The following is a 140988-nucleotide window of genomic DNA, read 5'->3' on the forward strand; positions in this document are numbered from 1 at the left end:
CACAAAATACTCATACACAGAAAAAAAAAAACACACATCTTAATAAAGCCAGACATGATGGCACATACCTTTAATCCCAGTACTCTGAAAGTAGGCAGATATCTATGAAATAGAGGCTGGCCTGGTCTACATAGCAAGTTCCAGGCCAGCCAAGCTACATAGTGAGACCCTGTTTCCAAAGACAAGCAAGGACAAATGGGGGAAGGTACCTGCAAAGGAGTAGTAGTGAGATGGACTGTTGACTGCTTCTTCATCACTGAGACAAAAGCCAAAAAGCAGGAAAATGGGGCGTAGAGACTCGGGCTCCCCAGCACTTGGGAGGTGGACTGTCCGAAGTTCAAGGACAGCGTTGGCTACATAAGGAGTCAGAGGCTCCCTGGGCTGCATGGGACTGAGTCTCAAGAAAAAGGAGGCAGGAGCCACAGACAAGCGTGTTTCAGAAGATGAAGGGAGAGCTGGAAATGTAGTCCAGTGGTGGAACTTATGCCTGGCACTCAGAAGCCCCTGGGTTCAGTCGGTCCCCAACACTGCAAAGACAGAGTAGCTCAGAAGACAAATACAGCCCAACCTCACTAAGCACCAAAGTGCACACCACTGGCACAGCTCTGAGGTTGCACAGCAATACCAGGCCCTGGCGAGTGTGAGTGATGGGGACCCCCTGCTGCGGGGGACATGGTCTGACAGATTTGGAAACCAGTTGCTGAGTAAATGGAACGTACACTTGCCCCAGGGCTGTGAAAATTCAATTCCGGGTGTGTGCCCTGGAGATGAGCGCTGATGGAAATGTGTGGTGATGTATTGTGTACCCTAATAAACTTGCCTGGGGAGGGAAGGACAGAGCCAGCCACTAGATTAGACATAGAGGCCAGACAGTGATGGCACACACCCTTAATCCTGTCACTGGGAGGCAGAGATCCTCTGGATCTCTGTGAGTTCAAGGCTACACTGGAAACAGAGCCAGGCAGTGGTGGCACACACCTTTAATGAGGTTGGCTGTGGCTTGCTCTGCTTCTCTGATCTTTCAGCTTTCACCCCAATATCTGGCTCTGGGTTTTTTATTAAAAGACCATCGAAAATTCAAACAACAATAATGGGCAGCCATTGAACCTGGTGTGAGCTGGGGTTTCTTCTCAGGCTTTTACATTAACTCCTTTAATTTCTGTGGTGGTTTGAAGAGAATGACCCCATAAGCTCAGTATTTTGAATACTCAATTCCCAACTGGTGAAAATGTTTGGGAAGGATTAGGAGGTGTGGCCTTGTTGGAGGAGGTGTAACCCTGGGGGTGGGCTTGGAGCTTTCAAAAGCCCACACCGTCCCAGTTAGCGCTCGCTCCCCCTCTCGCCCTCCCTCCCCCTCTCCCCCTCCTCCCTTCCCCTCCCTGTCCCCCTCCTTCCCCTCTCCCCCTCTTCCCCTCCCTCCTCTATAGTGGTATTCTATTTGTACTGAAATGTGATTTTAATTGTATGTTAATAAATAAAGTTGCCCGGGGGTCAGAGCTATTAGAGCCATAGAAAGAGCATGGCGGTGGTGGCGCACACCTTTAATCCCATAGATCTCTGTGTGTTCAAGGATACAGCCAGCATTGGAGACATACGCCTTTAAGACCTAGAGGGCTGTACTTACAGGCAGTGACGAGGCAGTCATGTGTTTGTGTTTACAACCAATGAGAAGGCAGAACAGAAAGACTATTTAAAGACATACACACAGAAAAAAGTTCTTTTTCGGGGAGCTAGGAGCACTGCAGGGGGAAGGGTAAGATTTTAGCTCTGAGCTCTGACCTCTTGACTTTCTCTTTTACATTGGTTCTGTGTTTCTTATTTAATAAGACGGTTGGTTACATCTACACTCCCCATCTCCTCTCCTCTCCCCCTCCCCTTCTCTCTCCCTTTCTCTCCCTCTCTCTCTTTTCTTCGAGACAGGGTTTCTCTGTGTAGCTTTGTGCCTTTCCTGGAACTCACTCTGTAGCCCAGGCTGGCCTCAAACTCAGAGATCCACCTGCCTCTGCCTCCCAAGTGCTGGGATTAAAGGCGTGCGCCACCAACGCCCGGCAGCTCTCTTTTTTCCAACTCCTTATACATCGGATATAAGCCTTCAGCTACTTACTGCTCTAGCACCATGCTTGCCTGCTGACTGCCACATCCCCCACTATGATGAGCATGGACTCCAGCCCTCTGGAACCATAAGCCCCAATAAAATAAGTTGTCTTGGCCATGGTGTCTCTTCCTAGCAATAGAAAGGTAACTAATACCATCCTCTACCTATTTGAGGTAAGATTAAGCATTTTTACCCATTTTACAGATGAAGAAATAGTGTGTGTGTGGGGGGGGGGTTGAACACGTAGGCCACACAGTGAGCAGGGCCTGGATCGTCCAGAACCCCCATCCCCGGCCCTCTGTGCACGTTGCTCATGGCCTGCAGTCTGCGAGGCACTTGCTGCTCATGGTACACGTGAAATCCTGAGTAGAAATGTGCTCGAGGAGCCAAAGAGGTGGGATTGGACTCCAAAGTGGTTGCCCTTTTGAGAAGAGAAAGGGCCCTGAGTGGAGGGAGGCAGAGGATTCAGGGGGTTTGTAACAGGTGTCTCTATACCCTGCTGTGCCCATCCAGGTGTAGCAGGAATCTTAAAATGTTCTTATTAATAAGATCAAACCTGAGCCAGGTATTGGGGTGAACACTGGAAGATCAGAGAACAGAACAAGCCACAGCTACCTCACCTCGCCAGTTCCTCAGCTGATCCTGTTTCCTCAGACTGGAAGCCTCTGAGTCCTCATCCAGAATGAATCTCAGCTAAACTGCTTCTCGAAAACCTGAAAGCTTAACCAGCCTCTAGTTCCTGGTCTTCACACCTTATATACCTTTCTGCTTTCTGCCCTCACTTCCTGGGATTAAAGGCGTGTGTCACCATGTGTGGCTGTTTCCAATGTGGCCTTAAACTCACAGAGATCCAGAGGGATTTCTGCCTCTGGAATGCTAGGATTAAAGGTGTGAGTGCCACCATTTTCTAGCCTCTGTATCTAGTGGCTGTTCTGTTCTCTGACCCCAGATAAGTTTATTAGGGTGCACAATATTTTGGGGAACACAATACCACCACATCCAGGGACCACCTTGCAGCCCTAGCATCCTGAAGCCTTTCTTGCTGTCTCTGGCTGGCCACTTCTCTTCTGTTGGACTTCCCCAGAGCCAGTGGAAGCCAAGCGTGGATGGGTTGCCTGACTACCATGCACAAAGACCCCAAATAGACTGTATCCCACCTCTGGAAGAGACCCATTGCACTCTGTGAAGAAGAGGCCACCCTTGGAAGGAAAGGGGAAGTGGAGGCTGAGGGGCTTGGCAGGGGTTAGACTCAGAGCTGGAGAGAAGGAACTGGTACAGAATGGTCAGAATAGAAAGGGTAGAGTGTGGTTGTTGAGCTTGGGGACATTGAAGTACAAACCCAGACGGTGGCTAAGCTAGATGAAGGACCAGGGGAGCCGGGCACAGTGGCATATGTCTGCAGTGTCAGCACTTGAAGGGCTGGTGCAGGAGGATCATTTAAGCCCAGGAATTTGAGACCAGCCCGGGCTACAAAGTAAGTCCCCATCTTCAAAGACCAGAAGGCCAAGATGGGGAGGGGTGGGCAGTTTCAACCAGCGAGTGGCCTTCCCCACACTGGAGTCACAGACAAACGGGCTGAGGTTGTGAGAAAGCAAGAGACTCAGGGGTAGAGGGTGAGTTGACTCGGAGGGAGGGAATTAGTTGCATGCAGCATGGACAAGAGCAGCAAAAGGAGAGGGTTGATTCTGGGCCCCTCGGGTATACGGAGAAGCCCAGACACAGCCGGCCCCACATTGGCCTCTGGAAGGGCCCAGAACCTGGGATGTTTTGTCTATGAATGGTACCCCTCTCCTGCTAACGATCACCCCCAAAGGAATAACTTGATGTCTTCTCCATGTGCGAGATGCCCTTGGCCAAACTGAAATCTCCCCATTGGATCCACTTGCTGAGAAGCAATCTGCTCTCACCAAATTCCAGCTCTCTCCGTGGAGTGAAGCAGTTCAGTTGACAGATTCCCAATGTCTGTCCTCACTGCGCATCCAGCCATTCAGGAAGGGGTCCACGGATCCAGGTAGACTCTGTGTAGAGGAGCTCCTGGAGCAATTCTAAAAGCTGGGCCAGAGGCTCAGGAGACTCAGCAGGATGCAGACAGTACCATGGCCAACTCTTCCAGGAATGCCGGTTAATAGATGAGAGTGGGTTATCCGGAGGAGAGCACATTGGCAGGGTGGGGAGGGGTGTCCAGGAAAAGAATGGCCAGTGTCTCAGGGTGTAATGAAACACCATGACCAAAAGCGAATTGGGGAGGCAGAGGGTTTATTTGTGTTACACTTGCATATTACAGTTCCTCATCAAAGCAAGTCAGGGCAGGAACCTGGAGCCAGGAGCTGACGCAGAGGCCAACGCTGCTCACTGGCTTGTTCCTCTTGGCGTTCCAGCCTGCCTGCTTTCTTATAAGACCCAGAACCACCAGCCTTGGGATGGCACCGTCCACAGTGGGCTGGGCCCTCCCCATCAATCACTAATTAAGAAAATGCTACAGGCCTGCCTACAGCCCGATCTTCTGGAGACACAGTTGAGGCCCCTCCCCTCTGGTGACTGTACCTGGGTCAAGGTGACATAAAACCAGCCAGCATAACGGGCCCTTTGTCGGCCTGGCCACAAACTCATCACTGCTAAGGCACAGTTTTTCCTTTCTGGTTCAACCCCAAGAGCACACATTAATAGGAACATTAGGATATAAAATATTCACAGTCTTACAAGTCCCACAGTCTTTACAAATTCAAACACTTTAAAATTCAGTCTATTTAAAAACCCAAAGTGTCTTTTAAAAAGCTAAAATCTGGAAGGGCGGTGGTGATACATGCCTTTAATCCCAGCACTCGAGAGTCAGAGGCAGGTGAATCTCTGTGAGCTTGAGGACAGGCTAGTCTACTGAGTTCCAAGACAGCCAGGGCTACATAGAGAAACCCTGTCACCCCCTTGCCCCCCCCCCAAAAAATCTAAACTCTCTTTAAAAATTCAATCTTTCAGTGCAAAGCTACACAAAGAAACCCCGTGTCAAAAAAAAAAAAAAATTCAATCTTTCTTGGGGCTGGAGAGAGGGGTCAGCGGTTAAAAGCATTGGATATTCTTCCAAAGGACCCAGGTTCAATTCTCAGCACCCACATAGCAGCTCACAGATGTCTGTAACTCCAGTTCAATGGGATCCAACACCCTCACACAAACATATATGCAGGTAAAATACCAATGCACATAAAATAAAAACAAATATATCACTAAAATCCAATCTCTCAATTGTGGGCTCTAATAAATCAAAAATAAATATTTTTACTTCAAGAGGGAAGAACCAGGGCACAGTAGCAATTAGATCAAAGCAAAACCAAGCCCCAACTGTGTAAATGACTCTGTGTCTAATGTCTGGGATCTACTCATATCTTCTGGACTCCTCCAAGAGGCCTGGGTCACTTGTCTGGCTCTGCCCTCTGCAGCACACACAGCTCGTCTTCTAGGTCTCAGTCGGCTCCACTCTACCACTGCTGCTGTTCTTGGTGGCTGTCCCACAGTTCTGACATCTCCACAATGCTGGGGTCTCTGCTGCAGCTGGGTGGCACTTTTGACAATAGCCCCTCCTGGGCTCTCTTCATGGTGCCAAGCCTCAACTCTGCATGACCACTTCAGTTCTAGGCTTTCAACTGGCATTGAGGCTGCACCTTCACCAGTGGCCTCTCCTGGCCTCTGGCAAGCTTCAGCTGCTCTCCATGACCCCTTCATGCCTTCAAAACCAGTACCACCTGGGTGACTCCTACACTAGCCAGTACCAGCATGAGGTGCAAACTTGGCCACCTGTGGAACACAGCTTCTGTGTGTGGACTCTCAGGAGACACTTCCCAGAACTGATGCTGGTCTCTTGTTATGTTTTTTTGCTTGTTTGGTTTTTTTTTTTTTTTCTTTTTTTTTGTAGGGTTGTTTGTTTGTTTTTTGAGACAGAGTTTCCCTGTGTAGTCCTGGCTGTCCTGGAACTCACTCTGTAGACCAGGCTAGCATCGAACTCAGAGATCCACCTGCCTCTGCCTCCTGAGTGCTGGGATTAAAGGTGTGGGCCACCACCTCTGGCTGCTGGTCTCTTTTTAACCGCTAATTTCCCAGCTCCAGCTAACCCCCATCAACTGTCTCAGCAAACAAAAGATTTCACCATGGCGCTGGTCTCTTGTTAGTCCGTCTTCATCCCCAGCTGAGCAGGCGCCCCAGATTCTTCACACAAACGGTCCCGTAGTGTCTTTGCTTCCCTCTGAAACTTCACTGCTCCCAACCCTATTGTCCATGCTCCTACTGAACATCCCACCGAGCTCTCAGCACTCAGTGGCTTTTCTAGCCCACACATTCCAAAGTCCTTCCACAGTCCTCCCAAAACATAGCCAGGTCTGTTACAGCCTTCCCCCACTACCCTGGTACCAGTTTCTGCCCTAGTCAAGGTTACTATTGCTGTGATGAGACACTATAACCAAGAGCAACTTGGGAAGGGAAGGGTTTATTTGGCTTCCACTTCCACGGCACTGTTCACCGTTGGTTGGAAGAAGTCAGGACAGGAACTCAAAAAGGGCAAGAACCTGAAGGCAGGAGCTGATGCAGAAGCCATGGAAGAGTGTTTGCCGTTGACTTGTTCCAGGCGGATCTCTGTGAGTTCGAGGCCAGCCTGGTGTACAAGGGTGAGTTCCAGGATGGGCTCCAAAGCTACACAGAGAAACCCCATCTCAAAAAATAAATAAATAAAAATTAAAAAAGACAGACAGACAGAAAATGTTCTACACACCTGCCTGCACCCCGGTCTTATGAAGACATTCCTCCATTGAGGTCCCCTACTTTCTGATGACAAGACTCTGTGTCGTGTTGACATAAAACTAGCCAGCACATCCAGATAAACTGAGGGAGATGCAAATCCCAAACTGGTCTTGCCTGTGGCTGAGCCAGAGGAGAACAAACGCCTTTCTGAGACAGGCTAGGAGACCAAGGGCTTTGCTGTTGGGCTGTGTGGCCTGGGGCAAGTTCTAGCAGTCTTGCTGCCTGAAAGGGGGATTGTGCCGCTGGCTGAGGCATCAGTAAATAGTGACTTACTGAGTGATCTAGAGCCAGTACTCAAGGGCTTCCCTAGCAGGGCACAGGGTCCTGGGGGCTCTCTAAGGGAAGCAGACACCTGAAGCCCCATGACGATCTTGGCACGCCAACCCCCTCCACTGGTCAGTCTGTTCCCAGCTCTTCTAGCCACAGGCTTCACCAGGAAAGGGGCACACACATGGCCCCGTCCACCAAGGATCAGGAATCTTTTTTTTTCTTATAGTATGATTTTTATTTTTATTTTATTTTTTGGTTTTTCGAGACAGGGTTTCTCTGTGTAGCTTTGCGCAATTTTTATTTTTTTATTATTATTATATTTATTTTTTCTATTATCAGCTTGATACAGTGCAAATTCTTATCCTAATAGTGAAATGTTTCACTGAGGCTTGCCCAGTGATTGAGTAAAACCAAAACTTACTATAAGCCACAGTCATCCTAGGGTCCCCCCTGCTATATAGCCTCCCTGGTTCTGTGGGTTGCAGTCTGATTGTTCTTTGCTTTATATCTAGAATCCACTTAGGTGTGAGTACATACCACGTTTGTCCTTCTGGGTTTGGGTTATCTCACTCAGGATGATATTTTCTAGTTCCATCCATTTGCCTGCAAATTTCATGCTGTCATTGTTTTTCTCTGCTGAGTAGTACTCCATTGTGTATATGTACCACATATTCTTAATCCATTCTTCAGTTGACGGGCATCTAGGTTGTTTCCAGGTTCTGGCTATTACGAATAGTGCTGCTATGAACATAGCTGAGCATGTATCTTTGTGGTATGATTGAGCATTCCTTGGGTATATGCCCAAGCATCAGGAATCTTAGCAGTTATATCAATGAAGGTGTTTTAAGTCCCGTGTCAGACAGGGGACAAGGACGAGGCTTTACCAGAGACCATGACTATAGCTACCTATCACACCATAGCCATAGAGCTTGTTCCCCCCAGGAGTCCTTGCTGCTCCCCATGCCGGGTCCACCTACCCCCTCGAAGTGCGCTGGGCTGACCTGGGTCTCTGGAGCTGCCAGAGCACAGCTGTGCCAGTCCCCAGTGCTCAGGGACAGTTTCACAGTGCCTGGGCTTGTCCCCTGGCTCTCCGTTGTCTTCAGGTGCTCTCCTGGCCCCCAGGGCTGGGACTGGAACAGATGAGCAGAGGCTGACACCAAGAGAGACCGAGAGACACACAAATACGTAGGTATGGGGCAGAAAGGGGAGGCAGCTGATGGATCCGAGAACCAGCAAAGGCCAGCTGGAAATTCTCTTAGAACCTTTTCTTTCCCTCCAGTTTGTGTCGAGAGACCAGGGCACAGGGCAGATCTGCATTTGGGCTATTCAGGGAGGCAGGCACTGCTCTCACCCTTTAGTGGGTCCCTAGAGACTCCCCTCAGGAGAGACCCTGAATGAGACCCTGAAGCCCTTAGTGTTGAGATCAGCATCAGCCCTACTCCCTCAGGACAGTTCTCCTAAGTTCCAGAACACCTGATGTGGTGGTTTGAAAGAAAATGGCCCGCAAAGGGAGTGGCACTATTAGGAGGTGTGGCCTAGTTGGAAAAAGCATGTCACTATAGAGGTGGGCTTTGAGGTCCATATATGCTCGAGCCATGCCCAGTGAGAGAATTTACTTCCCGTTGCCTTTGGATCAAGATGTAAAGATTCTCAGCTCCAGTACCCTGTCTGCCTACATGCTGCCATGATGATAATGGACTAAACCTCTGAACTGTAAGCCAGCTCTAATTGAATATTTTCCTTCATAAGAGTTGTCTTGGGGGCTGGAGAGATGGCTCAGTGGTTAAGAGCACTGGCTGCTCTTCCAGAGGTTCTGAGTTCAATTCCCAGCAATCACATGGTAGCTCACAACCATCTGTAATGAGATCTGCTGCCCTCTTCTGGTATGAAGGCATACATGCAGGCGGAATACTATATACATAATAAATAAATAAATCTTTTAAAAAAAAAGTTGTCTTGGTCAGCTGGGTGGTGGTGGTGATGGTGCATGCTTTTGATCCCAGCACTCAGCAGGCAGAAGCAGGTGGATCTCTGTGAGTTCGAGGCCAACCTGGTCTCCAGAGTGAGTTCTAGGACATGCTCCAAAGCTACCCAGAGAAACCCTGTCTTGAAAAACAACAAAAAACAAAAACAGAAACAAAAAAAGAGTTGTCTTGTCATGGTCTCTTCATAGCTATAGGAACCCTACCTAAGACACCTGGAGTCACTTAAATCCCTTTGGGGGCACAGACCACTTTTCTAAAGTCCCCGAGGGAAGCTAAGACAAAGGACAGGAGCCCCGTTCCATGGAGCTCCTCCACTCAGTGTCTCAAAGATGAGGACCTCAGCGAGAGTAAAACTGTCTGAGCACAAGTAGGGCACTGTCACCACTGAGTGGGTGTCACATCAGCAGCCGCTGCTGGCCTTCCACGCCGTATTTCTGAGTTTGGTAAGAGGTGCCGAGGAAGCCTTCCACACTGCACAGGATAAACAGACTGTGACTAAAGCGCACGCAGTGGGTCACTCGGACTTCCTGACCTCAGTCTAACAAGATCCCAGCTCCAGGAAGAAACTGGGGGAACCAGGAAGATCGCACTGACCTGTGGCATCCTCAGCCCCGTACTATGGGGCTGACATGGTCCTCGTTTCACAGACAAGGAAATGGGTTTGGAGAAGGCAAGTCTGGTTCCTACTCACTGAGTGCTCAGTGCTGCAGTGAGCCGAGGCTTCTGGGCTTGGAGGACACTCTTCTCCCAACCACCACCCAGGCCCAGACCCCCCAACAGCCAGAGTCCTGGCCATAGCCCCTCTTCATCTTCCCTGAATCCCCTGGCTAGGGGGATCAGGAGGGACATCTGATCCAGGTCATGCATCTCCCCAGCTTCACCTCCCTCTTGAAGGCTCATGTCTCCAGAAGGTCCCTGCCTACCTGCTACAGATTCTAGGGTGTGGGAGTCCCCCACAGCAGTCCTCACTTGTCCAGCAGACCCTGTTCTAGAAGAGGAACCAGCCGGCTATGGTGGCTGTGTGGGAGGAGAGACAGCTGATGAATACCGCCCTGGCCCAAGCCCTGAGGGTGGGGGCCTTGACTGATCCAGTGTGGGGAAGGGAAGGGAGATGGGCAGCTACACACCAGGGATTAGGCCTAGGGAAGCCTGGGGGGGGGGGTCTGGCAGAGACAGAGTTGGAGGTGGCTGCTGAGTATCTGGTCCTGCACGGCCTCCAGAGCTCACACGAAACCTACAACCTGGAGCCTCTTACTTCTATCATGTCCTAGACCCTTTCCATCCCAGCCCATTGCTACATCTGCTCTCAGTCCATCTCCTGCAGGGAGGTCTGGAACAGAGAGAGACAGAATCAACTCTTGTCTTGATCTGGTCCTTCCTCAAAGCCCAAGTCACTGGCAAGACTCAGGGATCCACCCTCACAGGGGTCCACCCTCACAGGGGTCCACCCTCACAGGGGTCCACCCTCACAGGGGTCCACCCTCACAGGGATCCACCCTCACAGGGGTCCACCCTCACAGGGATCCACCCTCACAGGGATCCACCCTCACAGGGGTCCACCCTCACAGGGCCCCATCCTCACAGGGGTCCACCCTCACAGGGGTCCACCCTCACAGGGATCCACCCTCACAGGAATCCACCCTCACAGGGCTCTACCCTCACAGGAATCCACCCTCACAGGGCCCTACCCTCACAGGAATCCACCCTCACAGGGATCCACCCTCACAGGGCCCCATCCTCACAGGGATCCATCCTCACAGGGCCCCATCCTCACAGGGATCCATCCTCACAGGGATCCATCCTCACAGGGATCCATCCTCACAGGGGTCCACCCTCACAGGGTCCACCCTCACAGGGATCCATCCTCACAGGGGTCCACCCTCACAGGGGTCCACCCTCACAGGGGTCCACCCTCACAGGATCCACCCTCACAGGGATCCACCCTCACTGGGATCCACCCTCACAGGGATCCTCCTAGAGCTGTGGATGCACCTAGAGAAGAGGCCTCACTGGCACTGGACACAGGGTTGATGGTGAGCACTGGCAGAGAGAGTTAAATGGCTTATTCTCCCTCCACACTGCACACACAACTGAAGATCTGGAACATTCCTCCCAAACTCTGTGCTTCACTCACGGCTTCCCTTTTATAACCACCGATGCATTCATGGGCCAAATATCGCTAGCAATCCACGGAGTCTGCTTAAAGGGCAAAGGAATTTATTAGAGAAGGGAAACTCAGAACAGAGGAATTACTGCAGGGTCCTGGAAGGCAGAGGCACAGTCCCACGCTGTTCTTTCACCTGGTCTGTCTTCAGCGTCCAAAACCACAGGGAGAGAAGAGAGAGAGTACCGCAGATGTGCATCCCAGGTCTTAAGGGTCCCCAGGCAGCCACGCCCCAGCAGCAGGTACTTCAAGGTCACAGGCAGGTGTAACAGTTACCTGCTACCTCACTAGGGGCGGTGCTTCAAGGTCACAGCTAGAACAGCTACCCACTATAATGCATATTTCATGCTGCCCAGGGGTCGCTGAAGTCAGTCCAGGGTAGTACTGTTCTGCATGCCCAGGTCCTCGCATCTCCCCCTACAGGCTCCCTCCGGCACCCACACAGCCTTAGCCTCTGGTACCCCCTGCTTCATGTGGGATCCTCCTTGCCAAGCTGTGAATTGCCTGGCCCTTCCAGGGCTCCCGAGGAGCTGTGAGCGCAGAGCAGCCTGGCTCTGGGTCTGGAAAGGATATGTGGTCCCCTGAGGAGATCCCATTCACTTTGTAGCCCTTTCCAACCTGCTCTGTGCCCTGCCTCCAGCCTGGATCCTACCTCTGCTTCTGCTGTTGTTAGGCGCAGCTCCTCCAGTTCCTAGAAAACAAGGGCCCAGTGTGGCCTTGAGGACTCCATCCCCAGGACAGAGGGAGACCAGAGCTGTGTCCTGTACATGGGAGGTCCGACTCCTAGGCCCTACCCCAGCCTGGTGTTTGGGAGAGCGTGTTCAGACTACCTGGGGCCAGCTCCCATCTGTGAAGATGACTGTGGCAGCCTACTGCAGCCCACCCCACTGACCTCTGCCCATGGCCTCTGCTGGAGCCTGCTCCCCACCCCCAGGAGCTCTGCCCTAGGGCCGAGCTTGCAGACTCTAGCTCCTCTAGAGGCCTCAACTCCTGCAGCCTCTGGGTGCTGGGACACAGAGCAGCTAATGGGGTGTGGCCTGTCCCGTCTCCACTCCATTCTGACCATCACTAGGTCCAACCACAGCCAGTGGCCCACTCTACTGAGACATAGACCCTGCTCTTTGGAGTCACGGAGACCACTGGGTCTCTGAGTGCCCCAGCTCTTCAGAGTCCCTTGAACACTGTTCCTAGTGGACCCACAGTGGGTATCTGAGCCTTGGAGACAGCATGGGGACCGGCCAGCAATAGAGCTGGGACCAGGAGTTTATAGAATTCCTGCTGTCTGGTGGACCCAAGGAAGAGTCCACCGTGGTTACCACAGGCTGAGGGAGTGGGGTACACCTAGTGCCTGCATGAGAAAAACACCTGTGTGACCCCCGAAGTGAAACCAAACTGGGGTCCACCTTCCGCTGGACTCTCTGGGACTTTCACAGGTCTGCCTCTGGGAAGGGGCAGGTACTAAGGACACTGGAGCTCCTGGGCCGTTGCAGGAGACGCTGTCTTTCCTTCTAGTTGGCTGAATTGTCCAGGTTTTCACGTCCTTGTCCTTGGGTGTGGGCTCAGGATATGGTGACCAGAGGACCAGTTCTCGGTCTTAGCAGCTGACACTAGGTTCTGGTCCCAGCAGTGGCCCTGCCCTCACATTCATAGTTGCCGTACTTCTGCCCATGTTTGGAGTCCACTTTTGGAACAGAATAGCTACTGCGGCCCCTGAAGCTCTATACTCTTGGGTCTGAAAGTCTAGGAACTACAGGTGCCTGGACAGGGAGTTTAAGACCCATTATACAGAAGGAAGAGCTGAGGCCTCATGAGGAAGAGTGCTAGTGACTGGCAGTGCCTGTACCTCCCGCTGTTTTTCAAGAGCTTTGGGGGTCCTCGGGAAGGATTCAGGGAGGGTACTGATCTCATGTGGGGTCATCCACCTGATGCCCTAGGTCCTAGAGTCATCTGATTGTTGTCTTTCCCCAGGCCCTGTGTCTTGCTTCTATTGCTGGCCAGGGAAAGCCTGTGAGGGGCAAACTGCACCTCATCTCAGGCCCACACGTCCCCCTTGAGGCTGGGCAGGGGCCCACTGCCAACACCACCACTCTGCAGCCTGGCAGTGCCTACCCTCATGGCTCAGGCTGTGGAGGAGGTAGGCCTCCTGAGCGGTGCCCACCACCCTCTGAGCACGGGGCCTCTTCCTGTGTGATCTTCCCGGGGTCATGTGAGGAGACAGAAGAGCTGGTTCCCGAGCTCCTTAAGTCACACCCACCCACCCAACGAGCAAGTAGCAGGAAGCAAGGTGGGGGTGTTGTGGGCTGAGCTGTGTCCCCTAAAAAAGAATTCTTGCAGTCTCCTGCACCTCAAAATATGACCATTTTTGGAGATAACCAGGTTGAAAGGAGGCCCCTGAACTAGGTCCTAATCCCATGTGACTGTGATCTTTACAGGAGGAGGCAGGGAAATTCAGAGGCAGGTATGGCCTGGGAGCACATGGGTGTGAGGCAGGGAGCCGGAGAGCAGGAATGGCAGAGGCTGCAAGATCCAGCAGAGCCCACAGCTAGGAACCCAAGGCATCGAGCCTGCGGCAGGGTCTCCCACTGAAATTCCAGCCTGCAGAACTGATTAGCCTGAGGCTGAGGTGCTCAGCTGTGGCTAGGTAGCAAACTAAAATAGGGGGAGTGTAGAGGACCAGCCCCTATACACACACACACACACACACACACACACACACACACACACACACACACACTCTTACCCCAGGAATCTTGAGGATTGAGGGATAAGAGACTTAGTTAGAAATAGGGGGTGGAGAGAAACAGAGAGAAAACACAGCATAAACTCGGGTGAGCCTGGATCCTTATTCACCAGCCCAGAGCTTTATTCCAAAGGGCTTTTTATAACAATGCCAAGGGGTGGAGCAAAAGACCTCCCCCTTGCTAGTTACAGTCACCTGGTACCCAGGCCCATGGTCCAATCAACCTCTTATGCAGTCCTGCTGGGTACAGCCCCTAGGAAACCTAGTGGGCTCCAACAGGGGAGCAAGGATCGGACCCCCACGTCGCAGCTTCTGGACCCCAGATGATCCTGACTTCAAAGGGAACTTTCTCTTCTTGTGTGGCCCCTCTTGCAGTCCCAGGAAGCATGTGATAATTAGATTCACGTGTAACCCCGTGATGACGATAAGGAGAGTCCTCCATTTGTACAGCCGAGGCCCAGAGAAATACAAGTGACTTGCCCAAGGTCACACAGGGAATATGAAGCCAGGATTTCAGACCCCCCATTCACACTCTCCTCTGCCGTAAACACTCCTGGGATTAAGGACAGCTAGGAATGAAAGAGGAAGACAAAACTTGTTGGAAGATTTGGGCCCTGAGTGCTGGGCCTTTGCCGATCAGATGGCATAGCCTGGCCAACTGCTAGCCCACCCAGCCAAGCCTTTGCCTGGTAGAAGAATAAATACTGTGGTAAGTTTGGTCCATAGTCTGTGAACCACATGCCACAGGGCTCTATGAACTGCTGTGCACATTCTATGCCACACCCTTTGGACACGTTCAGAACCGGGACAGTTCGTAGGTGGTCCTTAGCCAGCCACCTCTCCCATCCCTTCCAGCCACATCAGCAGGTCAGCCTAAGCGGAGGCTGTGGCCTCTGTGTGGACCCCATCCCTGCCTTACAGCACTGAATCACCAGGCCTCCCTTGTGATATCCCTTGCTGGTATCTAGGTCCTGCTCTGGAAGCAAGCTCCTATGTGATGTGTCCATGGGAGTGTGCACGCACACCTCAGTGTGGGTCTGTGCACGCCTGCATTTGCCCCAAGAGACCAAAAGGAAAAGGCTGCCGGGAGGAGGCAGCAGCTGGGTTGGGACTGGAGTTGGGGGTGGGGGCGGGGATGTCAGGGCCTAAGGCGCCTGAGCCCTTGATCTGGCTCCTGTCCCACATCCCACAGAAACCCCCTCACCAACTCTGCTTGTCATCTGGGACAGGCATTACTTTTTATTTTTGTGCGCATGTGCACGCCAGAGGACAACCGTATGAAGTCGGTTCTCTCTTCCCACCTTTATGTGGGTTCCAGCGATGGAACTCACGTTGCCAGGCTTGTCCAAGTGCTGTCCCTCCTGAGCCATCTCACCAGCTGCTGAGCAGCGGGTTCCCAGGAGACGAAACGTTCCATCTTGGAGAGACCCTCATGAAGACTCAGGAAGTAGGGCTGGAGAGATGGCTCATCAGTTAAGGGTACTGGCTGCTCTTCCAGAGGTCCTGAGTTCAATTCCCAGCAACCACATGGTGGCTCACAACCGTCCATAATGAGACCTGGTGCCCTCTTCTGGCATATAAGCAGAACACTGTATACATTATTTAAAAAAAAAAAAAAAAAAAAAGAATCCGGAAGTAAACAACTCAAAAAGCTTCAGGAAGTCCCTGAAACAAACGTGCTAGGACCCCTCTCCCCAAGCTTATATATGCAGTAAGGACTGCTGAAGGACACCCTCAGACTGGCCCTTGGAAGAGACATTCCCCAAACTCTTGGTTGAGTAACCTGTGAGCTGTGCAATGAGATGCAGGTTTCCAGCTTTCAAGAGCCATGACCAGGGCTGGGGTGGGTTTCCGGTGACACAGATGCCTTTGAGTCGCCTCTGCTCTTGAGAACCTCCCCTCACTCATATACCTGAAAGGAACCCCAGTGAACTCGCTGCTTTCTCTAAACTGGACTTGGGTGGTGTCTTAGTTAAGGCTTCCATAGCTGCAATGAAACAAGAGGGGAGGGAAGGGTTTATTCGGCTTACACTTCAGCATTGCTGTGCATCCCTTAGGGAGTCAGGGAAGAGACTCAAACAGGGCAGGATCCTGGAGGCAGGAGCTGAGGCAAAGGCCATGGAGGGGAGCTGCTTACTGGCTTGCTTCCCAAGGCTTGCTCAGCCTGCTTTCTATAGAACCCAGGACCAGCAGCCTGGCAGGATGGCACCCCCTACCATGAGCTGGGCCCTCCCCCATTGATCACTAATTGAGAAAATGCCTTACAGCTGGCTCTCATGGCGGCATTTCCTCACTGAGGCTCCTTCCTCTCTGATGACTGACTCTAACCTGTGTCAAGTTGATACACAAAACCAGCCAATACAGGTGGAATCCTTACTGGGTCCTCAGTTCCCTATCTTGAGTGAGCAGATGTTTGTTGTGCATCTGCTGGAACTGCTTCATAACCCAGTCTGGGTCGGAGATCATTTACAAACTCCCACCCCATCTCCTCTCCTCTGGCCTTTATACACACTGCTTGCTCTTCCCGAAGTGCCCTCTGTTACAGCTTTCCTCCTGGAAAATGCCCACTCAGCTCTCAGGGAGGGGTCAGAGGTTCAGAATCCCCTTCTGGTTTTTTTTTTTTTTTTTTTTTTTTGGTTTTTCGAGACAGGGTTTCTCTGTGTAGCTTTGCGCCTCTCCTGGAACTCACTTGGTAGCCCAGGCTGGCCTCGAACTCACAGAGATCCGCCTGCCTCTGCCTCCCGAGTGCTGGGATTAAAGGCGTGCGCCACCACCGCCCGTCAGAATCCCCTTCTGTAGTCCAAAGTTTCTCTGGTCCCACCCAGCCCCGCAGCCGCTCAGACCCAAGTAAACACACAGAGGTTTATATTACTTACAAACTTATGGCCATGGCCTATAACTCCAGCTTCTTGCTAGCTAGTTCTTATAACTAAACTCAGCCCATTTCTATTAATCTATATGTCGCCACGTGTTCTGTGGCTTGTCCTGTGTGCCATTACATGCTGTTCCCTGGACAGCGGGATGACATTGCCTCTGCCTCTATCTTTCTTCTCTCTGTATATGTGCTTGGATTTCTCACCTGCCTCTAAGCTGCCTTGCCATAAGCCAATACAGCTTTATTTATCAACCAATCAGAGCAATACATACTCACAGCATACAGAAAGACATCCCACAGCACCCTTCTTTGGAGAAGCCCTTGCTCTCTATTGCCCTGCTCCTGGTTTGTCTCTCTCCTCGCTGACACACTAAATTGTAGTCACTTATTTCTTGACCTGTATGCCCTCAAGCCATACACTTTGTGTGTGTACACACACACACACACACACACACACACACACACACACACACACACCCCTAGTAGTAGTCAGCTCCTTCCTCATGATGCAACCTGGGAGGTGATTCCTGCTCCTCTAGCTCTCTCCTGAGGGACACTGATACCTCCCAGAAACTAGGGTATGTTGATAGAAATGAGGCATTCTGGACTCAGTGTGGGCCTTAGGTCACTCCACCCATCCCTTTATTCTTTCAGAAATCAATGTACTCACTGTCTTGTTAGCTGGGCAGTAAGGTCTCCTTCATGTCTTCCTGTACACCCAGAAGCCCTCTGTCCTGATCCTCTAGTTCTCACACATCCTGAATGGAACAGCTGTCTGTCATCTTTCTCAGCCCTTCTCCCCTGCCTCTGGGTGCAGCCATGAGTAATGGAGATAGGACTTCCCATCTCCTCAGTTCTTTGAGACAAGGTCTCCTGTAGCCCAGGCTGGCCTCAAACTCATTGTGTAGTTGAGGATAACCTTGAACTCCTGACCCTCTGCCTCCACCTTCTAAGTACGAGGATTACAGGAGTCTGACATCATGCCCAACTGAGATAAAGCTTCTTAAAACTAAAATTTTCCCCAAGTGCCCCATAAAAGAGCCAAGATGTGACCAACAGGAACACAGATACACAAGAAAGGCGTTGGACTCTGGCCATATGACTCAGGCTTCTGACCATTCTTACCAACCAGTGACTGGCCAAGCTCTTGCCAATGGAGCCATCTCACTCTGTGAGATCAGGGAACCCCTCCCAGCCCAACCTGCACAGGCCTCCAGGTCACAGTGAGCAGCAGAGCAGCCAGCAGCACTGACTTCTCCTCCCCAAGCAGCTGGGTACACTCTGTCTTCACGGCCTGAGCGTGGTCCTCCTCTAACACCCCAGCTCTCCCTGCAGCTGCTGCAGCTGCTCCAAGAGGCCCTTCTGTGGCTCTGGCCCAGCTCGTTTGAGTCTCTTGTTTACCTAAGAACCCAGAACACCCAGAGTGGAGGCTCAGCCTCTGCAGGGGTTGTGGGGCCCAGGCTAGCCCTGAAGGGTTTGCCCATGTAGTCCCCTCCTCCCTGAACCCTCAAGCTGCTCTTTCTTGGGAACCTTTTTGTTTTGTTTTGTTTTGTTTTTAATTTATTATGTACACAGTACTTTGCCTGCATGTATGCCTGAGCACCAGAAGAGGGCACCAGATATCACTATGGATGGCTGTGAGCCACCACATGGTTGCTAGAAATTGAGCTCAGGACCACTGAGCCATCTCTCCAGTCCAAAGTAATGTGTTCTTAGCCACAGAGCCATCTTGTGTGTGTGTGTGTGTGTGTGTGTGTGTGTGTGTGTGTGTGTGTGTGTGTGTGTGTGTGGTTTTTCGAGACAGGGTTTCTCTGTGTAGCCCTGGCTGTCCTGGAACTTGATCTGTAGACCAGGCTGGCCTTGAATTCACAGAGATCTGCCTGCCTTGGAAACACTTTCTTTTTCTTTCTTTTTTTTTTTTTTTTTTTTTTTTTTTTTTTTTTTTTTTTTTTTTTGGTTTTTCGAGACAGGGTTTCTCTGTGTAGCTTTGCACGGAAACATTTTCTTAGTCACTGTTCTATTGCTGAAAGAGATACCATGACCAAGGCAACTCTTAGGAAAGAAAGCATTAATTGGAGGTTGGCTTACAGTTTTAGGGCAGAGGGCATGGTGGCAGGCAGGCATGGTGCTGGAGAAGTAGCTGAGAGCTGCATCCTGATCTGCAGGCACAGAGAGAGGACAGGAGAGGAGAGGAGGGGAGGGGAGGGGAGGGAGGGAGAGGAGGAGGGAAGGAGAGAGAGAGGAGGAGGGAGGAAGGGAGGAAGAGAGAGGAGAGGAGGGAGGGAGGAAAGAGAAAGAGGGAAGGAAGGAGGGAGGGAGGAGAGGAAAGCATAGCTTAGGCCTGGTGAGCTTTTAAACCCTCAAAGCCCCCCGCCCCCCCAGTGACACACTTCCTCTAACAAGGCCACACCTTCCCCAACAAGGTTTACACCTCCCAATCCTTCTAATTCTTTCAAACCACACCCCTCACTCCCTGGTGATGAAGCATTCAAATATATGAGCTTTTGGGGGTCATTCTTATTCAAACCACCACACCAAACCTTCCAGGTGGTGAGTTCACCATTCCAGCTGTAGAGACATTTCCATAGACCAACTTCCACTCTAGACCTGCACTGGGTTACCAAGCAGCAAAGTGGGCCGGCTATGGGAACTGCTGGGTAGATGAACTCCTCAAGTCACACTGTGTGGAGACCTGTTCTAGTTGGTCTCTCCTGGTCACTCTCTTTCCCACCTGTTCTCAGTAGCCCTTGACCAGATTCAGAAGCCCCCAGGAATAGTGCCAGGCCCTCCTCTTTCTGCCCCCCAGGGGCTGGGGCCCACTCTCTACCCTGATTTCTCCTACCAGGGGTCTTAACCCACCTGGGCAAGCATCAGATGGTGCTTTTGCACAGAGGCACAGAGGCCATTCTAAAGTCAAGGCAGAGGTCTCCACCACCCCCAGGGAGACTCTGCCTGGGCTCTGAGGCATCTGGGCCTTGTCATCATTACAGCTCTGCTCCTGGATCTGCTATGGATACACAGTGCGGAATCCTGGGGCCTCCTCCCATACAAGGGGTACTTTGTGGCTGGGGCCTCCCCACAACTTGAATTGTGCACCTAGGTAAGCTCTTCCCTACAGTCTGGTCTCAGTTTCTCTATCTGCCCAGGGGAAATTGGACTGAATGGTGAAAGGCTGAGAAGGGAGTCCCTCTGCTTGGGTAAAAGCCTGCTGATGGCACCCCTTCCTTGAGTCCTGCTTCAAGATGGAAGACCAGAGGATAAAGCACACAGGGCAGAGTTGAAACTGTAACCGAGCTGAGGGCAGAGCTTTGCCATACGTCCACTTGGGAGGGGCTCTGGTGTCATCCCTACCCTTGGGGTCTCTAGGCTAGATTCCGGGCCAGGGGGCTGTCCACACATCTGGTCCAAAGGCTGCTGTGTCTTTCACACCACTGTCTGCAGCAGAAAGATAAAGGGGCTGTCTGCCTGTCCTCTACCTCCACCTCCACTCTCTTCCCCACCCTCCCTTGTTTTTCTGCTCCTGTTGTCCCTGGGGTCCCTGCAGCAGCAGGTGCCTCTCCTGCTCCTGGTGGGCCGGAAAGCATTCCATCGGGGAAGAATGCTGAGGGCAGCAGACCTGTAGAGTCTGGCAGTGCTGGCTCATCCTCCCGACCCCACCAGGCAGGACAGAGGCTGCAGCCTCTGATAAAGCCGATTCCCACCCAGGGGCCCAGCTGATGGCTGCACACAAGGGAGCGTGGCTCATCACTCAGGGTGGGGAGAAAGCTGGGCTGCTCAGTTGTTATCTATTCCTGCAGGGCTTCAGACGGGCGCTCTCCACCCCCAGCCGATCCGACACGCACAGCACCTCTCCCTTGTAGCTGAAGATGGCTCCAGAGCTCCAGACAGCAGTAAGAGGACTGGGACTCTGTTGTGGAATGCTAGAGAGCAGGGCGGCTAAGGAAATGGGTCGTCACCTGGGTCCTGAGGGTCACCCAGCCCAGGTAGAGAGCAGTAGACCCAGGAGGGCCATCACTAGGCTGAGACACTTAGTCATTAAAAACTCGGGCATCTTGGGAATCTAAGTGGCTCTACTTGTACCCTTGCATAGAGCAGAGATGGTGTGACCTTATCAGGAAGTTTCAGCCTACAAAATCACCTCCCCATCTCAGGTCATGGTGATGGCCACTTTATCTGGTTATATAAGGAAGCTCTTGTGTGTGCTGAGCACAGAAATCTGAGCCTTTCTGTCTCCAGTCAGTGAGGGCCTCTAGTCTCACCCAGCATATGCCTCCCAAGTACAAGCACAGCTCCAGGAACAGCCATGAGAGAGGGCTGTTCAACAGGGCCTCCCTGCTGGCTCTTCCATTCCCTCGTCTTCAGACTCCCTGACTCTTAGAACATGAATCCAGGTGGAGGCAGAAGCACACTCAGCACACTGGAGCTTTCATCCTGGTACAGATGAATCTAGACTTCCTTGGGGCTGCAGGTGGGCAGAGGACCTGGGGGAGAAGATGGGAGACTCATTTTCTGTTTGAGCATTGGCTCACAGTAGGCCTGGCTTAAGCCCAGCTTGTGCTCACACTTCTGCAGGAGTTGGGCTTGCTCCAACAGGGCCCCTGGCACCGCTCACAGGCGGCTGGCCAGCCTTGTCTACTGCTGCCTGTTCTCTGCCAGTCCTACCCAAAGCTCCTTTGATAGCCTCCTGTCCCACTCTGGGACTCGGTCTGAGCACCTGCCAGGATGAGAGGAGCCATGCTGTGCCCTGGATCCCAGGAGGCTGGTGCTTACCTGAGCCCTTCAGTGGGGCTCAGTGGGTGGGCACAGGACAGTGGCCACAGGTGGCAGGGCTCCCAGAGGCAGCTGGCAGGGCTGGGTATGTGGTCCACAGACACTATGTAATAAGCCCTGCAGTTTTGGGATATGGAGCAGTCCTGGCTCCTAAGGACTGGGCTGAGATGCAGAACGAGGGTCCATCCCATGCCTCACCCCTGGTCCAGGCTCCCTCGATGATTTGATTGACACTTCACATAAACATCAGCCTCAACTCGTCTAGTTCTTCGTTCTAGGCTTCCCTGAGCTATGGGTGCTGACTTTGGGTAGCCTTCCTTAACCAACAAGACCTTGTTTGATCCTTACAAGAGCCAGGTTGGGAGGGGAACTGAAGGTGAAAATAAGATGCTGGATATCTCAGGTCATGCTGGCACTCCCAGAAAGCCTGGAATTTGCACTCAGTGCTGTCTGGATCAAGAGTCTGCTTTCCCCAACTCTGCCACTGCCCAGTGATCGTCCTCCAAGTACCGAATCTGGAAACTGTAGGGCTCAGGTGGACATTTGCAAGTTACTACTTTATGACGTGGGGAGCCAGAAGCCTTCATCTCCGCTCTGGTGCCTCTCTGGCTTCAGCTCTGGCCCTCCATGCCCTCCACTTTGGCGAGGGGACTCACGGGCTAGTTCAGCTGGCACCACCTTTTCTCACCACTGGCTTCTTCACCTTCAAGGGCTGAACCAAGTCCTCCTGGCATTTCCTCCACTCACGGGATGTCGGAGGACTGTGTGGCCCTCCCATTCCCAGGCTCCAGGTCTGCCGCCCCAGCTTTAGAAAAGGCCGAGAGGATATTTCCATTTGAGCAGATGGTGCCCAGGCCCCTCCCCTCCCCCACCTTTCACAGCTCTGCTACACCTCACATTCCTAGAACTGTCCCTCTTAGGTTGGCACCGCCTTCTAGCAGGCCTCTCCCCCTCAAAGCAGATTGCCTCCCTCCACTCCAGGCCCATTCCCAAAGCCCTTCTCGTTTGTCCTACATCAGCACCACCCAAGGCCACTCTAAGACAGACCATGAGGACGGGCCCCCGTGCCCTGGCACAGCACCCACAGGCTCCACTCTAACTGGGCCTGGTAGAAGAGAGGCTTCCAGTTAGGCTGCCCATTGTCCTCTTGAGAAGCAGGGCTGTGCTGAACAAGCCAGACTGCTGGGTGTGAGGAACCAAGGGAGGGTGGGATCACAGCACAGAGAAGGGAAATCTGACCTCTCTCAGGATGCCTTCCAGGGAGGTGACCTGTGGGAGCCCACCAAGATTCCAACTTGTGGTCTGACTCAAGGTCAGAGAGTCAGAGTTTATGTAGCTCTCCAAGGCTGCATAATAGAGTAAAAAGGCATGGTTACCAGGTGTCTTCTACTTCAAGGCCTAATCACAAGATGCTTTGCCGTGGGGCGTGGTTACCAGGTGTTTTGAAGGGTCTACACTTGGTTGTACATTGTGCTTTGATCTTGAGAGAGGGAAGTCTTTTGCCTCTCCCCTTGCTGGTGTATAAAAAGCCCATTAGAAATAAACTCGAGGCTGCTGGGCCCTCCCAAAGCTATCCTCTGTCTGTTTTTAATTAGTCTACGTCTATATTTCCTATTTTGCATTTCCCAGCTCCTCAATCCCCCTTTCAAGGGACCCTTTGACAGGTCGGAGCTGAAGCCCAACACTAGACCTCCACAGTGACCTTGTGGCTGAGGCTCAAATGTGCATCAATTCATTCCAGGCAAGACAAAGCTGGATGTGGCAGAGGAGAATGCAAGGGCACCTAGATGAGAGAGCACTAGGCCCAAGAACCTAGGAGGTTAAAAAAAGGTGCCTTCGGGGTTGAGTAAAAGTACAAGGGCATCTCCTTGGTGCCCTGGAGTCATGCCGCAGACCAGTCACACAGAAAAGGCTTATGGACAAAGGGCAAAGGCTGGGAAGTGTGGTGCCTAGGGGCAGCGGGGAGCAGCAGGCCTCTTCTGGGGGTGGTCTGGTCTGAGTTCCCTCTGCAGAGTGGTGTGTATTTATCGGGGAGGAGTGAGTCCACCCAACTTTACTTCAGGACCAATTCTTTCCTTCTGATAGGTGTGAGTTCTTTGAAGAGAGACAAGAATACAAAGCTCTAACAGGAGACCCTCAAGGAGGAAGGCCAAACTGCAGCCCCTGGAGAGGACCCGGCTAGGAGACAGTTCCAGTCTAAATCAGCGGCGAGAGGTACTTTCTGGAGCCGGGGTCGGGGTGGGGAGCTTTGAGCAGACGTCTGGATTTTCCCTGTTAGGAGGGCAGACAGGAAGACTGCCTAAGTTACCCCATTCCTGATGCCCCGGGGTAGGGCAGGAGACAGAAGCTTTTTAAGGATGTTCGCCATTAAACTGGGGGATACTGGTTTCCCATAGCCGTGGAAACGTGGGCGGGCAGGTATGGGGAGGTGATGACACCACAGAAACCTGTTAAGGTATGAAATTCTGTCAGCGTGGCCCCGAGCCTCAGATGGGAGCTGCATCTTCGGACAGCAGGATTTTTCAGTATCCTTGGCTCCTGGGGCGGGATCAGGGCAGCTGTTGGATGTCTGCGTGGTTGGAAGATGACTATGGGGCCAGTTTGAGGCTTCGTTAGCAAACATAATCACCCAGCTTTTTTACTCAGCCACTGTTTACTTGGGTGGTGATGAAGATGTCGGGCCCCTACGTCAGAGCCAGAGGCTAAGGTCTCTAGAGACAGTTTCAGCACGGGAGGGAGGCTGGGGTGTGTGGGGGGGCGACAGGAGCTGGTGGGCGCGCATTTCATCCTGCACGGGGGAGCAGGGCACACGGGAAACCCTGGCCGTCCTGGCTGAGTCAGCGAGATCCTGAAGGGGAGGGACGCCCCACCCTGGCCGGCTGCTCCAGCCTCACGGGCCTCGCGTGGCGTGGGGCAATTAGGTGCCGCACCCGCCCGCTTGGCTGCGCGACGCGCGGGGGCGGGGACGCCGTCAAAGCGAGGCCTTCCTAAAGGACCGCGCGACCTGTTTTCTGGGGAAATAGGACCTCATGATCCTGCCACGACCAAGCGTGGGGCACTAGGGTGGGAGGGGTCTGATCCGGGTGGCCTCACGCCCGAGGCCGCTGCAGCAAAAAAGGCTGGCCGAGTGACTCGAGCGGCAGAGCTGGAGCGCGGCCCGGCGCGGGGCTTTTGTGTGGCGCGGGTTTCCTAGCCCAGCCACCGTGCTGATTGGCAGCGAGACGCTCTGAGGTGTTCAAGGGAAGAGGACGTCCTCTCCGTCAGACCCCGCCGCCGAGGATCGCGGGGATCTTCCCGGAGACTGCACGGCAAGCTCGAGCGGGCTGGGGCGTGGCGCCAAGACTTTCAAAAAACCCGCACAAGCCGAGAGCAGAATGTGTCGTTTGCTTCTCGCGCGCAAGCGGAGTCGCGCCCGCCTTCCTCTGACCGGGCGCACCGACCGCTTTCGTCTCTAGCGCCCTCCCGGGCCCCGGGCGAACAATGCCGGTCCTCTCCGCGCGCAGGAAGAGGCTAGCGAGCACGGCCGGGCCGCCGCGGCGGAGTGGACCCAGCCTGGCAGTGCGGTGGGTTCCTCCTTTCGGTCCAGAGCCGGCCTCCGGCCGCACTCGCGGCCGCGCACCGATGCGGCCACGGGGGCCTACGTGCACTACAGCACGGCGAGGGCTGGGCCGCGGCCCGAGGCTGCTCCCGGGACCTCCCGGAAGAGACCTCCACCGCTGCGGTCCCGACCCCAGAGGGGCAGGCAGGTCCCCCAGAGCCTGCGAGTTGGGGGCTAGAGCGGCCAGGCCTCTGGGCCGGGTCGAGTCCCGGCCGCCGACGGCTGCGTCACGCGAAGGGGCGGTGCTGCCACGGGCGGAGGCCGGAGCCGGAAGCGGAAGAGGCGCTCGGAGTGGGGAGTGGGGCCTAGCCGCAGCCGGAGCCTGGGAGACGGTGAGTGTGGGCCCGAGCCCGCGGCCGGGCAGCTTGGGTGAGTCGGTAGGGGCGGGCAAGCTGGTCCGCGTACCTCAGCTCGCGGTCGGGTCTCGGCGTGTGCCTTTTTCTCTCCTTGGCCCACGTCAGGCCGCGGTCCCGACCTCTCACCCCTGACCCGCCGCTTCTCTCCCGGAGGGCGGTCACTGTAGACCCCTTTTCTGGATCCCGCGGTGTTGGAGGCGGAGCCCTAGCGGCCTCCGGGGCGGCTGGGAGGTTCCACCTTGGGTCCCGCGCCGGCCGGCCGGCTGGGGTCGCGTCCGACCTAGGCTAACCTGGAAAAGCTTTGCCTGCCCCGGGCTCGAGGCTTAGCCCGCAGACCTCCGCCGCGCGCCGCCTGGAGTTTGATTCTGGCTCAGGCTGGCCTTCCCTCTGGTCGCCGGGTCTTCCCTTGGCGGTTACGGGGAGCGGGGCTCGGAGGTCCCCGGGGTCCGGGCGGAAGGAAGGGACACGAGTGCGGGCCTCCGGCCCCCTCGGTGTTTTGTTATGATGGAACCGCTCCATCCCGGAGAGTGGGCCCGACTAAGCCGGGAGTACCAATGTCCAGGCTGCTCCTCGGTCCGGCCGGGAGCCTCTATGCTTTAGTTCCGGGTGCGGGTGCCCTGATGCTTGGGTGGGAATTGCTTGAGTCTGGCCCCCGTCAAGGCGGAGTTGGCGGCCTTCCAGCTTCCCTCCTCCGTGCCCTTGAAAAGGAGGAGCGTTTTGCCCGGTGGCAGCCGCAGCTTGCGAAGTGGCAGGTTTGAGGTTGCAGTGGTGGGACACTGTCAGCCAAAAATAACCATGGGTCGCTGGGGTGGCAGGAATCCGGGAGGGCAGCCGCTGACCTGGCTGGCTGCTCTTCTTGTCAGCCCGGTTCTCCAGCCAGGAACAGAAAATGAGAAGCCAGCTAGGCCTGTGCTCAGAAGAAAGCTGGCATCCTTAGCTTGGTTTCGTTGGTCACATTGCCTTTTTCTTCATTGTGCAGAGCCTTCCAAAGCATAATTGTGGCCCTTAAGTTTTAAAAAGCTTCTCTGCTGAGGTCTCAGGCAATCAGAGGGAATTTAGGAGAAATGGGCCCCAAAGCCCTGGCTGGGATGATGACGTGGGACTCCTGGTATTTCCCATATTTCACCTGGCCAGGATGAGTTACAAGGGAGGTGATCTCCATTACTACCCTATACGTGGTACTTGGTGACCATCACGCTTGGCCTTCTTTGCCAGTCTGGGAGGTGGTCTATTCATTTTCTAGGCATGGCAGCCAAAGTCTGAAGTGACTGGTGTAAATAAGGCCACAGGGCCAATAAGTGGCAGCACTGGGATTGAGTTCAGGTTTCTGCCAAAACTTCCTTTTGGGTCTCTTGGAAAGGATTATAAATTAAGGCATTCATCATAACCCTGAGTGTTACCCGGAACCTTCTCAGGGTTGATGAAAGGCTGTCTTGTGGCCCAAACCTGTGCTAGGCTTTTGACTTTATAGGGCAGACATACTTAATTCTTACAGAACCTGGAAGAGATTGTTCCCTTGTTTCAAGAGGTGCTGAAGTTCAGAGTGGTTTAATAACTTGCCCAAAGGCAAACAGTGAAGTGGTAGGGCCATGGATTAGGTTGGCATTGGACTCTGAAGCTGTGACTTTCCACTCAAATAGACATGTGGTCATAAAAATTTTCTAGGTCCCAGAAAGAAAGCTTTGACCTGGTGTATATAAAACCACATCATCACATCCTTCAGATAGGTCTTTGTCTGCCTGGTGAGGATGGGCAGGACCACACTTGCCTGGTGGGAAGATATGTGCCCTGGCTAGTAGGATGTCTTTTGGGTCAATTAGTGAGACTTGAGATACTGCTTTCGGGCCATAGATTGAGCACCTGCCATAAGATAATTGAGAAAAAACAAAAACAGAAACATATTCAGATGATTGTGAAAACAACAAATCTACTGATTTTATGTAGTGTTTATCTCCAAGGGTTTCTGGGTGGCCCAGACTTTTCAGATGGAGGGTTGCTAGTGGGGAGATAGAAGGCAGTGCCTTACTTAGGGTCCCCAGAGACTCCCAGAGGTTTAGATGAATTGGCCTCCTTATCCTGCTCCGATACAAATAGCTGTTTGATTTTTGGATTATGCTGGTGAGATGGAGCAGCCTTGTTAGAGTTGTTTAAAAGGTGCTTGGCCAGGCAAGCCTGGGACTGCAAGACTAGAGAGGTTGGGGTGAGCAATCGCCACTTTGGAAAGCAAACAAGCAGTTGGTCTCTTGCCTGGCCATCTGGTGGAGAAAATGTGAAGGGGCAGGATATGAGGAGAACCGGTACCAGCCTCCTGGAGCCGGCTTCCTCAACTGGTTGCTGATGCATTTTAGGAGTCTCCGGTATTGGATATGAGTCCTCAGTGACTAGGGATAGTGAGTGGGAAAGCCCTACTTCTTTCTGCTCCTAAGTGTGGACCTGCAGCCACCTCTTCTTGGCACCTCCAGAGATAGGCACAGGAAACAGTGCTGGTCAGGGAGCTTACATAGGGTGGCTGTGATGCTGTTGGTGAAAGGTGAAACATCTGCTATGGGACTGTAGTTGGTCCGAGGGCCACTAAGATGTGCCTCAGACAAGCAGCTTAGGTTCTCTGAGGATTGTGGCACCTTCCTGGGCTGAGACTGGATGGACCAGTAAGGACTCATGCCCACTTGGCTAGACCCTGGTAGGTAGGGAATATTGATGAGACATTGTCTTTGCTCAAGGGTCAGTGTTCTCATTTCTACTGTGGCTCCTCAATGACTTAGAGCTTTCAACTTCTTTGCGTTGAGTCCAGTTCAGTGCTTTAGCCAGACAGCTTTCAGTTTCTGAAACCAGTACGCTGGCTCCATGCCACCCGTTCATTAGCTTCAGGCTCCTAGAACATTTAGGTTATAGGATCCCATAGGCAGGAAGACATTGAGCAAAGAAGCTCTTCTTCCCTCCGTCACATCTCTGCGGCAGTCTCAGCATCCCCCAAAGAGATCTTCTGTCTGGGCCCTGACTTGCTCAGTTCAAGGCCATACTAGGGGCACCTGTTTGTTTATTCTCTGTCCACTGTTCTGTCATTGTGACCTCAGAGTTCTTCTTTACTTCATAAACCCCTAGTGGGGGGAGGAAGGGCTGCCCCTAAATAGAACAATGGGCCTCTTCTTCAGGAGCACCCTGTGGCTGGAAGCAGTGAGCTGTGTGGTGAGCAGGGCTTTCTCTTTCTTGTGGCCTAGATGCATCACTGTAAGCGATACCGTTCCCCAGAGCCAGACCCATACCTGAGTTACCGCTGGAAGAGGAGGCGGTCTTACAGTCGGGAGCATGAAGGCCGACTGCGATACCCATCCCGAAGGGAGCCTCCTCCAAGGAGGTCACGGTCCAGAAGGTGAGTGGGGGCTGGGCTGGAAGGAAATGGTCTTTCATCCGCTAGATGAACAAAATGGCCCAGAGGTTCTGGTGGCTTTAGGGTCCTTTAGATGACTGCCTCTGCCCAGCTGCCCCGTGGGTCGTTGCCGTGGCCGAGGTCCTTGCCTGTCCTTCCATTTTCTGTCCTCAGCAGAAGCTGCTTTCCTTGTCCCCCTTTCTTTCTCTGTCACAAAGTGACCCTTCTTCTCCCTCTGTATTTTCTAGGCCAGTACCCCACCTGTGAGCCTTCCTCAGTGGGAAGTAAGAACATTGTCCTAGCCTTAGAAAGACTGGTCCTAAGTCCTGTCTGAGTCGCCAGACCAAAGTAACAGTTGTACCAGGCTAGTCAGCTCTCTCTGTTGGCGGCTTCTCCCTGTGCTCACCTTCTGTTTCCTCCCTCTCCTTGGTACTGGAGGGACACTCATGACCTAAGGCTCTACAGAGTAAGCTTGGTACCTGTGTCCCTTCTCCTCTCTTCACTTCCCTCAGTTTGGATGCTTCAGCTCTAACAGGCTTTCCTTGAGAGCCTTTGCAGGGGCCCTGCCAAAGGCCTCTTGCCTGCTGGCAGGAACCTGGCTGTAGGGCCCTTCTTGACTCATGTCCCCACCTCCTGTTGGCAGCCATGACCGCCTACCCTACCAGCGGAGATACCGGGAACACCGTGACAGCGATACATATCGGTGTGAAGAGCGGAGCCCATCCTTTGGAGAGGACTGCTATGGGTCTTCACGGTCTCGACACCGGAGACGGTCACGAGAGAGGGGGCCATACCGTACCCGCAAGCATGCCCACCACTGTCACAAACGCCGTACCAGGTCTTGTAGCAGCGCCTCCTCGGTGAGTGGTGGCCAGAGTGTGCTAACAGGGGCCTAGAGGCCCCATCTCTTTCTAGCCTTCTCTCAGGCTGGCCGGTCTGGGTGAGTACTGGTAGCCCTGTGCACACACACCATTGTGTGTGCACACACATATGCGTGTGTATGTGTGCGTGTGTGTTTGGTACAGGGCTGAGCAAGGATGTTATGCCCTCCATCTTCTGGCCCCTTACCAGTGGCAACTGTAGGGGCTCTGGCTCCGGCGCTGGCTGGTTTCCAGCCTGTCTGTGTCCCACTGTTCCAGACATGGGCTACATGGGACACATGTCTGGGACACACTTCTCAGGGATCATACTAAGATTGCTGGTCTGGGCTTTATACAGCCTGGTCTTTTTCATAGCAGGTCTTATCCCTTTCAACCCCACCTCCCCCACCCCCACATAGCTAAATGTTCTAGTGAGTGTGGACTTGCCCACCTCTGCCACCTCACCTTCATAGTCCTCCTCTCCCAGAGGACCAGAGTCTGTATTACCCAATGAAAAAGGGATGCTTTACCAGTCAGATTTTTTCTTTTTTAAATGCTGGAAGTCCAACCCAGAGCCCATACATGCTAGGCAAGTACTCGACCACTGAGCTGTGTCACACCTGGTCCCCACACTTCCTCTTTGTTTTTGAAAATCTTATGTATTCCAGTTGGCCTAAAACTCCTGATCCTTTTGCCTCTACTTCCTGAGTGCTAGGCACCAATGCCTGGCTTTCTAGCCCTTTCTCTTTTTTTGACATGGATATTGAATTTCTGTGTTGAGCCTTCTAAGGTGCTGGTCTGTAAGAGCACATCACTTTGCCCTGTCAGTCAGCTCAGATTGGGAGCTTCCAATCTGACCTCCAGCCAGGCTCTCTTCTGCCTTGTTCCTTGATAGGTGGGGTACTTGTGGCGAGGAGAGGCAGCTCTCTGTGTGATGGGGCCCCAGGCCTCACCTTGTTGCAGACCACTTACAAACAGGTTGGCCAGCATTCTAGGGTGGTGAGTTGAACAGACCAAGAGGCCACGCTGTACTTAGTCCCACGGAAAAGGAAAGTCACTTGTGTGTTTCTGAGGTTATGTGCTGTCTTCTCTTCTCCCCATCTGTTCTCCCCTTGTCCTCTTGCTGGCCAAGAGGCCTCTGAATAGCAATGGTGGGTTCAGTGGAGGTATCTTCTCTGCCCAGTGCTCTGTGACTTGAGTGGCGTGGGTTGAGGTTGACTTGCAGGGGAAGCATGGCCTGTGGCCTCACACAGTGCCACATGCTGCCACTGGATGGCAGTGTAAGTCGGTTGCTCTGCTTATTTTGGTGCCCTCTGTTGTTGTGGGATGGGTCCTAAGGCCAGGTCAGGAGCTGGCTTGGGGCCTGAAGGTCGGCTGTCCCGGAGGATCTCAGCCAGGCTCATTTCCTGCTGGAGACTGGTGCAGGAGGACTGCTGGCAGAAGGCTGTGTCTGGTAGTTGTTAGTCTGGCCAAGGACGTCATGTGGGGCAGGTAGTAGCTGGATGCTATGTGGCAGCTGTTGAGCATGTTGTGAGGCTGTGGGTGAACAGAGGCAGGCGAGGACAGTCTGAGCATACTGCTGTTGGCTGAAACCAGGATAGCCCCTCTGACCAGTCCAGAAGGTCGGACCCAGGTGGAGCCAGCCGCCTTTTTGCGCCGTTCACTCTCACTGCGTCTTTAGCTCTGGCCAAAGTCATGGGAGGGTCAGGGCGGGGGAGACTCAGAAGAGGAGGGAGTCAGGGCTGTGGCTGTCCTTGGGGCCTGGCCCCTCTGTGTCAAGAGGCTGGACATCTTTCTGAGCATTTGTGGCACTCTTCTTAGAGATAATGTCCGAGTTTTCTTACATACCTGTAGCTGTTTTTGCTTTTCTGTTTTGAAGTCAGTTTGTGTCTTGACGTGTCCCTTGCAATATCCCTATCGTTATATATGCTGTGTGCCTTATGAAATGCTGGGATCTGGAAAATCCAACCAACCAACCCACCGGCTCCTCACCGTCTCCACCTCTGCCTTTGACTGACACCTCAATCTGTCAATCGGAACCGCCTACCATGCGATTGGTCGGATGGCGTTTCGGGGGGCGGTGCATGCAGAGAAGCCAACAGAGCAGTAAGCGCAGCAGCCGGAGTGTGGAAGATGACAAGGAGGGCCACCTGGTGTGCCGGATCGGCGATTGGCTCCAAGAGCGATGTACAGCCACCTTTCGTAAAACTTTACCTCTCTACTTTCTACCCCCCTTGTTAGATGAGACCTCTCCTGCGTGGAGGGGCCTCTAGTGCGCGTGGCGCCTTAGTGGGGCCACCAGTAATTGCCTGAATGACACAGACACTAGCAACTTCTGTTTTTAAGAGTGTAGCAGTGAGCAAGAACCTTTGTTGTTTTTGAGGATTTGAATGCTGTGAACTTGCAGGAGCTGCCAGACTCCCACCCTCCAGACTCTCACGCCCAGCTTCTTCTCTCTCACAGATGAGATCGTGGGGAACTTGGGCGAAGGCACCTTTGGCAAGGTGGTGGAGTGCTTGGACCATGCCAGGTGAGCATGCTGGGGCAGCACAGCCAGCTCGGGTGTGAGCATCCTTGGGAGAGCTAGTTTGAGGCGCATGAGGGTACAACTCTCTTGGGAGGGTGGCACCACCACTGGTGATATGTTGGGTTTTGCTGATCTCATGATAGAAGGATGTGGACAGGATATCCCTGTTCAATAACTTCTGGTTAGTGTGTACCTCTGCCCTTTCTGAGCTGTGACACTGATAATAGGACAGGGCCAAAGCCTGACTTCCGTGGCCTGGAGCTGCATCCCATGAGCTTTTTGAGATTTTTGGCCAGGCATCATCCTTTTTTCTGGTTTCTTGGGTAGAGAAAAGGACAAGATAAAGGTTCTGGGAACCTTTAAGGAATCCAGTGCAAGCCTCTGAGGGCAGTGGAGGTGGAGTTCAGCTCTGCCAGCAGCCCTGGAATAAGTTACACCTGTGTTCAAGATAAGACCACTATGGGGGGACCTTGTTTCAGAAGTCAAAAGTAATGGCCTCTCTTCCCTCTTGGCCAGGTTGAGAATGCTGCTGGCCTGGCCTGATACTACCTTTGCCCCTCTGTGTCTACCTGAGAGGTCCAAGCTGAGGAAAATGAGACTCTGACCTTCTTATGTAGCAGCTGCTGCCCATCCCAGGGTGGCTAGGGTCTTGAATAGTCCATGTTGAGTGTGTCCAGACTGGGGAGGCAGTGCCTGTCTGTCATCTGCTGAGGCCAAATCACTCCCTCCAGTCCTGACAGTGGAACACTTACCCTTACCATATGTCAGACTAGAGTCCTTGCTTGCTTCCCTGTAGCTGCAGGTGAGAGGCAACCATCTGGGAGCCAGATGTGTTCCTGCCTGAATAACCTCTAATTGCTTTAGTGCATTCTAAAGAGTGCTGGTGTCCTCATGTGAGCCATGCCAGTCACTGTTTCAGAGACGAAACATGAACATCCTCTGTGGTTGCCCAAGTTACACCTCAGCCATTGATGACTGAGCTGGGCCTGCTCTTGGTTCTCTCACATTAAGTGGGCTCCTTAGAAAGGACCATTGAACCCAAAGTCAGCCATTCCTTCAGCCCTGAGATGAAGTGCTACTGTGACTGAGAAGCTTCCTTCTGCTCCCAGTTTCCATTCAAATACCGTTTCATCCACCATGACCCAAAAATGAGTGTAGGGGTACATATCCACTGTCCTGTGACCAGATGTAGACAAGAAAGAGCCAAGAACTGTAACACAGGAAGACAGCTACAATGTGTGGCTGTCCCTCTTTGAAGCTGGGGGTGGGAAATGAGCCTCTGAAGTCACTAAAAGACAGACATAACCTCTTAGGAACCTTCAAGGAGTTCAAAGGGAGTCATTGCAGGGCCAGTGGAGGTGGAATTCAGCTCTGCCAGCAGCCTGGCAGGGGTTTCTTTTGGAATAAGTTACATCCGTGTTAAAGATAAGACCACTGTGGGGTGAGCCACCTTGTTTCAGAAGTAATGGCCTCTCCTCAGCCTGCACTGTGCAAGAAACAAGAAAAACGGATGAGGGCTAGCAAAGCCGGGCATTCTGAAATTCTGAAGTTCTCTTTGCCCGTGGGCCTATGAACTTGTTCCCAGCATCAAGGCCAGCCCCTTGAGGCACCAGAGGGTACATCCTGGTGGGACAGGGCCACCTCATTTCAGGTCTCCACTGGCACCTGAATACTAGTTCTCATTGACAAGTCTTGGCAACCTAGCCTGGCCTGTTTCCTTGTCTGCTCCCATCTGCAAATGGCCTGCTAGAGTGGGAGTGGAGTATGAAGGGCAGAGCAGCAACAGTGGAGCGCTGACAGCACACTGGGAAAGAGCTCCTGGCCTTCTGTAGCTGGTGGCCAGTGCTGAGGCAGGCAGTTAGATAGTGGGGGAAGGACTTAGATTAGAGCGCAGTGTATATAGGAAGTGGCCCAGGCTTCCAGTGAAGAAGTTAAGCCTCACTATTGCCCATAGGTCAAAAGTATATGGTTGAGCTCTGGGTAGGGCAGCTTGGCCTGTGAGGTGCGTTATCAAATAAGCTCCCAGGGACTGGGGTTGGTCCAAGATTGGCCTCAACTCCTCTGCCTGGATTCTCCCTGGGGAGTTGGAAGTTTCTGAGGTCCTAAAGGTATATGACAGCATGGAAGCCAAGAACATTCATACAGATGCCAGGGGATCTTCTGTGGTGTTGCTTTCAGCCAGCTGGACCTCAAGTACAAACATTGTCTCAGGACCTGTAGTTTATGTAGTAGTGTTATGAGTTGCTGGGTTTCAGGAAAGGGGAGAGAGCGGGGCTGATGAAAGCCTTTACTTCTTTCCCCATCTCCAGAGGGAAGTCACAGGTTGCCCTGAAGATCATCCGTAATGTGGGCAAGTACCGGGAGGCTGCCCGTCTAGAAATTAATGTTCTCAAGAAAATCAAGGAGAAGGACAAAGAGAATAAGTTGTGAGTGTCTGCAAGGAGTGGGAGGGGATCACTCAGTGGGGTAGCATCCTCTAGTTCCAGCTGCCTGGACCCCCAGGGACTTCTCAGTGTCCTATAGGAGTTTGGTACTGCTTTCTCACAACACTCAGTCAGGGGAGTGTGATGGGTTCTTTCTGGAAAGAACTCTTGGACTTCAGGCTCTACCCTGTCTGGCTTTGTGTTCTGAAGTAGTCCCAGTCCTCAAATTTTTTTTTATTTTTTTTTTTATTTTTTAAATTTATTTATTATGTATACAGTGTTCTGCCTGTAGATATGCCTGCTGGCCAGAAGAGGGCATCATATCTCATTACAGATGGTTGTGAGCCATCATATGGTGGCTGGGAAATTAACTCAGGACCTCTGGAAGAGCTGCCAGTGCTCTTAACTTCTGGGCCATTTCTCTAGCTCACTAGCCCTGCATTTATGAGTTGGGGACCGCTCAGATTTGTGACTTGTTTGGACACTTAAAGAGAGCTTTTCTTTGGTAGTTAGACACCAGTTAATCTCTCAAGCACTTCACTGTGCTACACTCAACAGAGGGGATGTACCTAGCCAGGCCCTCAAGAAGCTCAGCAGTACCTGGAGGCCTGTGCTATACTGGCGTAATTCTATCTCAGTAACTGTGGCAGGGCTGCTTACCGTCCCAGCCATGGGTGAGCTCCCTCCACACAACAGGAAGTACAGTTCTCGCTCAGACCCCATCTGTGTGATAGTGGATTGAGACGTGGGCTCTGGCTCTGAGGCCTGCATTGTATCTTGGTATGCAAAACAATGGTCTTATCCTGGGAGTCAGGTGAGGCAGTGCTTGAACTCCACTTATCCTTTTCTTCTAGCCTGTGTGTCCTGATGTCTGACTGGTTCAACTTCCATGGCCATATGTGCATCGCCTTTGAGCTCCTGGGCAAGAACACCTTTGAGTTCCTGAAGGAGAACAACTTCCAGCCTTACCCCCTACCACATGTCCGGCACATGGCCTACCAACTCTGCCATGCCCTTAGATGTAAGTGCCCATTGTTGGTTGGAGCATGGAGTATCTTGCCCTCAAAACACAATCACCTAGTGGTCTTGCCACCCTCCATTTTCCTCTACCACAGTGTTGATTGTTCTGCAAGGTCTCTTGGGCCTAGGGGCCTTGGCTGAAAGGTCCTTCTGTCTTCAGATAGGAGTCTCAGTGTGAGGATGATGCAGGGACTGCATGTGCCAGCCTCTTCCCCAAGTGCTTAGGAAGAAAACAGGAAAGTACTCTAGAAGTTGCCTAGCTACTGACTCTACCTTCACCTTCACAGAAAAGAGGAAAAGGTAGAAGGTGGTCCTGATAGGCTCTCAGGTCCTGCTACCCAAACTCTGTCACTCACCTATCCACCAACCTTGAATAGCAGCTTTGATGGAAGCATTGCTCAGTGCACTGTAGGACTTACGTAGAAAGACAACTTGGAAAATGACAAGTGAAAGGCCTAGAGCTAAGATTTGCGGAGCCTGAGGATGGGGAAAAAGAACCAAGGGGCACAGTTCTGCAAAGGTTTAGGCTGTGTTGACTCAGTCCAGTGGAGAGGGAATGGAAGTATGGCTCAGAGAGGGTCATGGAGTTGTGAGGATCTTACAAGCCAAATGGGAACATTGAGGTTGAAAAGAAATTAGTAGAAAGCGCCAGTGAAAGAGATTGGGTGCAGGCTTTCCTGCTCAGGGATGGCTTCATAGGCATATGATCCAACAGTCACACCTTTGGTACAGTGAGCCTTGTTAGATAGCCAGTGTCACTAATGCTGCAGCTTCAGTGAGATGGGAAGGCTCTGCCTCTGTAGAGAGTGGTAGAGGGATTTTTTGATAGAAAGCATTTCTTCCCTTCCTGTTAAGACTTATGAGGAAGCCTTTCAAAGCTCTTAAGCTGGGAGGGCTAGGGCCAGCTTCCTGCTGAGGTTGTGTGTGAGCAGTTCTGGCTAAGAGCTGGTGGGCAAGCCTAGGGTCTCAATATGTGCTCATTCCTCCCCTAGTTCTACATGAGAACCAGCTGACCCACACAGACTTGAAGCCAGAGAACATCTTGTTTGTGAATTCTGAGTTTGAAACCCTCTACAATGAGCACAAGGTAGAGCACTGACTGGGTGGGCAAGAGTGTGGCCCTGCTCCAAGGTAGGTCACCTACCTGGGCAGACTGACCTAGCTGGCCTGCCTTGCCTTCAGAGCTGCGAGGAGAAGTCAGTGAAGAACACCAGCATCCGAGTGGCAGATTTTGGCAGTGCCACATTTGACCACGAACATCATACCACCATTGTGGCCACCCGTCACTATCGCCCACCTGAGGTGATCCTTGGTGAGTGGCTTCATAGCCTCCAATATATTGTTTACACTGGGCAGTTGTCAAAATAAATAGCTGTATCTGGTGGCACACACCTGTAATACAAGTCCTTAGAAGGCAGAAAAGATTAGTTTAAGGCCAGCCTTGGGCTACACAAGACCGTCTCAAAGTGAGGCAGGTTGTAAACAGTACCCATCAGACTGCCACCCAGAACTGGACAATACCGGAGACTTGGTCTTAGTCAAAAACAGCCTTGTTAGTGGGGCTTGGGCAAGAGCTGTGCCAGCCAGAGTGGCAGCTTCCTGGGAATGCGGGGTGCTAGATCTCATTATCTTACCATCTTGGCTTACAGAGCTGGGCTGGGCACAGCCCTGTGATGTCTGGAGTATTGGCTGCATTCTCTTCGAGTACTACCGTGGCTTTACACTCTTCCAGGTATAGTACCATGTGAAAATAGACTTTTTTTAAACAATTTATTTATCTTTATTTTATGTGCATTGGTGTATGCATGTATGTCTGTGTGAGGGTGTCAGATCTTAAGAGTTACAGTTGTTAGCTGCCATGTGGGTGCTGGGAATTGAACCCAGGTCCTCTGGTAGAGCAGTTGGTGCTCTTAACCACTGAGCCATCACTCCAGCCCCGAAAATAGACTCGTAAGGGTTATAGTTGCCCAGGGAAGGAATCAGTTGAAGAGTCTAAAGCAGGTAGGGAGGATTTCATCAAGGATAAGACTGGGTACAAGTAGATTCTGTCTGGGCAAGAGCATATCATGGGCATCCTGTGGCATGAAGAACCAACCTGGTGTGCTATCAGTGAGCCAGGTCTACCTATGGGGCCAGAGAGCAGGAGCCTGGCCCTGGTTCCAGGGCTGTGGGCTGCCACCAGGTTAGGTTGAGACAGTTTTCCTTTCTTGGAGCAGGGAGAGCTCTTGGCCTATCTTTCCTCACCCTTTATTCTTCCAAAGTGGGCCAAGGTTGGGCCTAATTCCTACTTGCTCTGTCCCTGGTCTTCTGCAGACCCATGAAAACAGAGAACACTTGGTTATGATGGAGAAGATCCTAGGGCCCATCCCATCACACATGATCCACCGTACCAGGTAAGAAGTCTCCATGGCTCTGGGTCAGCTGGGTACCAGAGATACAGCCTTTGCCAAGTATTCTGTGGTTCTCCGAGCTCCTAATAGCCTTTCCTGTATGTCCCTTGAACCAGTCTGGTAAAAGCTGTTGCCCCTACTACCCTTTGTAGGGTCAGGCCCAGACCTCCTTTTTTGCCCTGTTGCACCAGAAGACTGCCAGGAACCACTTTTTCCTACCTCCCACATGAGCCCAGACCCTGAGGGCTCCCACTCCTTGACTCCCCTTTCTCCTCGACTTTCCAGGAAGCAGAAATATTTCTACAAAGGGGGCCTGGTTTGGGATGAGAACAGCTCTGATGGGCGGTATGTGAAGGAGAACTGCAAACCTCTGAAGGTCAGTTTCTGGCTCCCCCAGCTCAGCTCATGCCAAGGAGACCCCAGGCATTGGGCAAACAAGCAGCAGAGGCAGGACGGGCAGCCAGCAGCTGCCTGATCATCCCAGTTCTCTGTGAGGCAGCCCCCGAGACCACTGGGGACTGGCAGTGAGGCTTTCTGCAAGCTGCCCGAGGGGCCCTTAGCCATGCCACTTCCCACACGGGGCTGAGAATGTAATGGGGAAACACACCACAAGAGCCAGCTGTCAGACTGCTGCTTCCTGTCCCTCTCTCCCCTCTGAATTTTGGGAAGAACTAGGCAGGACTGAGGCAAGGGGGAGGGAAAACCTAGAGTGGCCAGGAAGGAGGCCTGTCAACTGTTATTTGGCACCTGGACAAGTGCATTTCGCAGAGGTGATTTCTACCCACCCATCAGAACTTTGCATGTGGGGTAGAAGCACCAACCCAGCAAGATCCCACCCAGTAGCCTAAGTTCTGAGCATGAAAGGAAAGGAGCTGTTCTGTCCTGGAGGGCAGAAGTAGTTCTCCAAGGAGGTATCATTGCCTCCTCGACCCATCCCAGCAAGGCATCCCAGAGGCAAGGGGACTGCGGTGGCTTCCCACAACCCTGCCGTCACACTGAGGCACCTTGTGTCCTTGAGCAGAGTTACATGCTCCAGGACTCCCTGGAGCATGTGCAGCTGTTTGACCTGATGAGGAGGATGTTAGAGTTCGACCCTGCTCAGCGCATCACACTGGCAGAAGCCTTGCTGCATCCCTTCTTTGCTGGCCTGACCCCTGAGGAGCGGTCCTTCCACAGCAGCCGTAACCCCAGCAGATGACAGGTGCAGGCCAGCACACGAGGAGTTGGAGAGCTGGACTGGGCTGCTGGCCCCTTTTCTCCAGCCTCTCCCACTGGCCTCAGAGCCAGAGCCACCAATGAACAGTGCAATGTGAAGGAAGGCAGGAGCCTGCAAGGGACGGGGGGGATGTGGTGCCCAGCTGCCAGAAAGCACAGATTGGACCCAAGCTATTTATATGTTGTAAAGTTATAATAAAGTGTTTCTTACTGTTTGTAACCCCCTGGTACCAGTGTGTCCATCTCCAGGCTCCTTGCCTTCTCCCTTCTCTGACTGACCTTATTAATAAAGTCTTTCTTAGCAGCTCAGCTTGTGGAAAGCTAAGTGTGGATTGGACCAGACACAGAAAGGCAAGCCAAGAGTAAGCCAGAAGCTGCGACATCCTCTAGGGCAGCAATTCTCAACTCAGGGGTCCAATGACCCTTTCACAGAGGTCACCTAAACACAGATATTTATGATTCATCAGTAGCAAACTATTATGAAGTAGCAATGAAAATAATTTTATGGTTGGGGCTTGCCACAATATAAGGAACCGTATTAAAGGGTCAGCATTTGGAAAGTTGATAACCACTGCTCAGGTTATGTAGAACAGTTTTGGCACCAAGATAGGGATAAGGTGGCAGACTTGCCAGACCTAGAAGGCTCTTGCATCTTTCAGTCCTAAGGGTACACATAGCGTACTATAGCCAGTCAAGAAGAATCTGGTTTGCCTTAGCCATTGTGTCACTATGCACATATCCAACAGTCATGGTGATTGGGGAAATCACCTCTTCATACTCTACAAAGCAGTTCAGATAGCACAGAACTCTCACTTTATTGTAGTGCTGGCTTTGGGTTTCCCAAGAGCTGCACAAGTTACTGTTAGATCTGACCACCTGACTGAAACCAGCCATTAGGCAGAACTTCCAAAAAGAGCTGCAGGTAGGAATAACACAGTTTCAATAACTCAAGCGGGGGTTTAGGTCAAGGCAGGGAGAAGAGGGGGAGGCGTCTTAAAGTATCACCTCTAGGGTCACCAGAACTTCCTGATGCTAGCTAGCCATCTTCAGGACTAGGGTTCTACCTCATTTTACAGTAGCCTGTGTCTAGTAACCTGTAGTGGCTGCCTACTGTGACAACTGTAACCCTGTGTTCAGAGAAGAGGCCCAGCTGGAAAGTTAGTCTTGAAGCGTGCAGCTGAGGCTCCCAGTCCTCTGGCCTCTTTCCTGCAGCTGGAGAGAGAAGATGGAAGAAAAGGAAAGGCTATCCTCATCTGTTGGGGCCATGTTCCTATAAGAAAAGAGATAGCCTGAAATCTACGGTACCAGGGTTTCTACCCTGTACCCAAACTTAACGAGCCCATCTGCCTGTCCACCTATATGGCTCAACCAGTGATGGGCAGAGCAGAAAGAAGCCTGCAGGGGGAGAGCTTCCAAGTACAAATCCTTTGTAAAAGTCTCCAGTCTAAGGCTCCAGGCATGGTCCTATCCTACTAGTCTGTAGGACCCAAGTCCAGGAAGATCCTTAGGATAATACCCTAATACCCTAGCCCACCGACAGGGTCATCTGGAACTGGGCTCATTTTTGGCATGTTTGAGACAGGCCACTAGTCCCACGTCTGCACACTCCTATGAAGGGCAACTATAAAGGGTTAAAAAGCCCAGACATAAGAATTGGAGTGACACCATGGCATAAGGAGGGGCATGTAACCTGTCCTAGGGTAACTGCAGAGGACCATTTCCAGAGACAGGCAGAAAGGGAAACAAGGAATATTATTTATGGGCAAGGAGGTAGGAAGTGATGGCCTAGGACAGAAGCACCAAGAAGCCACCTCTGGCTCAGCACCAAACTCCCCCAGGGTCTCCCCAATACTGAAAAGCTGCACGGCGAAGTCTGGCCCATAACTAGGAGGTGGGACCTGTAGCTTGACAGGCACAAAACCTATGTTTAAGATGACAGCAAAGCAGCCAGCCCAGAATCTCACCACAGTCGTCACCCCAATCACTCCCCAGGAAAAGTTCCAACATAAAAACCAGAATATCTCAGGAGGACCCAAAGCTTCCAAACAAACACGGGTGGCACTGGGGGAGAGTAGAGACGCACTCTCAGGATCTAAAGAGAGCACAGATCTGCCTTCTGGAAAGCTGCTGTGCAGCCTGATCTACATGATTAGAGTAAGGGTGAACTGGCGGGCTGCAGGGCCAGAGGAAGCATGGAAAAGACAAAGCCTTCTGAAATAGGGTGGGTGGAGGCCCCAATAGGCCCTGGCCCATGCCCAGTGGCTATAAACCTGAACCAGTCTCAGAGCTGCCTATGTCTGTAAACAAAGCCCCACTTGAATGGAGGCATGGTAGGATAGAAAGATGCCTGGAGCCACTGGGCTACTCCTGACATGCACACCAGTGGGAAAGCCTTCCCTGATTAAGGGAAGGTGGCAGGCAAATTTTAATTTTAAGTATGTTCTCTCACAGAAGAAACAAACCCAAAAGATAATCTACAAGGTCCACAAAGCTTCACATCCTTAAGGCGTCCGTTGTTGGGTTTGGCGGCAGGAGTGCAGGGGAACCCAGGGCCCAGCTGCCCAGAGCCCCTCTAGGCAGAGTGCAGGGGAATGACAAACTTGCAGCCAAAGGGTGAGTGGTAGTTGATGCCGACCTCCTGGAAGACCTGCTGGGGAATGCCAATGTCACACAAATAGACTCGGCCCGCGTGCTCCCCCAGTGGCAGAGGCAGGCCCAGTGCCAGGGACCATTTGGCATCGATGCCTTGTTCAACTTCATGCACAGGAGGGTCTATACTGAGCACTGGTGCCCGGTTCTGGTTGGCCCAGGCCACAGCTGCCTTGTACCAGGGCTGATCCCGCAGGAAGGCATTCTCAGGGCAATCCAGGCAGTTGATAACCAGGTCCACAGGGCTAGTAGGGAGATCTGTAGATGGAAAGAATACATGAGAAAGTTTCTGAAGCAGGCCAGACCAGGGCTTCGGTGGCTCTATGAACATCTGGTTTTCTAGTTAGTACCACTCTAATGCCTCTCCAAAGGCCAGCCTTCTAAAGGGCATAAGCCCCTACCTCCTCTGTCTTGCAGACAGGGCTTTATATCTGACTACCCTCATGATGTTTGTTACAAGTTCTGGGAAAGCAGAATCAGCCTTTTCAGGGGTGCTCTCTGGGTCCATTGTCTGGCTGGCAATAGGTGTTTCTACTCAAAAGGCTGGCCTGCCCCTCTCTGCGAATTCCTCATGTAAATGGGTCCTCTACTCAGCCCAAACTTAGGAACCGGGGAAAAAACGATCTCTGTTATCCCTTTTAAAGGGCTTCTCTAACAGCCAGTGAGATAGTTCAGTGCTTGGTAAAAGCACTTGCTGCCAAGCCCAATAACCTGAGTTTGATCCCCAGGACCCACATGGTGGAAGGAGAGAACTGACTCCTTACTTAAGTTATCCTCTAGACCTCCACTCACATGCCATAGCATGTGCACACCTACAAACTTAAGTAAAATGTACTTAAAAAAAAAAAAAAAAGACTCCTCTGCTCTTGATTAGGCTATAGACCTGTAACAGTATAAGAACAGGAAGTCTCAGCATGTATGCCAATCTTGGATTAACCTAAGAAATCAACCTGACAGGAGCAGAGACAAGCCTAAACTGCAGGGTCATTATCTGCAGGCCAGCCTCCTGAAGCATCTGCCATAGGAAGCTTTTCAGCTAGCTAGAAGGAGCACTGCCTGGTACTTGATACTACGTTAGAGATTGCAATCCATTCCCAGCATTCATCCTAGCACTCAACCTACAGTTAACATTGCTCAATTAGAGATCCACAGCTTCCCGACTTATAATGCATCCGTATAAAGTTCCTGTGGGCCATGAATGGCTCAAGAGATTAAGAATGGACCCCTTTGTGTGTACACAGGAGCTTGTGGTTCTGGTCTAGGTTCCTCCTGACTTGTCATGTGTCCTCTGGCAAGGTCTTTCCTTCTTGGACCATCTTTGGTCCAACTCTTACCCCATCCTCACTTAAGTCTCACTACAGTCTGACATTGTTCCTACACCAAAACTGTGCTCACTAAGTGTGCCAGGTCTCCGCACTGTTGAATCTAATTCTCAGTCTTCCTGTGTTAACTTAGAGCTCTTTCTTCCACCTGGCTTTCAGATACACAGGCCACTGCACCTCCTCCTCCCCCCTGACTGCTCCTGCCCTTCTCCTTGACTTCAGAATTAAATAACTCAGTCCTCTGCCCTTCTTTCCTTTTCCTGGCTAATCTCAGCTTCCATACCCCCTCATTACCTAAACTCCAGGCTAGATCCTTCCTTTTACTCCAGAACCACAAAATTTCCTGCATAAGCAGCATCAGTTCCAACCCCTGAATGCTCAATGAACATCTAACCTGAGGTGTTCTTTCTCTGTCAAGTCCCACTTCAGAGGCAGTTACTCAGGCCAAAAAATTTAGAGTGTGCTCTCTCTCTCTCTCTCTCTCTCTCTCTCTCTCTCTCTCTCTCTCTCTCTCTCTCTCTCTCTCTCATCTATTATTTTAAGTGTCTGTATGAATGTGAATGACATATGTGGAGGCCAGAAAAGGGTGTCAGATACCCTGGAGCTGGAGCTCCAGGGTTTGGAGCTGCCATGTGGTGCTGGGAATTGAGTCCAGGCCCTCAGCAAGCAGAGCAATTGCTTTTAACCACAGAGCCATTTCTCCAACCCATCATTTTTTTGTGTTTTTGTTCGTTTGTTTGTTTTTTCCTTTTTCTAATGTTACTGACAAGCCCAGGTTGGTCTCTAAACTGAGATCTCTGCCTCGGCCTTCTGAGCTGCTCACTGGAGTCATTCTATATCTTCTCTTGCTTCTTTCTAGTGAGCAGATTCTAACCTCACAAACAATTCAGAAGCTAACCACTTTCCACCACCTCTACCATAGGTTGGGTCTCAACTATCAGCTACCCCTAATTCTCACAAGACCAACTTAGCCAGGCGGTGGTGGTGCACGCCTTTAATCCCTGCACTCAGGAGGCAGAGCCAGGCGAATCTCTGTGAGTTCGAGGCCAGCCTGGGCTACCAAGTGAGTACCAGGAAAGGCGCAAAACTACACAGAGAAACCCTGTCTTGAAAAACCAAAAAAAAAAAAAAAAAGCAAGACCAGCTTAGAACTTTTCTGTACCCCAATCACCTGCTCAAAGCCCAGATGCTTGTCTAGGAGCTGAGCTAGATAAGAAGCAGGTTTGAGTCTATGGGTTGAGGGTAGCCTGATCTACAGAGTAAGTTCCAGGTCAGCCATGGATATATGGTGAGATTCTGTCTACTAAGAAACATGACTCCCCATCCCACCTGGAGTCAAAGCTCAAACCCTTGTGGTGACCTCTAAGATCCTTCATGACCCAACTCAGAAACACTCTGCTCCAAGTCTTCTAGAACACTGTCCCTCCAGCTGCATTTTACTCTGTAACATTTAATACTAGCTGACCTAATGCTACTTACTTGTCTGTTCATCTCTCCTAACCACGTTGTGCATCACATCATGGGTAACTTATTTTATTTCTTTGAGACAGGGTCTTACTATGTACCCCTGAAACTTGATATGTAGACCAGGATGGCCTTGAGATCAAAGAGATCCGCCTGTCTCTGCCCTCCAAGTACTGGGAATAAAGCCATGCACCACCACACTCAGCTGGGAAAATGGATTAAAAAAATCATTACCACATTTATTCCCATAAATGGGAAAAAGTACCTGTCCCATAAATATTTATGGAATGAGTTAGTGGGTATCCAGATCTCTCTGAGTGGCAGGAAAAAGGTGGGGCATGGGCTATTTCCTCTAGGTAATTTAAAGACCCCTTAGAAGCAGAACATTCTGTGTGCATGTGTACATACATACACATGTATTTCCCCCAGATAGATTCTCACTATGTAGTCCTGACTGGCCTTAAACTCAAGAACCTTCTGTCCCCATGCCCTGAGTGCTGAGATTTTAGGTGTGGGTCACCACCATATAGAACTAATGCAGAAAATTCTATCCATGTGATGCCTTTCTACTTAGCACCACCAGATGGCACCACCAGACTGTCATACTACCAAGGAAGCAGGAAACCTTGGTCAATACTTAGAGGGCACTTTTTTTTTTTTTTTTTTTTTTTTTTTTTTTTTTAATGAACCTAGGTCTTTACACAGAAAGCAAATATTCTACCCTACTCCAATGTTGATGCTCACCTTTTAGGCTAGACACTTGTTGACCTTGGGTCTTGCTGAAGAGAGACAGTTCATTGGTGATAGATTCCAGCATCTTGACAAAGTTGGGCAGGAAGAGGATGACTTGCACATCATGGTTGGCTAGGTGCCTCCCACAACTGATACCCTGAGCTCCCTTCACATGGGGCCCACACAGCAGGGCTACTGTAGGCCTCTGGTGGACATTCTTAGGATTCAACCTAGAACACAAAGTAAAGAAGCGGTCACTGGACACAGACTGGTCAATCCCTTAAGTCCCCATCACAGAAACAGGTCACTGGTGCTCTCAGGGGCATCCCACTCTCTTAGTGCTGACCAAGTCCTAGGCCCCAGAGAAACCCAAGCCCACTACGACTCTGCCAGGCCTGCAGCATGGCCCTCACTGCTTGTTCTTCCCACTAGGAGTTCACCTAGAAGCAGCAGCATACAACCCTGTTTGCCAGAACTATGTTCTGACCCAAGAACATCTTCATGTGAACTTCTTCATGTAAACCGCTAGGTTCAAACCTCCATGGGGAAGAACTGCTCCATCTCTGACCCCCAGACCCCCAGGTCACTTGGTTCCAACAAGGCCAGGCTCTCTACTCTTCCCTGCAGTTGTAACCATGTCCTCTGGTCAAACAGCCCTTCACTTTTCAAACTCGGCAACCTTTTCTGAGTTCCAGATGAAGGATCTCACTTCTGACTCACACCAGCTGCTCTCCTTTTCTCCACCCTTATTGTCCTTATTTGCCAATCCAAGTTTGCTCTGAGGTGTCAATAATCTGGTGAGGGCAATGCTGGGGATAACTCCTAGTATTTCCTAGGGAGCTGTGTGAGCAAATGACTGAAAAGCAATAAGCAACGCATAGGCATTCTCAGCTGAGATTAGGCACCGGGGAAGGCCCTGCCTTGGAGGAAGCAGTCACTTGTGCTCCTGACAGTCAAAGCTGTCAAAGTGCCTCTGGCTTCTGAAAGCCAATGCTAAGGAGGTTTAGATCAGCCCTGGAGGGGCCACATCACAGGTGGAGAGGCAGAAGGGAGGCAAACTGCAAGACTTAGGGGTGGGGCAGCGCCAATCACCACCCCCCAGGGAGGAAGATAACAGGTATTGTCAGGACAAAAGGAACTTCAGGACTTCCCTTCCCAAACACACTGGGAAAACTTAGTACCAGTCTCTACAGACACGAAGCTAGTCCCTACCCCATTATTTCTGCCTCTAGAGCAGAGGTTCTCAGTATGTGGGTGGCGGCTCCTTCACAGTTAACAACCCTTTCACAGGGGTCGCTGTATATCAGCTATTTACATTATGATTCATAACAGCAGCAAAATCACAGTTATGAAATGACAATGAAGTAACTTTATGTTGGGGTCACCACACCATGAGGAACTGTACTGAAAGGCCGCAGCATTAGGAAGGTTGAGAACCCCTGCTCTAGAGGAAACACACTACTTCTCCCTGACTCAGACACTGCAGAGTGCTGGCGTCTGACTCCCAAGGCTGCTTCCCCAATGGGCCCTTCCTCACCCACATCAAAGGAGATCGGTGTCTAGCACCCACAGCCCCTCTGCAGAGTGAAGATCTGGCTCCCAGTACACCGGCAGTGTTACTTGGGTGATCCTTCCAACTCTGAGCCATAGTTTGCTCCTCTTAAATCACGGGGCTGTAATATTTCCCTTCAATGTGAAGCTCTGAGGAGCACATAAAAAATTCTGTTGTGGAAAATGGCACTTGGCACACACACACAGAACATGGACAGAAAACAGTGCCTGACTCCCAAAGGCCTATTAACACGGCTACAAAGGACAGAGACTAAGGATCTTCTGAGGACCCAGACTAAGAAAAACAGTCCCCACTCTAGTGGCTATTCCGAGAGCCGATGTGCAGCAAGCTTTCCCTCCTGCGGGAGGCTCCTTCCCTCTTCATGCACAGGAGCATCAGGGACGCTGCACAGCAAAGAACAGGCCCAAGCAAAGCACAGAGAGGAACAAATACTCCAATCTCTACAAAGCAAGAGGTAGGGGCCAGAGTGAAATCTATCCATCCTGGATCAAACTTGCTTTCATTAAGACTGCTTTCGATCCAGGAGACATTGTCCAAGCAAACACAGCTGGAGAAGTCCTGGACACTTTTTCTCCGCTTCCTCACCCCAGCAGCTCATTGTACTTCCTGAAGACTTTCCGCTCCTAGAGGGCATGAGCAGTGCGGGGTTGTCACTGGGCTGCTCAGCACACTGCTCTGTTCCTAACCTAACCTGGGGCAGGCAGGAACGAGCTCCTCTGCCAGGCTCTTAGGGTCTTTCTAGACGGGTCAGATATGGCGCTCAAAACTGAAGTGCTTCCTAGTGAAAGGCTAAGTGTCGAAGGCCAGATCTCTCTAAGGCTTTTCAAAGTCAGGCCTGACAATTAGCAGGGAGCTCAAGCCCAGCCAGCTATCGTCAGGAAAGGAGAAGGAGGAGAAGGAGGAGGAGGAGGAGGGACTTCCAGGAGATGGAAAGAGAAAGGCAAACGAAGACATCTGGTGCATAAGGGAGGCTCACATGAGATGAGCAGTGACTGCCTGGCAACAGTCCCTGGCAACAGTCCCTGTGTGCATGTGAGGTGTTGTGGGCTGGCCAGGCAGGACATCATCCCCCACATTCAGCACTGCCGTCTAGAGCCCCTTACCTGTTGGGTCCTCCGAGGAGAGTCAGGGCCATCTGACTGGCACACACCCCCGTCATCTCAAGCCTCCGCTCCAAGGTCAGCCCATGCTTCTCAGCCACAGATAACAGCTTTTTATGTAGCTCATATGAAACACTTGGAACCACCAGGCCAGAGTCTGTAGTTAAAAGAGGCAAGGAGCAAGGGAAAATTACTATAAGAAACCAGGTTTAAAAAAAAATAATGTGGGCATTCTATGCAGATTCTGTAAATGCCAACTTTTTTCTTTCTTTTTTCTTTTTTTGGAGGTAGGGTCTCTCATGTAGCCCAGGCTTAAACTTTCTATGTAGCCAAAGATGACTTTGAACTCCAAATCCTGTTTCCACCTCCTAAATGCTGGAATTACAAGTGAGCATCGCCACACCCAATTTATTCAGTATTGAAAATTGAATGCTGGAGGCCACTTAGAATATACAGCAGATGACAGCTAACAGTAACAAGTCACCCACCAGACAAGTAACTCTCCGATGGGAGCCGCGCTAGGCCAAGTCCGTGGGGTCACTGGCTGTGGAGACTGTTGTTTCTGTCTCGTGTGCCGCCACAACTCCTCCCTGAAAAGAAGGCCGTGGGATCTTTCCACAGGCCACTGGTGGTACGCTTTACATTTCTGGGTCATAATTATGTCTGTGATTTGTCAGAAGGGTGACTTCTTCTTACACTGTGTAATTTTGGTGAATAAAATATACTTTCTCAGCCAGGCCTTTATTCTTTGGCCTCAAGACAATTACAGACCTCAGAGCAAATCCAAAGTAGACTAGTTGCCCCTGGAGATGAATTGCTCAATGAATGACATGTTCCCAGGTGTCTATGACAAAACCAAGGTCAGGCATGAAAAAACCAACTGAACCCAGAACTTTGTGCATGCTCAGCAAAAACTCTACCAAATGAGCAATATCCTAGGTCAAAAGGTATCTTTTTAAGACCAAGCCTTGCAAGGCACGGTGAAGCACGCACCTTTAATCTCAGCATTCCCGAGGCAGAGGCAGTCGGATCTCTGTGAGAAAGCCTAAGGTGTTTGCTGGGAGTGAATAGGATCAATGTATGGATGTATGAAATTATTAAAGAATAAATGAAATCATTAAATCAGAAGACAAATACCACTATAATGAAAAGGTCAGGAGGACAATATCTTACCAAATGACCTAACACAGCCTGGTGACAGGATATATTCATATAAGAACCTCATAATGTGATGCCTTAAGAAAGACAAGGCCCGGGCTGGAGAGATGGCTCAGAGGTTAAGAGCACTGACTGCTCTTCCAGAGGTCTTGAGTTCAATTCCCAGCAACATGGTGGCTCACAACCATCTGTAATGAGATCTGGTGCCCTCTTCTGGCCTGCAGGCATACATGCAGGCAGAACACTGTATACATAATAAATAAATAAATGAATGAATGAATAATAAATAAATAATTAAAAAAAAAGAAGTGGCTTAAAAAAAAAAAAAGACAAGGCCCTACTCAAATACTGAAGAACATGTTTAGCATGAATCAAATAAAAATTAAGTAACAGTCTACAAAGCACTGATCTTGACTATTCACAAGTCACAAAAGGTAACAAATATTAGCCAAGAATGTGGGACATGCCTTTAATCCTAGCATTCAGGAGGTAGAGACAAGCAGATCTCAGGGCCAGCCTGGTCTACATAATAAGTTCCAGGCCAGCTGGAGCTACAGTGAGACCCTATCTCAAAAAAACAAAACGAGATAACGAACATTACGGAAATTGGTCTATACTGAAGGAAGCAAGAGGGACATGACAAGTGGCTGTAATAGGCAGAGGTGAACTAAAAATACAGCTATATAAACACTAAGCTGGGCCCTGGTGGTGGATGACTCTAGTGTCCGCACTCAGGAAGCAGAGGTAGGTGGACCTCTAAGTTTCAGGCCAGCCTGGTCTATCTAAGAAACCGTCCCCAAATCAAAACAAAAAGCATTACTGGAGGGGTGGGATGGCTCAGAGGGTAAAAAGCCTGGGAACCAGAGTTCAACCCCTGGAATCCACAGGAAGGTTGTCAGAGAGTCCGTAAGGTTGGCCTCTGACCACTACATGCTCACTGTGGCAAGCACCACCCACCCACACAGTAAAGGTGTGCACCACCATACCCTCTTATTATTTTTAAATAATAATTTAAAAATAAGTCCTGAAGGCCATGCATGGTGGTATATGCCAATAATCACAGCTTCAGGAGGCTGAGGCAAGATAATGGAGAGTTCTAGGCAAACCAAGGATACATAGTGAAATCCTGTCTCAAAAAGACAAAACAACAATGAAAAATAAAAGATTTATAATCTGCAAAAAAAGAACATTTGCAAAACATTACAAACAACTGCAAAGCCTTGTATATGTAATATATTTTAAATAATGTTTTTGTACCAACTTAGAATTTCCTGAGAGCAATCTCATAGTCTGATTGTATAGAGCAATAAATATCCCACAGAATATATGTACTTGAGGGTGTAAGTACAATGGTTAAGTGCAGCTAAATTCTAAATGATCTAGGACTGTGCTGTGTACACATACATAAACAGTAACCGGGATGTTTTGAATGAAGGATGCATGGTTTGTCACTATACTATTCTAGTAGTTTTTCAGAATCTTTAAATATTTTCAATATGGACTTTGTACTGGTACACACCTGCACAACACACACACATACATAGTTTGAAAGAAAAAGAAAAATACAGTTAAGTGCTTCAAAATATGATCATTAAGTGTTTGCAAAGTCACAAAGCACTAAGCCAGGGGCAGGATAAATAGTAGAGTGAGAAAAACAACCATCAGACCCTATTTCCATCATCAGAAAGCAACACATACGCAAGAATCAAAGAGAAGAATACACAGCTGCTGTGGGATGTTCTGTATGTCCTGTGGGAGCCCTTCTTGGGTTCTTTGTGGCGTTACCCAGCAGCTCCACATAGAGGATGATTAGGACCATGGGCCTGAGTGCAGGTGTTTGAGATGGTCTGCACTTGGCTGTGCTGGGGGATGGTCTGTATGTCAAGTTGTTCTGATTGGTCAATAAATAAAACCTGATCGGCTGTGGCTAGGCAGGAAGGAGAGGCGGGACTAACAGAGAGGAGAAATAAAAGGATAGGAAGGCAGAAGGACACTGCAGCCGCCGCCATGACCAGAGACACCGCAGCCGCCGCCGCCATGACCAGCAGCATGTGAAGACGCCAATAAGCCACCAGCCACGTGGCGAGGTATAGATTTGTAGAAATGCGTTACTTTAAGATATAAGAATAGTTAACAAGAAGCCTGCCACGGCCATACAGTTTGAAAGCAATATAAGTCTCTGTGTTTACTTGGTTGGGTCTGAGCGGCTATGGGACTGGCGGGTGGCAGAGATTTGTCCTGACTGTGGGCAAGGCAGAAAAACTCAAGCTACACACAGCATCCTAAACTGTGTGTCACCTGAGCAGAGTGCCAACTAGGAAGTTCAACTCTGCCTGAAAAGGCGGCAGGACTATAGTCCCAAGAGAGGAGAGGCATCAAAGACAAAACTCCAGAGACCAGAATGGGCAACGCACATGCAGTTAAGACACCATCTTTCCCTCAAAGACTGGCCTGAAGGTTCAGCTGAGGAGAAGGGGCAGAGCCACATATCAGAAGGCTTTTCAAACCCAAACTGTTGTGTAAAACAGATGAAGGCAGACAAAAAGTGAGAACAGAGAGGCCAAACACAACTATCTCAAGGGCTATCTGGGGATTTATGAGGCAGCATAAGAAACTAAAAGGTCATGAAAACTTCAAGGGACCCTTGAAAGAAGAAACCAGTTTGGAGGCAGAATGAATACTCTGAGTAAAGGGAATGCTCTACTAGGGCTGCCCCAGAAGACACCAGCACTGCCTGCTGTTCCATTACGAAAGGTAGGCTGAGTTCTCTGCACCAGGGAAGATGGAAAGATGACTCCAAAGTTTCAGGCTGAACACCTAAAGAATGGCTATTCCAATCAAATACCTGGGAATGACAAGGAGTCAGGGTGCATCTGGGCAAGAACAACTTGGCTTTGATGTGCTACCTTTAAAGAAGATGGTAGATACTCTAAAATCAAACTTTTTCACTCTGGATGAACAACCATGGCACTGAATGAACAAGAAGGTATAGATTAGCCATGCAGTCACATTGAAAGGGATCATCCCATAATCAAACTGGGGATATCAGTTCCTCCAGCCTTTAGTTTGAGTTCAGACTCTTTAAAATTGTGGCAACAAGCTGCATGAGCCCCTTCTCAGTGGAACGATAACCACAAGCTGTCTTACTGTACAGGCCCAGAAATGCTGACGGTTCCCAATCCTAGTAACTCTTTGTACTCTGGAAATGGAGGATCGGCTAGGACTTGAGGTTCCCAATCAATCAAATGGCCATCAAGGCAGTCTGCCTGCAGAGACTTGATTTCAGAAACTAGGTTCATTACTTCTACTCACAAGGAAATGAACACCTTGGCACAAGAGCACAAGGTTACCAGTTCACATGTTCTAGTCATAACACATTGAATTCAACTCCTGGGGCTGGAGAGATGGCTCAGAGGTTAAGAGCACCGACTGCCCTTCCAGAGGTCCTGAGTTCAATTCCCAGCACCCACATGGTGGCTCACAACCATCTGTAATGAGATCTGGCACCTTCTTCTGTGTACACAATAAATAAATAAATCTTTAAAAAAGAAGCAGCACATGAATTCAACTCCTGTTGTCTCTTCTGAGGCTGTCCCTTGGACTGTGCTCTCTATAGACCCTGTTTTAGCCTATGATGGGAAGATGATGACTCACACTAGTCATCAATTCCTTCCTAGTTTATCAATAAGCATCCTCTTCTTTTCAGCCTAGAAAATCCTGCCCATGAGCTTCTGTTCTGCTCATTACTAAATGAAAATCATCTGTAGGAGAAGCTGCTCAGTGAAATAACGTTTGCTCTATTTCTAGCACAACAAAGGGGCTTTATTTCTAACCACGGTTAGGGAAACCAAGAAAAACCAGGTCGTGAAAGGCTGCTGGGCTTCTTGTCCCCTTACTGCCAACCTCTAGTAGAATGCCACTTATCACTACACAGCACAAGCTGCAATCCCTGAGGTCTTGATCAAAAAGAACCAGCACGTGTGGCTGATAGTGTATTTGTTGGTGGCAAGTTTAGGAAAATAATTTCAAGAGGACAGAACTTTCCATTCCTGTCATTAAAAATAAAAGATATATGAAAACAAAGTTGGAGAGGTGCAGTGTTTAATAGAAAAAATGATGTGGTAGTTTGAATGAAAATGACCTGGTAGTCTCACAGGGACTCGAACCTGGAGATCGACCTGCCTCCCAAGTACTGGGATTAAAGGTGCTTCAGGCAGTAGGAGGTATGAACTTGTTAGAGTAGGTTTATCACTAGAGGGTGAGTTTTGAGGTCTCGGAATGCTCAAGCCAGACCTTGTGGGACATTCTCTGCCTGCGGATCTAGATGTGGAACTCTCAGCTCCTTCTCCGGCACCATGTCTGCCTGCACACTGCTATGCTTCCTACCAAGATGATAATGGACTAACTTTCTCTGAAACTGTAAGCCAGCTCCAATTAAATGCTTTACTTTGTAAGAGTTGTCTTGATCATAGTGTCTCTGCACAGCAATATTAACCCTAAGACAAATTAGCACCTCTATTTTGGTTTCTTTAGGAAATGTTTTCTCAGGTTCTTTGGGATCTGAAATGTTTTCCTCATTCTCACTATGGACTCTTACCTTTTTAGTCACTTAACTACAAGACAGACCATAATCTTCCCAAACTCAGGAATTCCTGTGGTCTAAATAATTCCAGGAAACCACACAATTCATAATCCAACCACTTGTGCAGAGTCACAGGGACCACAGCACAGAGAACTGCAGCAGGAATAGGCAGTTGGTAGACCAGGCCAGCCAGGGCTCCATAGTGAGACTCTGTCTAACACAAAACAAACCCTTGACACTAACTGAGGGAGGGGCTGGAGTACTGACTGCTCTTCTAGAAGACTGGGGTTGCATTCCCAGCACCTACATGGCTGCTCAAAACTGACTGTAACTCCAGTTTCAAGGAAATCCAATGCCCTCTTATGGGCTCCAAGGGCACTGCATACATGTATAGACATCTATGCAAGCAAAACACCCACACATCAAATTAAAAAGTAAATCAACCTAAAAGAAAATGACTAAGGCAAGAGAATTACACTATAATACAGTGGCTTTCATAACTACAAAGGGACTACTTTGTTAGGTGAGCATTTTAACCAGCCAAACTCTCAATGACCAAGGCTACTGGGAGATAAAAGCAGGAGGACAAACAAATGTTGAATTCCTTGAAACTCCAATTTTAGCCCATGGATTTTATCCAACTTCAATTCTTCCTGCATCAGCCACTAACTAGGAAGCAGAGCTACATTTCTGATGAAATATACAGACAGTTATCAGGGAAACCAGAATGAAAATTAACACGGAATCTGCCAGATACAGGACATAAAGGGACAAGTATTGAAACTGCTAAGTTAGTCACTGTCCCCAAGACAGTAACACTGCACCAACCCCCAACTCACTAACTTCTGATGCAAGAATGCAAGATGCTGACCTCCTCCTCCTCCTTCTTTTTTTTTTTTTTTTTTTTTTTTCTTCCCCAGACAGGGTTTCTCTTTGTAGCTTTGGAGTCTGTCCTGGAACTCACCCTGTAGACCAGGCTGGCCTTGAACTCACAGAGATCCACCTGCCTCTGCCCCGAGTGCTGGGATTAAAGGTGTGCGCCACCACCGTCCAGCAATGCTGGCTTTCAAACAGTTGAGTTTTACTATTTTAAGCAAAATCAAAAGGAAAAGTAGCCCATGGTGGACTCAACGTAACTCACCAGTGCAGAATTCCTTGTTCACACTGTGCGGCACCGTGATCCTACGGTAGACAATAGGCTCTGATTCCAGGATGTTTTCGTCGTGGCGGTACCTAGCAGGCCGTTCACTTGGGACACCCCGGGAACGGGTGCCGCTTCTCCTTTCATAGGTGTCAATCTCCTCAAACACAGCTGCCTTGTCAAAAAGGGCCAGGTTCCCCTCAAAGTCAAAATCTGTGTCTGGGATCTCCTCAATATCATCTCCAAAGCACTCATCATCTTTATTCTTCATTTGGCCATTCTTTAAACCACTTTTCTTTGGGGTTGCCTGGTTTGGGTGCCTGCTACTAGATGACCCTGGGGGATACATAAAGAACAAAGTCAGTGTGCAGGGATCAAAGGGTATTTCTAAATCACATTAAGTAGCAAGGAGAGCAAGAGCACAAACTTCATATGGAATAATAAATTTGAAAAATCACCCAAATAACTAAACATGAAATGAACAATACTCCTGCAAATCTTTTTTTTTTTTCCCAGAGCTGAGGACTGAACTCCGGGCTTTGCACTTGATAGGCAAGCGCTCTACCACTGAGCTAAATCCCCAACCCCAATACTGCAAATCTTAATCAGTGTTGCCTTTCATAAGGGAAGAGGTGATAACAGAAGCTTTTTGTCCATGAGGTTATCAATACACCCCCCAAGGCTGGCCTTGAACTCCCAAACAGCTTGGATTACAGATGTGCACAACCAACAAGGCAACGGAGTTTATCAAATGAGAAGAGGAACAGCAAGAGCAGCAGCATGTCCTCAGGCCAGGATGGCTACTGCCACCAAGGAAGAAAAAAGGTCCCCAGGGAGACATCGTTCAGTTCTTCTCAGTACACTTACTAGGGTCCTTTCTAACTTAATTTACGCTCAGGCTAGATCACAGCAGGTAAGAATCCAGACAACAGATCCAATCTTTGGTTACCATGAGCTCTTTTCTCAGAACTTTATCTCTTCTATACATAACCATTTTCTGGATGATCAAAGACAAGTGACCACAGCAAAATAAATACCAACACCGCAGCAACCAGCCACTCTCCCTTAGGCCCTACTTGGCTGCTACATAGCCATCAACACTACTCTTAGCAGTCAAAGAGGAAGCCCTGACGAGTTCTCCAAACCTACCACTCACAGAATAAATGACATCTACACATACAGGCAGGCAACTCATTGCGCTCAACTGTACGGTTCCCTTTTCATAACCCTTCCATGTGCCAAGAGTTAGGAGATCTTCAATCTAGTTTTGTCACCAAAATGCTACATAATCTAGGAGCTGAGGAGATGACAGCCATTAAAGTGCGTGCAAGCAAACATGAGGACCTGAGTTTGGACCCCTAGCACTGATGTAAAAGCTGGATGCAAAAGTGGACGCATCTGTAACTGAAGGATCCCTGAAAGCCAAATCAGTGAGTTCCAGATTCAGTGAGAGAGACTCTGTCTCAAAAAATAAGGCGGAAAGGGATGAAAAAGGATATCCAGTGTTGACCTCTGGCACGACATGCACATGTGGATGTGTACTGGCATGCACACATTCGTATTACCACATACATACATACATACATACATACATACATACATACATACACCATGTACATGCACAGTTATATAATTTGGGGATGTAGTTGAAGCCCAGATGGCAGAGTACTTGCCATGCATGCACTAACCCCTGGGTTCAACTCCTAGCACCACTAAGACTGGGAATGGTGGGGCACACTTGTAATCCAAGCATTTGAGAAGAGGAGGCAGGACAGAAACTCAAGGTCATCCATTGGCCTAGGCTACATGAGATCGTTTTAAAAACAAAAACAAAAAGCAAGAATTATATATAATCATATAGTCGCTGTTCAACTTCCTAGGGCTTCAATTTCCATTAAGCAAAATATTTACAGCACAGTTTCTAGGCAGTCAATAAACAACTAACAAATTAATCAACACTAGTGAGGCCATTTTAACATTATTCTGAAGGGTTTATACTATACAAATATAACTTGTGTTGTTCTTCTAACGCCTCAGTATAGAAAAGTTGTGCCAGTAGGGAACATGTGACTTTGGTCTCTGAGAAAAAAAACAAAACATGATGATGGGAAGAGTAGAGGGACCCATTAACAACAGATTATAAACCACTACAAATAAGAAGTGGCTAGACTAAATTCCATTTTCAATTGTTTGCTAAACATTTAGTGAGAGAATGCTGAGTGCTATAACTAGGTGCTGGGAACACATTATATATAACCAATACTAACTAAGGAGAAATAAAGTATACAAACAGTGAAAATTCAGTGTGGGTTCAAATCTTAAAAGGCATTTTAGGGGTGTGTGTCCCCACAAGAGGATGTCAGGTGTCCTGCTCTGTCACTCTCCACCTTATTTCCTTGAGACAGGATCTCACTGAACCCGGAAGTAGGCCTGCAAGCCCCAGAAATTTCCCTCCTGTCTCTGACCCCCACAGCACTGCAGTTATAGATACAGGATGTGCTCAGATTTTACTTTGGTGCTGGAGATCTGAACTCAGGTCTGCACGCTTTCACAGCAAGTGCTCTTCTTACCCACTGAGCCTCTCCTCAGCCCAGAAATGTATAAGTGCCATGAGAACATAGAGCTGAACTAAGAATGGAGAACAGGTATGGAAATACAAGGATAATATACCATTAGTAGTGTTTATAGTTAAAGGGAAGAAAGAAGAGGCAAACAGTCCAAGGAAACAGGCGTGTACGCCAATTGCCTCTCTGGTGGACCTCATCCCCAGGTCCAAACAGGATAATCCACATGGATGCAGAAGATGAATAAATAAATAAAATAAAATATTTTACCCACTTTTAAGTAAAAATTGTGGGAATTACACTTCATGAATTTACCATGTTGACGGAAACTGGCATCCTAGGAGGTTTCATGAAGTAAATCACTATCATTTCTAAGGCATCTGGAGAAAACGCAAGTCTGTTCCTGTAAGTAGACTTAAATAATTTTTTGAAGGCAAAGTCTTGCCCTAGAACATGCTGTGCTGTGTAGCCCAGCAACAATCCCCCTGGAAAGCTAGGATGTCATGTACATGCTACACAGTTGGCTGTATCAGTATTTGAATTATAACGCATGAGTCGTTTACAGATGAGGACACATTCTAAGAACAGTACTGTTATATGGTTTGGTTGTTATGCAACATTATGGAAAGTTTTCCCGCACAAAGACTGCTGTATCACCAGGCAATAAATCTTGCACATACAGCCAGCTGATGACTGAACCATCATTCCGGGACATGGCTTTTTACATGAAGTTCACCATTTTCACATCCCCCATCACCATCACTTTGTCTGTTGTTGCTATCACCGTGTGTGTGTTGGTACTCAGGAGGGAACCTAAGACCCTGCATATTTTAAGCACATGTTCCATCACTGAGCTACACCCCTAGAGTTTTCATCATTTTAGATTTAGCTGAGACAGGGTTTTGTTATGTATCACAGGCTACCTTCAAACTAGTTATCCTCCTGTCTCAACCTCGAAAATGGTGAGATTATAGATTTGTGCCACATTGTCTGAACCATTTGGGAGAGTTTTCTGGTGGTACTGGGGAGCAAGCTCAGGCACTATGTTCATTAGGCATGTGCTTTATTTATCTCCTCTAAATATTTTTTTGTTTTGTTTTGTTTTGTTTCAGACAGGGTCTCTTGATGTATCCCTTACTGTTCTGGAACTTGATATAGACGAGGTTGGCCTTGAATTCACAGACATCTGTCTGCCCCTGCCTCACAAGTGCTGGGATTAAAGGCATGTACACTGTGACTGGCTTCTAGACTAATTCTTTTTAATTTGTTTTATTGCTAATGTTGAAACAGGCTCTCCATAGCCAAGGCTAGATTAGATCTCAGGATCTTCCTGTCTTCAACCCTCCCAGCAAACAGGCATCTGCCACTACACTCAGCTAATTTGTATTTTACATCTCATATCTAATGTATATAATACAAACACGGGGTAAAAGTTTTGAGCTAATCAAGAGCTCTCTTTTTTTTTTTTAAGATTTATTTATTTATTATGTATACAGTGTTCTGTCTGCATGTATGCCTGCAGGCCAGAAGAAGGCACAGATCTCATTACAGATCGTTGTGAGCTACCATGTGGTTGCTGGGAATTGAACTTAGGACCTCTGAAGGAGCAGCCAGTGCTTTTAACCTCTGAGCTATCTCTCCAGCCCCTAATCAAGAGCTCTTATGACTGTCACAGAAATGTATAATCTGAATACAAGAAACTTAATGAAGTAGTATCGGTCAACAACAAGTTAATAAATAGTGTGTTCTCAATATTGTCCTAGATAACAAAGAGTTACTGAAATGCCAAGTACAAAATCAAAGAAAGCAACCCCAGACAGCTGCACAGCTTTCTCAGCGTGCTGACAAAACATCCCACTAGAGAGGCAGAGCGGCTCATGGTAGGAAATGCTGTTCGCTCTCAAGACTCTGGGCACTGGACACTATTTTTGGCTTGGCTGTAGAACTCTACAAATTCAACTTGTACCCAGAGCTGTTTGTTTAGCTTTCAAGAATCTATTGCTTGTGTCCTTCTCTCCACAAGACTATTCATTCAAGAGCCATACTCTAAGTATGATCTATTTTTTTCAATACTGTCAATATTCTTTTTCCAAGAAAATACTGATATCCCAAGTCAGGAAAAAAATGACCAGAAAAACAAAACGTGTTTTTAAAAACTGAAAAGCAGGTAAGATAGTCACTTTTCTTAGCCTCCCATTTTTTCATACTTCAGTACAAAATTCTTGGAAGTTCTTTGTGAATAAGCTTGCTCAGTACTTGGCTCACTTAGTCCATGGGTCTGGCTGTGCATTAAGCAAGCTGGCCTCTGGCCACTGAGAGAACAAGGAACTTCCCTTGGAAAAGATAAACAGTACTTCCCAGGTTTGTATACCTTTCAAACAAGGGCCAAGCATGTACGACTGGAAGCTGGCTTTCCTGTGCCATTTTCCTGCCAGCCTTTGATACCCAGGCCCTTTGGCCAGGACATTTTGTAACAAACCCACTGTTGTGTAACCCTCAGGGTCACTAACTGGCTTTTGTCATACATCTATTGTAAAAGGAAACTTTGTCCTACGCTTAAGGTTCTAAGGGATACCTGATAGTCAAACTGAAAATATTTTAGTTCTAGACTCAGAATTTATGACAGAAAGCCTGACAATATTAGAGACATTCTGGTTATTTCCCAAATCACAGCCCTGCACTTTCTAGAATGGGAAATAGATGAAGCACATCTATTGGTGGAATTATTAAGGCCACTCCACGTAGTAAAAAGGAGATTTATTTAATGGCGTAACTTACAAATGAAGGAATAGGTAGGTTGAGGGTTCTGGAAAAGACGCAGGAACTGATGCAGAGGCCACAGAAGAGTGCTGCTTACTGGCTTGCTCCTCATGGCTTGCTCAGCTTGCCCTCCCATAGAATTCAGGACCACCAGCCCAGGGATGATACCGCCCAGAATGTCCACCATCAGTCACTAACTTAAGAAAATGCCCTACAAGTTTGCCCACATCCCGATTCCATGGAGGCATTTTCCCAATTGATGTTCCCTCCAGCCTGTGTCAGGATGACACAAAACTATCCAGCACACTATTCTTCTAAAAAAAAAAAAAAAAAAAAAGATTTATTTATTATGTGTGCAGTGTTCTGTCTGCATATATTCTTGCACACCAGAAGAGGGCACCAGATCTCATTATAGGTGGTTGTGAGCCACCTTGTGGTTGTTGGGAATTGAACTCAGGTCCTCTGGAAGAGCAGACTCCCTTAATGATAAACTATGATGTAGAAGTGTAAGCTAAATAAACCATTTCCTACCCAAGTTGCTTTTGTTTCATCACAGTAATAGTAACCCTAACTAAGACAAACAATTTATCATTTAGAAGTAATTTTTTAAATATCTATTTGTAATTTATATGTATGTGTATCTATGCATATATGTATGCAGGTACCCAAAGAAACCAGAAGAGGGCCTTTGGAGCTGAAGTTATGGGCAGTGTGAGCTACCTGACTCAGGTGTGGAGAATTGAACTCAGGTCCTCTGTAAGAACAGCAAAAGTGCTCTTAGCTACTGAGCTGTCTTTCCAGGCCAGAAGTAATCTTTAAAATTGTACTTATTTTATTACTTTATGAGTGTTTTGCCTACATGTACGTAACATGTACCACATGTGTTCCTGGTGCCTTTGGAAATCAGAAAAGGGTATTGGATCCCCTAGGACTAGAGTTACAAACAGTTGTAAACCATTTGGGTGCTAGGAATCAAAACAGGGTCTTCTATAAGAATGAGTGCTCTTTACCATCAAGCTGACTATCCAGCCTCCCTAGAAGGAATTTATAGTGATATTTTATTTGTGCTGAAATGTGATTTTATTTGTATGTTAATAAATAAAGTTGCCTGGGGGTCAGAGCTAATAGCAAGCCATTTAGCAGAAGTCTGGCAGTGGTAGCACATGCCCTTAATTCAGATCACATGGCAGGCAAATTCTGTGTGTTCAAGGACATAGCCAGCTTGGTGACACACGCCTGTGATCCAAGTACCAACCATAGAGACCTGGAGGTCTGTGTAGATAGGCAGTGATGAAGAAGTCATGCGGTTGGGTTTAGAACCAATGAGAAGGCAGAACAGAAAGTCAATAAAAATACAGACACATAGGAAGTAGGTCTCTTTTCTCAGGGGAAGGAGGGCAGCGACTGGTAAGCTAAAGGCTATTCGTTAGTGCTCTGACCTCTTGGGCTTTTAACTCTTTATTTGGCTCTGTGTTTCTTATTTAGTAAGACTGTTTAGAATTATATCGACAGGAATTTTTAAAAGAACATTCATGTGTATTTAAGGAACAATAACAGATATGAACAAATCTGTTATGTGTCAAAATTACATTATTTTAGCAGACATGTTAAAAAAATTACAGGTTCTGGCCGGGCAGTGGTAGCTCACACCTTTAATCCCAGCACTCGAGAGGCAGAGCCAGGCAGATCTCTGTGAGTTTGAGTCCAGCCTGATCTACAGAGTGAGATCCAGGACAGGCACAAAAACTATATAGAGAAACCCTGTCTCAAAAAACCAAAAATCAACTCCCCTCCAAGAAAACCATTACAGGTTCTAGTGACCCATCTATGGTTCTATAATCAGCCTGTGGAATTCAATAATCTGTTACTAGCAAACAAGATTAGAGATCAATGTATAACAGCATATGCTCTCGGTTATGTTCTAGTGGGAATGTAAACACAACAAAATTTAAATGATCAGTCTGAGGGTTAGTGGGTAGTTCAGAATATAGAGGTGCCTGACAGCAATCCTGTCAACCTGAGTGTGATCCCAGGACTCACATGATGGAAGGAGGAGAGAACCAACTCCTACCATTTGTGCTCTGACCTCCGCCTGCATTTATATGCGCGCGCGTGTGCGCGCACACACACACACACACACACACACACACACACAAATGTGCTTTAAAAAGAAATAAAAGTAAAATAGTTAGTTTGGGCTAGGGATGGAGCTTGGTGGCAGAATGCTTGCCAGGTAAGCACAAAGCTCTGAGTTCAATCCATAGCACCTCAACAAACAAATAAAATCATCAATGTGTCAGAAATGATGGTAACAGTGATGCCTACACTAGTCCTCTCCTCTCTGAGAACGGAAGTCTTACAAGAATTAACTGCAACAGCCCAAGCACAGTCAATTCAGACATTACAACCACCATCAGTTATTAGATTTAAAACACCAACACAGATCCCAACTTTTCCTGAAGGAAGGAAAGTGAAAGAGTTGGCGAGAAGCTTAGGTATACCTCCAATAACTCATTTTCTCTTCCTTGGCATCTTAAGGGACTAGCCCTAGAAACAGATGCATACTGTATTTTTGTGAAACTCTGGCAGTGCTCCCTTTTATAAAATAACAGAGTCACTTAGAGAGCAACAGCAGGTAAGGGCTCCCAGCACTGAAATACTAGGTTCTGAAAGGGGCAATGTGACGGTACTTACAAGAGTTGTGCCGACGACGGAAGCTTTTGGACTGACTCAAGGACTCCATGTGCCTGTCCACGTAACTCTTCGAGCACTGCTGCTGCTGAGGAGAAACGGCAACATCCTGGCTCTTCACATCTGTCCTCTTAGGGATGTTCTGAGGGGTACTGCTGGAAGAGGTTGGCTTCTTGACCACCTTGCCTGTACCATTCTGATTGATACCCACTTGGTACCCAACACCAGAAGGGCCCAATTCTGCATGATGGTCTCCAAACTGCTGCTTGTCTCCAGGACCTGGTATCTCCAGAATTTTCAATTCTATAATATCACCTGCCCTGAAATACACAAAAGTACAAGTCTCAAAATTATAATAGAAAGAGGAAAGTGGTAAGGATAAATGGAAATCAGTTACCCCTCTGCAGAGCTGCACTTCGGGGACTTATCAGAAGTAAAAACTAGGAAAGGTAGCAGAGCATTTAAAGACAGTGCTCAGCCACCAACTTTCAACTCACACCCTACCGGCCTTTAGAGAGAAGCTGGTAATAACAAAACTCTACAGCCATCTTAGATTTGAAGACTGTTAGTGGCTTTTTTAAACTTCTTTCACCCACTCGCTCATTCAACAAGCATATATAGCGTCCTTACTATGTGGTAAGCACTGGGCTAGGAGCAGGACACACACAAGTGCAGTGCATACTTATAAACAACTCAGTCTAAGCACTGCACAAGACAAACGTAAACCATCAAGTGTCAAATGCCAAGACAGAGATAAGCACAGGGCACGAGAGAGCCCAGAAACAAAATAATGAACTCATACTGCATATGAACGATTTAAGCTATATATCTAGGGTGTACACAGTGGGAGAGGGTAAAAGCGAGTCAAGTAGAGAACAGTAGGGAGAAAGGCATCTCAGCTACGAAAATGTGATGTCATCCACAGGAAGACCCTCCAATGTTGCCTACAGTATTATATAAGAAAAGAACGCTTATAGAGGACCATGAGGAAGATAAAGTGATAACCAGGATCCAGATCATGAGTACAATGGGCTTTTCCCATGGTAACTGGGAGGAGGGAGAAACCAGCAAGGCATTGTGGCTCCTGCCTAGAGCCCTACATCTGGGAGGCAGAGGCAGGATCACCACAATTCTGAGGCTAGCGTGGCTTACATAAAGAGTTAAAAGACAGCCAGGACTACATAGACCCTGTCTCAAAAGAGTCAGAAAGGACCCATATTCTTTGTCTAAAGCTCTCTCCTGCCATATGGCTATCTGCTACCACGTGGAAGAGATCCATGCTGGCAACTCCAATGCATGGCTTTTCCCCTTCTTTCTTCCATCTTTCTCCACTGGGTAGCTGCTGAGATAGGGATTTTTTTTTCAAACTCTAATAAAAGCATCCTCTCAAGCTCATATTTGGGGAAAATTTTTATTATGTTTCTTAAATTTTCTTAAGATTTTTTTTTTCTTCAAGCCTGGACATGGTGACACATGCTAAAAGATCTCTGAGTCCGAGGCCAGCCTGGTCTACATAGTGAGTTCCAGGCCAGCCTGGTCTACATTTTTGAGACCCTTGTCTCAAGTTGTAGAAACAGAGTAGTTTTATTATGAAAACAAAGACTTTCAATATTTTCCTGTCATTTCTCAGTATGTAAATATCAAATTAGCTAATCTCCAAATTGTATAGTGTTATAAGTTTGACTAAAGGTTGCTGCTTGAGTTACTAACAAGTTTCATTGGAAAAAAAAAAAGTCAGGTGGTAGTGGCTCATACCTTTAATCCCAGCACTGGGGAGGCAGAGGTGGGCAAATTTCTAAGTTCCAGGCCAGCCTGGTCTACTAAGCAAGTTCTTGCACAGCCAGGGCTGTACAGAGAAACCCTGCCTCAAAACACACACAAAAAAGGCTGGGCTGAAGAGATGGGTCAGTGGTTAAGAGAACCTATGGCTCTTGCAGAGGTCCTGAGTTCAGTTCCCAGCACCCACATATCAGCTCACAGCTGTCTGTCATTCCAGTTCCAGGGGATCCAATGTCTCTTCTGACCTCCTATATGTGCACGCGAGTGTGCACGCACACACGCACGCACGAGTACTCTCATATACACATTAAAATAATTAAATATTTTGTTTGTTTTTCAAGACAAGGTTTCTCTGTGTAGACCTAGCTGACCTGGAACTCAAGAGATTTGACTGTCTCTATCTTCCCAGTGCTAGAATTAAAGGCGTGTGTCACCGCCACCCCGCTACCCCGCTACCCCGCTACCACCACCAGCTAAATACATGAATTTCTTTTTTTCTTTTTCTTTGGTTTTTTCAAGACAGGGTTTCTCTGTGTAAAATCCTGGATGTCCTGGAATTCACTCTGTAGACCAGGCTGGCCTTGAACTCATAGAGATCTGCCTGCTTCTGCCTCCCAAGTTCTGGGATTAAAGGTGTGTGTCAACACCACCTGGCACATAAGTATTTTAAAGAAAGTTAAAATGAATTTTGGCTTAGAACAGATCCAATAATTTCTGAAATATCCCTAAATACACTTCTTCCATTTTATGTTACACATGTGAGTTGGCATTCCCAGCACTGACAATTATAAAATCAGTGTTATCAGTTAACATGAAAAAAATGAAAATATTTTGTGTAGTACAGCACCAAATATTCATCGAAGCTTGACTGTAAAATGTTTGTTTACGTAAAAATAAACAAACCCACCTAACTCATTAGTATCCAATACACTTCACATTTAATAAGTGGTAAAATTATAAGTATACCAAAGAATTATTTTAAAATTAATATCTTTATGATTGAATAGCAGTAGATATTTTGTTTGTATACCTACTTTCTAGGCCTGTGTGCTATAGTTACTTTAAAATGTCGAAGAACCAGACATGGTGGCTGGCATTCTTTTAATCCCAGTGCTGGGGAGGCAGAGGCCAGCAGAACTATGTGAGTTCCAGTCCAGCCTGGGCTGCATAGGGAGACCCTGTCTTAAGAGTCTGAGAAAAAAGAGTGTTTAAGTAGAAAAAGTTTAGAAGCTCTGGCCCAATATTAAGAAAAAGACAGAACCCAGAATAAACCAATCTTTGAACTTGGGGAAAAAAATCTTAGAGGCAATTTGAAGAACCAAGAGAAGGGGGCATGTCTGAACCTGACAATCAAGCTGTCTGTGAGCCTGGCAAAAGATCATCTAGGCTGATGACAGAAAACACAAACAAGGGACCAGAAAAATAAAGCTGCAAAACTGAGTAAAGGCAAATTACTTTCATCTAAACAAGAGTATGGATATAAAGGGAAGAGAAAGGATGGGACATTGCCTTCACCTAGTGGGAAATGGGGGAGGGGGCTTCCCACGAGGGAAGGGAGGTCAACTGTTAGAATACAAAGAGACAATACAACAAAGGTTGATGCTCAAGACACAGAAGAGATGAGGTAAGGTCTCAAAGGAGGCAGAGTGCATCTCCAGCACAAATGAAAGGACCAGCCCAGACAGAAGGGCTACTACTTCCAGGGGCCACAAAGGAAAGCAGTTAAGCTCAGTGACACCTGGGATAGAGTCATGCCTCAACAGTTAAGAGTAATTGCTGTGCCTGGCAGTGGTGGCGCATGCCTTTAATCCCAGCTCTCGGGAGGCAGAGGCAGGCAGATCTCTGTGAGTTTGAGGCCAGCCTGGTCTACAGAGTTCAGAACAGCCAGGGCTACACAGAGTAATCCTGTCTTGAAAAACCAAAAAAGAAAAAAAAAAGCACTTGCTGTTCTTACAGAGGACTCAAGTTCAGTTCTCAGCGCCACATTGGCCTATAACTCTACCTTCAAGGCATCCAACCCTCTTCTGGCCTCTTCAAGTAACTCAATATACCCCCAGACACATGTACATACACATAATTAAAAATAATCTAATAATCTTAAATAAAAAAAAAAAAAAAGAAAAATATAGGTATTCACCCAAAAGGTTGTACAGGCATAAATATGAAGGAATTGCTCAGAAAATAAGGAAGCTCACACCTGACAGACTCATTTTGGGAACATAAATATAAGAGGCTGACTCTCAAAGTGATGAAGATGGGAATGTGAAGATAAAAGTGGATGAGCTCAGCCGGGAGGTGGTGACGCACCGCCTTTAATCCCAGCACTCGGAGGCAGAGGGAAGCAGATCTTTGTGAGTTCGAGGCCAGCCTGCTCTACAGAGTGAATGCCAGGACATCCTGGACAGAGAAACCCTGTCTCGACAAAGCCCCCCCAAAAAGGGGGGGGGAGATGAGCTCTATTGGCAGATATTAAGAAAAGACTACCCGTAACTAAGGACTTTAGTCACTGGCTACAGTGTGCTTCTGAGGATAAATCACACAAATCTACAAACACATGTATGCCAAGGGGGGTAAAAACTGATGAGAAAGCACATATAATACAATACTGAAAAAAAAACTTTGAAACTATAAAAGTTATGCTGAATTTAAATAAAATTCCATGTCTAACAGAGGTAAGAAACAGGTTTCACGACCCTAAATCATTAGCTTGAAACTGTATTATAACACAAAGTCTCCAGTGAGATTAGCAACAGAACTCTAAGGCCTGTAAGACCATGAACTCTCCTTCCTGACAAGACTCAGTGCAAAGCAGAACCCAGCCGAGAAAACACTGTCAGTCAGACCCTGATCCAGCACCACAGACCACCAGGCTGGGTTTTTAAGGGTGTTAGTCAGGGCACTTACCGAAAGGTGACTTCTGGTACAAGACACTTCACTCCATTGTGGAAGGGCCGAGTGAGAGAAATGGTCTGGCTGACCTGATCCACTGCTGACACTCTTCCCTGATAGACACCCAAGCTCTCGCCACAGTTGATTGACACAATACTGCCTAGCCAATCCATAGCCATATTCCAGACGTGGAGTCACTGTGAAGAGAAGGAAGCATTCAGTGAACCTGGAAGAAAAACTTTTAAACTCAGCAGGTATGTCAGGCTCTGTATTTAGTGGTATTTGATGATCTCTACCAGAGGTGATAAACATAAAAAAATAAAATAAAATAAAACAACTCTGGTAAGAAACAAGGCATAACGGCACACACCTCTGTATTATTTTTTATTTTTGTTTTGTTTTGAGACAGGGTCTCACCATGTAACTGGCTAGCCTAACACTAGCTAGGTATGCCTCAAACTCTCAGATCTGTCTGCCTCTGCCTCCTGAGTGTTGGAGTGAAGGGTATATACCACCACGCCCAGCTGAAAATACCTTTAGTCCCAGTGTTGGGGATGTGGAGGGGAGGCAGAGGCAGGTGGATCTAAGTTGAGGCCAGCCTGGTCTACATAGAGTTCTAGGTCAGCCAGGATTACACAGTAAGACTATCTCAAAAACCAAAACCAAAAACCTTTTTCTGTAGAGATATGCAGATTAATAAGCAATATTGATATATGTATACAAAGACCACGTAAACACCAGCTGGTGGGGGCACATGCCTTTAACACCAGCACTCCAGAGACAGAACCAGGGGGGATCTCTGAGTTCGAGGCTAGCCTGGTTTACAGAGTGAGTTCCAGGACAGCCTGGGCTACAGAGAAACCCTGTCTCAAAAAACCAAAACAAGACAAAACAAAGAAAATCAAAACCAAAAAACAACCCAAAGACCATGCAGTTGTTTTAGTGTGTGCATTACATATAAAGGTACAAAATCTTTCAAAAGATGTGGCCCAGCAGTGCAGGAGTATTTGCCTAGCAAGTACAAAGTTCTGGGCTTAATTTTTAGCACCATCAAAACTTAAAAAACTAGAAAGCTGAACAAAAAGGGCTGGAGAGAAGGGTAAGCAGTTAAAAACACTGGCTGCTCTTCCAGAGGAGCCCAGTGTTCCCAGCACACACACTGTGGTTCACAATAACTGTTTGTAACTCCAGTTCCAGGGGATCTGATGCCCTCTACTGGCCTCCTCAAGCACTGCACACACATGATGCGCAGAAATACATTCAGGTAAACGCTCAATACACATAAAAATAAAATAAGTCTTTAATTAAATAAATTACCACATTACAAAAGACACTTACTTCCTATTCCTGATCAGATTTTGCCTATTTTATGTCAGAGTAGCATAAATTTTCTTGCCTATCACTTACACCCACTCCATCATAATCCTATTTTGGCACTTGCTTTAGGTATTAGATAGATACATTATAAAAAGCTGTCACTAAAAAAAAAAAAAAAAAAAAAAAGAATGGGTTACCACACCTGGCTACTGGTCGGGCAGTGGTAGCTCACGCCTTTAATTCCAGTACTCAAGAGGCAGAACCAGGCGGGATCTCTGTGAGTTCCAGGCTGCTCTACAGATCGAGATCCAGGACAGGCACCAAAACTACACAGAGGAACCCTGTCTCAGGAACAACAACAACAAAAAAGCTGTCATGAGAAAAAACAACAACAACTAGAATTTAACCAAATGGGAAACAACTTCCTTTTCTTTTCCAGTCAACATATATTATTTTTAATGCCCTGGTGTTTTACATTCAAATTTATACTGTGTTAATGACCAAATCAATATGTTAACACTTTGAAAATGTGACTTTTAGTTGATAAGTGAGGCTTAATTTATTTTTTATTTTATGTGTATTGCTGTTTTGCCTATCTGTATGTCCATGTGAGGGTGTCGGGTGCCGAGGAACTGGAGTTACCCAGTCAGCTGTGAGCTGCCATGTGGGCACTGGGAATTGAACCCTGTTCCTCTGGAAGAGCAGTCAGTGCTCTTAATCACTGAGCTATCTTTCCATCCCCAAGTGCAGTTTTTTTAATTTGGTTCTATATTAATGTGTAACTGTCCATTTTTACTGGAAATTCTCCTGTAAAACACATTGATATTTTATTGAAAACTCATCAAACAGGTTTATTCTACAAAGAAAGAAATTCCCACTTGGGTGTGGTGATGCATGGTTGTAATCCCAGCACTTGGAAGGCAGAACAGGAGGATTACAGAAAGTCTGAGTCCAGCCTGGTTCAGAGTGCAAGTTCCAGGCCATCCAGGGCTACACAGAGAAGCCAGGTCTCAAAAGAAGCAAAATAAACAAACCAAAATTTCCTAGGCCTGAGCATGTAGCTCAGCGGTGGAATGCTTTCCTGGAATATGTGCATGAAATTCTGGATCTATTCCCCAACACTACCAAAAACAAAACTTTTTCACTTACACAGATACTAAACATAAATCAAACAGTGTAACCCATTGGACTCCTCATCTGAAGACTACTCCAAGGAAATGTGTTTCATTCATTACAAGTCTAAGGCCTCCACGTTAAAAAAAAAAAAAAAAAAAAAAAAAAAAAAAACCTACAGCTGAAGCTACAAAAAGACTTGGGGGAGGCGGGGAGTTTCTCTGTGCAGCCCTGGCTGTTCTGGAACTCATTCTATAATAGACCAGGCTGGCCTCGAACCCAGAGATCTGCCTGCCTATCTCCCAAGCACTGGGATTAATGATACTACACTCAGCTAGCGCTAATTTTTTTTTTTTAGGTGTGGTGTGTGTGTTTTGCTGGAGATCAAACCCAGAGACTGTGCTTGTTGCTAGACAAGCTTTGTCACTGAGTTACATCTCTAGCACAAGACCAATCTTGAGACTTTTTATTTTTTACTTTTTCATCTAGTTACAATCCAAGCAAAAGTATACCACTCCACAGGAAAAAAAAAAGAAAAAGAAAAACCTAAGACAAGGCCTCACTGTGTAGCCTGGGCAGGCTCATATTCAAGATTCCCCAGGCTCAGCCTCCTGGGTAATGTCATTATAGGTATGTCATCTGGTCATCCAAAAATTTTCACAGCAATCCCCCCTGGAGCATTGCCCTAACTATCACAAGGGGCTCCATTGGGTCTCTATTAAGGTGCTGCTATTCTGACATCATGACAGATCAGTTCATGCTGTTTTCAAACTTCACAGAAGTGTGAAATGCAGGGTCATGTGCCTGGCTTCCTTTCATCAACAGTCCATCTGTGAAATCCAACTGTTGCATGTAGCAAAAGTTAACTGTCTGTAGTTTATTTAGGTACACCTCAATTATTTTAGTGCATTTACTAAGATAAAGTTGGATTATTTTCAGTTTGGGGTTCCATTTTAAATAACTAACATTTTTACATGTGTTCTTGTTCCTATTACACAGAAAATCAGAGTCAAAATTATATTTGGCTTTATTAGAAACTGCCACGTAGAGTCGGGTATAGTGGTGTCCACCTATAATCACAGTGCTCCAGAGGCTAAAGCAACCGGCCCAATGGGAGACTGCCTTAGTAATGCTCAAACCAGTAATCCTGGGGAGTTAAAAGGCCAAGGCCTGAGGTGGCACAGGCCTTTAATTCCAGCACTTAGGAGGCAGAGGCAAGAGGATCTCTCTAAGTTCCAGGGCAGTTTGGTCTGCACAGCCAGAGCTACACAGTGAGACCCTATCTCTAAAAAAGGTGGTTCTTTGCAACCACTTTTACTTCAGAAAAACAACTAGGAATTTTGTGCCCAAAACATAGAACAAAAACAAAAAACTGGGTCACACCTCAGGGTTCCAAGTGAGACACCAACATCTTAGGGATAGTCATTTGTATTGTGGAAAGAGTAAGGCTTCTCTTAGCTCTGCAACTGGACGCCTGAAAATCAGCTAACGAAGCTGATGAGGACTATTCCTCCAACACCCCAACATTGAAACCACCGGTCAAGTTTTACTAACAAATGCAGTCACGTCACAGAAAAAAAGGACTGGTAAGTGGTGCAGTACACCGAGGGCGGTCAACTGTGCGCACTGGCAGGGCATCGCTAGCTCTATTTCCACATCCCAGTCGGGATTATCAACCACCATGTGGCACTTGCACTCTGCCTGGCTATTAACCTCACTGGCCAAAAGGAAATGGACACAAAGAACAATGAGTGAGTGTTTTTTTGTTTTTTTTTTTTTTGGGGGGGGGGAGACAGACAGGAGAAAGAGTAGAGAGAGACAGGAGAGGAGGGGAGAGAGAGAGGGAGGGAGGGGGAGAGAGAGAAGAGAGAGGGAGAGAGGGGGAGAGAGGGGAGAGGGAGAGGGGGGAGGGAGAGAGAGAGGGATGGAGGGAGAGAGGGATGGAGAGAGGAAGAGGGAGAGAGGGATGGAGAGAGGAAGAGGGAGGGAGGGAGGGAGGGAGAAGGAGAGAGAGGGAGGGAGAGGGAGAGGGAGAGAGAGAGAGAATGAGAATGAGTGCAAGCCGCAGTGGCAACTTAAGCTGGCCTGAGAGAGACCAGGCCGCTAACTGCCATCTCTCTATCTCGGGACTCCCACCTCAAACCCAAATCCTTGGGCTACCTCTACACGTAACCCAGGGAGTACTCCATGCGCGCCTGCGCGCGCACACACACCCCAGTTCCTGCCTGCCACACACATCCTGCACACACACGCGCACACACAACCAGTCCCTGCCTGCCTGCCAATATAAAGCTCTACAAGGCCTGGAAGCCCGCAGCCTAAAAAGCAAACCGAGTTGACCACCCCGGAAGCGCCAGCCAACGAGCACCGCGAGCACCCGGCCTCCCTCGCGCTCACCTCCCCACCGTCTACCCCAGCCTGGGCGGCACGCCACACCAAGCCGATCCCACGACGCCAAAACACCACCAAGGGGCCTCACGCCCACCTCCACAATCACAGAAGCAGCCGCCAGCACCGCCGCCGGAAACGCCCCCGTGCCTCACCGACCTGGGCTGATGTCACTTCCGTTAGAGCGTCATAGGCTAGAGCCCGGAGGCCTGGGGGCGGGACTCCCGGGAAATTTGAGAAGATCGGGGTTGAAGGGAGCGAACGAGGGAAAGAAAGAGTGCAAGTGTACGCGGTAGTTTGTCAATTTGACACAAGCTGGAGTTATCTGAAAGGAGGGAACTTCAACTGAGAAAATGCCTCCGTAAGACCCAGCTATACGCAAACCTGTAAAGCATTTTTCTTAACTAGTGATAGATGGAGGACGGCCTACCCCATGGCAGGTGGTGCCATCCCTGGGATACTGGTCCTGGGTTCTGTAAGAAAGCAGGCTGAGCAAGCCCTGAGGAGCAAGCCAGTAAGCAGCACTCCTCAATGGGCTCTACAACAGCTCCTGGATCCTCCAGGATCCTGCCCTGTTTGTGTTTCTGTCCTGACTTCCTTCAAGAACAAACAGTGATGTAAAGTATAAGCAAAATAAGCCCTTTCCTCCCCAAATTGTTTTTTGGTCACGGTGTTTCATCGCAGCAATAGAAACCCAAACTAAGACAAGTTGGTACCAGGAGTGGGGTATTGCTGTGACAGACCTGGTCATGTTTTTGGGAGGATTGTGGAAGGACCTTGGAACTTTGGGCTAGAAAAGCCACAGAGTGTTGAGAGCTCAGTTGTTCTAAGGAGCTGGGAAGATAACGTTGAGAGTGTTGCAGACGATGGAAGCCTGGCTTGTGAAGTTTTGGAGGGACATTTAAAGACTATCAGGACCACCTGATAGTCTTAAGATAGTATTAAAGATAGTATTAAGACTCTGTGGTTCTGGTTAGCTGGGGCTGAAGAATCAGCTTTGAATAACAAGAACTGCTAAAGTGAAACCTTGGCTTTGCTGAGATACTCAATGTTGTTTGGCTGGAACTGAGAAATTAATGGTGCTTAAGAAGAGAACAGTGTTGTTGAGGTGAAATCTACTGGGAAATGTTTCCTGAGAGCCATCACAGAGAGAAAGAGATGGGGAGGGGAGAGGAGGGGAGGGAGGGAAGGGGAGAGAGATAGAATTTTTGGGCTAGAGAGATTACTGAAGTTAAAAACACTTGTTGCTCTCCCACAACCATCCATAGCTCCAGTCCCAGGAGATTTAACACCCTCTTCTGACTTCTCAGAAAATCACACAAGCTCATGGTGCACGTCTTAGGGTTTCAGTTGCTGTGAAGAGACACCATGACCACAGCAACTTTTTCGAGACAGGGTTTCTCTGTGTAGTTTTGGTGCCTGTCCTGGATCTCACTCTGTAGGCCAGGCTGGCCTTGAACTCACAGAGATCTGCCTGGCTCTACCTCCCGAGTGCTGGGATTAAAGGCATGCACCACCACTGCTTAGCACACAGCAACTCTTATAAAGGAAAACATTTAATTGGGTGGTAGTATGTGGGGTTTTTTGTGTGTGTGTGTGTGTGTTCTGACAAATAAGCTTGCCTGAAGATCAGAAGGTGGAACTAGCCACTAGTTAACCATAGAGGCCAGGCAGTGGTGGCACATTCCTTTAATCCCAGCACATGGGAGGCTCATGCCTTTGACACCAGCACCTAGGAGGTGGAGGCAGAAATATAAGATGGCTAGGGACAGGACCTCAGCTTTCCAGGTGCTGGGATCAGAGGCATGATCCTTCCTAGTGCTGGGATTAAAGGTGTAAGCCACTACTGTCTGGCCTCTATGGTTAACTAGTGGCTACCTCCACCCTGATAATGGCTCAGTCTATTATCATTATGGTGGGACATGGCAGTAGGCAGGCAGACATGGTGCTGGATAAGGAGCTGAAAATTCTACATCTTTAATCCACAGGCAGCAGGAAGTGATCTGTGTCTGTGACACCAAAAGTAGCTTGAGCATATCAAACCTCAAAGCCCACCCCCACAATGATGGCCTTTCTCCACCAAGGCCGCAGCTTCTCCAGGGCCACGTCTCCTGTATTAGTCAGAGTCACAGAACTTATGAAATGAATGAATCTCTCTCTCTCTCTCTCTCTCTCTCTCTCTCTCTCTCTCTCTCTCTCTCTTCATACATACATATACACATATATATAGGAATTTATTGGAATGACTTACAGGCTGCAGTCCAACAACAGCTAGTTGTGAATGGAAAGTCCAAGAATCTAGTAGTCGTTCAGTCCACAAGACTGGGTGTCTCAGCTGGTCTTCTGTACACGCTGAAATCCCAAAGTAGGCTCCAATGCCAGTGAAGGAATGGATGTGCTGACTAGATGAGAGCTTCTTCCCTGTCCTTATATAGGCCTCCAGCAGAAGGTGGGGCTCAGATTAAAGGTGTGTCTTCCAGCCTCAAGGTCTGGATTAAAGGCTTATATCATCCGGCCTTTAGATCCAATCAAGCCGGGCGGTGGTAATTGTAGAAATTACTATCAATATTCAAACTGTCCTATCTTTAGGAGTTGAAACCTGTTAAAGCTTGTTCCAGAGTGATTCAATCCATTCCTGGAGTCTTTGTAGCATCTTTACCATCTGGCATGACCAAGTGTTCCAGGATTTTTTTTTTAACTACATCTTCTGTCCCAGATTTGTGGGCAGTTGTTTTCCTAAGAATCCCTGTGTCACACTCTGGGTATTAGGAAGTCAGAATGCTCATTTCTGTGAGCTGGTCATTGCCTTTAAAATCTAGGATGTTAGCCAGATGTGTTAGTACACGCTTGCAAATCCCAGCAGTCAGAAGGCTGAGACTTGAAGATCAAGACTTGGAGCCAGCTGGGTGGTGGTGGCACACGCCTTTAATCCCAGCACTCAGGAGGAAGAGCCAGGTGGATCTCTGTGAGTTCGAGGCCAGCCTGGTCTACAGAGTGAGATCCAGGACAGGCACCAAAACTACACGGAGAAATCATGTCTCGAAAAACAAAACAACAACAACAACAACAAAAAAAAAAAAAAAACCCAAAAAGATTTGGAGGCAGTCTGGACTACAAATCAAGACCCTGCATCCAAAAACAAACAAACAAACAGATCTCAGAAGTTGATAGACAAGCAGATAGAGATGCATCATGCTGGTTGAACTTTGCCACTTCTATGTGCAACAGTCTCTTCTTTTTTCTATATTCTAAACTCCTAGCTCCTCAAGATAAAGGGGATGATGAATTTGAACACCATTATTAATTACTCATTTGTTTATCCCCTCATACTATAATCTCAAGAGAGCAATAAAAATGTCACCATCACCAAGGCGATATCTGAGAACGGTTACATAAATTGTTTTTTTTTTTTTCTTTGTTTGTTGCTTGCTTGGTTGGTTGGTTTTTCAGTACAGGTTTTCAATGTGTAGTGCTGGCTGAACTGAGACTCACTCAAACTCAGAGATCTGCCTGTCTCAACCTCCCAAGTGCTGGGATTAAAAGTGTGTGCGGCCACCTCCTGGTTCATGAATTGTTTTACACATGCTGTCCAAATTCCTTAGTTTGAAAATGGTATTGTAGTGGTATTGTGTTCCCCAATATATTGTGTACCCTAATAAACTTTTCTGGGGTCAGAGACAGAACAGCCACAATATTAAACATAGTGAATAGGCAGTGGTAGCACACGCCTTTAATCCTAGCATTCCAGAGGTAGAAATCCCTCTGCATCTCTGTGAGTTCAAGGCCACATTGGAAACAGCCAGGCATGGTGACAAATGCCTTTAATCCCAAGAAGTGAGCCTTTAATCCCAGGGAGTGATGGCAAAAACAGAAAGGTATACAAGGCCTGAAGACCAGGAACTAGAAGCATTTTGGCCTGGTTAAGCATTTGGCTGGTTAAGCTTTCAGGCTTTCAAGCAGCAGTTCAGCTGAGATTCATTCTGGATGAGGACTCAGAGGCATCCAGTCTGAGGAAACAGGATCAGCTGAGGAACTGGCAAGGCGAGGAAGCTGTGGCTTGTTCTGCTTCTCTGATCTTCCAGTTCACCCCAATAACTGGCCTCAGGTTTGATTTTTATTAATAAGTACCTTTAAGATTCATGTTACATCTGGCGCCCAACGTTTGTGGTACAAATTCTGGAAAAAGTCACTTGCCTGTGGCCTTTCAGGCCCCAGCTCAGACCTAAGCTACACGTTCCCGGTTGTGGTGGCACACCGCACACCGCACACCGGTAGGATTTGCTGAAGGAGGGAGAGGCAGGAGGATCCCTGGAAGGCTTGCTAAGGAGAAGCTCCAGCTGACTGGGGACCAGCGACAAACGGTGCCGTGGGACCATGGAAGCAGCGGCTGCTGCTCTGAGTTGCCGGCTTCTTCTCATCATGTTGGTGACTGCGGTGCTGCTGCTACCTGGGACGAAGGGTTTACCGCTACTTGTTCGGAGAAGAATTGCCAGGACCATCGTGTTACAAGAAAGCCTCGGCAAAGGTCAGTTTAGAAAAGTTTGGCAAGACAAATGGTGGGAGAAATTGCTGTGAAGATTTTCTCTTCTAGAGAAGAACGTTCATGGTTCTGAGAGACAGACAGACATGAGACTATGATTGCTCCAAACCACAGAGGAGGCACAAAAAAAAAAAAGTCTGCAGGGAACCATGACCACACCTAACAGCGACTTTGAAATCTTCAAAAGGAAGACGGGACTCCACAAAGATGATTCCACATGGACTATGGTAAAGCCATTAAGCTGCTTTGGACTACATACTGCTCAGGACAATTTTGAGATGGCTAGCTGAGATGATCCAGCCTAACAGACTACTTGAACAAGGACTTGAAACAAGCCCTGCACTTTCTCATTTTGCAGCAACTGGACAAATGATACAGGACTTGACAATTAACCCAAAAATTTTCTTTTCAGGATTCCTTAAAGATGTCTTCACCCCTAGAAAGCGGGAAGTAATTTTAAGAAAAAGCCACCCACATTCCCAAGAAGTGGTGTGGGTGGTTTTTGGTCATTTAATGAGTTATGGATATTGTCATTGTTTACAATGGTTGGTTACAAGTTGTTGATTGTTGCAGGGCGTGGTGGCGCACGCCTTTAATCCCAGCACTCGGGAGGCAGAGGCAGGCGGATCTCTGTGAGTTCGAGGCCAGCCTGGGCTACCAAGTGAGCTCCAGGAAAGGCGCAAAGCTACACAGAGAAACCCTGTCTCGAAAAAACAAAAAAAAACAACAACAAGTTGTTGATTGTTAATGGTCAGGAAAAAAGCTGAACAAGCAGACTAGATACAGAGGTTTGTTAAAAAAAAAAAAAGAAAGGAAGAAAGAAAGAAAAAGAGAATATAGATATGAAGTAGATCGAATCTACTCTGAGAAAAAAGATAAATAATAGGATAAATGGGTAGATCACTGAATCTGCACTAAAAAAAGAGGAAGATATAAAAATGACAAAAGGTAGATTACTGAATCTATTATGGAAAGAAAAATACTTTAAAAAGGAATTACTTGTTTTAAATAGGATAAGTAATGAAATTTTTGTCTGAATTTATCAAATGTTACTGGACTGGACATTGTTAGTATATATACTAGAGTTTTTTGTCTGAATCTGTCAAATGTCAAATGTCAAATGGACTAGACATTGTTAATGTAATTTTTGACTATATATATTGTATATACTTATTAGACAGTTTTTCTTGTATTAGTTATAAGCTTTTTTAAATTTTAGATAAAAAGAGAGGAAATGTGGTGGTATTGTGTTCCCCAAAATATTGTGTACCCTAATAAACTTATCTGGGTTCAGAGAACAGAAAAGCCACTAGATACTTAGGATAGGCAGTGTTAGCACACACCTTTAATCCTAGCATTCCAGAGGCAGAAATCCATGTGTTTAAGGATACAGCCAAGCATGGTGACTCACGCCTTTAATCCCAGAAAGCGAGCCTTTAATCCCAGGGAGTGGTGGTAGAAAGCAGAAAGGTATATAAGGCGTGAGGACCAGAAACTAGAAGCTTCTACCTGGTTAAGCTTCAGGCTTTCGAGCAGCACAGTTCAGCTGAGAGCCATTCAGATATGAGGACACAGAAGCTTCCAGTCTGAGGAAACAAGATCAGCTGAGAAGTTGGCCAGGTGAGGTTAGCTGTGGCTTGTTCTGTCTCTCCTATCTTCCAGTGTTCACCCCAATACCTGGCTCAGGTTTGATTTTATTAATAATAACTTAAGATTCCTGCTACACTATGGGAAAAACCATTAAGCTGATTAACACCACCAAAAGATCGACTTGGGACTACAAACTGTTTAGGACAATTTCAAGATGGCTAGCTGAGATGATCAGCCTGACAGACTACTTGAACAAGGACTTGAAACAAGCCCTGCACTTTCTCATTTTGCAGCGACTGGACAAATGATACAGGACTTGACAATTAACCAAAATTTTTTCTTTTCAGGATTCCTTAAATATGTCTTCACCCCCAGAAAGCAGGAAGTAATTTTAAGAAAACAATGCCCACATTCCCAAGAGGTGGGACGGGAGGTTTTTGGTCATTTAATGAGTTTTGGATATTGTCATTGTTTACAATGGTTGGTTACAAGTTGTTGATTGTTAATGGTCAGGAAAAAAGCTGAACATGGAGATTAGATTCAGAGGTTTTGTTTAAGAAAAGAGAAAAATAAAGAAGAGAATATAGATATGAGATAGATCTTTGACTCTACTCTAAGAAAAAGAGATAAAGAAATAATAGGATAAATGGGTAGATCATTTATCTACACTGAAAAAGTGTACATGAATCTACACTGAAAAGAAAAAGGGGAAGATATAAAAATGACAAAAGGTAGATTATTGAAACTTTTATGAAAAGAAAAAAGAGAATTTGAATATGATAAGATAAAAAGGTCAATTTTTGAATCTACTTTTAAAAAGGAACTACTTGTTTTAAATAAGATAAGTAATGATAATTTCTTGTCTGAGTTTATCAAATGTTACTGGACTGGACATTGTTATATATTAATGGATTTTTTGTCTGAATCTGTCAAATGTTAATGGACTAGACATCATTAATGTAATCTTGACTGTGTATATTGTATATACTTATTGGATATAATTTTTCTTGTATTAGTTATAAGCTTTTTTAAATATTAGACAGAAAAGGGGAAATGTAGTGGTATTGTGTTCCCCAACATATTGTGCACCCTAATAAACTTTTCTGTGGTCAGAGACAGAACAGCCACAATATTAAACATTGAGGATAGGCAGTGGTAACACATGCCTTTAATCCTAGCATTCCAGAGGTAGAAATCCCTCTGCATCTCTGTGAGTTCAAGGCCACATTGGAAACAGCCAGGCATAGTGACAAATGCCTTTAATCCCAAGAAGTGAGCCTTTAATCCCAGGGAGTGATGGCAAAAACAGAAATGTATATAAGGCCTGAAGACCAGGAACTAGAAGCATTTGGCTGGTTAAGCTTTCAGGCTTTCAAGCAGCAGTTCAGCTGAGATTCATTCTGGATGAGGACTCAGAGGCATCCAGTCTGAGGAAACAGGATCAGCTGAGGAACTGGCAAGGTGAGGAAGCTGTGGCTTGTTCTGCTTCTCTGATCTTCCAGTTCACCCCAATAACTGGCCTCAGGTTTGATTTTTATTAATAAGTACCTTTAAGATTCATGCTACATGTTTTTTTTCCTACCATTTTAACCTGCACAATTCATTGTTGTTGTTTTTTTAATGAAGATTTACTTTTTGTAGGTATGTGACTATTGGGGAGGGCATATGCACATGTTGGGGGGGGGTGCACCTAGGTTCCCAGAGATACCAGAAGAGGGTGTCAATTCCCCTGGTGTTGGAGTTACAGGCAATTGTGAACTGCCCTACAAGGGTGCTGAGAATGAAACTTGGGTCCTCTGGAGGAGCATCAAGAACTGAACTGCTGAGCCATCTCTCTAGGCCTTCTTGGTTTGCTGCTGTTGGTTTTATTTTTAGAATATTCACAAAGTTATACAATTATCACTCCTATTTTTAGAATATCTTCCCAATTTTGGAAGAGACCCTTTACCTCCTGTAAGATGAATTGCTAAATGGTCTTATTAATAAGAAACCCAGAGCCAGATATTCGGGTGAAAACTGAGAGATTAGAGGAATAGGACAAGCCACATTCAACCTCACCTTAACCAACTCCTCAGCCTCCAAAGAGACCTACTTCCTGTATAACCACGCCTATATGCCTTTCTGTCCCTGCCATCTCACTTCCTCTCTCTGCCCAGCTACATCACTTCCTCTTTCTGCCCAGCTCTGTCACTTCCTGTCTGTCTGTACAGACCTCAAGACCTCCCTAGTTAGTGCTGGGATTAAAGGCATGTGCCACCATTTCTGGATCTGTTCCCAGTGTAGCCTCCAACTCACAGAGATCTGGATGGATCCCTGCCTCCCGAATGCTAGGATTAAAGGCATGTGCTAGAAATTGCCTGACTTCTGTATTTACTATAGTGGCTAGCTTTTTCCTCTGATCCTCAGATAGGTTTTATTGGGGTACACAGATAAAATATCACTACAACCTCCCAATTCCCTTTGCCCTGTGTTCCCTGATAATCACTAAACTAATTTCCGACTCTATTTGCCTACTCTGGATAGTTTATAGGCTCCTCTATATTATATCAGATAATACACATTTGTTTGCTGTTTCCAAGCAGGATCTCATGTATTCCAGGCTGGCTGCAAATTTTCTGTAGCTGAGACTGATGTTTAACCTCTGACTACCCTGTCTTGATCCCCTGCTTGCTAGAATTACAGGTGTGTGCTACCACAGGAACTCAAGGATTTGGCATGCTGGACAACTCTCAACTGAGTTACATTTCCCCCTCCAAAGTTTTTGTTTGTTTGTTTGTTTGTTTATTGTTTTTGTTTTAAAAAAAACTAAGATTGGTAACTGGGCACCATTGTTCCTTCTGACTTTGGTTTGCTCCTTATGGTGGCCTGTAGCTCTTGGTGAATGGAAAACTATCTACTCCAATCAGGAAGCATGACTGATAACTGCTAGCCACTACAAGCTGTTTGAGAAGGAAGTTGAGTGGGGTGATACTAGGAAGGGTCACATCCCAAGATGCAGGTCCTCTTAGCACGCTAGTCACTGGAACTTCTGGTTGTATGGGTCTGGCATTCACCCCTACTGGACACTGCCACAGACATTCCTGAGGGATGAGGCTTTCTGCATTGAAATGTGAGCCCCTCAAGAGATGGCTTCTCATCCTTAAGGAGGGCTCTGCTCAGATGCCCCCCAAAGACCGAGGGCCCCAGCATCTGTCCTCACCTAGCTCCATCACCAGCTCTAGAACCCATGTTCCCTATGCAGGACTAGTAAAGCCCTGGTTACCACGAATTAGATAATGTGCTTATGGATCAGACCTTTCCACCAGCTCTGGGGGCTTCTGAAAGCAGCGTTTAGTTTAGCGTTCAAGAGGATATACTCCATCAGCGTGTGACAAGTTAGAGAGTCAGACACCACCGACCCTCTGCCTGGGAGCAGTCCCTCACCTCTCCATCGCCATGAGAAGACACAGTGGAAGACTGAGCTCAAGGTGTGAATGTGGCCTAACTTCAGGCTGAACCCTTTCCACATGGCTGGGCTGTGGTGGCACATACCTTTGATCCCAGCACTCAGGAGGCAGAGGTAGGTGGATCTCTGTAAGTTCAAGGCCAGCCTGGCCTACAGAGCAAGTTCTAGAACAGCTAGAGCTGTTACACAGAGAAATTCTGTCTCAAAAAAACAAAAAAAGAAAACAATAACAACAAAAACATCTTCATGTATAGTACTTCCAGGTAATATTTTATTTATTATAGGTATTTCCTATATATTTCTAGATACTTGAGTTAGGGTTTTCTCTGTGGCATTAAATTCATTGTCCTAAAGCTCTTAAGATATGACTAATATAAATGCATAAGCAAAAAATACAGGCCCCAAAAAGGTCTTGTGTACAAACTTCTGGGTTTTTTTTGTTTTGTTTTATTTTTTGTTTTTTCAACACAGGGTTTCTCCATGTAGTTTTGGTGCCTGTCTTGGATCTTGCTCAGTAGAACAGGCTGGCCTCAAACTCACGGAGATCCACCTGGCTCTGCCTCCCAAGTGCTGGGATTAAAGGTGTGGGCCACTGCTGCCTAGCTGTACAAACATTTTTTTAAAAAAGATTTATTTATTTATTATATACACAGCATGTATGACTGCAGGTCAGAAGAGGGCACCAGATCTCATTACAGATGGTTGTGAGCCACCATGTGGTTGCTGGAAATTGAACTCAGGACCTCTAGAAGAGCAGTCAGTGCTCTTAACCTCTGAGCCATCTCTCCAGCCCCCAAACATTTTTTTAAATGAACATTTTATACAGTAAAGAAGAGAGACCAAGAGATGATACAGTGGTCTGTGACTACATCCTAGTACTCAAAAGGTTGGTAAAAGAAGAAAAAGAATATGGAATTCAAGGCCATCCTTGGCTACATACCAAGTTCAGAGGCAGTGTGGGCTATACAAGACTCTGTCTCAAAAGTCACCCTGGTCCTACTGTCCAGAGAGTCTGTCCCTCTGTTCTTGGATCTTCCTAGACACAAGACCCAGCACTTCCTGAACAGGAACGGGGGCTTTGCAAGGACAGGAGAAACCTGTTTATTCCAATGAAGAGTGAATAAAGGTGATCTCCACAGTGTCCTAGACCCACGTGGGAAGGCTGCTCAGCCTTAGCAAATGGCAAGAGCACCTCAGTATTTTGAGCTGTCTTCTCCCTCTGTTCTGCATAGCTCCCAGTTGTCAAAGAACCCCGATAGATCCTGGCATGACCTGCTCTAAGCATTTTTCAAACTGGACAGCCACTGGAGCACCCAGAGAGCTCTTCGGGGCTTTTCTGAGGCCCAGAGACCCGCTTACCCTTTCAGGTCTCCTAGCTGAAGCTGAATTTAGGAAGGCTCTGAAGTTCCTGTGGGCCACTGCTGTGCCCAGTGTCTGAGATCAGCATATAGAAAAGCAAGTCCAAAGTAGAAGGCAGGCACAACTCCCCAGAATCTGTTAAATCCCTGGAACAGCCCCCTGGTCTGGGGACTACAGGACAGTCTAAGCCTGGAGATGCTGAAGCTCAGAAGACCGCATCTGCACTTGGAAATGCTCGCAACGGGCATGCTTTAAAGTCAGTCCATAAATAGGAGTCATATCCACCTTCTCTCCTGGTGACACGTTGAATTCCATTTGCTGCAGCAAGATGGCCAGGAAGAGAAAGACCTCCAGTTGGCCAATGGTCTCCCCGATGCACCTCCGCTTGCCCAAACCAAAGAGAATGACTTTGTCACTCAAGGCTTTGTCCAGAGTGCCACTGGAGGTGAGAAACCTTTCAGGACGAAAGTTGTTTGGGTCACCCCATAGTTCCCTGTAAGCAAAAGGAGATAGTTCAAGTAGATGATCAGGGGCTTATAAGTATCAATTAGGTCATTTCCAAGGGGCAGGAGGGTCTGAAGCCCAGGAGAGGACGGACCTAGCCCACCCAGGAGTTTCCACTGCCCCGTCAACTTACTGGTCGTGGTTAATCTGCCACTGGCTCACAAAGATACAACGTCCCTTGGGGATATAGAATCCACACAGACTTGTGTCTCTTGTGGTGCTGGGGAAAGAGGAAGCTCAGTCAGACTCAGGGCCACAGGAGAAATCTACCCCTTCCCCATGCCATGTCCCTCCCAGGAGCTCCGACTGGCTGTGCACACTAGACTAAGGTCTAGTATCAAATATCAATGGCTCTATGGCCTGCCTGACCTGTGGGGGATGGTGAAAGGGACGAAGGATGAATGCCGGAAAACCTCCAGGATGAAGGCCTCCAGATAGGGCAGCTGAGGTCTGTCAGAAAACCGGGGCCTCCGACTCCTGCCAATCACGGTGTCTACAGAATACAGGGATTCAAGATTAAGGGGTTGCCAAGACTTTATCAGAGTCCCCCACTTAGAGTCCTTTGAATGGAGCCACCACCTACCTAGCTCTTCCTGGATCTTTCTCTGTACCCTAGGGTTTGTCACCAGGTACATGAGGCTCCAAGAGATAGCAGTTGTCACTGTGTCAAACCCTGAACAGGACAGAACAGAGGGAGAAGTTAGGTATGCGGCAGCTTTGGATACCTAAGCACAGAAATTATACACTGAAGAGCACATACCAGCTCCAAAGAGGTCAAAAATGATACTAATGACCTTATCATCCGACAGCTGGACATTGGCATTCTCATCCAACCTTTTGTCCTGACAGTGCTCAATGAGGCTGTCTGTGATGTCCCGGATGTGGCCCTGGGAGACAAAGGAGCACAAAGTGAATGAATGGCTTCCCACTACAGTCCAGACCTACCTCTCCATCTAGGCCTGGTCCCTCCCAGTCATTAGCAACCTGTTCAAGAGATGACACTCTGAAGCTGCTTTCCTAGCCTCCCTTGGCCTCTCCAAGTCTCTTTCCTACCTCAGAGAACTGATGGCCCCAGCTCAAGGAACTCTGGAGGCACAGAACCTGACACACTCTTAGTAATTAGATGTTCTTTAATGTTTTTCTACCGTGAGGCCAGGAGACAGGTTCCTTAACTCTTCCTGGTCCAGCAAGAAGTGGCCCAGGTCTCCTCCTATTCAGTGGCTCTTATCTGATGGCTGCCCAGAGGGATTAGCCAAGAAAAGTTCTAGTGACCTTCTGAGGAGGGAGTGCACCCTGCTCCTGGCTTCAAGCTTGTCTGTGGCGTTCTGGCCCCAGACCCTACTTGCTTCCCTGCCCACCACCTGCTTCTCCCAAGCCTCTACCTTCTCGAACGTTCGGTAGTGGTTTTTGATTAACTTCTGCATAAAGCTGTAGAACCTCTTATTCAAGTCCTTGAAGACATCCAGGGAAGAGTTAGGTAGGTAGCGGAGGACAGGAATGAAGTCAGCCGGGTATCCAGAGCCAGTAACTTCCCCAAACTCATTGCTCAGGTTGACTATGCTAAGCAGCTCTTGGTTATCATGGTCATAACGTTGGCCAAAGCACATGGCACAGATGACATTGGCCACGGACACTACCAAATACCTATAAGGGTCGAAGTGGCCAACCTCTGCCATCAGCTTCTGGAACTTGCTGATTAGGTATTCAGCCTCCTTGCTCACATGCTCCTCCAAATAGCAAGAGGATGCAGAAGCTGGGTCTTTGGCTATGGAGAAACTCTTCAAGGCATTCTGGGCCAGGCGCCGCCGGGCAGCCCATACTGGTCCAGAATCTGGGTTGAAAGTCATGCTCTGGCCATTACTGATGAAATTAAAACTGTAAAAGTCTGGCCGGCCCTTGAAATCTTCACCCTGCTTCACCAGGGCCTGCCGGATGGTGTTCAGGCCACTCAGCACCACCACAGGTGTGGAGCCAATGCGGATCTGCAGTACATCCCCATACTGCTTGCTCAGCTTTGTCAGTGACAGGTGTGGGTTCTTCCCCAGGGTCAATATATGCCCAATAAGGGGCCATCCCCAGGGTCCAGGTGGAGTCTTCAGGCCTTTAGGAACCCGAGTCCCTGTGGCTCTGACCACCCAGAATCCAAGGCAGAAGATGGTGATGGCCAGGAGCAGCTCTGTGGCTGACATGGAGTCTAGAAGTCCATACATGGAAGGCATGATCTAGGTGGCTGCTGAGAGGTTAGGCAAGAAGAAAGAAAAGACAGACCATCAGACTGAGGGTGAGGGATGAGTATCCTGAAGTGGTACCGTGCTGGTTAAAGAAAGGAGAAGCCTTCCACCTAGAGCTGCCTACCGGGCATAGAGAGAGACAGAGATGGTTTGTTGAGCTGCCACTGTGTGCCCAAAATTCCACAGTTCTTTTTTCCTATACACAGAAAGGCTGGGGTCAGGTGGACTAAGCTCTCTTGTAGAGAAGTCTCAGTACCCTGGAAGCTAAGTGTGATTTGGTCTTGGTTTTTTCATACGATATATGTTGATCATATTCTTCCCACTCACACAGTCATTTTTTTTTTTTTTATTCAATCCTAGCCCTAAGCTTATGAGGAAGGAAGGCTTCAGTAAGACAGAGAGGGTAAGTAACATTCTCAAAGCTACACAGGTAGGAAGTTTGGGTACACTTTCAACCCAAGTCACTCACTTCCAGAAAACCTCTCTTTACTACTGTGAGCTTTCTTTCTTTTTCTTTTCTTTTTTTTTTTTTTCAAGACAGGGTTTCTCTGTGTAGTTTTGTTGCCTGTCCTAGATCTCACTCTCTAGACCAGGCTGGCCTTGAATTTACAGAGATCCGCCTGGCTCTGCCTCCCGAGTGCTGGGATTAAAGGCGTGTGCCACCACCGCCTGGCAACTGTGGGATTTCAAACAGTGACTTCCAATGTCTATGGTTTCCATTAACTTCAATGCTGTCATTTACTATGTATTTCCTAAAATCAGCTTTACATCCACCAGGTAGCATCATCCTAAACAATCTCTGTGTCTAAATACAGCTTTGATCCCCCCCACAACCCATTCCAATAAATGCACAGTTAACACATATCACCCAAAGGGTCTCTTTGGGTCCTACCCGCCACCTTTGGGAAAGCCATCTTATCGGGGAATTAGAGATCATTTGCTTCTTTGGCCTCATTTCATACTCTAGGGGGGAACTAAACCTCCAAATGGGGCATTGACTTGCCCAAGTCAGTCAACAATAGCAAGAGCTTTTAGGGAAAGCTCCATGGAATGTCCAGCTACTATCACAGGTGCCTCCCTTTGAGAATGAAAACATTTGAGTTCTCAGTTCTCCATGTTCATCTCAGGGTCTAAAGATGGTCACTTAACCCCAGTAGAGGACAGGAATGGGAGAGGGCACAGACAACCAATCCCCAAGGCCCGTTACTCTCAGGTCTGGTTCTCCCAGCTCAGCCAAGCCACACTTCAAAAGCAGATAGATACAGCTCCAAATAACAGTAATCCAGGCCAGGCTTTTTGTTGTGCTCATTGCTCATGAATGAATAGCCTGGCTTCCCCCACTTTTGCAGGTCATAAGAAAGCAAAATAAATAAATAAATAAATAAATAAATAAATAAATAAATAAATAAATGGAAGATTCCCACCAGGCTAGGGCTGTAAGAAAACTACTGACTGGAATCAGAAAAACCAAGAACTGGTCTAAACTTAACCAGAATGAGAGGACACTTTCTCTTTAGGCTTGTTCCAGAAAAGGTATGCAACTTTACAGTCTGCTCTACTGCTCTGCCCAGTCAGGAGAGTCATTTAGCAGTGAAATGTGGTCCGGGTGGTCCTGGACTAGTCCTTTTACCTTTGAAGCTTCAATTATGTAACCGAGAGAGGTAAGAGAAGATTGCCCAAGTCAGCTGGGAGGTGGTGCACTCAGGAGGCAGAGGCAGATGGATCACTGAGTTTGAGGCCAGCCTGGTCTACAGAGCCAGTTCTAGGACAGCTAGAGCCAAACAGAGAAACCCTGTTTCGAAAAACCAACCAACCAACCAACCAACCAAAAATAAAGATTGCCCAATTCAGAGGGTACAGACCTTAGGGAAAGCTCTGAACCACATAAGACAAGAAGATGTACAGTTCCTCCCCCAAAGACTACAGTCACCTTGAAGGGAAAGGGGCTTCCTGGAGAAGGTGACTCTCAGAGCATGCTGGAGACTCAGTGTCTTCCTTCAGTGAAGTGGGGATACTGTCCCCCTGTGTGTGCCATAGTTTCCCCTTCAACATAATTGGCATCCCCTTTGGAAGATGGAAGAGCCAGGGGGAAATGCAACTCATATTTCCACCAGCTAGCAGTCTATCAAGCTGATTGTACCCCTGTAAGGATGGATAAGGAACTCCTGAGCAGTGGGTGGTGCCAAAGCTCCTGCTGAGGCCAGCCAGAAACTCTTAGCTCTGACTTGCTACCCTTTGGGAGGGTACAGACTATCAGGGGTAGTTTTTAAATAAGACAGAGAACAGCTAGTAAAAGCTCAATGCATCTCCCCTATCCACGCAGAGAGGAGCCCTCTCCCCCACTGGCAGTCCCGAGGAAAGAGCTACACGGTGCAGGGACGAGGAAGCCCCCAGCGATCAGTGAGGCAGTGGGAGTTGACCTGGAAGTGGAGGGTATCTAGCTCATTTCTATATAAAGGTCTGACACTAGCTACTGGAACTTAGGCAAGTCCTTTTAGTTCTCTGGGCTCAGTTTCTCCCCTAAGGAATTTGCCTGCTCACAAAAAAGGCTTTTAGTCTCTTATCATGGAGGGGCTACCCGGCACCCCCTCATCCAAACAATCCTTTTCTTGGGAAGAAGAGCCAAGCCAGGAGCCCCCAGTACTCACCTTTGGCTGTGAGGAGGTGCTGAACTGAAGAGTGTTCGCTGGGGACCCCAAGGAGGATCAGGGAAGGCTCTAAGGAACTACCACCTTCAAGGTCAGGGTGAAGGCATCACCACCTTTATAGGACTCGGTGTCTGTGGCCACGCCCTCTCCCCTGGAGCCCAGTGATGGGACAGAGGGAGGGGCAGCCTTAGGGAACGCTCTAGGCAGGAGTGGGGGGGTGAGATTGGCAAGAAGCCATTATGGGGACATCTGCTATAGGTGTGGGCACATAAAAAAGTGAAGGCTGGGGTCACCCCCACTTTCAAGGTGCTCCATGGACAGCACAGAATCCTGCTTGGGGGGCGGTTGAGCGGAAATCCTGGGGCAGCCTAAAAAGCGAGTATTGGGGGCTCCATTTCGGGCCACGGGAGTCCACTATTTTTGCACCCCGAAAACACTGGGTGTGTAAGATCCTCTCGCCCACTACAAGCCAATGGGTGCCAGGAAAGGCTGGTGGAAGGAGAGCTGCTGGGTGGTGACTTGGTGACTTTCCTTCCCTGGTTCCTGAGTCCAAACTCGCGTGAGAAGCGCAACGACCCCAGCCCCGAGGTCACGGACAGGAAGGCCAGTGGCGCCATTGGACTGACTCTGTCCTTCACAGATTGGGTACCGGCCGAAGTTCGTGCTGCTTGATCTAGGGGTGGGGATGGATGGCAGGCGTACAGATAGCACCTCTAGGGTCACTTTAGGCAAGCTACAAGCGTGGGAGACCCCTCTTGCAGCTCCCGCTGGGCTCCCGGGGCTTGCTAGTGTTTTGCATACAGAAGCAGACCACATAGAGAAATCAGGCGACGGGTAGCTGCGGAGCTAGCGGCGGATAGTGGAGGAAAGGGTGGAGGGAGGATTCACGAGAGCTGGCAAGAGGATCAGGGGCCACAAAGGGGATGCTTGGTGCACGCAGGCTCTTGGGGAGTGCGTGCGTGAGCCTGCTGGGTCCTCTGGGGGCAGAGGTCGGCCTGCCTGTCCCAGCCCCACCTACTGGGGGCGAGGTGCTGTGAGTTGCGTGAGAAGGGACTGGAGGCCCGCGTGCAGCCACCCAGCTACCCAGCTCACAACCGGGCGCGGGTCCCAGTGTAGTCACGCTAGCGGGGGAGGGGAACCGGGGTGAGGCTCTTAAAGGGCCAGTCTCTCTTAGGGCGTTGGGGTGGGGCTTGAGAGATAGAAGTAGTCTAAGCTTTGCTAGGGCGGTGCAAAGGGCCAGGTTTGCGTGCGGAGCTCGGCTTCTGCCTGAGAGCAAAGGCCTGACAGCGTGTGTCCACATTTTTAGTGGCAGGACTTGCAGCACCACCCGGCACGCCTAGCTAGCTGCTTTGCCGGCACTCTCTGGCCCTGAAGAGTGCTCCCAAAGTAAGATGTCTAAGGAGAAAAACTAAACTTGTTAACTCAGTTCAGTCTGTTCCTAACATCTTCACCTGCCCTCCCCTGTGAGCCTTGAGCCCAGACATAACACTGACATCTGCTCTGTGACCAAACCAGAAAAAAACAAAAACCTTATCCACCACCCTCACCTCCCCCTCCAGTCACATGCCACCCTCTGGCATTGCCCAAATATTCGCAAGTGCCTACTATGCGCTGGACACTAGGCACGAATCTAACAATGCCCCTTTGATGGAGTTTACCCTCTGCAGGAGGGAGACAGGTGATAAGCAACAAAACACAGAGACCTGGCATGGTGCAAAAAAAGGGGGGGGCAATAAAAAACTAAAATGATAAGCAGGGGCCAGTTTACAACTGCAAATGGGGTGGCCTGGCGCGTGCGCTCTGAGATGACACTGAGTATGGGTAAAAGTGCAATGAAGACTCCAACCTCCCAGGTGTCTACCTGGAGACAGAAGGTGCATCCTAAACACTGTGGTTCCAGAGGGGCTAGTTATGTTTAGAGGCTGTAGGAATGGGGGAGGTGTTCTGACATTTGCCCCCATGCAAGAAGCACCCCCACGAGGAAGATGAGACTATGTAGTGTGGACGTGGTGTGAGCTGAATAAGATTACTCAGGCTTCTGTGCTGGAAATAGACGGAAGGGCCAAGAATAATTCTGTCCATTTTGACATCTGTCTAGCCCCATGACCACAGTCTCATCCAGGTCCCTGTCGCTGCTCCCCTTTGCTTTCTGACTCTTCCAACTCCTTCTTCCCCACGGTGCCTCCCAGAATGTGCAGAAACTTTCTGTCGTCACTTTTGCTTAAATCCTTCGAGGATCTGAAGATAGAAACCAGAATCTCTTGCAGAATCTACCAGGTCTGCCCATGGAGGCATCTAGCAGTCCCAATTCTGAGTCTTAAATGAAACATGGCTTCCCCCTGGATCCCTTTCTGCATCGTTTCCACAGCAAGTTAGATTCCACCTGATGTCAGTTCCAGAACTTCTCCATAGCCATCCTCAGGACATCTGACCCCATAACTGTGACCCTCATCCAATCTGCCTGTTCTTCCTCTATGCCCCAATGCAGAAAATCCACATGTGGAAAATTAATCAGACATACAAGTCTTTGTGAGGTAGACGTGACTGCCAAAGCTGCATGATCAGATGGGTACATGGCAGCAGTGGTACTGAACCCTAAGTGTGCAATGATAAAAATTAGGCAATGAGCACTGTGCATAGTAGTACATACCTTTAACCCTAATACTTGGGAAACTGAAGCAAGAGGATTTTCATGAGTTCAAGGTTGGCCTGGGCTACATAGTAACGTTAGGACAGGCAGGAGTACATACGTAACAGACATAGCAAGACTGGGAAAAATAAAAAGGAGGAACAGCAACAAAGAGAGAAAAGAAAGGGGGGATATAGCTGGGCGGCGGTGGCGCACGCCTTTCATCCCAGCACTCGGGAGGCAGAGCCAGGCGGATCTCTGTGAGTTCGAGGCCAGGCTCCAAAGCTACACAGAGAAACCCTGTCTCGAAAAACCAAAAAATAAAATACAATAAAAAAAAAAGAAAGGGAAGATAAATTAGGCAACAGGACAAGCAGGGGACATAGGAGGCCAAGTGGGTCTTCTCAGCATCTTTACAGGCATTCCACTCACTGCATCTCTGACTCAGCCTAAGAAACTTCATTGTACCCACTTTGGACCAAGAACCAGAGAGCTGAAAGAGCTTGTGTAGAAGTAAATCCTGGCCTCCAGCAGGAGCAAGACACTTCTAGATCCCTTAGCTTGCTCTACAATCACTCTCTTCCTCTTATTTCTGTTGTCCCTACCGATACCTTAGCTCCAGAGTGTTGTGGAAGCCTGCTCCTCATGGCTGGAAGGCCTAGTTCCACACAGCCAGGAACACAGGAAGCCCCACTGCTTGGCTCATGACCTCTGCCAGACTCTTGACTCCAAACACTTTATTAGCTAATAAACCAGACCTCCTTTTACTTCTCAGCTGGAGAAACTGACACCAGAAAGAACAGGCCCAGTGACCTGTGGCAGATGACATCAGAACCTAAAATTCTGGCATCTTGCTTCCGGGCAATGGCTCTTCCTGCTAAGGGGAGCCCCAGGGCGACAAGCTCAGGCTCTAAGCCAAGACCTTCATCTGCCCAGACCCTGTGTACTGGGGTAGTGGGGGTCTCACATTCACTATCACCAAGGCTTGTCTGGGCTAACAGCCACAATGGGAGGAATGGGGCCCTCTCTAAATCCCTCACTAATTGACAGGCAGAAGGTTTGGAGACCTTGGCACAGAGTTTAACACCCAATCCGAGGTCAAAGTTTATATGCCTTTGCGTGAGAAGTTCATTGACGCTCTGAGTGACTGATACCAGGAGCACATTGGGAGGGAGCGGGCTCTGGGTTCAAGGGAGGCAGACAGCTTGGGAGTCAGACTGGCAGAGTCAACTCCTGGGGGTTTTGGTCAGTACTGCTGAGGGATAGGTAGCAGAAGCCAGGAAACAAACTAGACCTACAGAAATCCCTTACCCAACAGGAAAGAAAGGAACCATACCCTAAAGGAAGCCGTAGCAGAGCCCAGGGATGCTACAGAAACCAGAGAAGGCTGAGGCAGATGACATAGGGACTCTGGGGAGCTTCGGATGGATGTGAGGAACTTAGAAGAGGTATCGCTGACCCTAGGTGGGACGCACAGTATGAGCAGACATAGTAGTGTAAGGCAGGAGGAAAAAGTATTTGAAGAGCAGAGTTTGGGTAGATGTGGAAACGTGAAACTTGTCTCTCAATATGTCCTCATCCCACCCTGTCACCCTCCAGTGCAGCCAAGATATGAGCCCCGAGTACCTTCCCCTATCTGTGCCCAGAGAGCCAGCGGGATTCAATTGGTAGGTCCCAGGGCTCAGATGGCGCGGCTCTCCACGGCCTGGGCTCTGGTCTGCTGCAGTTAAAGCAATGTTAGTTTCCTAGGAGAGTCTTGCTCTAACCCTGTTGTAGTGGTCAGTATTGCTGGTCAACTTGCCTGAATGTAGAATCGCCATGGAAACCTACCTCTGAGTGTTTCTGTAAAGGTATTTCTGAAGAGATTTGACTTTCAATGTGGATAGCACTGGCTCTTGGGTCAGGGTCCAGGACTGGATACAAGGGAGAAAGTCGGGAGTAGCAGCATTCACCTCCCTCTGCATCCCGACTGCAGAGGCAGTGCGGCCTGCTGCCTGGGTGTGACCCTTCTTTCCTCAAATTGTTTGTCAGTTACTTTGACGCAGCAACAAGAAAAGTCATGAATACACCTGTTGCTCTGACATAACTATTTAAAGTGCCCTCTTTTATTCTTAGAAGATTCCAGACTGGTTAGGTGGGGGGGGGGCATCCTACATTGAATTCCATGGTCACCCCAGTGATAGTAGACTTGTGAGGGTGCTGTAAGCTCAGCAAGCAAGCCCAGCATTTAGTCTCCTTTCCACGTTCAATTCTGTGTCAACTGTCTTTTGGGGCTGCTGGATCCTTACTCTCAACTGTTAAGTTCGGCGAGGCTGACCCTACCCCAGGCTAGGTCAATGAAAATCCTGTGGGAGTTTTTGTTTGTTTGTTTCTTTTATTTTATTTTTTGGTTTTTTGAAACAGGGTTTCTCTGTGTAACAGCCCTGGCAAGTTGCATAAGTGATACAGTGGTGAGCATAACTGCCTTCCTGTGGGAGTTTTGATGGAACTACTAGGAGAAAAAGGAGGTTCTCTTTCTGCGGGGGCTGTTACACTGGTTATCTGGGGCTCGTTTTTAAAGCAAGTCACAGAGGGAGCTGGGTGTGGTGGCCAGTGTCTATAAATGCCAGCACTTTAAAGTGGAGACAGGTCAGGCTCAGCTCCATAGGAAAGGTTCTGGCTAGCTTGGTCTAGAGAAGACACCTGCCCATCTCCCCACCCCCCATCTTACTGGGCAGTGGTGGCACATGCCTTATATCCCAACACTTGGAAAGCAGAGGCAGGGAGATCTCCAAGTTCCAGGCCAGCCTGGTCTCCAGATGTAGTTCCAGGACAGCCAGGGCTACACAGAGAAACCCTGTCTTGGAAAAAAAAGAAAACCGCATCTCATAAACAGCATAAACAGGGCTGTCCAGATTATTCATACACATACAAAGTGTCAAAAGAGTCGGGTGGTGGCGGCGGCGGCGGCGGCGGCAGCGGGGGCGGCGGCGGCGGCGGCGGCGCATGCCTTTAATCCCAGCACTTGGGAGGCAGAGGCAGGCAGATCTCTGTGAGTTCGAGGCCAACCTGGGCTACCAAGTGAGTTCCAGGAAAGGCGCAAAGCTACACAGAGAAACCCTGTCTCGAAAAACCAAAAAAAAAAAAAAAAAAAAAAAAAAAAAAAAACCCAAAGTGTCAAAAGAAAAAAAAAAGGAGAGAAAGGAGGATGGGGGACAAAAATCAAGCAATCAACCCAATCACAGAGGGGGAATTGATAACTAGATGTATCTAGAACCCGTTTTTCCCTAAAGCCAATGAAGCTCAGAGATGGTTGCTGACATCGGGAACTCAGTCCTCACGCTTCTACAGCAAGTGCTCTTCCCACGGGGCCATCCTTCCAGCCCCATGCTTTTGTTGCTTTCTGAGGTTTTATGGATGTTTTTGCAACGTTAGGGCTTGAACTCAGTGCCTTGGTAAACCAGGGAAGCACTCTATCATTGAGCTATATCCCCATCCTACATCCTTGTTATTTAAATTAAGTCGTCACCACTGGGCCCTTCTCCACCCCAATCCTTTTTTTTTCTTCTTCCCCGCTGCTGCCTTTTTCTTCCTCCCTCTGCCTCTTCCTCTTTTCTTCTCCATTTTGTAGAAGGAATTGGGCTTCGAGAATTTGTACAAGAATTATAACACAAGCCTGCCAGCCAGGGAGCCAAATCCAGCAGCCTTCCTGAATGTTAGACAAACCTGCATCAGGGCATGCCTTTAATCCCAGAGGCAGAAACAGGTTGAGCTCTGTGAGTTCAAGGCCAGCCAGAGCTACATAGTGAGATTCTGACTCCACTGCCCCACAAAAAACAAAAAACAAAAAAACAAACAAACAAACAAACAAAAAAACCATATACAGTGTACCTAAAGAAGGCTCACTAAGACTGGGCAGAATCCTAAGAAGTTACCCCCATCTCTCAGCTTTCTACTGTTCTCCCCTTTAGATTCGGGCAGCTTTGCTTGACTAGCCATATTTCCAGAAGCTAGTGATGCTGTTGGGTTGTTCTCTGGTGAGTGTCTGTGAGGGGGCGCCTGTTCTCAGCAGAGCTGACCAGCAGTCTATACAAGACTTCTTTCTGCTCTTAGGTGCCTCAGGAAGCAGGCAGCTGTGGTCAGGTTCCCGCTGTTCCATTGTTCTCCGCCTCTCTCAGCCTCAACCCTGCAGTTCCTGGCTGCAGAAATACTGCCAGCCTTCTCAAGATGGACAGCTTGGACGTTTAGCTTCGAAGGCGCTGAGAAATCCTTGCCACTGCCCGGGAGGTGCTTCCAGGGCTGCTCCCCTCCTTCTCTAACTCTCTCCTCCTCTGTTTTATTCTCCCTGCTCTCCAGCTCCCTCCACTCCAGAACTCAGATGCTCAGAAGAGAGCAGCCTGGTAGGTCTATCTTCACAAAAGAAGTCTGAGGGAGGAAAACCCAGCTTCTTTCTCTTCCTTCCCTCCCATCCCATGCCAGAGCCTTCTAAGGGGGAACAGTTTGGAGCAGAGCGGGAGGTCCTGGCAGTCTGCAGGGCCAGGCCACAGCCTTGGCACAGAGGAGACAGCGCAAGGGACGGTCAGCAACCTGGGCCGGCTGAGCTCTTCGCTTGCTCTCGGGTCTTGTTTTTTCTTTCCTTTTTTGTTTGTTTTCTTTAGACAGTATTTTGTTACATTGCCCCTACTAACCTTGAACTTAATACATATCCTAGACTGCCCCGGAACTCCAAATCCTCCTACCCGAGTCTTCCAAGTGCTGAGATTACAGGTGGACATTACCACGCCCAGCTTGTTTGTTTGATTTTTATTATTTTATTTGCTTATTTCTGAGGCAGGCTCTGGCTATGTTGCCTAGGCTAGTCTTGAACTCCTGTGGGCAAGAAAGTCTCCCATTTCCGGCTCCTGAGTAACTACAGGCTGTACAACAACTTTAGGGTTTTGTTTTGTTTTAATTAGCTTATTGTTAGACTCGTTCACGAATGCAAGGCTTGCCTGCATTATTCACAAATGGAAATTTTCTTCAAGAACAGTAAATGATGCAGTGTGTGTGTGTGTGTGTGTGTGTGTGTGTGTGTGTGTGTGCGTGGGCACGCTGGGGATGAACCAAACCTCATGCCTACTAGACAGGTGCTCTACCACTGTGCTGGCTAGTTTTATATCAACTTGGCACAAGTTGGAATCATTTTATTTATTTGTTTGTTTGTTTGTTTGTTTGTTTTTGGTTTTTCCAGACAGGATTTCTCTGTGTAACCTTGGCTGTCCTGCAACTCACTCTCTAGCCCAGGCTGGCCTCAAACTCAGAGATCCTCCTGCCTCTGCCTCCTGAGTGCTGGGATTAGAAGTGCGCACCACCACTGCCCAGCTGGAATCATTTTAGAAGAGAGAGGCTCAGTTGAGAAATGCTTCTATCAAATTGGTCTGTAGGCAAACCTGTGATGAATTTTCTCAATTAGTGATTGATGTGGGAGGGCCCAGCCCATTGAAGGTGGTGCAGGTGGTCCTGGGGTATATAAGAAAGCAAGCCTTAGCGAGAAAGCCAGTAAGCAGCATTCCTCTGTGGTCTCTGCATCAGTTCCTGCCCTGACTTCCCGGATGATGGACTACAAGTTATAAGATGAAATAAACCCCTTCCTCCCTAAATTCCTTTTGGTCATGGTGTTTTATCACAGCAATAGAAAAGTAAGTGAGACAACCACTAAGCTCCTTCTCCCAACGGGCAGACTGGTTTGTGCTCAGAGAACACCATTGCACCCACTATATAACAGATGAGTAACAGAGGGGACCGCACTGGGAGTGGTAGTGCGCACCTGTAATTTCATGACTCATAGCCTGAGGCAGGAGCATCGCCATGAGCCTGGGCTGTATAGTGATCTCTCATCATAGTCTAGAGAGGGAGAATGAAGCCAAACACCTATGACAGCCTGATTGTGATACCATGAAGGAACCATGTCCGAAGAAGGCTAACCCCAAGGAGACGGCCTTGGAATCACACATCGGAGGGCTTGGTTTGCTGGAGGAATAAAGATGCTTGGTCAGCAGGACTTCATAATGTTGAGGTGTAAGCAAGCATCTTTACCAGGAAAACAGTGCATTTTCTTGAAGGTGTTGTTTGAATGAGGAAGAGCGGCTGGAGGAGAGGTCAGGTGCTCTGCGTGGTGGAAATGACAGGTGTGGGTTGCAGAGGCAGGAGCTGGAGGAATCAAATGATGGCTCCTGTGGCTGGTGGAAGATGAGGAAGATGAGGAAATTTGTTTTTAAATGCCTTGAAAAGTTAACAAGCACCTTTGAGGGGAATCTGGTATGCAGTTTTACAAAGTTCCCTTAGATGGCAGCATGAAGCACTGATTGGAGAGCTGTGGGTGTCTAATTATGCTTAAAATTCAAGAGAATAAAGTACTCAACATGTCAGTTCTGCTAGCACATTTCACAGCTGTAGCAAACAAACAGCAAAAATAGAAAACCTTTTTTTCAGGCAGGCAAGATAGACTGACAGTCGGAGTTTAATCCCCAAGACAGTATCTTGACCGGAGACTCCCTATGTAACCAAAGATGACCTTGACCTTCTGGTTTCCTGCCTCCATCTCCCAAGTGTTGGGACAGCAAGCATACTCCACCATGCCAGGTTTTATTTGGTGCTGGAGCTTGAACCCAGGGCTTTATACATGCCAGGCAAGCTCTCTACCAAGTGAGCTATCCCCATAACCCTGAATAAATGAGGGACGCCCAGCACTAGCTTTCCACTCACCACAGCCTCCGCCCTCCCCTGCCCCTCCTCTTTGAAGTGAAATCCCCTGATTCTTCACGCACAGTAACTTCCTGATTTTGCCCTCTCCTCTGCCCATGCCCACTGTTGTCCTTTCCTACATCTGGCTCAGGGTCAGTCACTTGCCATCTCTAGGTCTCCATTGAGTTAAGCAAGAAATGAGAGTATAATGTATCTACCTGGTAGTAATAGCAGCTGAAGCAGAGATGTCCTGTGTGTTAACTGGTAGGAGAGCCTGAGTTTAGTAGATGATCAGAGAACACTAAGCTTTCTCACTCATCTGTAAGACCAAAACAGAAAATTCCCTAAGAAGAGCCATCACCAAACTCTTGTGCAGGTTCATATCCTTGCATGTGAGTGCTGATTAATTTATCAAACCTTTTTCTGGATGTGTGCTGTGTGCTGGTCCCAGTGCTAGAGACTATAGGTATACATAAAAGTTGAGGCTGTGTCAACCTCTAGGTTATCCAACTCTCCATTCCTACAACAAACCCTTGAGCTTATCAGTTTGGAGAGATAGTTTACTGGCTCACAGTTTTAGAAGTTTTAGTCCACGATCATAAGGCCCTGTTGTTTTGGACTGTAGAGGGGAGGGTGTGGCAGAGCAAAATTTCTTCCCCTAAAGCTAGGAGGTGAAAAGAAAAAAAGAAGAAATCTAGGGACTCACAATCCCCATCAAAGGTAGTCCTTTGGTGACCCCAAACCTCCAACAAGGCCACAATTCAAAGTTTTCACCCCTTCCTAATAGCATTGATCTGGAAACCAAACTTCAAATATATGGGCCTTTGAAGAACACTCAAATACCCCAAGTTACAGCAAACTCAAAGTTACATGTAGTTGCTGTGGAACAATATTTGTACACTGTAAATATTTGTTACTGTCATTGGCTAATAAAGAGCTGATTGCCAATAGTTAGGCAGGACAAGGTTAGACTGGAGAACTAGACTAAGAGAATGCTGGGAAGGAGGAGAAGTCTGAGGAGTCCCAAACCAGACTTGAAAGAAGCAATATGAGAAGTTCATAGATGAGGTAAACAAGCCTCGGGGCAGCACATAGATTAATAGAAATGAGGAAATTTAAGTTGTAAGTTGTCAGGCTGGAGACAAGCCTAAGCTATCGACTGAGCATTTATAATTAATAATAAGCCTCTGTGTGGTTATTTGGGAGTGACTGCCAAGACACAGAACAACTCCGCCTACACATAGTCCTGAAGGGAGGCCAGTGATGGGTAGGGCTGCAAGAATTGAGAGGGTCCTGGCTAGTGTGGTGATAAGTGAGCAGGGTATAAAATGATGAGCGAGAGTTGGGTCAGAAAGGCAGAGTGGAGTTCAACACACGGGGAAAGACTGTGGAAGTGTCCCTTCTCTCTTGCCATGCAGTGCTTGCCATTGTCTTGGATGCAGCCCCTTAACTCTGAATTCAGATTCCTTGAAATCACGCAAAGATCCAGACTTGGGATTGGGGAGATGGGTCAGTGAGTAAAGTGCTTTCCACACAAGCATGAAGACCCAAGTGCAGACTCCAGAAACACACATAGAGCCAGACTGTAGCAAGTAATTCCTGAGCAACTATTGCAAGATGAGAGCTGAAGTCAGAAAAATCCCTGGAAGCTCAAGGGTCAGAAGTCCTGCCATGAGTAGTGGTGAATAAAATAGACCCTGTCTCATAAAGGGTGGAGGCTGAGAACTGAAACCCGAGGCTGGACTTTGGTCTTGACAAATGCATGCCCACATTCATATACACGAATATTCACACATCATACATACAAAAACCTTTTAAATAAATTTTAAAAACAATTTTTAAAAGCTGGGAATAGTGACCTACATCTGTAACCTAAGCACTGGGGGTGAGGAGACAGGTGGACACTCGAAGCTGACTGGCTGTCTAGTCTAGTCAGACCATGGGGCTTCAGGCTCACTGAGAGATTCCTTCCAGAGATAAAGGTTTAGCCAGGCATACACCTTTAGTCCCAGCACTTAGAAGGCAGAGGCAGGCAGATCTCTGTGTCTTTGAGGACATCCAGGACTACAGAGTGAGACCCTTTTTTAAAAAAGAAACAAACAAACAAAACCAAAGAAATAACCGTTTCTTTGGGGCTGGAGGACTCAGGTTTGATTCCCAGCACCCATATGACATCTCACAACCATCTGTATCTTCAATTCCAGGGGATCTGATGGCCTCTTCTGACCTCCATGGTCACCAGGCACATATGTAGTACACAGACATACATGCAGACAAACACCCATATACATAAAATAAAATTTAAAGAGCTGGATGGATTGCTCAGTAGTTAAAAGCACTGGTTATTCTTCCAGAGGACCTGGGTTCCATTCCCAGCACCCACATGAAGACTCAAAATTCGCATTAATTCCAGTCCCAGGGGATCTGATACTCTTTCTGGTCTCCAGACAAATATGCAGTCAAAACTTTCATACACTTAAAATAATTTTTAAATGCTTGAAATAAAATAAAATTTAAAAATAATAAAGGTAGCTGGGCATGATGGCTCATATTTTTAATCTCAGCACTTGAGAGATAGAGGTAGTTGCTTTTCTCTGAGTTCAGGGCTGGCCTGGTCTACATATTGAGTTCCAGAACAGCCAGGACTATGTAGAGAGACCCTGTCTCAATAAAAATAAATAAATAAATAAATAAAGATAAAATAATAAAAGTAGAGCCAGACATAGTGGCATACACCGTTAATCCCAGCACTTGGGAGAAAGAGACAGATAGATCTGTGCATTTTAGGCCAACCTGGACTACATGGCAACTCCCAGGCCAGCCAGAAAGACGCATTGAGACTCTGTCTCAGAACCAAACATGATTGGAGAAAAAAAAAAAAAGTCAATGAAATGATTCCTAACGATACTCTGCTATATTCATAGACTGGTGCCGAGCCCAATTGTCAGAGGCTTCACCCAGCAAAAGATGGAAACAGATGCGTAGACCCACAGCCAAACGCTAGGCGGACCTCGGGGAACACTGTGGAACAGGGGGAGGAAGGATTGTGAGAGCCAGAAGGGCCAAGCACACCACAAAAACCCCACACAATCAACTAACCTGGGCTCATAGGGGCTCACAGATACTGAATCACCAACCAGAGAGCCTGCATGGGACTGACCTAGGCCCTCTGCGTATGTTACAGTTATGTAGCTTGGTCTTCTTGTGGGACTCTTAACAGTGGGAGCAGGGGCTGTCTCTGACTCTGTTACCTGTTTGGGGGACCCTTTTCCTCCTACAGGGTTGACTCATCCAGCCTCAATGGGAGAGGAGGTGCCTAGTCTTACTGCAACTTGATATTCCATGGCTGGCTGATATACAGGGGCAGTCTGCCCTTTTCTGAAGAGAAAGGAGGAGGAGTGGATGGGGCGGGAAGGGGTTAGGAGGAGGGAAAGGAGGGGAAACTGTAATCAGGCTGGGAGAAAAACTAGTTAATTAATTAAATTAAAATTAATAAGTAAAAGTTGGGGCTAGGTGACTGGGTAGTGGTGGTGCACACCTTTAATCTCTGCACTCAGGAAGCAAGAGGCAGGCAGATCTCTGAGTTTGAGGCCAGTCTGGTCTACAGAGTGAGTTCCAGGACATCCAGAGCTACACAGGGAAACCCTGTCTCAAAAAAACAAAAAACAAAACAAAAACAAAAAGGTGGGGCTAGAGAGATGTCTCAGCAGTAAAGAGTGTCTACTGCTCTTGGAGAGGACCCAAGTTCAGTTCCCAGTACCCATGTGGTAGTCAAGGTGATCTACAACTCCAATCCCAGAGGATATGGCCCCTGAGAGCTCCTGAATTCAATGCAGTGCATACTCACTCATGCAAGCAAATGCACATAACAGAAATAAAATAAATAATACTTTTTCCAAAAACCAGACCAAATTAAGCCATACAATTAGAAGTTAGGATTGGCCAGGCAGTGGTGGCACACACCTTTAAGCCCAGCATTGGGTGGCAGAGGTAGGTGAATCTCTGTGGATTCAAGGCCAACCTGGTCTACATAGTGAGATCCAGGACAGCCAGAGCTGATACACAGAGAAATCCTGTCTCAAAAAGGAGAAGGAGGAGAGAAGGAGAAGGAAGAGGAGGAGAAGAGAAGAATTCAGAATTGTAGCTATTTTGAGGAGGGCATGTGCAGGGGCTTCTGGGGTCAGGTGACATTCCACCTTCTAATCTGGGATCAGTTACCCCTCTTGGTCAGGTTTGTAAAGATGCACGTGCCTATAATTTCAGTATTCATGGACCCCAAGCAGGATTCTCCTGAATCCTAGGCCAACCTGGACTATATTGTAGAGAGCAAAGTAAGTCCCGAGTGGGTGAAGTCCGGAGTGAATGTATGCTATTTACATGGGAACAGCCATGCCAAGGACCCCAGAGCCTCAGATCCATGGAGAAAACGGCAAAGTCTTCTTCCCCAAAGTGAAGCTCAGACCCAAAACCTTCCTTCTGATCTGTATGCGGACGTCGACAGTTTGTACAGAAAATGTCCACCATGCCCCCCTCCCTGGATATTTACAGTCTGAAGTCTGCTCCCTCCAGAGACTGCTCCTACTGAGGTTATCTACACCTGTCTCCTTGATCCAACTGTGTACCATAAACCCCGCCTCCTTATCTGTTTGTGATAACACCACCTCCTTGTTCAGCTGTCTGTAATAACCCCCACCTCTCTGTTCAACTTGATATAATAAATACAATGAACTTCCAGGGTACTGAAGTTTCTCCATTTGAGAGCCCAGAACCTGATCCCGGTCTTCTTCCGTGTTCTTTCTCGCTCTCTCCTCCCTTTCCCTTCCTCCTTGCACCCCCTCTACACACACACACACACACACACACACACACACACACAGTCTGTCTGCCTGTCTGTCTATCTGTCTTTTCTTCATTCTCTTTTGGCTCTAGTCATGTTCAAGTTCCTGGAGGTGTGCATGGACACTGTACTATATATTAAGACTGTCTCAAAGTGAAGCAAAACAAAAATGTCATTGAGCTAGGTACGATATGTGCATTTTTCTTTATTGTGGGGTTTTGTTTTATTTTGTTTTGGAGATACTTTCTCATGTAGCCCAGGCTGGCCTCAAACTCCCTACGAATCCAGGATGACCTTGAACCTCGGATCCTCCTAGCTGCACATACCCCCCAAGAGCTGGGTTTGCAGGCATGCATCACCATGCTCCATTGACAAAACGCCAAGGATCAAACTGGGTCCTGATGTGTGGTAGGCAAGTCCTGTACCAACTGAGCTGCATCCCCAGCCCTCTTAGAATTTAATTTTTTTTTCTTTTGGTTTTTCGAGACAGGGTTTCTCTGTGTAGCTCTAGTGCCTGTCCTGGATCTCGCTCAGTAGACCAGGCTGGCCTCGAACTCAGAGATCCACCTGGCTCTGCCTCCAGAGTGCTGGGACAAAAGGTGTGCACCACCACTGCCCGGCCTAGAGTTTAATTTTTAAAAACATTAAAAGCAAAAGCAATCTTTCATAGATAAATGTCCAAATATTTATGTAACTACTCCCTACTTCCTGGGTGTGGGCTGTGCACAGTGGTTTCTTTCAAAGGGTACAGAATGGAAAGAGAGAGAGAAAAAAATGACTTGAAAGTGGATAAAATCCAGGGTCTGTGTTGAAATTGGAGGCCCATGTGCCTACCAAAGGCCACATAGAAGCCCAGGGTCTGGGCCACACCCTGTGGCCTTGTTGGTGCCGGAGGGCCTTGCCACTGCCAGAACCATGCTGACCCAAGTGGACTATGGTGCCACTGGGAGCCAAGCTGCTGCTGAGGACCAAGTCTGGGTCCCTGGTCCTGCTGCAGCTGGGGTCTGTGTTAGTGTCTGTGGCCTGTGTTACCACAGAGGGGCATAGGAACCATGTGTGATGAAATCAGAGGGCCATGCTGAGCTGGGCCCACCCTTTGCTAGCCCTGGGAAAGCTGGCTCTGCCCCTTGCTGGACACTGCAGCAAGAGAGATGTCCTACACACACACACACACACACACACACACACACACACACAGGAGAGATGGCCCCGCCCCTCACCACAGGCATGGGAGATCTGGCCCGAATGGCATGGCCTAAGAGAGGTGGCTCCACCTCTTGCCTCAGGAGGGCAGCTCCAGTGGCCCAGTCTGACCAGCTCAGCTACTACCCAGGCCCACATCCAGGACCTTGGGTTGGCCCACCCACACATCTACTCTATGACCTGCTGAAGCTCATGAAGGTACTGGACTCTGGGCTGCTGTAGAATATCTGAGAGAGTTTCAGTGAGGGTCCAGAGATGATGCACCAGAAAATAGAGGCCTTGAACCAGACCAATGACTCACTGCAGTGAACACTTGCCAGTAAAGCTGTGTGACACACTGAGGCTCCCAATGACACTGAGGAATGAAGAGTTGTTGGAGAGGTGGGAAAGACAGAGGAATGAGGGGTTCTTGATTGGTTTGGTTTGGGTTTAGCTTTTTTTTAAAATTTTCTTTTGCAGAGAGGTGCTGCAAGGATGAGGGGACAGATGTGGGGGGACTGGGACATGAGCAGAATTGGGGCGCGTGTTGTGAATGTCCCAAAGAATAAATAAAGAAATTATGTTAAAATATTTATAAAATATATATTTGGAGAAACTTGACAGTCACTATTCAGTCAACTGATCAAAATCTCAAAGGCAATGGTCGGTCATGTTAATGTCTTTACCTCTGAGACCCTTCTGCCAATAACCCACAACCTCAGGCTTGCCAGAAGAAAAACACCAGACCAATTCTAACAGCGAGATGTACAACCAAACACTTAACCCAGGCTCCTGAGAATGATCAGTCATCAAAATCAAGGGCAGTCTGAGAACCCTGTCATAGCCAAGAGTTTCCACGTCTACATACCACCTAGTATCCCAAAGGGGATCCTGAAACACATAAATAACATTAAATACAGATTAATGACATCTAGGAGTTGGAGAGATGTCTCAGTGGTTAAGAGCCCTGGCTGCTCTTCTAAAGGACCCTGATTCCCTGCACCCATATGGTGACTCATTACCATCTGTAACTCTAGACCCAGGGGAATTTGATGCCCTCTTCTGGCCCCCATGGGCACTGCACCCATGTGATTCACAAACATACAAGAAGGCAAAACACTCTCTTATGCATGCCCATAATAAAATAAAAACAGTTTTTTGGTTTTGGTCTTGTTTTGTTTTTCGAGACAGGGTTTCTCTGTCTAGTTTTGGTGCCTGTCTGTCCTGGATCTCGCTCTGTAGACGAGGCAGGAGTCAAACTCACAAAGAGCCGCCTGGCTCTGCTTCGCGAGTGCTGGGACTAAAGGCGTGAGCCACCGCCGCCCAGCTGTTTATTTGTTTTTTTTAAAGTACATTTTTTGCCAGGCATAGTGACACAGGCCTTTAATCCCAACACTCAGGAGGCAGAGGCTGCAGATCTCTGAGTTAGAGGCCAGCTTGGTCTACATAGTAAGTTCCAGGACAGCCAAGGCTACATAAACCAATCCTGTCTCATAAAAAAGGGGTGGGGAGGAGGTATCTAAATAAAATAAGAAGTTCAGTTAATGAGAAAGAAGAAAACAAATTTGTACAAAACTTAGCCAGATTTCCAGGTTGACCCTTTTCATTGAGTGAGCTGAGCCCAGTGAAGGCACAGACAGGAACAGTGTTCCCTACTTCCCGGATGTCTTCAAATTGGCTCTGGGACTCTGTCAGAGTCCCCGTTATTGTAGTAGTACTTTCTCATCAGGACTGCCAGCCCATAAATAATGACACGGAGACTTATTATTAATTATGAAAGCTCGGCCTTAGCGTAGGCATGTTCCTAACTTATAACTTCAATTAACCCATATTTTTAAAATCTACATTCTTCCATATGACTCATTACCTCATCTCCACACTGCCCATCCTGCTTCCTCCTTGTCTGGCTGGCAACTCTGCCTTTCTTCTCCCCAGAGTTCTCTCTCTGCTTGGAGGTCCCGCCTATATTCTCTTGCCTAGCTATTGGCTGTTCAACTTATTACAGCAATCACAGCAATACATTGTCACACATTATACAAACATTCCATAACACATTCTTGACACTTGCACAAACTGATCCTGAAGCTTAATGTGTGTGTGTGTGTGTCTGTGTGTGTCTGTGTGTGTCTGTGTGTGTCTGTGTGTGTCTGTGTGTCAGTATGCCTTGGTGCTCACACGGAAATCAGAGGACAACTTGCAGGATCTAAATCTATTCTCTCCTTCCACCATATGAGTCCTGGGGATCTCTGGGAGTCCAGATCCCACCTTTTGAAGGGTTATTAGGTGGAGGAGAGAGGAATGGGGAAATATCAGATAAAAAGAGAGACCTAGCCAACAATAAGACAGACAGAAACACGGGATAGGTTCTGGAGGGCCTGGGTCAATACCCAACAGCCTCATCCTTTATTGGAAAGGGCCTTTTATAATATGCCAAGAGGAGAGGCAAAAGACCTCCCCCTTGCAAGATCAAAGCACACTGTACAGCCAAGTGTAAACCCTTCCAAACACCTGGTAAACACACCCGTGGTCAAATAATTTCTTTACACAGCCCTGCTGGGTAAAGCACACCCAGATTCCCTGACCCCGAGTAAGGTCTCACTAGATAGCCTCCATGGGTTCCCACAGGGATTCAAGTCCTGTGGGCTTTTCAGCAAGCACCTTAACCCACTGAGCCACGTTGACAGCCCAGAATGTGTATATATATGCGTAAAAATAATAATATTAATATTTTTTTCTGGAGACAGGGTTTCTCTGTGTAGCCTTGGCTGTCCTGGAACTTGCTCTGTAGACCAGGCTGGCCTCGAACTCAGAGATCTGCCTGTCTCTGCATCCTGAATGCTGGAATTAAAGGTGTTTACCATCAGTGCCCAGCTTATATGTTTTAAAGTTTTACAATTTTTATCTATTGTGTATGTGTGTGTATGGGGGGGGTGTCTAGCACCAGCATTCATCTCTCTCTGCATTCTAACTGCAGGTGCCACGTGACCCGCTGCTTCACGTTTCAGCTGCTGTGATGTCCCTGCCACCATGGACTATACTACAAAATTGTGAACCAAAATAACCCGCCTCCCTTCGCTCACTGTTGATGGGCAGTTTATCAAATGGAGAAAAGTCACTAGTATAATGCAACTCCCTATCTGCCATCCCAGGGAGCCCATGCTGCTCCTGCTTGGCCTGGATTGGGGGCTGGACGTGTCCCTTTCTTGTGGATACCAAGGCAAAAGAGGCTATACCTGTGCACACGCTTCATCTTTACGTCCCGGAGCCTGCCTTGTCTTTGAAAGTGTTGTTTTCTCTACCCTGGACCGTAAAATGCCATGGATATTTATCTCCAGGGACCCAGAGCCTCTTCTGACCCAAAGAGCTATTCCTGAACCCCCAGGAGAAGGTGCAGCTGAGGGATCATGGCTCAAAGCCAAAAATTGATCCTTCCAACTTTTCTCAGTTCCAGCTTTGATATCAAGTGACCCGGACAGTTGGGCCAGTCCAGAGAGGGTAGTGGTATAAAAGGCCCCTCGTCTGAACCCAGAAGTCCTGGACTGACTCCTACAGCTCTGTGATCGCCAGGCCCTGCCCTTCAGGTATGTCTGTGTGTCTTTTCGGATCATGGCATCTGCTTCTACATCCTAAGTGCTATTAGGGGACCCTGCGGGAACTGAAGGAGGTCTGAGGTTTTGCTCCTTGCTTCTCAGCCTTGGACCTTAACCTTAATTTCTCTTTTAAATGTGTGTGTGTGTGTGTGTGTGTGTGTGTGTGTGTGTGTGTCTGTCTGTCTGTCTGTCTGTCTGTCTGAATGCCATAGCTCAGAGGCAATTTTCTGGAGTCAGCTGTCAGTTCTCTCCCTCCACCATGTGGATTCCAGGGATCAATCTCGGTTTGTCATGCTGGGCAGCAATGCCTTGAACCGCTGAGCGATCTTACTGGCCCCCTATTGTTAATTTAGTAGTTTCAACCAGGCTATCTCTAAGGACAGTTGCCTGGAGTGAAGAGATGGGGAGAAAATACCCATCTGGCATTAGGTAGCCCTGGACCTGGTTTTGGTCTACTTCACCCTCCAAGCATAGAGGTGAATGAAGACTAATTTTTGGAAGAGATACCCCTGCTTGGTATTGATAGAGTGTCGTTGAGGGGGAGGAATATCCCAGGCCATTGGTATCATCCCAGGGACACTGACCTTCTGTTGCTTGGGCAATGGGGGCATGCATCTTCTATTCCCTGGGTGTGTAGAGGGTACTGACTGGGAGCCCACACTATGTTGGACCCTTTGGCAGCAAGCCCAGCAAACACTCTGTGACTGGGGCTGTGGAGGAACTGTCTTTAGCCTCATTGTTTTCCATTGGCCATTCGCATCCACTCCAGTCTCAGAGCCTGGGGCAGAAATCCAGACACTAAAGTTGGTAAACACAAGGCTCTTTTCCAGTCCTTGAATTCTGTGATGGGGTAAGGGCAAATTCCTGAGGGAGCAGGATATGTGACAGGGATATCTTCACTTCCCTGGTGTGTGGCTGATAGCTAAGCATGGAATGTATACCTACTGAATGAGTGAGTAAAAGAAAAAAATGGAGGCTCAGAATCCATCCTTGACCACCCCATCCTTCCATTTCCCCTGCAGCTGGTCCAGATGGCATTGTTCCAGTACTTCTCCTTGGCCACAGAGCTACTACTGGCCACTGCCATCTTCTGTGTAGTATTTTGGGTGGTCAGAACTTTAAGACCCCGGGTCCCCAAAGGCCTGAAGAGTCCACCTGGACCCTGGGGATGGCCCTTCATTGGGCATATGCTGACCCTGGGGAAGAACCCACACCTGTCACTGACAAAGCTGAGCAAGAAGTATGGGGATGTGCTGCAGATCCGCATTGGCTCCACGCCTGTGGTGGTGCTGAGTGGCCTGGACACCATCCGCCAGGCCCTGATACGGAAGGGAGATGACTTCAAGGGCCGGCCAGACCTCTACAGTTTCACACTTATCACTAATGGCAAGAGCATGACTTTCAACCCAGACTCTGGACCGGTGTGGGCTGCCCGTCGGCGCCTGGCCCAGGATGCCCTGAAGAGTTTCTCCATAGCCTCAGACCCGACCTCCACATCTTCTTGCTACTTAGAGGAGCATGTCAGCAAGGAGGCTAACCATCTAGTCAGCAAGTTCCAGAAGCAGATGGCGGAGGTTGGCCACTTCGAACCCGTCAATCTGGTGGTGGAATCCGTGGTAAACGTCATTGGAGCCATGTGCTTTGGAAAGAACTTCCCCCGGAAGAGCGAGGAGATGTTGAGCATTGTGAAAAGCAGCAACGACTTTGTGGAGAATGTCTCCTCAGGGAATGCTGTGGACTTCTTCCCCATCCTGCGCTACCTGCCCAACCCAGCCCTCAAGAGGTTTAAGAACTTCAATGATAAGTTTGTGCTGTTTCTACAGAAAACAGTCCAGGAGCACTATCAAGACTTCAACAAGGTGAGGCTCGGAGGCAGGTTGTAGACCGCCCCCCCCATCACCACCACAGGCCCAGAGAACATCCCCTCAAAACCTACTCCAAGGTACTCAGACTGCCATGTGCTGCCAAGGCGTGGGAAGGCTTCGGGCCACTCAGAGCAGCTGTGTGACCTGCAGCCACCCCGTGTACGTTACAGCTCCCCTCTGGGGGCTTCTCCAAACCCAGAAAACAAAGGCATGTGAATGGAACCTTGGCAGGGCTTTGCAATATGGGGTGTCATTAATTTAAGGCGATTGTTCTGCAGGAACATGACCCTCCACAGAGGCTAAGCTCCAGCTCCATGTCGCTTTTCTTCCTTGTGTTCACACCTACTTCTTCCTCCTCTGAAACCCGACCCCTGGGATTAAGGGAAAGAAGGGTCCGTGGCACATGAAATGACTAGGCTCTATTTCGGGATGATGCCAGTTCAAAAATCTGAGTCCCAGCCCTGTGCTTGGAGACCAATGCCGTTCCCAGGCCCTGGGGACATATCAAATGGGATGTGGCATGGTCTGGCATCTGGTCCTCAAAATGCCAAATTTCCCCTAAACTTATGTCCTCTTAGAACAGTATCCAGGACATCACGGGTGCCCTATTCAAGCACAGTGAGAACTCCAAAGACAATGGTGGCCTCATCCCTCACGAGAAGATTGTCAACATTGTCAATGACCTCTTTGGAGCAGGTAGGAGCCACACCCCTACCCCTTCAATCATCCCTGCCCCTCCATCCGTCAGCTGCTCTTTACCCATACCCAACCTATCAACTAACTCACCAACCACATGGCAGATGACACAGGACAGACACCTGCCCTAGCATCAAGGTGTGACCTCATGCTGTGCCACCAACTCAACCAAGTCCCTCTCCTTTTGGGGCCTGGGTTTCCCCACCTGGAAAGTAAAAGGACTCTACAACTTGGAGTCCAGGCTCATAATTCCAGCTGCTGATTATGAAGCCAGCGTCCATTAGGTTCTTGTTTGATTTGTCTGGGTTTTCGATCTGGTTGCTTTGGACTTGTTTTGTTTGAGGCAAGCTCTCACCTCTGTAGCCCAGGCTGGCCTCGAACGTGTGGCAGCTCTCCTGCCTGGGACTCCCTAGTGTTGGGACTCTAGGAATAAGCCACCATGTTTGGTTCTCAGGTTTCTGTTGAGGACTCAGCCCTTGCCTCAGGACACACAGGGGTGGGAGCCAGAGAGGGGTAGTCCTTGCTCCTGCTCCGTTTACAGTGGTGCTTGTTAAAAATGTTCTCCTCCCCCATGTTTCCTTTTCTCCTTCACCCTACTCCCTGCTGCCCAGGATTTGACACAGTCACAACAGCCATCTCCTGGAGCCTTTTGCTCCTTGTGACACATCCCAATGTGCAGAGGAAGATCCACAAGGAGCTGGGTATGTGTTGCTCCCAACCCTCCGGTCAGAGAAGCCTTGAGGCTCCAGGTCACTTGTTGATCTATAAATATGTGTTTATGTGTCTAGTGTGTGTTAAGTCCTAGGAACAGGGCATCCCCCACTGGTCCAGATAAGGTGTGTGTCGGGAGGGGGGGGCTGGTGGGGTCTCAGAAACATGAGTAAGCATAGTCCAACATAGAGAGACACTAGTATAAGGGGACACATGCTTGGAGCAGACAGAACATCCCATGAGTTCTGCCTGTGCTCTGCAGACACAGTGATTGGGAGGGACCGGCAACCACGGCTTTCTGACAGACTTCAGCTGCCTTATATCGAGGCCTTCATCCTGGAGATCTACCGATACACATCCTTTGTCCCCTTCACCATCCCCCACAGGTAAGGCCCCTGTTCTCTGCCCCCTAAGTTTTCATACTGTTTCTTCACCCAGCTCCTCAGCCCCGCCCCCAGCTCAGGCTGCATCTCATTCCGGACCGTGGTAACCTCAAGCCTCTGACCCCCGTCAGTCTCTGGTCTACCCCCACCCAGTCCAGTCGCTTATGCCCTCAGCTGTCACTCACCTCCACTTGCGTTAGCTCCCTATGGATATCTTCTGCTCCAGCCAGGCCCTCCTCACGGTCCCTCACAAGGGTAATCCAGCCACCGGCCAACTTGGCTTAAGCGGGACCTTCTGCTTAGAAAAGCTTCTATCCATCTCTTTCTCTCGCTCCCAAATTCTACCCTTGCCCAAAGTCGATCCTGACAAATGCATCCCCTTCCATCTAGAAGCCTCTTTTGGCTCATCCGCCAAGGAGAGCTTCATCCCCCGAGGATTTGTAAGACTTACAGCCCAAGTTCCTGGATTGTGAGAGGGAACATTTACTCCTGCTCACACCTTAGCCTAGTTATTCCTGGCACGAACCTGCAGACCCCCCAGGGACTGCCCCAGTGCACATCTGAGCACAAGGAGAGTGTAGTAAACAAGCGTTGAAGTTGAAGAGCAGGATCCCAGCCAAAGGAAGGATAATTGCCCCATGTCCCCTGCTCTTCATGTGACCGCCCAGTGTGGGGCTCGGAGACTGTGGTAGTCGGACACTGGGAATGAGTGGAGGGAGGAAGAAACCACATCACAGTTTCTCCAAGTCCTGAGATTCTCTTCTCTTCCTCAGCACAACGAGGGACACCTCACTGAATGGCTTCCACATTCCCAAGGAGTGCTGTATCTTCATAAACCAGTGGCAGGTCAACCACGACGAGTGAGTAGTAGCCCTGACGGAAATGGCGAATCCTCAGTGATCAGGAAGGTTGTCCGTCCCTTTAGGGAAGGTTGTCTGTCCTTCAGGACCTGCTTACATAAGGAGCACTGCCTCATTGCTAGATCGCCTGTTCCAAGTGACAACGTTTACACCTTGTACCTCAAACTTCAGTGTACAGAAGAACTGACTAGGTATCTGGTGTGGGTGGCAAATGCCGGTAATCCAGCCTAGTCAGGAGGTTGAGGCAGGAGGATTACAGTGAGTTCAAGGCCAGTGGAAGTTTCCCCATGCCCCAAGGTTTCAGTTGGATAGATAATGAGGCTACCTCAAATGTCTTATGGGAATGGTCTAATGATCTCCTTGGAAAACTCCACTCTAATTTGTAGGATGCAATCCATCCAAACCAGGACATATTGAACATTAGAATGCCATCCATATTTGTATTGTCAACTTTTAGTCCAGGAAAATAAGCATAAGCCGAGCAAGCTGGTGATCTCCCTTGCCACTGGAATTAGGAGAGAAAGAAGCCTGTTTCTTTCTTTCAGATTCCTGTTGGTAAAGCATTATTTCCTTGAAATATCCAATTAGGACGGGAGCTATAGCTCACTGGTCATATATGCAATGTGGAAGGCCCTCGGTTCAATTCCCAGAACCACATCAAAAATAAAAATGAAAATAAAGAAACTAAAACAAAAGAATATTAAAAAACACTATCAGCCACTGGGCAGTGGTGGCGCACTCCTTTAATCCCAGCATTCAGGAGGCAGAGACAGGCAGATCTCTGTGAGTTCGAGGCCAGCCTGGTCTACATAGAGAGTTCCAGGACAACCAGGAATACACAGAGAGACCCTGTTTCGGGAAAAAAAAAAAAAAAAAAAAAAAAAAAAAAAAAGGCAAAACAAAACACTATCTTGGACCGTGGGAATGGTTCAGCAGGTAAAGGCATGTGCTGCCACAACTAACACCCCAAGTTCAATCCCCAGGCTCCGCATGGTAGAAGAGGAAAATTGACTCCTGCAAGTCGTCTTCTGACCTCCACATGCACACACAAGCAAATAAATAAAAATGTAATTTAAAAAAATTAAAAAATAATCAAAATCCACTATCTTTAAGGTTGATCGTTTTAGAGAGAATTTTATTTTAAAGAAACAGTAACATGGCTGGAGGTCAGCTCTGTTGGTAGAGTGCTGGCCTACCATACACAAGGCCCTGGGTTGGATCCCAAGCATCAGATGTGGTAGCACATGCCTGTAATCCCAGCACTTGGGAGGTAGAAGCAGAAGGGCCAGCATTTCAAACAAGGCGACCCTGGGGTTACATATGAAGTTCAAGGCTAACTTTAGACACAGGAGACCCAGTCTCAAAGCAAACAAATACAAAAGAACCATAACAAAGAGATACAGGCCAAGTCTGGTGCCTTCCCCTCATGCTTTTGTGACCGTCAATCTTTTCCAACACTGTGTTCACAGAAGCTGGGAGAACATAGCTACCCTTTCCTCCCGGAACCCACCCAGCTCAGGTCCTATCTGTTCCTCTTGCAGGAAGCAGTGGGGAGACCCCTTTGTGTTCCGTCCAGAGCGGTTTCTTACGGATAATAACACAGCCCTCAACAAGACACTGAGTGAAAAGGTGATGCTCTTTGGACTGGGAAAGCGCCGGTGCATTGGGGAGATCCCGGCCAAGTGGGAAGTCTTCCTCTTCTTAGCCATCATGCTGCAGCAGCTGGAGTTCAGTGTGCCACCAGGCACGAAGGTGGACCTGACACCCACCTATGGGCTGACGATGAAACCTGGGATCTGCAAATACCTCCAGGCGAGGCCACGCTTTTCCAAGTGAAGATGGCCGAGGCAGGGGAGGAGGCATCCATGGGGCCATCACCTCCCTTTCTTTCTAAATAACAGCTTTTTTGAAGTACAATTCTTTCGCCATATAATTCACCTCCAATCAATTTTAGAATATCATCTATCATATGCCCCCAAACCTATACCATTAAGATTTATGACTATTCCTAACCTGTCTTCCTCGTCCCACCAGATGCTGATCTGGTTTTTGACTCAATATATTTGCCTATCCCAGCAATTTCACATAAACCCAACAATTGATGGATGGATGGTCTGTGACTGCTTTTTTCACTTAACACAGTTCTTCCGAGGTTCACTCACATTGGCATGTAGGTTAATAAGCCTTGCTTTCTTGAGTCCTGGACTCCACGCAGGCCTCGTTCTGTTTCCTCATAGTTAATGCTGGTCACTTCCGTTCTGCTTTCTCCTTCCTCACTTCTTCTAGGACTTGAGTCTTTGCATACTTGAGAGGGACAAAGAAATCCAGCCTATGCCCTATCCTCAAAAAGTAGAAGGTGTGACTTTCCACGGTCAGGGGAGAATAACAACCCCAGATGTATACGGGTTGACTGGAGAGTAAAAAAGGGGACCTGAGGAGATGATTCTGTGGGTCAAAGTGATTGCTGTGCAAGCATGGAGACCTAAGTTTGAATCCCAAGCATTCACGTAAAACAGGGGGACACAGCTATACCTGTCTATAACCCCAAAGCTGTGGAGAAGAGACAGGTAGACCCTGGGGGCTTGCTGGCCAGCCTAGCCAAACAGCCAGCTCCCAGGTTCAGTAAGCTATGGTGCCCAAGCTTATGTTGAACTCCTGGGCTCAAATGACCTCCTACCAATCTCCTGAGTGACTGGGCTCACAGGTGTTTGCTACTCACCTCACCTTATTATGGTTTTCACTTATGTTTCCATAATAACTTCTGATATCAGATGTCTTGCCTTATGCTCATTGGCCAATTATATATCTTTTACAGATTTATTTATTTTTATGTGTATGGATGTTTTGCCAGTATGCATATCTGTGTATCATATGCATGCATGGTGTCTGTGGAGGTCAGAAGAGGATATCATATCCCTTGGAACTAGAGTTATAGACAGTTGTGAGTGACCATTTGATTGCTGGGAAATGAACCAGGAGCCTCTGGAAGAGCAGTCAATACTCTTCACTATGGAACCATCTCTTCAGCCCCAATTGTATATCTTTTTTAAGAGAACTGTTGACTCAGGTCCCTTGTCCACTTCTGAACTGGGGTCTTTGAATTATAGAAGGTCTTTACATGTCCTTGACACGAACCTCTCATCAGAAGTATGTTTTGCAATTATCTTCTATTCTGTGACTTGTATTTCTACATCCCCACTTTTGTGTGTGTGTATGTGTATGTTTCGTGTGTTGTATATATGTTCATATATAAAGGTGTGCATGTCCAATCCATGCATGTACATTCAGAGGCCAGAGAAGTATGTCAGGTGTCTTCCTCTGTCATTCTGTGTTTTCTTTCTTTCTTTCTTTCTTTTTTTTTTTTATTGTTTTTTGAGACAGGGTTTCTCTGTGTAGCTTTGCAACTTTCCTAGAACTCACTCTGTAGCCCAGGCTGGCCTTGAACTCACAGAGATCCACCTGGCTTCGCCTCCTGAGAGCTTGTACCAAAGGTGTGCGCCATCACTGCCCAGCTGGTGGCACATGTTTTTAATTCCAGCACTTGAAAGGCTGAGGCAGGAGGGTCTTTATGAGTTTCAGGCCAGCCAAGGCTACATAGTGAGACCCTGTCTCAACAAATTAATAAATTTAAGATATCCATGGCACACCCTGTAATGTACAGTTGTAGCCCATCATAAAGGGAAGCCAGGGTGGGAACTCAAGGTACAGGAACCTGGAGGCAGGAGCTGAAGCAGAGGCCATGGGGGAACACTGCTTACTGGCTTGCTCAGTTTGCTTTCTTTCTTTTTCTTTTCTTTTCTTTTCTTTTCTTTTTTTTTTTTTTTTTTTTTTTTTTTTTTTTTTTTTTTTTTTTTTTTTTTTTTTTTTTTGGTTTTTTTGAGACAGGGTTTCTCTGTGTAGCTTTTGGAGCCTGTCTTGGAACTCACTTTGTAGACCAGACTGGCCTCGAACTCACAGAGATTCACCTGCCTCTGCCTCTCAAGTGCTAGGATTAAAGGCGTGCTCCAACACTGCCTGGCGCTCTCTCTCTCTCTCTCTCTCATATATATATGTATATTTAATATATGTATATTAAAGAAGGTGTCAGATCACCTGAAATTGGAGTTACAGACAGTTGTGAACTGCTATGTGGATGCTGGGGATTGAACCCAGAACCTCTGGAAAACCAGCCAGTGCTCTTAACCACTGAACCGTCTCTCCATCCCCCTGCCTGGCTCTCTTATACAACTCAGGACCACTTGGCTGGGAGTGGCACCACCCACAGTGGGCTGGGCCCTCCCACATCCATCATCAATCAAGGAAATGTCCCACAGACAAATCCCCTGGCCAATCTAATGGAGGCGGTTCCTAAGTTGAGGTTCCTTATTTCCAAGTGACTCTAGCTTGTGCCAAGTAGACAAAAGCCAACCATTATAAGCAGGAAGTCAGTAATTTTTAAAATGGAACATAATAAGCATTGAGGAGCATGTGGAAAAACTATAACCTTCATACGTTGCTTGTGGAAATACACCATGGTTCAGCTACCGTCAAAAATGATTCAGTAGCCCTCAGAAAGTTAAACACAGATTTATCATATGATGTGGTCACGCCACTCCTGCTCCTCCATGCCTTCCCTACCATGACAGAGTGCATCTCCTCAGACTGTAACCCCTGTAACGTCTTCCTCCCTTAAGTCGCTTCCTGGGAGGCATCTGGTCACAGCCATGAGAAAGGCAGCTCGTACCTGTGGTAAGCTCACAGAAAGGAACACCATTCAGCCCTCAGTGGGTACATTCACAGAATAAGAACAAGAGGTTTCCACAGGTTCAGAGGAGGCAAGAATGAGGAGCTGGTTGGTTTTGTTTTTAGACTTGGTATTTAAGGATTTCCTGTTTAGGATTATGAAAGAATTCTAGAAAGTGCATGGTAGTCACTGTTGTAGCACACTATGGACATACTTAACACCACTGAACTGCATGCTTAAATGGTAATGTAATAAATATTTTGCCACAATTTTGTTTGTTCCTTTGTTTTTGTTGTTGTTTGTCTGAGATAGGGTTTCTCTGTGTAGTCCTGACTGTCTTGGATCTCTCTCTGTAGACCAGGCTGGCCTCAAACTCAGAGATCTGCCTGCCTCTGCCTCCGGAGTGCTGGGATTGAAGGCGTGCGCCACCACATCAGGCTCCATCTGCACCCTTGCTCTCTCAGTTCATTTCTGCTGTCTTGATGACTCATAAAGTTCCAACCAAATATGTCCTACAAGTTATAATTCTCCAAGCTGAAATAAGAAGGAGACAGACTTATTTTCAAAGAGGTAGGTCCAATGGTTATTGCCCAACAGTCTAGAGAGCCATATCATGGTTGTCTGTAGCTCTCAAAAAAAAATAATATTGGCAATTATGTATTTAAAAAAATAATGTCGGAGCTCCTAACAACTGGTCAAAGTGCTGAGAATAAGTGACTGTTACATGCTCAGCTCTAAATGGAACATCTGTATGACCCTTTGAAGGCTTAGGGAAGAGGAAGGGGACTGTGACAGCCGAGAAAGTGATGGGTGCTTTGACCCACAGTCACCCCTCTTCATGTAATATGCTCCTTAGCTCTTGGTCAAGTCCATACAAAGTTCCAGAGAGATGGTTCAGAGGTTTAGAGCAGGTCTGCTCCCCTGTAGTTGAATTTTCCAGTGTGCACCTCAGGAGGCTCACAACTGCCTGAAACTCCATCTCCAGGGCCCAGATGCCTTGACCTCTGTGAGCACACACACACACACACACACACACACACACACACGCACACGCACACGCACACGCACACGCACACGCACACGCACGCACGCACACACGGACACATGGACACACACACATGGACATGGATACGGACACAGATACACGTGCAAAACTACACACAATTTAAAAATAAGATAGATCTTCTTGAAAAGAAAATAATAATAATAATGCTTAGGAGGTGAAGGCAGGGCCAACCTGTGATAAAGTCTGGAGGAAGGGAACTCCTTTCTGGAGTTCCACCTGTCTATGACCTGCCTATTATCTTCAAACCCAAGGCAAACTCCTCAAGAAGTTCTAGACAGGAGACCCAGCTCATCTCTTAGAATAAGAAGGGCACATCCCGAGCAATCTCAGTCTAAAGACAGAGACCGTGATGCCCCAGGATTCCAAACTGATCAGCCCTGGCCATCTCAAACTGGAAAAGGGAGACAGAGCTCCACATTGAGGAGGAAATCCCCCTGCTCAGAGACAGGCGACTAAGGAGAAGAAGCCCAGCCTTTGGGGTGCTAGGAGCAGTGGCCTTGTTCTGGGACTCCTTGTCGAGAGACATGACTCCAGTCTGAAGGGGCATAGACTTCCCTCCAGAGCCTTCAGTCCAGTGGAAGACTCCCTGGTCATGGTAGTTAATCTTTTTAGAATACATATTAGTTATACCTGACAACGGGTTTTAATCACGACTTTGTCATAGGTGTGTTTTATGTGTTTGAGCACACTCACCCCTGTTACCCTTTCCTGTCACCCTCCACTCCGACTGACTCCCTTCCTCTTCCCTGCCAGTCTTCTTTCTGATTTCATTGTTTTTTGTTTTGTTCTCTGTCTATCTCTTCTGTCTCTGTCTCTCTGTCTGTCTGTCTGTCTCTCTCTCTCTCTCTGCCCCAATGAGTTTGATGAGGGTTTCTTACTAGAGCACGGGTGAGGGGTTGTTTACAGAAGTCTGGAAAACTCACAAGTGGCTACACCCCTGGAGAAAATCTCTGCCTCCTCCTGTCAATATCAGAAAAGGCTGGGGGCCTCGTGATCCCTTCTCCCGTGTGTGACTGAACATTGACTGGCCTGGTCTTGTTGGGTAATCACTGCTGCTGTGAGGTCATGGGTTCAACGGCCATGTCGTGCCTGGAAAACATTTCACAGCTCCCTATCACTTCCTCCGCTCTCACAGACCTGCCTCCTCTTCTCCCAGCCTTCAAAGGGCTGACGAGGATGTATCAACGTGCATGTATTCAACCTTACAGCAAATGATACATTGGCTGATATTCTTAGCTCTCTGACCAGTTAGAAGTCTCTGCAGGAACTGCTGCCCCCTGTAAGAAGACCATCCCTCATCAAAGTGGAGATAGCACTAATCTGTGGACAGAAAAGAGTTCAGAAGGCAGTTTGACAACACAACCATTCAGCAGTAGTATTGATCCCGTCAGAGACTATGAGCTTGCCAGCTATGAACTATTGACAGCAGGCCTCAAATTCAATCAGAAAAAAGTGGTTGGGCCTTAACAGTTACGCCACGATGGTGCAAGTGGGCACATATTGGTGGTTAATCTTGATTGTTAACTTGTTTGGATCTGGAGCCAACTAAGAAACACATCTCTGGATGGCCCCCAGAGTAGATAGGCAGCACCCTCCATCAGCAGCCTAGACATAAAGAGGTCTGGGGGTGGGGGCTGGAGAGATGGCTCAGTGGTTAAGAGCACTGGCTGCTCTTCCGTAGGACCCAGGCTTGATTGCCAGCATCCACACGGTGGCTCACAACTGTTTGCAACTCCAGTTCCAAGAGATCCTCTGGCTTCTTGGAGCACCAGGCAAACATGTGACGCACAAACATGCATTCAGGCAAAACACCCACCACAAAATAAAAATAAATAAAAAAGGGAAAGCATGGGAAAGAAGAGAAAGACATCTCAGACAAAGAAGCCGTGGCTTTTCCTGCTCGACATCCTTTCTTTTGTTTGTTTGGTTTTTGGCTTTGTGGGTTTGGCTGGTTGGTTTTGAGACAGGGTCTCACTCTGTAGACCAGGCTGGCCTCGAACTCACAGAGATCCTCCTGTCTCTGCCTCCCAAGTGCTGGGATTAAAGGTGTGCGCCACCACCGCCCGGCTCTACCTTCACTTCCTGCTAGAGTGTGTCTCCTAAGGCCTTATTGTATAAGTCACCGTATTTCGTGCTAGCTATTAAGTCCAGCACTGCTATTCCTCTGGAGAGCACTGACGGATACACTGGGGTACCACAGTGTGGTGGTAATCTAATTGTACTGAAATATTATTTTGATTGTATGTTAATAAATAAAGTTGTCTGGGGGTCAGAGCTATTAGAGCCATAGCAAGAGTGTGGCGGTGGTGGCACACGCCTTTAATCCCATAAGATCTCTGTGTATTCAGGGATACAGTCAGCATTGGAGACATATACCTTTAAGACCTAGGGGGCTGTACATTCAGACAGTGACGAGGCAGTCATGTGTTTGGGTTTACAACCAATGAGAAGGCAGAACAACATACTATAAAAAAACGAACCGACAGGAAGTAGGTCTCTTTCCGCAAAGCTGGGACAGCAGAAGGAAGGGTGAGATTTTAGCTCTGAGCTCTGACCTCTCGGCTTTCTCTTTTACATTGTTTCTGTGTTTCTTATTTAATAAGACGGTTGGATACATCTACAAATGGCGCCCAACGAGAGGGCAAGAGTTTCCACCTAAAACCTGAGAAAAGATTCTAAAACGGAGCTAAAAACATCTTCCTAATTGTCTCTCTCAAATGAGCAGCAGCTGCCGGTTTGAGTTACTGGCAGGTTCCTGGCGTGTGCGCTCGATCTGCAGTATGGCGGGAATGAGGCCTCTGCAAGTGGCACATTAAGCTGCATGGTGGATTTAGCCTTTACTAGTACAAAACAAAAAGAGGTTTCTGGGCTACACGCTGCTTGGATAAAAGCACAGACTCACGATGGCTCCCAGAGCTGGCGGAAAACGTACCACCGCCATGTTGGGAAGCTGAAGTGGGAGGAGCCAGCAGCCACAGCGCCATTTCAGGCTTAGAAGGCTGCAGTTTAAAGCAATAGGCTCAAGGTAATATAAAACATAAGCCACATAAAGATGGCTACCACACAGAGAATCTGGATTATGTTCTCTTTGATATTCATAACTGAAGAAAAACATTTGATTACAAAAGCTGTTGAGTTATGCCAAAATGTGTATTTTAAAGGTACCTTAACTTCAAAATTTGGATGTAAGGATATGTTGCTTTGGAAAGGAGGCTCTGCTTTTGTTTCCACAGAAAGCCAGAGGCTATGGATTTGTTCCAGATTAAGATACATCAGGTTTGACCAGCCAAGACCACCTGAAGGTCTCTGATGACACCATGGCCCAGATGATCCAACATCCAGAATTGTTTCAAGTCACGGACTACTCCATGATCCTAAAATTTTCTTTGTGTCCCCATAAGATACAGCGCCCCCCTCCAGCAGGAAGTAGTAAGAGAAGCTACGCCCAAATTCCCAAATATACCAAGCTGACTTTGGAGATATGTAAAAGTTAAAACCTTCCTTTAAAAAAAAAGAAAGGGGAAGTGCTGTGGGACGGTCTATATGTCAAATTGCTCTGATTGGTCAATAAATAAAACACTGGTTGGCCAGTGGCCAGGCAGGAAGTAGGTGGGACAAGGAGAGAGGAGAATGCTGGGAAGCAGAAGGCTGAGGCAGAGAGACACTGCAGCCGCCGCCATGACCAGGAGCATGTGAAGATGCCGGTAAGCCACCAGCCACATGGCAAGGTATAGATTTATGGAAATGGATTAATTTAAGCTATAAGCACAGTTAGCAAGAAGCCTGCCACGGCCATACAGTTTGTAAACAATATAAGTCTCTGTGTTTACTTAGTTGGGTCTGAGCGGCTGTGGGACTGGTGGGTGACAAAGATTTGTCCTGACTGTGGGCAAGGCGGAAAACTCTAGCTACACCACAGTGGCACTTATAAACCCTCAAGAGACACCAGGCAGATATCTCCATACTTCTCAATCCAAGTTCAGCAGGTCTCAGCTTCCTGTGAAGTTTCAGGACAGATCTGTTGACTGTCATCTAATGGTCAGGGACCAATCTGACCGCACGTGGCCTGGAGTTGGCCTGAGCTTCTCACGCACACCTGGCCAATCTTTAACCAGGTGGCCTAGGGCTCCACTCTGGCCAGAGCCAAGGTAGGGAGAACTGGACATAGAGACTTTGCTCCTTCACTCGCCACTCCTGTCTCTGACAGCTGGTAAGAGGCAGATGGAGCCAGTTCTGTCTTGGTCTGTCCTGGGCAGCCCCTGGGCATACATCATCTTAGGCTGTTCTCACTCCAGGAGGTGGGAAAACACCGAGGTGTAGTACACCAGGGATGGACGATTTGGACAAAGAAGAAATGGTAGAAAAAGCCCTGGGGTGGGATCCTGCCTCTGTCTCGCCATGAAGGTGGAGGGACTTCTCTGGACCCACGTTCTGTACAGCTCAGATCCCCAGCTATATTCATCTGAAGCAGCTCCCATCAATCAGGTCTTTCCTGGAGATTGCTTAGGCTAGCCTCCACCACCTGCCACCCCACCCCAGTATTGGGAATTGTCATCCAGTGATGGACCAAGGTAGGGGTTAGTCACAACATCCAGACTATTGGGAGGTGAACCCAATACAGGGGACCCACGGGAAATGGTGTCACAGAAGGGAGCTAGCAGAGGTGCCCACGGGCTGTCGTGTTGCCTTTCTGGTTTTTCTACCAGCAGTGAAGAGCAAGCCAGACCTAAAGACCCCAAGACAGGGTCTGCTAACAGTTCCACAGACCAGCCTCACTGCCTTCAGTCCACAGCAGCGTGCCCTTTTGGAAGGAGCCTTGGCACTGGGCCCCGTGATCCTTCCTGGCCATTTTATCTTCAGGGTCATTTCTTTCCCAGTGAACCCAATCACTAAGTTTGCTCTCACCCAGATCTGCCAGGTCAATTCCATCCTAAGGCAATTCGCTCCCCAAGGAAGGATTTTCCAGTTGGCAAAGGGATCTTTGGATGAGGTGGACTGTCTGTACACAATGGGAGCGCACCTTCTGCGCTGAGGAACCCAGACACGGCTTCTCCCAGGCCATGGTTTGTGGAGTTCAAAGAGTCCGTCCCTGAGGCAGCCCTCCACTTTATTAAGAGCTCCCCAACTCCCAGCGAACCACCCACCTCAGCTAGTCACCTAAGACCCTGCTTTCTGATTATTGCTCCACCAGGACACAGTGTTTACAAGGTCCTTCTGGTCTGGCCCCTCTCGGGTTATGCAGTAGGGACATTTCTAGGCAAGGAATGCACCTGGCACAGCTCGTTCTGAGGAGGAAGGCAGCCTCTGGTCTTGGGCTGAGGCCACCTGTGCTTTCCCGTTTTCCTGCCTACCTGTGGCTTCAGAAGGACAGTAAGGTGACATTTGTTTGCTCTTTCATGCCCCTCCCTTCCTTCACTTCTGCACTTCTGTCCTGGGCCGGCAGTTAAAGCCGGGGTGTCCCACCTCAGCAGGGACTGGGAAGTGGAAAGTGATAAGCAGGTGGCTTGCTCTAATTCACTAGCCTGTTGCATAACCTGAATCTGGATTTTCTCATCTTGCAACTGAGGATAATAAGGCTACCTTACAGGGTTAGTAAGAGGCTTAATGAGATAGTATGTATAAAGTGTCAGGCCTCAGGTGAGTAGACACACACACACACACACACACACACACACACACACACACACACACCAGCAGAAATGCTGGGAGAGGTGTTCTCAGTGTAGGACAAAGCCACAGGCTTACCGTGAGCAGCTGTGCACACCTCTGGCACACATGTGAGCCAGTATCCCCAGGACTTGCACCCTCTTCCCTGGGGTCTTGCCAGGGCCCAGGCTCAGCTCACTTCCTCCCACTCCTACCCACCCAAAAGCTGGTGAGGGCTGGGGAGGGTGATAGCGTGCCAGGGAACAATAGGCCCACAACCCCTTCCGGCCCATCGCGTGAGAAGGAGCTTTGGGAAGGAAACTCATCTCCCAGTGGGAGAGGCCACCGCCCCCTTGCCGCCAGCCCTGTGGGAGTTGCAGGACCCTCTCTCTGTTCCAGACTTCGTTCCCTTGTCTCTATCACCTGGACTGGCTTCCCCCTCGCCTTCCTTTGGAGAAGGGCATCCCAACTAGGCAGCCCTGACCCCCCGTCTGCAGCTGGGTTAGGTGCCTCCCAGGAGTCCAGAGCCCTGCTCTCATTTGTCTGTACCTCCCTTGTGTGTCCTGGCCCAGAGCAGTCTCCATGTGCTGAGCACTGACCAACAGAAAGAATGAACTAGGAAAGGAAGTCAGATCTGAGGGCCATTGGAGCCTAGAAGCTGAGCCAGGAGAGACGAGAGAAGAGTCAGCATGGAGAGGCCAGAGTGCCTGCCCTTTACATGGAGATGAAGTAACAGGCCCCTAAACACCTCAGTGAGTATAGGGCTGAGGTCTGGCAGTGAGGACACTTGAATACTTTCAGCGCTCAGCTCACCATCTCATATGTGGAACAGCACCAGCCCTTTCCCCTACGTCCCCAGATCTCCAAGCGTCTCTTCTCTCAGACTGGGAGCCCTTACAAACAGGTCAGGGAGGGAGAACAGCTCTCCTATTCTACTGGTCCATATCCCGCTGAGAGCTCAGAGGGACCCCACCAGGCAGGCTGCTGATCAAGGGCTCTGGGACTCCATTTCTCCACATAAAAGACTCGGCAGGGACTTGGAGACTGGCTGAAACTGTCCTTGCCCTAGGCCCTGCTGATCTGGGCCATATGAACAAAGCCCTGTAGCATGTAGGGAGCTGCTGAAGTCTAACTGTGTAGACAGTCCCTCCCTGTCACCCCCAAGTCCCTGGGCAGGAACTCCACTCCTCTGTGCATGGACTTGGTGTCACTGGTTCCAAATCTCCACAGCCTCAAGTGTGACCGTTGCCAGGGAGCAGAAGAAGCAAAGAATGCTTCCCAAGGCTTCCCAGGTCTGGGCTAGCTGTCTCCCACAGCCACCCCCGCTGAGTTCTCACCACTCCAGCTAGAGGCTTCTAGGGCCCAAGGATGGCAGGCAGGCACACCTACAAACACATGCCCGGCCTCCAACACATACACACCTGTCTGGCATGCTGACCTACTTGAATGCACGCCTGGTGCACTCACCCACAGACACACACCTGACCACACTTGCCCGTGTGCCCACAGAGAGTAGACCCTACACAACACAGGCCTTATGCACATACACACCCCCATCCAGACTAGTGTGGGATATGCAAATCCACCTCCCACTTGGCCATGCTCGAACTCTGTCTGGTGGCTCCAGGAAGTACGAGCTTTTTTCTCCTCTTCTCTTCTCTTCTCTTCTCTTCTCTTCTCTTCTCTTCTCTTCTCTTCTCTTCTCTTCTCTTCTCTTCTCCCCTTCCTTCCTTCCTTCCTTCCTTCCTTCCTTCCTTTCTTTCTTTCTTTCTTTCTTTCTTTCTTTCTTTCTTTTCTTCTGGGGGTTAAGCCTGTGACCTCACCTAGGCTGGGAAGTGTTTCCACCACCCAGATTTTTAAAAAATTATTATGATCATGTGTGTATGATGGGCAAAGGGTAGGTCATAACATGTATGCAGAGGTCAGAGGATATCTTGATATCTTGTACCAGTCAGATTTCACCTACCATGTGGGTCCCAGGAACAGAACTCAGGCCTTCAGGCTTTGCAGCAAGCACCTTTACCAACTGCATCTCGAAGGCGCATCGTTTTTGTTTTCTTTCTCAGTCATGTGGTCCAGGCTGGCCTGGAACTTATGTAGATGAGGCTGACTTTGAATTCCTGATCTTCCTGCCTCCATCTCCCAAATGCTGGGATTAGGGGAGAGTGCCACCTCTCTCCTCTCCTCTCCTCTCCTCTCCTCTCCTCTCCTCTCCTCTCCTCTCCTCTCCTCTCCTCTCCTCTCCTCTCCTCTCCTCTCCTCTCCTCTCCTCTTCTCTCTCTCTCTCTCTCTCTCTCTCTCTCTCTCTCTCTCTCTCTCTCGACATTGTCTTTCTCTGTAGCCCTGGCTAGCTTAGAACTTGCTCTATAGACCAGGCTGGCCTCCAAGTCACAGCATTCCTCCTGTCTCAGTCTCCCCAGGGCTAGGATTAAAGAAATACACAGTATAAGCTAGCTTAAAAAGAGAAAAAAAACCTACAATTTTATTCTTAAATTTTGGGGTGGGTGGGAGTTAAGACAGGGTGGCCCAGGCTGTCATGAAATTCATGATGTTCCCATCTGACCTCCTGAGTGTTGGGATGACATGCATGAACCACCATGCCTAACCTTAAAATATACATATATATCAAAACGTTATTATTCATCCATTCATGTACTTGCTCACTTATTTGTTTATTTTGGTTTTCTTGGGACAGAAACTCACTAGGCAGACCAGGCTAGCACGGAACTCAAAGCCACCCTCCTCCTCCTCATCCTGACTGCTGGTATTACAGGCAATGTAGTGCATCACCACACTTGGCCAAAAGCTATCACTTTAAAAGGAAAGCAAGAATCTCTGATAAAAAAAACAACACACGGGCCGGGCAGTGGTGGCGCACATCTTTAATGCCAGCACTTGGAAGGCAGAGGCAGGGGGGATCTCTGTGAGTTCAAGGCCAGCCTGGTTTACACAGTGAGTTCCAGGACAGCCAGGACTGTTACACAGAGAAACCCTGTCTCGAAAAACAAAACAAAAAGAGCATGGTTTTTACCAATCAGATTGGCATGGCTGAAATGTTCAATAATAGATTGTTGGTCAGAGTATTGACCAAGCATGTGGGCGGTGGCACACACCTATAATCCCAGAGTTCAAAGTCATGCTTAGCTACATAGCAAGGTTTTTAGACCAACCTGAGCTACATGAGACTCTGTCTTTTAAAAAAAGGGTCGGGGGGGCGGGGGGAGAGACTGGAGAGATTTAAGAGCACTGGGCTCAGAGGTTTAAGAGCACTGGCTGTACTTCCAGAGGACCCAGGTTCAATCCCAGCACTCACATGGTGGTGACTCATAACTGTCCCTAACTCCAGTTCCAGGGGATCTGACACGCTCACACAGACACACATGCAAGCAAAATACCAATGTCCATAAAATACAAATGAATACATGTTTGTTTGTTTGTTTTGTTTTTTAATGTGGTTAAGACATGACGGGCCAGGGTCGTGCTCTAACAGCTCTAGCTACTTTAGAGGGTGAGGTGACAGGATCGCTTGAGCCCTGCAGTTTGACAGAAGCCTGATTGAGAGGATGGCAGATGAGCGCCACCAGGCCTGATCTAGGACTGTTGTGGCAGTTGTCAAAATCCACAATGGAGGGTGGGGATGTGGCTCCGTTGTAGAGTACTTGCCGAGCATGCCCGAGGCCCTGGGTTTGATTCCCTGCAGCATCAGCATAGTCTTGCCATGGTGGTACACACCTATAATCCCAGCAGTTAGGAGGTGGAGGCAGGAGCATCAGAAGTTCAAGTCCAGCCTCGGTTATGTGAGGAAAGAAAAAGAAAAAGGAAAAAAAAATGAATGCATGAAAGAAAGTGGAATTGCTTTTGACGAGCATTACAAGATACTAAAGTGAAATCAAGAAAGAAACTTTCCCAAATGATTAAGGACAGCCATTGACAAGACCGCCCCGCGGACTCCAGCAACCTCACGCAGAGAACATCTGCCCCATCGTTGCCTGTTCAACCTTGGACAGATGCCACACGCTTGCTGTTGGTTCTGCGGCCAAGGATCATTGCCTCAGCACAGCTTACGAAAGTCTCCCCGTTTTACCTTGGCCACCTGCTCCTCGCCCCAGTCAGTCTCTTTGGAGACACGCACTTTACTACGACACAGGTATCATTGTGCCAGTGCCATCCAGTAAACAGACGGAAAGGTGGGTTTGTGGGAGCAAATCCGCCGTTCCGGGACTTGGGAGGTGGAGGTGGGAGGATCGAGAACCTCTATGAGAGGCTGTTTGAAACAAAACAAAACGAAACTACACCAGCCAGAAGTGGCGGCGCACACCTTTGATCTCAGCACTCAGCAGGCAGAGGCAAGTGAATCCCTGGGAATTCGATGCCAGCTTGGTCTAGAGGGCAAGGTCCAGGCCAACCCAGGGCCACACGGTGAGAAACTGCCTCAAAAGCAAGCAAACAAACATAAAAAGACTGCTGAGATGGCTCACCGGCTGTGAACTCTGGCTGTTCTTCCACGGAACCCGGGTTCGATTCCCAGCATCCACACGGTGGCTCACAGCTGGAATCTGTGACTCCAGTTCCAAAGGATCCAATGCCCTCTTTCTGACCTCGGCAAGCAATGTATACATACAGTGCACAGCCAGACATGCAGACCAAACATCCATTCACATAAAATAAAAACGAACAAGTCTTCTTTTACAAACCCTAAAACTAAACAATAGTAACAACAACAATTTATGTTTGGAAATTCTCTGTGTGATATTTAGGTTGGCTCAGTATTCCACCAAATCCAGCAATAGTTAAAATGACTAAAAATTGATAGACTACATAAAATAATACCACAGTGTGGAGATTTTTCCAGACCAACATATATGGCCTTGTTAGCATTTATGGGTTTTTTTTCCATTGTATTTTATGTGTATGGGTGTTTTGCCTCCATGTACATCTGTGCTCCACGTGTGCTCAGTGCCTTTGGAGACCAGAAGAGGGCATTGGATCCCCTGAACTGGAGGTTAAAGATGGTTGTGAACCACCTTGTGGGTTCCAGGAATCAAACCCAGGTCCTCTGCAAGAGCAACAACTTCTCTTAACCACTGAGTCATCTCTCCTGCCCCTTTGTTTTTGAGACCAGAATCTCACCAATGTACCCTAGGCTAATCTAGAATTCTCAATACACTTGCCTCAGACTCCTAGGTTTACAGGTGTTCACCACTGTGCCCAATCCATTTATGATTTTTTGTGATTGTTTGGTTATATACGTATGTACACATACACACACACACACACACACACACACACACACACACAGTTTTACTGTATATCCCAGACATGGAACTCAGGATTCTCTCGCCTCGGCTTCCCTGGTGGTTTTATGGTTTTGCTTCTCACCTTTATTTTACTTGCGTATACATGTGCAGGTGTGGAGGTCGGAGGACTTGTAGAAGTCTGCTCTCTCCTTCTGCGATGTGGTTCTGGTTTGGCTGCAGCTCCTTTCCCTCCCGAGCCATCCCACGGCCTCCATGGCAGGTTGTTTGTTCGCCTGTCGGCTTTTGGGACAGAGTCAGGTATCACTTTACTTGGCTTCCCATTTATAGTTTCAGTTTATTTCTCTTGGGAATTTTCCTCTCAGGCCTGGGACTCAGTATATACCAGGGTTAGTTTCTCTACTATTGCCGGGATAAAACACCACAACCCATGCAAGTCACGAGGGCAGTTTATTTAGGGCTGGAGCATGACAGACAGCAGGCATGACACCAAAGCCACAGCCGAGAGCTCACGTCCTGATCTGTAAGCAGGAGGCAGAGAGGCATGCTGGGAATGGTGTGAGTCTTCTGAAACATCAAAGCCCACCCCCAATGACACACCTCCTCCAACAAGGCCACCCCACCCAATCCTTCTCAAACAGTTCTGCCAGTCTGGGACCATTCAAACGTATGAGCCTATGGAGGCCATTTTTGTTCAAAACATCACAATAGCCTATGATGACCTTCTGATCTTCCTGCTTATGCCCTTGATTGCTGCAAGTACAGGTGTGGTGTGTGCAGTGCTGCGGATGGAAGCCAGGACTGTGGGCATGCTAGGTACCAACTGAGCTACATCCCATTTATTCACTTAAGAACAAATATACGCTAATGTATGCAGAGAAGAAGGATGGGGGGGGTGTCTTTCTTCCTCTCTATGGAAGGCTATAGATGTCTATGGGATGTAGTGTTTGTTTGTTTTTAAGACAGGGTCTTTCTATTATGTAGCCCTGGCTGTCCCGAAACTCACTTTGTACACCAGCCTGGCCTCAAATTCACAGAGATCCGCCTGCCTCTGCCTCTTGAGTATGGGATGGAGATTCCTTTCTCAGTTCTAGGAGATGGATCCAGAGTCTCTCCTGTGTTAGGCAAACAATAGCCCACTGAGTCAGGCTCCCTGCCTCCTAGTGCTGTGTCTCAGGTTATCCCTGCCCCCAAAGGGGGACCTGCCTTAAAGTTTCAAATTCAACACCTTTTCCATAAGCAGGACCTAATGTTCAAAGGAAATTGTCCTGCCCTCCCACCTTATGTACACCTGAAATTAAAAAAAAAAAAAAAATCAAGCCAGCTAGTCATGGTGACACACACCCGTAATCACTGCCTGCAAGAAGCTGAAACAGAGCCAGACAGTGGTGGCACATGCTGGGCAAGCGATCTCTGAGTTCAAGGGCAGCCTAGTCCATAAAGCAAGTTCCAGGACAGCCAGGGCTACACAGAGAAACCCTGTCTCAAAAATCCAAACCAAAACAAACAAAATAACAAAAAAGAAGTTGAAAGAGGGGCTGGAAAGACAGCTCAGAGATAAGAGCTCCTCTAGACCACTCAAGTTCAACCCAGCACCCACATGGCAGGTCAGGATCCTCTGAAGCTACAGTTCCAGAGGATCCACCCTCATCTGGCAGGCCTCCTTGCACATCAGGCATGCACATGCTAGACATGTAGTAGATGGACATACCTGCAGTCAGGAAGAATCACTGAGAGCAACAGGATAGCCTGGGCTACACAGCAAGACTTTGTCTCAAAAAACACACAAGCAAGCAAAAACAAGAATCTGGGCAAAAACAAGAATCAGCTGGGCTCCAGGAGGTGGTGGTACACACCTTTAATCCCAGCACTCGGGGGACAGAGGCAGGTGGATCTCTGAGTTCCTTGAGGCCAGCCTGATCTACAGAGCTAGTTCTAGTACAGCCAGGGCCACAGAAGAGAGAGCGGGGAGGGAGGGAGGGAGGGAGGGAGGGAGGGAGGGAGGGAGGGAGGAGGGAGGGAGGGAGAGAGAGAGAGAGAGAGAGAGAGAGAGAGAGAGAGAGAGAGAGAGAGAGAGAGAGAATGAATCATCTGGGCATGAGGGCTCACACCTTCAGTCCCAGCACTCAGCTCTGAGGCAGGGGTTGTGAGTCAGTCTGAATTCTAGGCCAGCCATGGACTACATAGTGATACCCTGTCTATAAATAAGCAAATAGAATCAGGATTGTCATCTGTAGGGAGAAGAAAATTCCTCCCATCTCCACTCTTCCCCAGCTGCTGGTTTTCCTTTTGTTTTTTGGAGGCAGGGTCTCACTATTGTAGCTCTGGCTGGCCTGGAACTCATAGAGACCTGCCTGCCTCTGCCTCCCAAGCACTAGGATTAAAGATGTGCACCACCACACCCAGCTAAACTGCTGGTTTTACCCTCCTTTCCTGCCTGGTCCTCAATTCTCAGGCCAGGATCTGCCCTGAGTTTCCACTGCCCTGGGCTGTAGCACTGAGAGTGTGGTCTGCACCACCCCCTTGTGGCCATTTGAGAAAACTGCTTTGCATAGTGGTTGACCTCCACCCACAGACCCACTGATTCCGCCCGCCGTAGGCAATCAGGTGGAAAATGGTTTGTGTTACAAATGCAATTTCAAGGTAAATCTCAAGTCTCTCCACACTGTAAATTCTGGAGAAACTATTAATAGTGCCATAACATGCACCCCACCCTTCTCTGCATCATTTCTCGGCCTGTTTTTTTGTAAACCAACTTGAAACAGAAATTCTTTGTCCAGCCAGGTGTGATGACATGCACCTGACATCCTAACATTTTCGAGACTGAGTCAGGAGGACTTAGGTTTCTGAGCTAGAAACCAGGTTGGACCACACAGTAAGTTTCAGGCTGGCCTAGGCTTGATACTGAGGATGCATGGTAAAGCTTAGAACCAACTAACTACGTAACTTAGTAAGACACAAACCATCATCAGCCCCAGGAACTTGGGGGACCACAGTCCTCAGGGCCCTTCTAACTGCTGACTGGGATGTCCTGAATGCATCTTCGCCTCCTCCAAGCCCTACTCATATCCCCTCTCACTCCAACCCCCAACACTCTAACCAGGAAAACCCCGTACATATTAACATTTCACAAGGACCAAGAAAAAGGCCAGTGGGAAGAAGGGTTAAAAAGCTACAGAGGAAGAACAAGAATAACAATACTAAGAGTGAGAATAAGAGGCTGGAGAGATGGCTCAGGGGTTAAGAGCAATGGCTGCTCTTCCCATAGGACATGAGTTCGATTCCGAGCATCCACAAGGTGGCTCATAAATGTTTCAACTCCACTTCCAGTGGATCTGATGCCCTCTTCTGGCCTCCACAGGTACTACACATACACACAATAGGGAAGCAAGCAAAATACTCAGACACACAAAATAAAATCATTAAATATTTTTTAAATAAAAAAGACTGAGAATGAGGAGGGGGAGGGGAGGGGAGGTTGTTCCTTGTCTATCTCCTTCTGCAGTGTCTCCCCTGACCCTCCAAGGACCCCCTTCAAGGTTGAGCCACTGGCTGTTTTGTGTGCACAAGATGCATATGTAGAGCTCAGAAGACAGCCCTGAGCGGCAGGCCTGGCCTTCCATCTTGTTTGAGACAGGGTCTCTTTATTGTTTTCTCTGTATCACATAAGCCAGGCTAGTGGCCCATGAGCTTCCAAGGATTCTCTTGTCTCCACCTCCCATCCTTTCACAGGAGTGCTGGGATCCCGGGGCCGGGGATCTGAATTCACATCCTCACACTTGCTCAGCAATCACTCTAACCCAATCGTCCCAGCCCCAGACTGTTTTTGTTTGTTTAGTTGGTTTCTCTCTTTCTCTCTTTGAACTGGGTCTCTCTGTGTAGTCCTGGCTGTCCATGCGGACCTCAAACTCACAGAGATTCTCCTGCCTCTGCCTCCAGCATTCTGGGATAAAAGGTGTACACCACCATGCCCCACTTGGTCGCTTTACTGAGACAAGGTTATGCTGTATGTAGTAAGGCTGACCTCAAACTGCTGATCCCTCCGCCTCAGTCTGTCAAGGGCTGAGACTATAGGCGTGTACCCCAACACCTGGCCCATCATCTTTTGGGTGCTGGGGCTGCAGGAAACACTGATGTGCACCCATTCTTGACTTGGGATATATGTGCTGCTCGATTACCTACAATGACAGGTGAGCAAATGAGGATTATAGGTGTGCAAAGGCACAGAGACACGAATGGCCAGGTCTGCAAGGACACACACACACACACACACACACACACACACACACACACACACACGCAAATCCTTTCAGACATAGTGTATTCGGGGGAATTAAATTCCAAAACCTTGAAGATACCTGGAGTCCAGCTGCCTCTTAATTCCACTTGAACGTCAGCCAAATTCCTTGTGCAGGTACCTGCCCCATGCTGGACTTTCCGCTGTTGCTCCCACCGAATCCTTAAATGCACTGCTTTTGCTCATGAGAAGGTAGATATAGAGGTGCAGAGTGCGAAGTCTTGTACTACAATGACACTTCCGGTCATTTTCAGAGTTGACACTGTGAACAAAGTCGTCAGAAAGAAGCTATACCTACAAAAGCTAAATTGATTAGGATTTTAGCATTTGGAAAGGCTACAAAGGGCCAGTGAAAGAAACACACTTTTGGCCCGGAAAACCAGAGCCAAATCTGCCCCTGACCAACTGAGCTTAAAACCAACCAACCAATCCCTGAGCACAAAATCTAGCCAATCTGAGCTTCTCCAAGCTCAAGGGACTTGAAATCCGACCGAGTCCCACCCCGAAAATCTTCTCCCTGGGAAAAACTCCGCCCCTAAGAAGCCCTGTATAAGCCCTGAACCTGTTCAGTTTGCTGATGCCTTTTCCCACCCTGCCAGAGGCAGCCACCCTCCTGGATTCTTCCCTCCCAACAAATCTCTTGAATGAGGTCTATGGAAGCAGAGCCTGGGTGGAGGGGCAAGGCTGGAATGCTTTCGGGGGAGAAACCTTGCCCTAACGGAGCAGAGCTGTAACAACTTTGCCGGGGAAACCCTCCTCTGCCTGGGCAGAGCTGTTACATCAGGGAAACCTTTCCCTGGAGCAGAGCTGTATAAGCTGCTATGCTTACAGGGACTTTGTGGTCTTCCTTTGCTCCCGACTGCCAGGATCCCTTTCCATCTGAGCTGCAATGCTCATACTACCCACTTTCCGTACCCCTTCTCTGTTTCCCACCTGATGGCCTGGGACCACGGGAACCAGTCTCCTGTCCAGTTTCCAGCAGGCTGCCAGCATCAACGGCTACCGTGTGATAAATGGAGGCGGGGTGGGCAGGCACCCCCTCTTCTCCAGTTCATAGCCCTTCTCTGCCAAGCGAATCTAGCACGTGGGGGCTCTGGCTTCCACAGCTACCATCAGAGGTCCGTCCTGGGGCAGCAGAAAGAGGTCAGGGTTTGAGCAATTCTGTACATCACCCCATACGAAGGCGATCTAGATGCTCCCGTCTTACTTGAAGAATACTAATCAAATGAGAGGTCATATGTCCAAAGTACCCTCCTCACCTGTCCTCATTCAGAAAGATCTGGGATTATCAGCAAATGCCCGAGCAAGGGGCCAGTATGGCGCTTGCCTTAGGATTAAGGAGCAGCCCAAGGAAGGGAACTCAGCGTCTCCTGCTACCCGTGTGCTCACCTGGCTGTCCCGCTCGAAAACACCGCGCTAAAAATGCCTTCCTACAGCCAGACAGAGTCCTTGGGCGTGGTTTATGGAAAGGTTTGTTCCCTCCATTCTGTGGAAGGATGATTAGTGCAGCAAAACTTTCTGGAAATGACTTTACCTCCTTCCTGCTCCAGCGGCTCTCATCCATCTAGGGTGGCTCCGGCCAGTACAGTCCCTGATGCTAGTCGAATCTGCGACAGCGTCTCTCAAGGCTCCTTAACCGCCCAGCTTTCCAGAACAGGTAACGTGTTGTCAGACTAGCCCGTCACTTGGTCTGGCACCCTGGAGTAGAGTCACGTGACTTTGCCCTGCCTCTTCTCTTATCCCTCCCTTTGTGGGTCTGGCCTTTGGACACCAGAGGGCGCTGTTGCCTCTCACATACGACGCGAGTAGTGGCTAGCGTCATCAGAGACCAAACCCGAATCTAACAAAGTCAGGAGGAAAGTAATGGCAGCGGGCAAGGGGACAATGGCGTTTATCTACCGCCTCTGTGATTCTAGCATTTCCCCTTGAAGAGTCATCTCATCACTTGGGAGGCTGAGGTATGAAGATTGCCACAAGTTTGCTAGCCAGGGCAAACGTCTACCCTGTCTGGGACTACAGAGTGAGAGCATCTCAAAACATTAGTAATGTTATCATTCATTCTGCTGATATAATCACTTTTTATTAGTTGTTGGATTTTTACGGGGTTGTTTTGCTTTTAGTTTTGTTCATTTGTTGTTTGTGACAGTCTCATGTAGCCCTGTCTGGTCTCATATTATATGTAGCTGAGAACGACTTTGAATCCTGCTCTTCCCCCTTCTGCTTCCCGAGTGCTGGATTACAGGCATGTGTATTTTTAAAAAATCAATCTATGAAGGAGATGGGTGAGTTGGCACATGCCTTTGATGCCAGCACTTGGGAGATAGAGGCAGGCAGATCTGTGAGCTCAAGACCAACCTGGTCTACAGAGAGAGTTCCAGGACAGCCAGGGCTACCTAGACAACAACAAACTTAAGGGAAGCCTGGTAGTGTGGATCAGGACCCAGTCACTCAGGAGTCTGAAACAGAAGAATTAAAAGTTTGAGGCCTTGTCAGAATGGCTAAGATCAAAAACACTGAAGATACTTTATACTGGAGAGGATGTGGAACTAGGGGAACTCTCCTCCACTGCTGGTGGAAATGCAAGCTTGTACAACCACTTTGGAAATCAATATGGTGCTTTCTTAGAAAATTGGGAATCAATCTCCCCCAAAATCCAGCTATACCACTCTTGGGCATATACCCAAGAAATGCTCAATCATACCACAAGAGCACTTGCTCAGCTATGTTCATATCAGCATTGTTTGTAATAGCCAAAACCTGGAAACAACCTAGACGCCCTTCAACTGAAGAATGGATAAATAAATTATGGCACATATACACAATGGAATACTACTCAGCAGAGAAAAACAATGACATCATGAGGTTTGCAGGCAAATGGATGGATCTAGAGAAAATCATCCTGAGTGAGGTAACCCAGACTCAGAAAGACAAATATGGTATGTACTCACTCATAGGAGGATACTAGAGGTAGAACAAGGATGACTGGACTGCTACTCGCATCACCAGGGAGGCTACCTGGAAAACAGGACCCCAAGAAAGACACAAGGATCGCCCAATGACGGAGAAATGGCTGAGATCTACATGAACAACCTGGACATGAGTGGGAGTAATGAAGGGCGAGGGTCGAGGGAAAGAGAGCCTGTGGGAGCAGGAGATCCCAACTGGATCAAGAACAGAGAGGGAGAACAAGGAATAGGAGACCATGGTAAATGAAGACCACATGAGAAAAGGAAGAAACAAAGTGCTAGAGAGGCCCACAGAAATCCACAAAGATACCCCCACAATAGACGGCTGGCAATGGTCGAGAGACAGCCGGAACTGACGTACTCTGGTGATGGGATGGCCAAACACCCTAATAGTCATGCCAGAAACCCCATCCAAGGACTGAGGTATCTGGGTGCAGAGATCCATGGCTAGGCCCCGGGTGGAGCTCTGGGAGTCCAATTAGCGAGAAAGAGAAGGGTTTATATGAGCAAGAATTGTTGAAACCAAGGTTGGATAAAGCACAGGGATAAATAGCCAAATGAATGGAAACACATGAACTATGAACCAAAGGCTGAGGGGTCCCCAACTGGATCAGGCCCTCTGAATAGATCTCTGAAGTATTCGAAGGCCACCTGGCCAAACATCCTAATTGTCGTGCTAGAAACCCCATCCAATGACTGAGGGAACCGGGTGCAGAGATCCACGGTCAGGCCCCAGGTGGAGCTCCAGGCGTCCAATTGGTGAGAAAGAGGAGGGTTTGTATGATCGAGAATTGTTGAGACCAAGGTTGGAAAAAGCACAGGGAAAAATATACAAACAAAAGGAAACACATGAACTATGAACCAATAGCTGAGGAGCCCCCAACTGGATCAGGCCCTCCGGATAAATAAGACAGTTGATTAGCTTGATCTGTTTGGGAGTCATTCAGGCAGTGGGACTGGGTCCTGTCCTCAGTGCATGAACTGGCAGTTTGGAACCTGGGGCTTATACAGGGACACTTGGCTCAGCCTGGGAGGAGGGGACTGGACCTGCCTGGACTGAATCTACCAGGTTGAACTCAATCCTCGGGGGAATCTTTGCCCTGGAGGAGATGGGATTGGGGGTGGAGTGGGGGGAAGGCAGGGGTGGGGGTGGGAGGGGGGAGAATAAGGGAATCCGTGGCTGATATGTAAAATTAAATTTAGTAAATAAATTTAAAAAATGAAAGAAAAAAAGTTTGAGGCCTGCCTGGGCTGCAGAATGAGTTCAAAGCCAGCGTGGGAAAGTTAGTGAGATACTTTCAAAATGAAAGTTCAAGGTCTAGAGAGATGGTTAAGAACACTGAGTGCTCTTCTAGAGGACCTGGGTTCAATTCCCAGCACCCACATGTCAGCTCACAACCATCTATAACTCTGATTCCAGGGGATATGATGTCCTCTTCTGGCCTCCAAACGGCACCAGGCATGCACGTAGTGCAGAGACATGCATGCAGGGAAATTGCCCGTACACATACAGTAAAGTAATAAAGTAACATAAAAGTTCAAAAAAGACTGGAGGTGTAGCTAAACAATAATGTACTTGCTTGTGATGTGTGAGGCCCAGGCTCGGTCCCTAGCACCACGAACAGGAAGAGAAAGAGAACCTGGCACTTGCCCCAGAAGACATCACTACATCTCCTGCAGCCTCAGTCCATGGGAGTGGGCAGCCTAGGGGGCAGCGGTCAGGATCTAAGTAACAGCAACAGAAAGTGACCTGATGCTGAGGATAAAGAAATGCACTGTTCATCAAAGCAGCAGCCCCAGACAGAGCCACACTGGAGAGGTGACAGGCACCAAAGATGAGGCCTCCAGAGCAGTCTGAACAGGATGCATGCGGCCCCTGGCCTCTCAACCTCAGCTGCCAGGGGGAATAATCTCCAAGTCCTTGGTGCCTGTGGGAGTTTCCCTTCTTTCCGAATCCTCATACTAGCTGCCAACGTGGGGAACCACCAGCCTGTACTTCAGTCATTCAGATATCCACCTGTCCTTGAGGCCTTCCCTCGGGCACAGGTGAAGCCCCTGTCCCTGCAGCCCTGGGCAATCCCTGCTCCTGACAGGTGAGTTTGCCTTCTCTTTGAGGGTGCCCCTCAGTGCTCACTGGCCCTGTGGCTGGAGGAGCGGAGCTCAGAGCTGCTGAGGACTACAGGACCCGGGAGCCAAACATAGCCCTAGGGGGCAGGAAAGTCTCAGGTTATCTGTGTGACAGCAGGAAGCTTCTGGAGGGCACGAGGTTAGTCAGGGTTAGGGGTTCAAGAAGATTGACAAGTGGAAGGCAGACATGGAACTCCTCCCTGAACTGGGGGTCCTGAAACTTGTGGCCAGGATAACAGCCAGAGACCTCAAGGAGAGTTTGGTCACTCTTTTATCCCACAGATAAGTGTGGCTAGACGCTTTGCACCACCTGCCCTGTGGAGACAGACAGAAAGGACAGTTCCTGTCCTCCCTGGTTCCCCACTATTGGGAGGAATCCCTAAGAGGCTTAAGGACAAGATGGCAAAAGGCCTTTCCCTTCAGGCCTGCTGGTCCCTCCAGGCCTCATCTCCAGCTCCCAGGAAACATCCACAGTCCCGCGCGTTGGTGGAGTTTCCCCTCCTTACAGCTCCACCCCCTCCTTGGCCAGACAAGGCCAGGTGTTGTCACTTGGGGTCCAGCAGGTACTCCTCCTGGGCTGAAGGCTTTGCATGTGATTTGCAAAAGCTGGGCTTGAAGCAAGCTCCTGCCCCTCCCCTCAGGCACCCTGCCCACCCCACCCTGTCAGATAGGCAGCCTTTCCTCCGTGGAGCACCCCAGGGCCTCTGCTCACCTTCCCCCTACCCACCCAAGTCCCCTGAGCGCGCTAGAGCAGCAGTTAAGAGGCTTCCAATCAGCAGGCAGAGCCTGGGGATTTCTGGGTAGGGTGAGTCAATCATAAAAAGAACACCGTGCAGCTGGGGCCTCGGGACAGCATGAAGGGGTGAGTACCAACCTGCAAAAGGCTTTGGGAGTGAGAACTGGGGGCGCCCTAGCCCTGCCTAATGGCGGCCATTCAGTGTCTTGGAGAGTCGTAACTGGCCGGGTATTTGGAGAGTGGATGAATGAGGCTTTTTCAATTCCTCAGCTATTGTGGCACTGTGGGTCCAACAAAGGCTCTGGCCCCACCCTGCAGAGGCCAACAGATCCCCGAGAGGACCGCAGGGGAGAGCTGGACTACTACAAAGCTGTTCCAGAAGTGAGAGGGGGAAAAAAAAAATCCATCTAACTGCCAGTGAGTGCCAAAGTATTGGGCTAAGCCACACTCAACCAGGGCACTCAGGCCAAGTCCGCTCAGAGCGGCTGCAGCTCCCACTGCCTTCTTAGAAATAGGCCCTCGAGGCCGAGAAAGGCTCAGTGTTGGCCCAGGAGGGCTCAGAGGGCAAAGATGCTTGCTGTCCAGCCTTATTGCTTGAATTCTATCCCCCGAACCCACCCACATGGTAGAAAGAGAGAACCAACTCTCCAAAGTTATTCACTCGAATGTCTCCCCCCCACACAAAAAATAAAATAAAATAAATAAATGTAATAATTTTTGTAAGCCTCAGCGTTGGCCTAAGCGTATGGTTCAGGACTGGAACACATGACTAGCATGCAAAAGAGCCTGGGTTCCATCCCCTGTATTGCAGAAACTTCAACTGAAAGGTCACTCACACAGCCAGGCAGGGGGAAATCAGCCCTCTAACTAGGAAGCTGTTAAAACAGAACTTCAAGACGTCACCCCAGGTCCTTCCTCCCTACCAGAAGGACCAGCTGAATTAACCTCTCTTCAGTTTCCTTTTCTGTAAAATGGGGCTAGTAATACTAATAATACTGCATCATGCTGGGTGGTGGTGGCACATGCCTTTAATTCCAGCATTTGGGAGGCAAATCCAGGTGGATCTCTGTGAGTTCGAGGCCAGTCTGGTCTATAGAGCGAGATCCAGGACAGGCACCAAAACTACACAGAGAAACTCTGTCTCAAAAAAACCAAACCAAATAATAATAATAATAATAATAATAATAATAATAATACTGCATCAGAAGATTCCCTTTAAAAACAAAACTGCTGGGCTGGGATGTGGCTCAGTCAGCAAAGTGCTTGCCTAGCATGCACAAAGCCCTGGGTTTGGTCCCCAGACAACATAAATCTGGCATGATGACCCATACCTGTAATCCAGACCCTTGGGAGGTAGGGGTAGGAGGGTCAGAAGTTCAAGGCCATCCCCAGTAATATAGAGAAAGTTCAAGGCCAATTTGGGATACAGAAGACTCTGTTTCAAAAGTAAATTAAGTACATAAACAAATATCAGCGACAAAGTGCCTGGCAGAGAGTGATGTGGAGTAAATAAAAAGAGAGGTCCCTACGCCTGCAGGGGACAGAAGCTGGAGGTAATTGGCAGCCTCCAGTGCCCATCTGCAGAACGAACCCTCCACTTGTGAATGAGGAGTCATACCTACAGATTACCAAATCTAATCCTTAGATGTGCAGGGAGGCCCACCTTAGCCCTCTGGCTCCTGGCTCCTGTGGCAGCTGTGAACATCAGCCAGTCCTACCCAGGCATTGCCATGACAGAAGC

The 140988-nt window shown here is 48.4% G+C and overlaps 4 protein-coding genes and 1 long non-coding RNA gene across 13 annotated transcripts; 2 read left to right on the forward strand and 3 right to left on the reverse strand.

Moving 5' to 3' along the window:
- The first annotated feature begins 24750 nt into the window (after positions 1-24750).
- On the forward strand, positions 24751-39657 carry Clk3 (CDC like kinase 3). Of its 4 annotated transcripts, none has more exons than XM_028865070.2 (13): positions 24751-25611; positions 28854-29005; positions 29646-29862; positions 31953-32049; positions 32326-32392; positions 34699-34815; positions 35667-35833; positions 36825-36919; positions 37015-37144; positions 37482-37564; positions 38146-38225; positions 38508-38598; positions 39244-39657. In XM_028865070.2, the coding sequence occupies exons 1-13, from the start codon at positions 25162-25164 to the stop codon at positions 39418-39420; spliced, it is 1923 nt and encodes a 640-aa protein (XP_028720903.1). In that variant the 5' UTR covers positions 24751-25161; the 3' UTR covers positions 39421-39657. The 4 variants fall into 4 exon arrangements, with proteins under 4 accessions (XP_028720903.1, XP_028720905.1, XP_028720906.1 ...); XM_028865072.2 differs by having other exon boundaries at positions 25560-25648; XM_028865073.2 differs by lacking the exon at positions 24751-25611 and adding an exon at positions 25836-26241.
- Positions 39658-39917: 260 nt separating this feature from the next.
- Positions 39918-72819, reverse strand: Edc3 (enhancer of mRNA decapping 3). Of its 3 annotated transcripts, none has more exons than XM_028865077.2 (7): positions 72757-72819; positions 67857-68038; positions 63177-63493; positions 55159-55494; positions 48281-48434; positions 45617-45834; positions 39918-42344 (listed from the first exon to the last, which is right to left on the reverse strand). In XM_028865077.2, the coding sequence occupies exons 2-7, from the start codon at positions 68018-68020 to the stop codon at positions 42010-42012; spliced, it is 1524 nt and encodes a 507-aa protein (XP_028720910.1). In that variant the 5' UTR covers positions 68021-68038; positions 72757-72819; the 3' UTR covers positions 39918-42009. The 3 variants fall into 3 exon arrangements, with proteins under 3 accessions (XP_028720910.1, XP_028720908.1, XP_028720911.1); XM_028865075.2 differs by having other exon boundaries at positions 72669-72811; XM_028865078.2 differs by lacking the exon at positions 72757-72819 and adding an exon at positions 69361-69404.
- A 9664-nt stretch (positions 72820-82483) lies between these two features.
- LOC114690337 (cytochrome P450 1A1) lies at positions 82484-89166 on the reverse strand. Of its 2 annotated transcripts, none has more exons than XM_028865085.2 (7): positions 88977-89166; positions 85480-86327; positions 84858-84984; positions 84681-84770; positions 84467-84590; positions 84231-84317; positions 82484-84086 (listed from the first exon to the last, which is right to left on the reverse strand). In XM_028865085.2, exons 2-7 carry the CDS (start codon positions 86314-86316, stop codon positions 83777-83779), a joined length of 1575 nt encoding a protein of 524 aa, XP_028720918.2. In that variant the 5' UTR covers positions 86317-86327; positions 88977-89166; the 3' UTR covers positions 82484-83776. The 2 variants fall into 2 exon arrangements, with proteins under 2 accessions (XP_028720918.2, XP_028720920.1); XM_028865087.2 differs by having other exon boundaries at positions 85480-86330.
- Positions 89167-107800: 18634 nt separating this feature from the next.
- LOC114690345 (cytochrome P450 1A2) lies at positions 107801-114541 on the forward strand. The gene is made up of 7 exons (XM_028865105.2): positions 107801-107907; positions 108939-109775; positions 110360-110477; positions 111089-111178; positions 111451-111574; positions 112345-112431; positions 113973-114541. Exons 2-7 carry the CDS (start codon positions 108948-108950, stop codon positions 114265-114267), a joined length of 1542 nt encoding a protein of 513 aa, XP_028720938.1. The 5' UTR covers positions 107801-107907; positions 108939-108947; the 3' UTR covers positions 114268-114541.
- Positions 114542-127321: 12780 nt separating this feature from the next.
- On the reverse strand, positions 127322-135646 carry LOC119088317. Of its 3 annotated transcripts, none has more exons than XR_005091947.1 (6): positions 134953-135646; positions 134352-134543; positions 133480-133680; positions 133146-133299; positions 129246-129403; positions 127322-127598 (listed from the first exon to the last, which is right to left on the reverse strand). It is a non-coding gene; the product is annotated as an uncharacterized LOC119088317 (long non-coding RNA). The 3 variants fall into 3 exon arrangements; XR_005091946.1 differs by having other exon boundaries at positions 127322-127654; XR_005091948.1 differs by lacking the exon at positions 133146-133299 and having other exon boundaries at positions 127322-127654.
- Positions 135647-140988: the final 5342 nt, after the last annotated feature.

Source organism: Peromyscus leucopus, chromosome 7 (assembly GCF_004664715.2).
Source record: "Peromyscus leucopus breed LL Stock chromosome 7, UCI_PerLeu_2.1, whole genome shotgun sequence".
Lineage (NCBI taxonomy): Eukaryota > Metazoa > Chordata > Mammalia > Rodentia > Cricetidae > Peromyscus > Peromyscus leucopus.

Bases quoted from the DNA above. Each gene is read 5' to 3' on its own strand.
- LOC114690345 (XM_028865105.2), top strand. From the start codon at position 108,948: ATGGCATTGTTCCAGTACTTCTCCTTGGCCACAGAGCTACTACTGGCC. The intron at 110,478-111,088 runs GTAGGAGCCACA...CCTGCTGCCCAG, and splicing joins CAATGACCTCTTTGGAGCAG to GATTTGACACAGTCACAACA. The intron at 111,575-112,344 runs GTAAGGCCCCTG...TCTCTTCCTCAG, and splicing joins CCCTTCACCATCCCCCACAG to CACAACGAGGGACACCTCAC.
- Clk3 (XM_028865070.2), top strand. From the start codon at position 25,162: ATGCCGGTCCTCTCCGCGCGCAGGAAGAGGCTAGCGAGCACGGCCGGG. The intron at 36,920-37,014 runs GTAGAGCACTGA...CCTTGCCTTCAG, and splicing joins CCCTCTACAATGAGCACAAG to AGCTGCGAGGAGAAGTCAGT. The intron at 37,565-38,145 runs GTATAGTACCAT...GGTCTTCTGCAG, and splicing joins GTGGCTTTACACTCTTCCAG to ACCCATGAAAACAGAGAACA.
- Edc3 (XM_028865077.2), bottom strand. From the start codon at position 68,020: ATGGCTATGGATTGGCTAGGCAGTATTGTGTCAATCAACTGTGGCGAG. The intron at 55,495-63,176 runs GTAAGTACCGTC...TGTATCCCCCAG, and splicing joins CCGTCGTCGGCACAACTCTT to GGTCATCTAGTAGCAGGCAC. The intron at 48,435-55,158 runs GTGAGTTACGTT...TTTTAACTACAG, and splicing joins GAACAAGGAATTCTGCACTG to ACTCTGGCCTGGTGGTTCCA.
- LOC114690337 (XM_028865085.2), bottom strand. From the start codon at position 86,316: ATGCCTTCCATGTATGGACTTCTAGACTCCATGTCAGCCACAGAGCTG. The intron at 84,985-85,479 runs GTAGAGGCTTGG...TTTGTCTCCCAG, and splicing joins ACTACCGAACGTTCGAGAAG to GGCCACATCCGGGACATCAC. The intron at 84,771-84,857 runs GTATGTGCTCTT...TGTCCTGTTCAG, and splicing joins TTTTGACCTCTTTGGAGCTG to GGTTTGACACAGTGACAACT.